The following is a 126,551-nucleotide window of genomic DNA, read 5'->3' as shown; positions in this document are numbered from 1 at the left end:
TGCTCTCCGTACCAACCAAGAATCTAGTGAGGTGGCAACAGAAATTACCCCCCAAAGACAAACAGCGAAAGGTGGTTGACAGGAAAAAGAAAAACACTGGGTTAGGACACATGGGATGCCTAGATCCTCCCCTGCAAGGCAGCAGGATCAAAGAAAGCCGAGACATTGCCTCAGGCGTGCCACCCCACAGGAAGGTGAAGACATGATGCTTAATAGCTCGTGCAGTGCATTCATCCAGAGGAAGACGAGCCCCAAGGTACTAAACCAAGGGGAGTATCCTCCTCTTAACCACCTCTGCCCTGCTAAACATATTAGAAGGGCAGAAACGGTAATCATGCACTGCCGAACTGACACGCTGAGCCACCTCTCCCCAGGCAATCTCGAAGCCTGCAAGAAAGCGAACCCAAAAGCAAGTGACCAGGGAAAAGGTACAATCCAGTCCAAACAGCGAGTCAGCAGACAAGGCCCATTTGCCCAACCATTGAGCCCAAGACTTGGCATAATTGAACTGGGCAGCACTGGTTTGAGAGTAACTGTAGACAATGGCCAGTGCCAAACCTAAGGATGTTTAGTTCTCAAGGAACAGGTTCACATCATCTGCATGAGAAATATACTTGACACTCAGACCCCCTGGCAACTGGAAGCCATGTACCGAAACCGAATGATACAGATAAGAGAGCAGGCACTTCATCACCAATGCATAAAGCAAAGGAGATAATGAACAACCATGACGAACTCCTTGCAAGATGGAAAAGGAAGACATCAGATATCTGTTAATTAAGAGCCTGCTCGCAGCAGTCACGTACAAGGCTTGCACGTATTGGACAAAAACAGGAGGAAGGCCACACCTCCCCAGAATGAACCACAAAAATTTTTGGTGAACTCAATCAAAAGCTTTGCTTTATTCAAGGGACACAAAGATCACAGGGATATCCGTGTCTGTGATATAATGAAACAGGTCCCTGAGAAGCACCAGATGTTGTTGGATATTTCTGCCCCACACACTGCACATTTGAGTGCAATGAACCAAGGAAGGCGTAACTGCACCCAAACTGGCACACAGGATTTTTGAAATAATCTTTGCATCCACATTCAAGAGAGATAAGGGATGCCATGAGGAAAGATCTTCAGATTGGCTGGGATCCTTACAGATATGAGTAATGAGCCCATCCAGCATTCCCAGTGGCATAGACCCCCTAGCCAGACAGCTTTTAAAAAGTCTAACAAAGAAGGATCTGACAACATGCCACTCGTGGTGATAGAATTCCACTGGCAGTCCATCCAACCCAGAACACTTACCAAGTGGCATGGACTGAATGGCTGACCAACATTCACCCATGTTGATGGATTTCACCAGCTGGTTGTGAAAAAAAGGGTCGAGGGAGGGCAAAAACTGAGTAATGTTGCTCCACATCCTTTTGTCCAAGGTTGAAGCTTAATATAAATGGCGATAAAAGCCGAGGTACACGTCTAGAATGTCAGATGTTGACTGACAATTTTCCAACAACAGAATGAACATGTGTCAGATCTTGGCTATATCCCGTGCCTTGCACAGTGGAACTCTAGTAACACTTCTGGGATTGAGAGATTCTATCAGACTAGAGATGCCTGCCACATGGAATAGTTTGGAATACTCCAAATCTATTTCCCTTGAAAGGTTCTCAATGTCCAAGAGGACCCAGTGATTCATTGGCCTGCTACAAAGCAAGGCAGCTAAAATTTCCTGCTTCTCTTGCAAGGCCAGGCAGCGAGCTTGCGAATGCCGCATGTCTGCCTGTCTCAACAATGAGGCACAGGCTTCCTTGAAACCCACCCACCATGATCATCAACAGACTTCACAGAACAAAGCCCCTGGACCAAGACACTCAATTCGTCTCTAAACTCATTCTTGGCAAGAAGGGAGATGTTGAATCTTCACACACCAGGGCCCTGTAAAACGGAGACAAAGTCCTGGAATGTGTCGATAATTGCCTGATGGTCGGACACGTGAAACGAAACATCCACAACCCTGTGAACTGAAACCCTGCTAAGGCTCTGCCTAAGGTCAGGTGTTACATAGAACCTGTTCAGGCAACAAGAAACGCCCTCATTGGTTCAAGTGGCCACAAAAGAAGATCCATGCAGTGCATGCTAGACATCGAAAAATTCAGTATCCGAATGCACCGCGCACAGAGATCACGTAAATTGATCACCAAAAAGATGATTGCCTCCAATTTTGTCGAGTTGAGGATCCAGTATGCAGTTGAAGTTGCCACCGAGGATGATATTGGCCTGTGTTATCAAGAATCTGTCCAGGCAAGAGAAGAAGAAATCCACTTCCCCTGACCAAACAGGTGCATAGACATTAGCAAGCTGAACCTTACGACCACCCCGATAACATCAACGCATACAACCCGCCCCTCAGCATCACTTTATGAGGCGAGAATGGTGACATTAAAATGCGGGTGAAAAAGGATCCTCACACAACGTACACGCGTCCTGCCAAACAACCAGAGAGCATAAACAGGAAAGCTGGAAGAAAACAAAAAGTGGTCCCTCCAGGAGGCAAAATGAGTCTCCTGCAAGAAGGTGGCATCAACTGCAAAGTGGTTGAAGAGGGAAAATGCACAGAATTGCTTTGCAATGATACACATCCCCTGGAGGTTAAGTATGATGCAGAAGAAACCCATTCATCAATCTGGAGGGGGGAATCAGTGCTGCTGCTGCTTTATCTGAATGAACTAGGGAAAGGAGATGGGTGGCCTCACCCCCCTCTACGCAGCTGAGTGTGCCAGAATCCGACAACCACTACTGCCCAATAGATATACCCAGACCAAAGTCTGGGAAATCCACGGGGCTGCAGGGCTCCTGCTCCCTTTCAGTGTCCTCTTCAAGCCCTGAAAGACTCAGAAGACTGGGGAAGTGGACGAGATAGTCAAGCGAGATAGGTGATGGTAGCTCGTCCATCTTCAGGGATAGGGTCAACAACGTTGGTGGGGAACGGGTCAAATTATCCACAACACCCGTGGCTTGGGTAGGGCCCCTCAGAGCCCCGAACCTCATCCCCACCAGCCTGGGAAGCCTGGACCCCATCAGAGGCACCATCTCCCACAGTCAGCCTATCCTGAACAGAGGGTGCCTGATGCTCCTCAGAGGATCCCATCCCAACACTTACTTGGGTGGCATGAATGTGGGCGCGAATGCAGCCCTCAACCTCCACACTGACAGACAAGGAGGCCTGAACTTCCAAAGAAACAGGTACAACCCCAGGTCAACTGGGCTTGCCAGAACCCCCTCAGTGGTCCCAATTGCATCTGGTCCAGAAGGATGGGCCTGAGTCTCCTCAGAGGCCCTGCCCACCTGAATGGCTCCCAGAGTGTTCCCCGCCTTCACAGGAGCCAAAGCCTCCCCAACAAGGACTAGAGAGGCCTAGCCCTCACAGGGGATCGAGACCCTCCCTCCCGAATCACGGAAGCTGCAGGGGTACGCCCCTCCTAAGATGCCCCATCCCCGGCAGCTGTCAAAGTTGGGGCGAGACGGTGGAAGCCCTCATCCCTTCCCCCACTCTTAGTGCGCGACTGCCTCGCAGCCGCCGCAGCATAGGATGCCACACGCCTTGGGCAATGCGAGGACGTGTGACCACCATCACATACATTACACTTAACAACACAGTCACTGTCTGTATGTCCATATACCAGCAAAGCCACATTGCGCTACCTGCTGAGCCCATCAGGGGAAATCGAACCAGTGATTTTAGCATTGTAAATCCGCAGACTTACCACTGTACTAGCGGGGGACTAAAGATAAAAGTGACAAAGTATTGGAACTTAGTAGGCGTAACATTCGTGATAAATATGAATTTAGATTGCAGATTTGATTTTATTATTATTATTTTTTGCATACCTCCTAATTTTTTTCTTACTTGCTTCAAACCAGATGTTGAAAATCGCACTTGAGATAGATTGGCAAGTTACCAGATAAATGTACAACTAACACCGCTACAACCTTTTCGTAATAAACTTTACACGTTAACGGTACAAAAAACATAGAGTTCTGTCAGTATGTTTCAGAAGAAGTTCTAATGAGAATAATTAGGAGGTTTCAGACAGACGCGCCAATTGGCTGCTTTAGGGAGAGAGAGTAGAGACGATGACGTCATAGTGCTATGTGTCTGACACGATGACGGCATAGTTCTATGAAATGTCAGTAGAGAGTGCTATTTTCCTAGTGTTGTAGTTCCACGAAGTGGAACCAGAGGATACGATGTCATGAGAGGTGGAAACTGTAATGACAACTTTGTAATGCCACTACTTGTTTTACTTATAGAGATGAGTTTTATTCATTCAGTCATTTAATTGAAGATTTAAATATTCCCAATTATTATTACACTGGACCCTTGAAGTTATACAAAATAAATATAATATATTTCAAATGAGGATTCTTCTTGAAGACAGTAAAGACAAGGGATATTCTTCCTCTGAAGAAAATTATTTTATTCAAATGATTGAAATTTAAAAGTCTTTTTCAGGACCAATACATCCTAAGAAAGAGAAAGCTATGATTCTACAAATCACCTTTGCTGATGAAAAAGTTTCTCACTTCTAATATTTACGATAAACATCAACATTAATCTATTGTCTGATAGTTTAAGCTTTATATATATTCCTTAGTGAGATCAACTTTGTTAATGTATATAAAATTTCATGTATGTCTAGATAAATATAAAACATCCTTTTCTAGCTCGAAATTTTATTAATAAATCTTTCACTATGTTTGTTAAGTGTATGATTTTACTTACATATATTAATCATAACATAGTAGGCTATGATGAAACATGAGTTATATATAAGAAATATAAGTGGAGACTCGTGTTAGTTGCTCAAACATTCTTGTTAGAAAATGTTGTTCATGTGGTGTACTTTATCATGAAATACTAATGTAGGTATATACATCAGTATTTTATAAACTAAGATGTTTTTTTGTAAAAAGTAAATTAGCGTAGTTGAAGTTTTGTCAATAAGCGTTTCATGTATGTGGAACATAAGTCTGATATTTTACTTACGTATACTAAAGATAGTATATTTGGCTGTGAAAAAGTGAGTTTTATATGAGAAAATATCATAATATTGACTTACAACTGACAATTTGTATAATTTTAAGTAAAAATATAATTCACGTTATTGTAGTAGTTTCAAAGTCTATGCAAGGAAGTGATTATTTTCAAACAGTCAACAAAGTAGGTTTTTGAACCTATTAACTGAAATCTTACATTTTATCTTGCATTAAATTACTAATTTCTTTATTTATGTAGTGATATGTCTTTATTATGATGTATGAAAATGTCTCGTGATAAATTGTCCCCCACTGATACAGCGGTAAGTCTATGGATTTACAGTGCTAAAATCAGGGGGTTCGATTCCCTTCGGTGGACTCAGCAGATAGCCTGATGTGGCTTTGCTATAAAAAACACACACACTCGTGATAAATTCAGTTTGGTTTCGTATGTTGTTACATAAAAGAAAAAAAATGTTCTAAATGAAATAATAATATGGACATAATGTACAAAGCTTGCATGAAAGCTAAACCTGGATTTACAAGACGTTTATAGTATATTAGTGTATATTGAAGTTTTGTTAATAAATATTTCAGTATGCTTGTTAAGTCTTGAATTTTAATTAGTTTTGTGAACAAAAGTTTCAATACGTGTGACAACATTCTTATCTAGAGTTTAGGATTTTACTTACATATACTATGATAACCTATCTTTTTGGAGGCTTCTATTAGATGATTAAACACATTTGTTAGAAACGTGAATAATCAGTTCATGGAGTCTAACTGAATAAAAAGTATACAAGAAATGTATGCTAATTAAATATTACATATTGATCATGCCCCATCAAATACTGAGAAACAGAATAACGTGAATACACATTTAGTGTTTTGTAAAGTGAAATAACCAGGATAATATGTTTACTCACTTTTAAATTTAGTAATATACAAAAGCTGACCATTACTAATTAAGTTAAAGTAAGGTGAATAGTAAATTTATAACCTATTTTTTGAATTTATGTAGAAAAACGTATGATTATGTCGAGTTTGGTCAATTTATTTTAACATTGAGTATAATGTAAATACATATATATGTATGATATTTATATCTTACTAATGAGTGTATAGTAATAATTGTGACTTGTGACATATATAATCTAGTCATCACCACCCACCGCCAACTCTTGGGCTGTCTTTTACCAAAAAATAATGGGAATGACCGTAATATTAGAACGCCCCCACGGCTGAAATGGCGAGCATATTTGGTATGATGGGATTAGAACCCGCGACTCTCCAGTTACGAGTCGAGTGCCTTAGTCACCTGGTCAAATCGATAGTGATGATGGCCGCTAAGTATAGTATTATTAAATCTTATCTAAACAGGAAACAAATGTAAAACAAGCCCTTCGTTTGCGCGTCTTTTCATTATAAGACACTAAACCTGTCAATGGATGGCACACCCAGTATCTTGGCATCCAGTAATATCGCAAAAACGACAAAAGAAGCCACATTATTTGCGTTACAAAATATCCAAGTCATAACATTTTCATTTCTGATTCAAGCAATATTTTCTAGCATTTCTTAATTTCAAATTAAATATGAATTATGTTTTACTTGTTTTATATTTTCTGTTATTTCTTCATGTTTAAGAAAATGTTCACTATAATTTGTTCATAAAGTAATGAACAAATGATTATAATCTATTCTAATGCTATAAAAACTGTTTTTTTTTCTCTAGTTACACTTTTATATTAATACTTATTGAACGTCTATATATTTTCTGATATTATAAATAATAATATAGCAACCATGTATCAAAATTTATAGCAATGTAATAGTAAACCTTATCAAAATTCTAAGCTATGTAGCATCATAGCATGTCACAATTTACAGGCCAGGTGATTAAGGCACTCGACTCATAATCTGAGGGTCGCGGGTTCGAATCCCGCTCACGTCAAACATGCTTGCCCTTTTAGCCGTGGGGGCGTTATAGCATGAGGGTCAATCCCACTATTCGCTGATAAAAGAGTTGGCGGTGGGTGGTGATGGTGATAGGGACGGCAGATAGCCCTCATGCAGCTTTTCCCGAAATTCAAAACCAAACAAACAGAATTAATAACTACGTAACAAAGTACTACGCAAAAACTATACATTTTATCATGCCAAAATGTATCGCTATGTAACAATTCATTGTTTCAAAACTCAGTTACATAACAATAATCTATGCCAAAACATTAAACTGGATAATAATGTACGCCAGAATTCGCGGCTATGTAACAGTTTATTGTTTCAAACTCAAATATATATAACAGTATATTAAGTTACAATACGCAACTACGTAATGCTTCGCTGTTTCAGAACTCAGAGCTGACTTCGTTTCAGCAAAATGTTTTAACAGCAGCCAAATGCGTTCTTTCCATCATATACAGAGGTTACAGTTTTTTAAATGGTTTTCAACTTTCACACTGTAAGAATTGTTCAAGCGTATACAACGAAACAATATATCGTGCATTATTTCCCGGAACGGTCAGAACTTCGCCATTTATAAGAGAACTAAAATGCTTGAAACCACGTCAGCAAAGAATAAAAATCTCGTTGTGATATCACTTTTAGTTATTCATTTAAGTTCCTCTTACATATATATCCATGGTAAAAATTTGTGTATTTTATATTTGTTGCAAAACACAAAGCTATACAATAAATTATATGTACTGCACCCACCCACCAGGTATATATGACCCCGAATTTTGGCGTTGTAAAGTTTAGCCAACAGAGGATGTATTAAAATTTGCATTGTTTCGTATTCACTATTTACAAAATACACTCATATCCAAATTTTGTAACAATCAAGAAGGTTATTAACTAGCTACATGATTAACTGATGAAATTAAACAATGGGTGAGATAGCATGAACAAAAGAAAAATTCTGTTGTATTCTATAACTATAACTATAAAATTCTATTGCATTCCATAACTTTATGTTTGATAGGATCGCAACTAAATGGATGGTTTTATCCACCTCGTTATTCATTTAAAACTAGAACATTTTGTTCGAGAAGTAAAATTTCCGTAAAAAATAGTATTAATTATATTAAGTTCCCAAATTGAGCTTAAGAAAATTTATTTTTATTTAAAAGTGTTCTGCGATTTCATCCAACTTTCACGCGACAGTTTTCACCTTGTTCGGGGAATTTAAGCTTATAGCTACTGAAACTGACAACAATATATTTATTAACCAAGAACGTTATTAAGGCAACTGTTTATTCAAACTATATTTGACCGACATTTCCTGCTCTTTCACATATGAATGCCTTAAAAACTTTAGTTAAATATCTTCAACAACGTTCCGCAAAATATTTGCTCTGAATAAAAAAAAACAAAAAAAATAACAACTACAAAAAACACAATAATCTGACCTCGGCCACACCCTGCAGCTTATGCTAACTCTGATGACATTGTAAGTAAATTACACAGTTTAGAAAGCGGTATTTGGAAATCAGTATAGTTACTCTACAGCATTAAAACAAAACACCATAGTTGAACAGTTTAAGGTCAAATACAGCAGGCTTTTTTTTTAATTTAAAAAACAAACAAACAAAACTGTGTTACAGAACGATTGTCACTACAATATAAAAGCCAGTAGGAACTTTGTTTGTTACACTCTCGCATATTCACCAACAATAAACTTTCATCAAGCTAACAACAATGAAATCTCTGGTAAGTCTCCAAACATATATTACAATTTGCTAGTTAGAATATTTAATGGAATAGACTAATCTATTATTTCTCAACAACTATTGAAATTAATCTCTTATGAATAGCCTTGAATATGCACTATAACATTTTTTGCTTCATTTAAAAGTAGACAGTTTCATAGCCACTTATTTTTTAGTAGAAAATTTATCATCAATCATTTTTTAAAGAAGTTAATAGAAAGTAGTTTTTCTGAAAGTATATTTGAAGTTAGTATTAGCAAATGTTTATATTTTGGGTAGTGTAATTATTCAACACATATTTGTAAACATTTGGTTTTATATATAAAACACATATTATATTATCACCTTGATTGTTATCAGAAACGTATGGAAATAAAATATGAAATTTAATATAATGCAGTTATGTACAGGTGTATATGTTTAATGTTTCTCTTTCAGGTTGCTATAGCTTTATTTGCCCTTGCGGCTACTGTCATGGCTGGTTATTTTGTTGGCCAGGCAGCTCACGGTTACTAGGGGGTTATGGCTTTTATGGTTACCCTGTTGGTCGTCATTTTAACTATAGAAGCAGACTTCACCACGGTTATGGACGTGGACCTGGCTATGGCGGTTATGGTCTTGGACTAGGATATGGTGGTTATGGACTTGGATTAGGCTACAGTGGTTACGGTTATGAACTCGGACTAGGCTATGGTGGTTACGGTCTTGGACTCGACTATGCTGGCTATGGCAAAGCTTTATTCCATTAAATCATGAGAGGGTACAGAGAGCTTTCTCTTGCATGTGTTCATTCGAAGTATACGCTCAATGAATTAAACTAATATGAATGCTTATGTATGTCATGTGTACAGTTGATACAATGTTACATTAACTGTATCACATATTCTATTAATTGAATTAAAAATAGTCTCCTTATTTTCTCCTTTAAATAAAATTTTTATAAGCATTACATTTAAACTTTATATGATTTATTTAGTTTCACATTTTCAAATATATATAATTTTTTTTCAACATTTCTTTTGTACTAATACATTTTTGTGTATGTCTACTTACAGAAAATCAGAAGCGAGTAACTAAGTCTGAATAATGGGACATGACGAGACTTGAAAACTTGTGCGTGTACAAAAACTTTGTAAATTGATATGTAGAAATGAAGTGATGTATACTGGACGGAGATATATTGAAAATAAAATCAAACTTTGCATTTGATATACTCCACGTTTGTTTATTATTTTCACACTTTATCAATCATAACCTTTTAAAACTTGTTAACTCAAATCGGTTTAACAGTGTTTCACCGATATAACGAATCAAATACGATTCCATACAAGTCTGAAACGTAAAATTTGCTTTAGATATTCGCGCAAACTACCCAAGGATCTCTGATCTAGTTATCTAACTTTCACTTGATAAACTAGGGGAAAATTCAACCATAGCTAATCCTTGATATACTCTAATCGAATAGTGGGATTTGACCATTACTCTTAGATAATTGTAATGCACTCAAATTCCGAGAGAAAATGAAACTAAATAATTATGAATATAAGAAACAGTCTTAGAAAACCAAATTGTAAAACAAAAAATGAGTAAGCATTTTGTGAAAAAATAGATTTGATAATTTTAATAAATTACCAAATTTTTCCATTTTAAGTCAAATCAGAATTGTGATTGTGAAATATGGATCTGGTACAGAAAGATACCACTTATTTCTTTATTTCTGCAGTACTCTAATTTATTCTGAAATTATTCTTTGTTCTGAATGTGTCCACATAACAAGTAGTAAAAAAAAAAAAACACACATTAAGTTGATCTTACTTCACGTTACCTGTTTTCGTGTCATTTACAAAGTTGGTAATTCCCGTTATCGCCCGTTTACAAAGTTGATTACTGACCTTATTTCAGAAAGTCATTTGTAGTATCCTTCAGTGGTTGTACAGACAATATCTTGAAGTTGCAGCCCCCCTTACGTCAAATGAGAATGACCAGTCATGTGGTACAGAATGTTGCACTGGGTAAATGTGATATTCATTCTAAGCTATAAACCTTGCATTTAGTTAGTCTTGACCTGAGTTTTATTGAGATTTCAAGAACAGAATCTTCTGTCTAGTGTAAGCACATACTGTGTTTATATTTTTAGATTAATAAAATTTGTTTTAGTTGTGTTGTATACATTGTATTCAATCTGTTCATTTTTAAATTTAAACTCAGGCAGTAAAAGTGTAACATTGTTTAATAATTCCATATCTTGATGAAATTTTTTTTTCTTTAATGGACGTACCCAGTTTGGTTTGTTTTGAATTTCGCACAAAGTTAATCGAGAGCTATCTGCGCTAGCCGTCCCTAATTTAGCACTGTAAGACTAGAGGGAAGGTAGCTAGTCATCACCGCCAACTCTTGGGCTACTCTTTCACTACTGAAAAGTGGGATTGACCGCATATGATGACGCCCCATGGCTGAAAGGACGAGCATGTTTGGTGTGATGGGGATTCGAACCCGTGTCTTAACCACCTGGTCATGCCGGGTCAGGGCGTATCCAGTACAGCTCTAAATTAATTTACTTCATCTGGATATATCACATATTTGAAATAATTTCACACACTTGAAATAATTGTAAAACGTATTACTATCCAAATATTAGAAGGTTTGCTAACTGTTCAATGTAATAAACAGGTTAATTCAAGAAAACAATAGTTAACAATATATGTTGTTCAGATTAATAGATTAAATGATGATTGAAATATTTACCCTAATTGTGATATGTTGTGACAGAAATAAAAGTATGAAAAGTACACTTACTAGTTGAACTAAATTCGCACCACAGTAGTTGTTTTCGAGCATTTTTCTTATTATAAATAGTGCCTTGACCAATGATAATTCTGTCCTATCCCAGCCGGCCTAGAGAGCCACGGCATTACACATAAAGCGTCATTGGTACTGGATATAACAGATATAATATCAGTGACATATCATTATACACTATTGTTTCTTTCAATCACAATTTCTTATTATTTGTTTATAAAGAGTAATTTTGTGGATTCCTCACACTGACAGCCTTTCTGGATTCTGTGGTCGAGGTTTTTTTTTTAGACTACTGGAAAACATTTTAAAGTCAAGGTTTTGAGAACTTTTCTTACTGTTCACTAGACCATAAGAAAACAACAACACTTTCGCAATGGAAAGCATAATGTTGTTAGTTTCAAACTTCTTGAACAGTGTCGTCCATAGAAACTTCTTAAAACAACTAAGTGATAATACTACGTATATAGCTATGATGACAATCTTTTACCATTTATTAATGTTTATTTTTAATAAAAAACGTCATTTTTTATGGAGTGGGTGTATTGAATTATCGGCTCCAGCAGGCAGTATCTCTAAGGACATAAAAAGCTAAAATCCAGGGCTCGATTCCCCATGGTGGACATAGCAGATAGCCAAATGTAGTTTTGCTTTAAAACAAAAAAAAAAAATACAAAGACTTATCGAATATTTTAAAATACTGTTTGTATAGTTCTGTTATTAAAATAATATTCAGAGTCAAGTTGTTATTGAAGTTTTATATAGCAGAATATCTTAACAGCTGAAACGCTGAAATTCAGGGTTGGTGAAAAACACAATAGTTTTTTATTAAAGAAATATTGTTTAAATTTTGTGCAGAGTAATATAGCAATGAAAACTACAGGCAAGGCAGCTAGGCAACATCTCACTTTTACCAATAAAAAGTAGGAAATACCATAGCATTATAATGCCTACATGATTGAAAAGGCGAATATGGTTGGTAACAGGAATTCGAACCTGCAACACACCTATTACGATTTGAGAGTCCTAACCATCATGCAATAATAGGACTAAAGTGTCTTTAGATATTGGAAAAAAAAGATTCCACTTTGTTTTCAACAAAAATGTGCGAGAATGATCATTTTAAATATTTTGAGATTTATGTCTCAAAATCACGTTTGAAATTACAAAAAATCACACTTTTTTATAAATTCTAATTAAATTGTTAATATATCTACATTTGCTCAGGCAGGTTTGTATTAATTTTGTAGTTTATTTTGAGTCAAATGTCTTTTTTTTACCTAAAGTACGTTTATAACCTTCAGGATACCGTGTGTTCAATAAGTTATACTGTGATTTGTTTTATCGTAGCGATGTATACTGTCGTAGTAAGCTTTGTTTAATATTTTAATTAATGTGGACGTTTTGTTGGAAGCTTTCGTATGATGTAATGATCATGTGTGACACGAATAAATTTTCACAGTATTTTGATTTAATGTGACGTCCCGAAGTTTCTAAGGACTTGTGGTAAAAATTATGGTTATAGACAAGCTTGATTCCTAGAATTCTAGCTATAATTTTACATATATGGCAAAGTACAAAAATCAAAGCAAACGAAAGATATGTTAATAGATAACTTCCATTATGCTCATAAGGAAAAACATTCACTTACACATTATTTAAAAGTATGCTCTAGAGCTGAGTCATTTTTTCACTTCATGTTAAAAAGAGAATAATGTTTGTATAATTCTAACAACTTGCGGTGACACATGCCTTATTATAGCTTTTCCGGAGTACAAGTTAAAAAATACATATAATAATAACTGTTTGTATTCATTGTTTTTTCTAGGACTGTCTACCGCTGGGATAGCGGTACGTCTATGGATTTACAACGCTAAAATCATGGGGTTCGATTCCCCTCCGTGGATAAACAGATAGCCGGAGGTGGCTTTACGATAAAACCCCACACACATCTTTCTCTTCGGTGGGCTCAGCAGATAGCCCGATGTGGCTTTGCTATAAGAAAACACACCCACACACCTAGGAGTTTGGTGTGTCAGTGCCATCTGTACGTAAAGAATGCTAGCGTGCTTTCCGATGTTTATTCCTAAATGTAACTGAATTAAAAATAAATTTCAATACATGGAAGGGAAAACTCTGACATTTTGTAACTTCCACAAGCCGTAATAACAGTTCAGTGATTGTTATTTCTATTTAAAATTTATACGAAACGATAATGGGTTAATATTATAACATACAACTTTAAAATAGATAAACAATTGAAAACATTTTAAATAAATAAGGCCAATATATGACCACTAAAATGTTTCAACGTTGCAACGTCATCTTCAGGAGTAAGTTGCAAAGCATAATCGTGTCTTATTTATTATTATTTTTATTGAATTAACTAGAGAAAAGGAAAAGGAAAGTTTAATAAATTAAAGGTAACCAAATGTTAGTCCTTATCAACAAATAATAATAAAGACATCATATTTGTTAAAGTTTAGCATATACACTGCTGGCCAAAATTTTAAGGCCAATGAACATAAAGAAAAAATATACATTTTGCGTTGCTAGACTCAACCACTTATTTGAGTAAAGCTTCGAAAGATGACAATAAGAAAAGAGAAAATAAAAAAAACAAACTTTTTAGCATTTAATAGGGAAAATAAGAACACCATGAAATTAACCTAAATACTAGCTGGTCAAAAGTTTAAGACCATACCAAAAAGAAGCTCCAAACAGAAATGCCCAACAAGAGGTCTCAGTAGTGAGTTGCACAGCCGTCATTGCGAATAACTTCAAACATTGGCTTTGGCATGGTCGATATAAGTGTTTGCAGAAGACTGGCTAGAATATTATTCCAAGTGGTGAAGATGGCTTCACGAAGATCATGCACTGTTTGGAACTGACGTCTATTTCTATAGACTTCCCCTACCATCCACCCCTAGACATTTTCAATGGGGTTCAGTTCGGGCGAACACGTTGGATTGTCCAAAAGAATCATGTTATTTGCCATGAAAAAGTCCTTTGTAATGCGGGCATTGTGGATTGCAGCGTTGTCCTGCTGAAAGATCCAGTAATTTCCACACAAGCGAGGGCCTTCAGTCAATAAGAATGCTCTCTTCAACATGCCAATGTAGCGAGCTGCTGTTTGAGGCCCCTGTATAACCTGAAGCTCCATTGTTCCAATGGAAGGAGAAAGCACCCCAGATCATGATGGAACCTCCTCCACTGTGTCGTGTAGAAAATGTCTCCGGTGGGATATCCTTATCGTGCCAGTAAAGTTGGAAGCCATCTTGACTATCCAGGTTAAATGTTTTCTCATCAGAGAACAAAACCTTCCACTTTTCTACGTCCCATATTTGGTGCTTCTCAACAAAGCTTAATTGAGCTGTTTCGTGGTGTGGCCTTTGAAGACGTTTACGGTTTTAAAAGCCTTTCTCTCGTAGATTTCGTCTTATTGTTCTTGAGTTGCATTCTGCGTCCGTAAGGGCCTTAATCTAGTTCGATGATCGGCTGGTTTCTTGCCGAACAACCCATCAAATCCTCCTGCTCAACGCCGGCAAAATTTTCTTGGGCCGACCACTTGAAATTCTCGTTCCGTATCTCTCAGGGTCTTTTAAGAAATTTGCAACAGCAGTTTTACTATGCCCAATCTCACCAGCAATGGCACGTCAAGAAAGACCTTGCTTTTGAAGCTCGATAATTCTGCTACGTTCAAACGTTTTAGCCTTTGCCATGTTTTTACCCAATGTAACACAGGTGATGTTGACAACGCTAATGCTTGAACACAAATGACTAAATTTCGTTATGTGTTTACCGATTAACGCTTCGTTTCAGTATGATCTTAAACTTTTGACCAGCTAGTATTTAGGCTAATTTCATAGTTTTACATTTTCCCTATTAAATGCTAAAAAAGTTTTTTATTTTTATTTTCCCTTTTCTTATTTTCATCTTTCGAAGCTCTACTCAAATAAGTGGTTGAGTCTAACAACGCAAAATGCATATTTTTTCTTTATTCTCATTGGCCTTAAGATTTTGGCCAGCAATGTATTTACAACACAAACTCAACACATCACGAAACTGACTAACCCAATTTCTAAATAATTTTTTGATTAACTAATTCATTGTCTAACCGGTTGACTCACTCACAAACAAATTCACTCTGGTGTTTTTATATATCGTTTTTATCAGGGGAATAGCCAGAGAGATAAAATGTGGGTCATCGTTAATATTTAGTTGTTTTTTTTATTAAATTAAGCACAAAGCTTTCTCTTCCATCCAACACGGGTATCGAAATACGACTTCTAGCGTTGTAAGTCTGAAAACGTGCCATTATGCCATTAGGGAGATGTATTTAGATTCAAATACGTTTGCAAAAACTGTATTAAGGGTGAAGAAATTAGTTAAGTGTACAGTAGGATTGTGATTTTGTTTATATATGACTTGTCTACCTTTTTTGTTTTGTTTTTAATTAAGCTCACAATATTAGTACTTTATATATTTATTTAACACTTGACTTTTGGCTAGTTTGTTTGATTTAGTTTTACTTTAAAAAAATAATAAGTAATTTAATGACATCTATGGGTTGTTGAATTAATTATTTCACTTTGACGTTCACTTTGTAATAGTAAATAGCACATCATTGTAGGCCCGGCATAGCCGAGCGTGTTAAGGCGTGCGACTTATAATCTGAGGGTCGTGGGTTCGCATCCCCGTCGCGCCAAACATGCTCGCCCTTTATCTGTGGGGGCGTTACAAAGTGACAGTCAAAAAGAGTAGCCTCAGAGTTGGCAGTGATAACTAGCTGCCTTCTCTCTAGTCTTAGGGACGGCTAGTACAGAGTATAGCCCTCAAATAGCTTTGTGTGAAAAACAAACAAACAAACAAGCACATTGTAGAATATAAACATTTGTAAGAACTTTAAATGACAAAAGTGAATTACTTACACACAAATATTGCTTTACTTAATTTTGAGTACATGGTTCTTATATCACAAATTTCTATTAAAAAACAAAATCTCTACAAGATGAACTCTGAATATGTAATTCAACATCAGCATCGCAACAGTATAATGTGTGATTCAATTTTAAGTCATCGAGCATCCTACACACAATTACAGAGCCATCATCCACAGTTCTAGTTAACAAACTTAATGCAGAATCAGTTTACGTATGTATTATAGGTAATAACACTCACCTCGTCTGGAATGTATTAAAAGTTTAATGTGTAATTAAATTTTAAGTTATCACAAACGCAATTACAGAGACGCCAGCCACAATTATAGTTAACGAGACTTGTGTCAAATTATTAATATATTGCAGACGAATCGAGCGTTATTGTCTATTATGCTTATATTAAAGCAATACAAAATTCGTCTGGGTTTTCCTCTCTACGGGTCACAAGAACCTTGATATAAAGAGCTATCTGTCATAGTTGCTCTATATCCAGTGTATATACCGCTTTCAGCTATTCAGAGCGTCTCAAAGTCGAACAGCCAAAACCAAGATTTCTTATTTTCTTTATCGTCGTCTTTCTTCAACAGGCTAAGCGCCTACCTGGCTCTAGCAGAAGCTATAATTTTATCATTATTTGGTTGATCTTTGACTACCTATTTTGTTATTCTATGGAAAATTTATAAAGCTTTAGAATAAATAAAACAAAAAAAAGTATAAGAAAAACTTATCGCTCAATAAAAAAAGCTATACAGGACTAGCTATAGACCTTGAAAAAAGAAACTAAATGAGCTCGGAATGGAAGTGGACATATCACTTGATCAGGCTAATAACCATATAGCAGACTAGCCGTATCGACTTTATATGGAGAATAAAATCCCTCAATCATTGGCTTCCTTACTGGCAATACAAATAGAACCAGAATTTTCAATTGCAAAATGTTACTTTATAATAATAATAATAACAGTCATAAAAGTCGTATTCTAAAGTTAACTCAAGGGAAGGTATAATAATGAAAACTGAGATTCTATTTGATAATAATGCATGGATTTTATTACCCATGTAAAATTTAGACTGATTACTCTGTTCTGTTATTATAAGCCGAATCAGGTGATATGTACATTTCCATCCCTTTCTTATTTGGTTTATTTTTGAAGTTTGTTTATCAACCCTGCATAACTTTTTTTATTTAAAGATATTTTTTCCCAGATTTTCCTTAAAAAAATTCTCTATTAAGCTTATATTCATACGAAAAAAATATAAATAGATACGAACTTGCTCTATTTCTTCGCCTTATCCTTGGTTTATATACCATAATGTTATTTCTATGCCATATTTCTTATCTGCTTTCCCCGTGGTATATGTTGGCCATAATAAAATCAATAGATGATGTAAAGGTTGTCCAAATTAATATTATTTTAGGATACATCATCCGTTGAAAATGCACGGTGAGAATGGTCATTAATGGTCATTAGATAATTAAATATTGTTGGAAGTAATACTAGGAATTAATCGAACTTCAAAAGATAATATAGCCACAGTTCTTTCTGTCTTTTTGTGTGAAAAGTATTTTGCATTTCTCATCTTCAGCTGGTGTTATCAAAGCTAGAAACTAGCCAGTTGAAATAGTATGACCCCGACACGGATTGGGTTTTAAATATGTATTGAGTAAAGTATTTTGAGGTTTTGAACTCATGTTTGAGTCTTTCTTTTACTGTACGTATTTGATTTGTTTCCAGTTATCAAGTCTTTCGAATTTCCAGTATTACAGATTTCGTATTTACTTATTGGAATCCAGTTTTACCTAATGACGCTAAAGATACGTGGGACTTTACAAATAGAACCAGAATTCTATAACCAGAATGTTCAAATGTACGCGTGAAAAGCTAATTAACTAAAATTTTAGTACATCATAGTTAGCAGTAAAAGTGCTAATTTGACGTTCATGATACTTGAGTAATTATTTACTAAAATCTAATTGCACGAGAGTATAACATGTAAGTAAAACGAAATTATTGTTTGGAAAATATATATGTTATTGCGTATTTTATTAAAATATCACGTATATATTTACAGAATGTATGTATAAACCCAGTAGGTTATACATATATATTAAAAAAGAAAAAAAAAAATCGTTTATCCTTATCCACGAATCCTGATCGGAAATAATGTTTTTAACAACCGGTTTGTCTTGCATACCCAAATAACATGTAACTTATTCTACAAAACAGAAAACGTGCTGCTTAGAATGAGAGATTATTATCTAGTTCAATACATAACTTAGATATGAATTTCGAGGCGTACCATATTCACTAAAACTATGGGAGAGGGTGAGGATATATCTGACTCTTAAATGCACAAACATGGCTTTTTTTTTCGCCTTGACCGATTAGTAGAATTATAATAGCGTAAGTTTGGACCCAAAGTGTGACCTTCGTACCATTAGTAGGTCTAGGCATAGTAAATCATGGTAAAAGAAAAAAAGTTGACCTATATAGTACCACCACGAGAAAGGACGTTATAAAACAATTATCCATTTTTTCTATGTGTGCGTGAGTATGTGCTCTATGTTTTTGTTGTTTTTTTTTGCATTGCTGCAAATGCTATATAAAGGCAAAGAGACGAATTGTTAGTTACTTTTCTTACCTGTTCAACTGAGACAATTATTCTCGTCTGAAACAAACATGAAAACTGTGGTAAGTTTATCTGTCAGTGATTATTTATATTAAAAAACAACAAAACATATAGGTATGGATTCTTTTTAGTCATTAGTGCAGACATAATTATTGTATTGTTTTAACTTCAATTATCTAAGTTTTTGTATGATAAATGTTAACGACATTGTAAAACTTGCATTACAGCAGTGTTAACGTACATATTTTACTCCCATTGGTATTTAAGTAAAACACAAACCACCACAAAACACTATATTACCTTTGACAGCACTTCACTTTCAGTAAGTTACTTGCCGGAATTGATATTTTTTGTGATGTGTAGTTCCGTGTATTCGATACTATTTCAAATTTAATATAATCATAAGAACGAATAAGTGAAAGTAAATACTATGTATTATATAACAGATTATTCAGTTCCGATGAGACCTTTTCTTAATATCTTTTGGGTTCTGTTGTTCATTCCCACGTGCTTAACACGTTGAAATTCGAATCACATAGTCTAAGAATTAAAATTAAAACTTCACTTACTAATAACTTTCTCAATGAAAGTAACATACCAAACACTATATTCATTATGTTTATAAACATCTATAAATAGTGTAAACTTACTGTCCAATAATGTTTTACGCATTTTGATAACGAGAATAGTTCGCAACATAATTGACTGGATGTTGAATATTTTTTCTAGGATGAAACTGTCATTTATCGTGGTCTGTTGTTTGAGTTGTGACGTTATAAAAAGTGTGAACATTATTTGGCAAAATTCACGATGTAAAAAAATTATTTTCTGGCGTAAAAAGAAAACATGGTTTTTGAAATAACGGAAATAAAAAGTTTGTGCAATATATGTCACATTTTGCACAAATTCACGTTACTTGCTAACGATGTAGTTATTATGACAAATAAATTACAAATATATATTTATATAGAAGTTTCGTACTTTATCTCAGGTAGCTATCGTTTTCTTTGCTATTGTGGCTACTGCCATGGCTGGTTACTTAGCTGGTCCAGCAGTCTACGGAGGTTATGGATACTACGGCTATCCCGTTGGACGTCATTTCAACTATGGAAGTAGGATTAATCACGGTTACGGACATGGGCTTGGCTATGGCGGTTATGGACTTGGACTAGGCTATGGTGGTTATGGTTTTGGACTTGGCTATAGTGGCTATGGTTATGGACTTGGTTATGGCAAGGCTTTTCTTCATTAAATTATTTAAAGGTATATAAATGTTTTTTTTTAAACTGCAAGGAAAAACTCCCTTAATTTGAATGCCGAAAATATCATTACTTTGACGTAAAACTAACTAATTTATTAGATATTTGATTACATATTGCAAATTTCAAATGTAATTTTGTCATTCTCTGCCTACTAAGCATTTGCTGTTGTTTGTCACGAAAATTCAGACTTAAGTATTTTAAAGTAACTAATAATCAGTAACATTTATTACCTGTTATTCATATTACTTAAGTGACAATAACAATAATAAATGTCACTGATTATTAAAATAAAAATCATTATAACATATTTATATGAGAAGAAGTGTGAGGTAAAGTGATGCATGTGGGTGTTTTACAATTGTCTGACTCTAGTATAAACTTAAGCATTATAATATATAACAGTCTTCGAATGTTGTACTTGAAAAGGATTATTACAAGTGACGAAACGTCATTTATTATTATTTTCTAACATATAGATACACATACATAATCAAGGAGAGGTGACTGATGCTTTCTCCAACGACTTCAACCACGACCGAAGTCTCAAACATTACGTGAAAAAGCCTTACATATCTATGAATCCAATAAAGTTATTCAATCTCAACTTGCTCGTATTTGCCTTTTCCTTATAAATTCTTCTCAGTACACAAATTGATATTTAAATATTTTACTTAAAAGATCTTTAAGTCATAAAATTGGTCTAAAAGGAGAAAACAAGTTACTCACTGTAACAGTTCAAAAATTACACCTAACAACTACCACTGGGACGCAACACTTTTATAATATTATATAATTATTTTGAATAACATGGTAAACTATAAATAAAGGAAACAAGTAGAAGGACGAGCTATCTATAGAAATCAGTTATCAACTACTTAAAATTAATTTTCGTTTTCTAACACTTACATGTATTTATGTTTCTTTCTGTGCACACACACCAAACGATAAATGGCTAGTAAAAATAAACAGTTGAACTGTATTCAGTAAAAATAACATGCATATAAGGAAAACGCATTTGATGTATTATGCATGAAATATAAATATATAATTGTATGGATTATTTTGAAATAGATAGATTACACTTACCATAGGTGTAAGAAACAAATCCACAGTGGGGCTTCAAGGTTTATTTGACCGAAGGAATGTGTACACTCATTACAACACTTGCTCAAGAGCCCTGGAAGCTCTTGGGTTCTGAATTAATTTTTTTTTGCATTATTTGGCTTTTCCTTGAAATAATTCTACTAATTTTATATATTTTTATTAGTTTTGATTGAAAATTAGGGGCACATCCTCTGATTCCTACGCCAGTGCTTCCAGTTTTATCCAACATGACTCATCCTTTCAGAATAATAAGCTGTGACCAAATAGGATTAGTATGAACTTCGCGCAAAGTTTCACGAGAGCTATTTGCGCTAGCCGTCCCTAATTTAACAGTGTAAGACGAGAGGGAAGGCAGATAGCCATCACCACCTACCGCCAACTCTTTGACTACTATTTTACCAACGAATAGTGGGATTGGCCATGAATAATAACGCCCCCATGGCTGGAAGGGTAAATATTTTTGGTGGGACGAGAATTCGAACTCGCGGCCCTCGAATTACGAGTCCATCGCCTTGCTTGGCCATGTCGGGCCTTAACAGTATGTTAAAAACTGAGTTTTCTAAAAAAAAAGTAAAACATGAGACTTCAAGAACATAACAAATTACATGGCCAAAAGTATGTGGACACCCCTTCTAATTAGAGGGTTCGGCTATTTCAGCCACACCCATTGCTAAACAGGTGCATAAACTCAAGCACACAGCCATGCAATCTCCATAGACACACTCTGGCAGTAGAATGGGTCGTACTGAAGAGCTCAGTGACTTTCAATGTGGCACTGTTATAGGATGCCACCTTTCCAACAAGTCACTTCGTCAAATTTCTGCCCTGCTAGAGCTGCCTCGGTGAACTATAAGTGCTGTTATTGCGAAGTAGAAACGTTTAGAAGCAACAACAGTTCAGTCACGAAGCGATAAGCTACACAAGCTCACGGAACGGGACTGCCGAGTGGTGAAACGCGTAAAAATCGTCTGTCCACAGTTGCAACATTCATTACCGAGTTCCAAAACACATCTGGAAGTAACGTCAGCACAAGAACTGTTCGTCGGGAGCTTCAAGAAATGGGTTTCCATGGACGAGCAGCCTCACCCAAGCGTAAGATCACCATGAACAATGCCAAGTGTCTGCTGGAGTGGCGTAAAGCACACCGCCATAGGACTCTGGAGCAGTGGAAACGCATTCTCTGGAGTGATGAATCACGCTTCACACTCTGGCAGTCTGACGGATGAATTGGGGTTTGGCGGATGCCAGGAGAACGCTACCTGCCTGAATACATAGTGCCAACTGTAAAGTTTTATGGAGGAGGAAATGGTCTGGGGATGTTTTCCTTGGTTTGGGCTAGGGTATTTAGTTTCAGTGAAGGGAAATCTTAATTCTACAGCATACAATGGCATTCTAGAGAATTGTGTGCTTGAAAATTTGTGGCAACATTTGGGGAAAGGCCCTTGTTTTGTTTAAGCATGACAATGCCTCGTGCACAAAGCGAGGTCCATAAAGACATGGTTTGTTGAGGTTAGTGTGGAATAACTTGACTGGCCTGCTCAAAGCCCTGACCTCAATCCCATCGAATACTTTTGGGATGAATTGAAACGCCGACTGTGAGCCAGGCCTTCTAGCCCGACCTCACTCATGCTCTTGTGGCTGAAAAGGAGCGAATCTCCGCAGCCATGTTCCAAAATCTAGTGAAAAGCCTTCCTAGAAGAGTGGAGGTTGTTATAGCAGCAGATGGGAAACCAACTCCATATTAATGCCAATGATTTTGGAATGAGATGTTTAAGAAGTACATATGGGTGTGATGGTCGGGTGTCCACATACTTCTGGCCATGTAGTTTATGTGAATATAAAATATATCTGAAGGTAGGATTTATACATATTCCTTCAAAAACAACAACTTGGGAAATAAAATCACAGCAACAGTTAACTAAACTTCAATTTGTTTATTTATAGCAAAGCCACATTGACCTGTCTCCTTGTGTACCGCGAGGAATTGAAAGCTGGATTTTAGTGTTAAAAGTTCGTTATCTGACTATTATCCAACCAGAACACCGGAAGCTCAGCAATAAAATGTGAATTGTAATATTATTGTGCTTTTCTATTTTTCTCTTTGTTTTGATTGCGTCTGAAACATTTTTCAGTTATATGATTATTCTATGAAATATCATGAACCACGATGGTAGGTCATAATAGATATCGACCGTTTATTAATATTATTACTTAATATTGTTCCTCCATTATAGAAAAATCATTGCTATTAGTATTAAAAGAACACCTGGGTAATACTGCTAAACTCATTGTCGCGCATTATGTATCGTAGTTTAAATTTATTTGACAACCTAGCAAATAACAGTTTGAAGTTTATATTGAGTCTCACAGTTTATTACATGCAAACGTGCAGGGGCGTAGATCCTGGGGATGATAGGGTATACACCCCCCCCTTCATTTTAGATGGGGGTATTGTGCATACAATCATCCCCTCCTACAGTTTGATCTGTTGAATTGTTTTATTGGATCACAGGCCTACACATTGTGTGTTTGCTCTTGTGATTCTCGTGTTCTTAACAATAGAATTACATAATTAGGCCTAGATGTAGGCTTTTTCATTAGCCGAAATGTACATCTTTAATGTAGGCGAGCTTCTAAGCTTTTCGATCTAAGCGATAGTTCATAAGTATCAGTCAGTAGGCCTAAGTATACATGCAAGGCTTGCAAGCACTATCACAGAAGATACCTACGTCTTGTACGTAGTGTAAGATTAAGTAAAATTTTCATCACAACAGATTGAACAGAGCATGAAATTCGAAAATATTACTCCAAAGCGTAAACTCCTGTGATCTAGATCTGGCAGGCCATTTGTAGCTAGTAGCTGCATCAATCTTATGTGTATATTGTGCGGTTTTCCTACGCCATTTGTTCCTATGCATGTCTAGCCAGTTTTATTGTTCAACGCCTCACCATCCTTAGTTGCTGAATCCGCTGACCATAGTGTACGTTTAGTGTTCTGTTAACGACAGGTTCGGGTCGCTCAGATCCAGACGCGCCCTACATTACCCCCTTCGCTCCCTTAAGTCTGAGCCTCGATTTTACAACAGGGCTCATTAGACTTGTGTTTGCGGCACTCATTAATCTATGAAATTTCAGATTATCACCGTCCTCTATTAAAGTGCTGATGCTTTATGGTAAAAGAACAATATATTCTCTTATCATAGATGGTAAAAATATTGTATTTTCTTGTATAATTAGAACACAAAAGGAGCGATTTCAGCGGCCTGAAGCCTCTACTTGAATTGTATTGCTGGTTTTGGTTTAGGTGTTTTTGTTTAATAGACGTGCTTACAGACATTATATCACAATGTGTTTGCCTTTTGATGAGCTTTAACAGGAATATAATATATTTGTGATTGTTTAAGTATTTTTCGAGAAACTTGCAATTACTTGTGTTGTTACTAGCATACATTATTGTTCCAGCGATGTCCAGGCGGTCAATCGGCTCGGTAGTTCAGTCCTACTTCCATTCTGTTCTATCTTTGTTCGTTGTACGTTAGAGTTTTTGAATAAATACTCTATTTTAGCCTGTTGAGTCATCTGTGAAACAATTTCTAATTATGACAAGCGTCTGAAACTTTCCCATATTAGACAGTTCTACAAGCCAGTTACTAGTGCTACAAGTGACAATGCAGATGCAGATAATCCAACAACCTCAAGCAAAGGAATAGAAACATGCCATGCAGAGGACATACCATGTTCATCAGAGGACGAGTCTTGAAATGCTTGTGAAACTATTGCACATCATGAACCACCAGATAGTTGTGAAACAAGTTTATGCAGTAATGAAAAATCCGACACTCCACAGACACAGTGTGGAAAACCATATCATCCAGACGCATAACTAATATCACGACAGAAAGTAAAATATCAAAATATCAGCTTCCAGGAAAAAGGTTTGATGAGTTCCCATGGCTGCACTTCGACAATCAGACTCAAAAAGCCATATGCTTTCATTGTGCCAAGGCGGAAAATATAGGCCTTTTTACAGAGAAATTGGAGAGACCAGTGGAGTATACCTTTATATCCACCGGTTTTTGCAACTGGAAAAAGGCAAAACAGAAATTCAACCAACACCAATCCTCCTCTCAGCACAGATTCGCTATACCTACAGAAGGTTCACTTGATGTAACTCCAGTGACTGTCCAGTTACATGATAGAAAAAAGAAGCAGCAGGAAGAATGCAAAAGAAGCCTAGCCAAAATATTCAGAAGTTTACGTTTCTTACTGCGTCAAGGTTCAGCATTACGTGGACATACTGATACGGAGGGGAACTTCCTGCAGTTAATAAAGCTCCTGGAAGAAGAAGATCCTGAGTTGACGGCCTACTTGTCAAATAAAACCACATTCACATCACCCTAGGCTCAGAATTAAATAATGAAGATGTTCAGCCATCAACTACTGAGAAACATAGCACATGAAATGCAGCCAAGTAATATCTTTGCATTAATTGTTCATGGCACTCAAGATGTTACAAGTGCCGAACAGGAATTAATATGTGTACGATACGTAGATGAGAACCTTGACGTCCATGAGACATTTCTTTGTTTGTAGTGTTTCCAATACAACTGGTGAAACAATATCCTCGACTGTACTTGATGTACTGTCTAGACTCAATTTACCACTGTCAGGATTAAGAGCACAAACTTATGATGGAGCCGCTAACATGAGTGGTGCGTACAGTGGATGCCAGGCAAAAATAAAAGAGAAGCAACCGTCAGCTTTGTTTTTTCACTGCAGAGCACACAAGGCTAATTTAATAATGCAACATGCAGTTGAAGCTTGTGAATGTGTTCGAGACTCTATCCAGTGGGTACATGAATGAACTTGGTCTCTTGCTTCACAGGTCAGGCAAATACAAGACAATCTTTAAAAATATTGTATCGTTAGACAGCCACAATGGTCAAGTTAAATACATCCTCCCATTGTATCCAACATGCTGGTTGTGCTGCTTATTTGCAATTACATGTGCTAATGTTGATTCTTTGTCTGAATTAGCAAATGAAAAATCAGATGTAGCAGTGAAAGCACGAGGTCTGCTGGACAGATTTGACAAAGGAAAGACAGTTTTAGGATTGTTGATTGCTGTGATTCTTCTGGGGGTCTAATTCTGATTCTAATGTTAATCATGCCAGATGCTGTCGCTGATTTTGCTTGGAATGCACGGTTGAGTTCCTCTAATGCAGCTAATGGCTCAGCACGCCATTCTGCAATAGCTAGAGATTACTACAGAAGCCAATATTTTGAATTTGTGGACACAATCATAGAACATCTGACCACTAGATTCAATGCAGACAACAATGACTTGAGGCAATATCTGGCACTTGATCACATCTGGCAAGATTGACAACTCGGTTATGAATTTCTATCCAGAAATCTCTGCACAACGGCTCGAGTTTCAGTTGCCCATGTTCAAAGGAACAACAAAAGCAGTATCTCTGACAGGTGCGAAGGATGCTTACTGTAAAATGCATGAAACAAGCCAGCAGATGTTTAGTAAAGTGTTTATTCTCATGAAAATTTTGCTTGTATGTCCAGTATCTAGCTGCGAATTTGAACGCAGCTTTTCTGCATTGAGACGGTTGAAAACGTGGTTGAGGTCAACTATGTCTCAGTGCCGCCTCAACCATATGGCAGTTTGTCACACTCGCAAAAATAAGGTCGACAAGATAAATATAGAAGAGCTTATGAAAGAATTCATAAACAGATCATCACAAAGGAGGTCTACGTTTGGGAACATGTAGACTAGAGGACTAAATGAATCTTACTTTAATGAAAAGTATGAATAATTATGTGCTACATTGTATTGATGTGTAATTGTTAAGAGTTCGCAAAGACATTTTAATTATTTTTATCAAACAACATGAACAGTTTTTCAGTAGATATAAACTTATCAAGGGTAATTACTAATTTTATTAATATTTGAAAACGTAATTCATGCAATGAAAGTTATTAGTAACCTTGTCAAGTATAATAGCCATTTTTTATACTGTGCAGGCCTGGCATGGCCAAGCGCGTAAGGCGTGCGACTCGTAATCCGAGGGTCGCGGGTTCGCGCCCGCGTCGCGACAAACATGCTCGCCCTACCAGCCGTGGGGGCGTTATAATGTGAAGGTCAATCCCACTATTCGTTGGTAAAATAGTATCCCAAGAGTTGGCGGTGGGTAATGATGACTAGCTGCCTTCTCTCTAGTCTTACACTGCTAAATTAGGGACGGCTAGCACAGATAGCCCTCGTGTAGCTTTGCGCAAAATTCAAAAAAACAAACACAGATATACTTGACGTGAAGAGGATACTAGCTAGTTCTATTCTTTACACGCGAGTTTTTCCCGTCGAAAATATCTAATGTCCTCGTAGAAATATTAACGCCCCGCAGTGGCACAGCTGTATATATGCGGACTTATGACGCTAGAAACCGAGTTTCGATAATCGTCGTGGGCTGAACACAGATAATCCATTGTGCAGCTTTGCGCTTAATTATATACAAACAAAAATAAACACTTATGTCCGAAGTTAATTCACTGCAGTTATCAACGTTCGTGGTCAAATATCTGTAGTTTTCCGATTAATAAGTGTTTGTCGCAATTATGGCTTCCGAGGCTCAGAATATACTGGCTGCAGTGACCCAATATATGTTTAAAGTTTCTCGGCGCTTCGAACGTTCGGTTGACAACAATATTTTCGGTATATAATTGATTCTTACTGTTGAGAATCTCCTACAAATAAAAAAAAAAACAGGTGGAACTTTCGCAATACACATTTAACAATATAAGTTATATATATTTAACTAAAACAGACATTAAAATACATAATAGTAAATCTCTTACACTATTGGTGAGTGTCGAATTATAGCTAATTCTATGTAGTTGCAAATTTTATAAATTCTGCAAATAGACTAACCATCCTTGAAGCTAACTATAAAGAGTGGCAAGAATCATGTGAGTAGAAGTTCGTGATTCTGGGCAAAAGTGAGGAAGATATTTTTAGCAATATATTTCCTTTAGAAAATATTTAGTTTCAGATAAAGTATGCAGCAGCAAAAGTCCACCAGAGTCTACAGTCGTTACAGTTGAGAGGATTGTAGAAGTGTCACGACTATCAGAAATGAGAGAAGTTTATTAATATAATCAAATTATAATTATTAATTAACACGATTTAGACCTTTAAGAGTATGCAGAATGTCAACGCAAGAGAAAATCTGGCCAGCTGCAGCAAAACAATTACAAATGAAAAATATAACAGCTATAACAATAATTAAAATGCATACCTGTATTCAGTTCTATTTGTCACGACACATGGTTTTATACTTGCTTTTAATATATATGTATACGTACAAATAGCTTGAAAAATTAATATGGCTCTCTGTATATACGGCTTTATAACTTAAAAAACAAACAAACAAACAAACAAACAACTATAAAGTCTGCACGAATACATATGGATATAATATGACTTATGATTGAGTGTAGAAAAAAATAAAAATTTAAAGGGATTTCATTCTGCTGACCAAACCTTTTTTTGTTATATATATTGAAAGCATAGCACCACAAACTTATAATTACATAAACTGAAATATTTATGATGTATAAAACATTGTTTTCTGTAGCATTTCTGGTGTGTTTCGAAATTGATACAAAACTACCTGAATTTTTCTTTATTAATATCACTTTAAATAGGAAGCAACAAAAATATACAATAATGTGATATCAAGCTAACATCATTTTATATTTATGTAAAAATAGCTCGTTTGGGTTGAGAAAATATTTTACAATGCATTTTTACATATATATTTTTCTCTATAAGTGGGTGTTCTCGACATCACTGATCATTTTATATGTTCATATGAATATTACATTTATATGAAACATGTTGAATGTTAGCTGGTTACTTTATTGTATAATAAGTCTTCTTGATTTATAAGATTTAAATTGGAAATTTGTGATTTTCAACAAATAGAAACTTGTTTTAAGGTGTTAATTCACTAGTTTATAATATATATATATATATACCACGTAAATTTGTATGTCTGTTTTAATTGTGTGTTTCACCCATACAGGTGTTGTCATTTTCCTGCCTATAGGAATGGCTATCAGTGTAAATACATTAACTTGATTTACTAGTTTGTTTCCTTTTATTTTTTGTAATTAAGTCTCAGAAGTAGCATATGGCAAAGTAGTAATTTGTTATGGAATGCACTTGTAAATTAAATATCGAAAATGATTTATAGTGAAAAACTGACTGGATATTTATAAACTTCATTACTCTAAAGTACCATCACTGTGAGGTGTAGTAATCACACATGCATAAAGTTCTAACATACAATATGCATAATTATACGTACACGAAAAGCTTACAGGGAATGAAACTTCGCTTACTGTGAGGCAGTTGAGTATCCAACTGGGTTTGATCCCTTGTACACATATATTATATATTCCAAATTACTTGGATTCAATAGTCACAATGAGTACAGAGCAGATAATCCATTACGTAGTCTTGCACTTAAACTGCAAAAATGTCTTATGTAGTTCTCATTCTGTTTGGTTAATAAAGTGATTCAATAATTTATGGGCATCCTATATTTTAGGAACTTAAGAGTAACTAGACAGTAAACTGTCCACAAAATACAGAAAATTTGATGTTAATTTCATGTATTACTTGTTTCTTTATGCTGTGCAAATACCAAAATTAAATGCCATAATAACTAATAAACAACATCACCTAAGTACACATGACATTTGTCAAACATGCCATATGTTATTTTTTCTTTTGGTTTAGAAAAGTGAACATTTCTAGTTTATCAGTATTTTTTATGATCAATGTGTAGTGTGAAAATAGCTAGGGTTGGATGGTTTTAACCCTATTCCTATAATAGATGTCAATTGTCATTCCCACTTAATATACCTGGATTTTGCCACAAGAGCTATGAATAGCTTTTGCTACATTACTTGATCCAGACTTGATCTAGATACTGAATGAAACAAAAACACTTCAAATTGGTAAACTTTGGGAAGTAATCTTTCTTTATGGTGTAACAAAATTTCAAACTCAACTGGCTGTAAGGAAGTGGGGGTGTAAACATATATAGCACATGACAGTGAAAAATATAAATGTACATGTTTGGCTGTTGTATGTATAACTGGTAACTTTGCTCATCATATATATATCTACACACGCACACACAAACAAAGAAAAAAAAGTCAATCATACCTATATGGTGAAAATAATAATCTTAAAAAATAGACCATGAGAATAATAAACTTCTAAAGATGGATCTGGCAACTGAAATTACAAAACATGTTATTTAAATCATACTGTACAGCTACATTAAAAACTTATATACACTTAAATTTTCCATTAGTGAACCATGTGACATAAATCCTTATTTTTAATGATTTATATTTCAATGTAATATTTAACTCTCCATATATATTTGTCATACGATATTAGTAGTCAGCCTATATTATCTCTAAATACTTTATCTAGTTCTTAAGGGATGTTGAAGAATGAAAAGAATAACAGCTTTTCAAACACACTATATTCACCACATTCACTGCTGATGGCATATTTCATTCAGCTCAAAGTTCTTCAGGCAGTTGGTATACAACAAACACTGTAATGGTTAGAACACTTTCATATATGTCATTTGTCACAACAATAAGTGATATGATGTGAATGCATAAAACATGATTATAATTAACAATAATTGTGATATTAGTATTAGGTCAATTATATTTTTGAACATTACATTCTCTATCAACTGTTGTAACAAATGACTTGTATATACTAACTGTGCAAAAGTGTTAGGATAAAGTCAAAAATTAGATTACAGGCTCCTATCTGAGAGCAGTGGGAGGTAAATCAGATGTGAAACATCAACATTTTATTAATCTTCATATTTAGTACTAAAGAAACTCAGTGGAAGTACTTGAGTTCAACAAATAGTGAATACTTTTGTCCCTCCCCTTGCTTTAATAACTGCAGACAGTCTTTCATGCATTGTTACAACATATTTAATCAAAGATTCAATTGGAATTTTACCCCAATGTCTCTTATTCACTTTCATAAAGTTTTTTGGAAGTAACTTTCTACTTGTCAAGGTTTTGATTTATCAAATCCCAAATCTGATAACTGGGTTGAGATTGAGGCTCTGTGGGGACCATTGCATCATTTGAATGACTCTAGCAGCTTCTTTCTGAACTAGGTAATTTTGGCACAGGTTGGATGAGTCTTTAGCACCATTATTTTCTTGGTACTAGAATCCTTTACCAATAACATGCAAACCACTGGGTATACCATGATGGATCAGTATCTGATGGTACTTGATATACATTATTCCATCTATCTTGCAAATTTATCATCTCATCCTTTTGTCCTAACACTTTTGCACAGTACTGTAAATAGTGTCCTAATCACTACTGTCTATGCTGTATAACAAGTAGCTTGAAGAGCTCTGTATTGAGTGAAATGCATCACCAGCAATGAATATTGCAAATGTTGTGTGGTTGAAATACTACTATTATTATATACTCTTCTGATTTTTGAAAATTTCTATGGGAGTAGATTAAGAATGTAGTGATAAAAAACATAATATGCCTAACATTAATGTTATATAAGTATATTTAATCATAATCATAATTCATTAGCTTGTGTTCACACCATATCAATACTGAAGTCAATATAACTCTACTGCACATGGACAAGTGCATCCTGCCTCAAAGGTAAATTTGTACAACTGAATTAAAATAATCTTTAGAAAATAAACTTGTAGTCATTCTTCCTCACATTAAAAAATCAAAAGTGAAATCTTTTCAATCAATATATTTTATTTATTTAATGTTATAAATAAAAAATAAACAAATTTTGATTTTGAGTTGATTTCCACACATTATTTTTTGTGAATTTAAACATTTTTTTATTATTATAATTTGTCATAGGAAGAAATCATGATATTTCTGAAATTATTGTGCTAGTTTGACCTTCTAATTTCAATACAAATATAGTTTTATTAGTGTTTTTCAATCTCATTTGTTATGGTATGATACAGATGCCTATATCTCAGACTGGAGAAGTCATAGGCTAGTGATCTATACACATAATAAATTATTTTTCTTTTTTCTTTTCAACTATATAAGCTAACATGGATTTTAAGTAGCAGCAACTCACTAAGAGATTGGAATAAAGTGATAAAATATAGTTTGGTGATTTTTTAAAGTTTGCTGTATAATTACAAAATTTCATCTGAATTATAATTATGCTATACAGTATAAAAAGAAATGACTTGAGATAGGCTTAATTAACTCATTTTGCATTAACCATATCAAGTTTCATTTTGCTGACAAGGCTAATGTGTAAGGCCTTACTGGCATACCAAACTCCCTGAGTGAACAAGGAAAATCATCAAAAATGAATAAAAAAAATAAATAAAAAAATCGAAAATTATAAATATATACACATACACTAAACAAATTCTTCTGATCCAAAATTTAAGAAAAATAAGAATCCAAAATAACAGCATTTTTTTTAATGTAATCTCTTCAATTTTTCAAAGTTGCAAATGCATGCAAATATCATGTATCAAAATAATAATTTGTAAAAACTAAATAAATCCATAAAAGTTCTAAGTTTCAAAGTGTTTCATTCTTTTGTTTCACAATGCAATAAAACAAACCATACAATATCCAGGAGCTACAAAAAGCACACAGCTGTTCCTAATTTTGATCTGACAGATTAGCAGAAGAGTATCTAGTCAACAGCATTACTGCAAACTTTTGGGTCTCTTTTTCTGATCAAATAGTGAGATTTGACATCATTCCTATAAAAGGCAGAATGTAGTTTTGTGGTGACATGTCACAAACATTTAATCTACTGATTCACAGTTCAGCAAAGTTAACCACTCAGCCCCTTAGTAGGATGTTTTTTTGACTTGAACAACGTTAAGTATGTACACTGTGAACGAGTATGTAAAGTATATGATTTATACATACCAAACAGATGTAAGATAAATAATTACATTAATAACTATTTATTCACTTCATTAGCAATATATATAAACCAAGAATTTAGTCATTATCAAGATCATGCTATTAGACAAAGGGAGAAAAAGCAATATTCATCTGAAAGAACACTATATATTTTTGTTAAATTATACAGATCTTAAATTTCCAGACATACTAGGAAAGGAGACTTTGGTAAGAAAAAACTAAGTACATACTAATGAAGTAGCTAAATAAATGATTTACCATGTTGTGGGTGTGGAGATTGAAAAAGGCATTTGATCTGTTCATTTGCTAACTGAATGTAAACTGTAAATGACAAAGAAATACATTATCCATTATCACTGTTAGATGAGATATGCAGTGTTGGAATGGTTACTTCTGATATTTAACTCTATTTTAAGATGGAGAGTCTTCCCTGTGACATTTGAGAACATGATCAGAAGTAGTAGGGGGAAGAGATGCTTGCTCTTGTTCTCTGTTTGATCCAGAGTTTTCATCTTTTTTATGTCTATACAACAAAAAAAAACACTTTTTTAAGCAAGCTTTTTTGTTACACTAGCCATTAATTTCCAATGCATTTGACACAAATTTTCATGTAAATATAAAAAGGCTTGAATAATACAGAACAGTTTTATATTTCTAATATAAGTTATGCCCATAGTTAGTTAAAATTAGTTCCTTCACTTTGTATTATTTCAACACAAAGTTGAAAACTTACAGGTAATTTTGACAACCAAAATAAAACCATTTTCTTTCTAATGGTTAAAAATGCTACCTAAATAAAATAACAATTTTAAATGGTTTTAAATAATGCAGGGAAATACAAAGTTAGTGATAATATGACTATAATAAAATTACAATACTTTGTTACAAAAACTAGGTCAAAATAGTGATAAATCATTTTACTTATTGTTCCAATTCTGGCAATATTTTACCAATTTTTTGAATTATTAATTACATGGTTATTTTATAAACATACTGTTATTATGTACAGATGCTTAAAATAGAACTAGACACATCTAATAAACATGAGTTGGGTGAGGTTTGGCCATTACAATAAATATAGTTAAAATTCAGATACCAAAGTATCTGATTCACAACAACAATTATTAATGAAACAGCTGAGGTAAAAAATATTTTAATGATTAAGTTTTTAAGCTTTCAATGAACACTGGTTACAATAAACAAACTGTTCAATACAGATTGGTGGTTCTTAATGGCTAAGTTGTGAAGACAACAATAATTACATGGCATACATGGTTTGTCAAGATATTGTGCAAACTGTCTGGTTACCAAGAGGGCTACATACTTCCAAATATGAACATAAATTATAAAAAGTATTTAATACTTGCAACAAAATTTATTCAGTTTCCAACACTTGAACAGCTTTGACAGTCTATTTCCACAATACTGATTTTTTTTGGAAATGCATTCACATTTGATTTGTTGATGTAGCATCATTCTTAAATGTCCATGTGCATTTATTTAATCCATGTTTTACAAAACTTTGTTTTATTGCATTAAAAATGACACTATTAGAAGATATTATTTACAACTTGAGATAAACTTTCTACAGAGAATATAGTTTCTGGAAAATATATTACTTTTACATATGAATGTGCAGTTTTGAAAAAAACAAACAAAAAATTTCATTGTAACATTAAAAAAAAAGCTTACTTTTATTGCACTTTCAAATTACTTATTTTTCTTTGCCTTAATTCTTTTGAAACTTTTCAATAATATTTTTATTCCATACAACTCACTTTTATTTTTGTTTAAATTCATAAACAATTCCAGTTTCACTGTGTTTACAATCACTGGCATACAATAAAAATAACTTTTCCAACTCTATCAGAATTACAGGCAAGCTGAAATTGTTTAAATGTTGATTAGAATGTTTCTTTTATAACTGTAGAAGTTTTAAAGCTGTTTTAAATTGATTTTTACATATCCTTGTAGAGACTTTTTTTTTTCCAATTAAAGCAACTGCTTAAGTTATTAAGACCTTATGTAAACATGGCTTAGCAAACAGCAGCCTCAACAGTGAAAAATCCTGTAAAAGGCAAGTGCAAGATTATCAAACAATGCTTTACCTCATCTTCTACGAAGAAAGACACTTGTTTGCCATTCTTACTGCAGCATCATAACTCAAATGAAGTGTTAAATGATAACACAAGATGTTCAATAAGTTTAAAAAAAATTAGACCTGTCACTATGATGGAAGTTGTCCATAAACATCTTTTATTCTAGTGTCATATTACCAAATGAAGCTACTCACCTTGTTCCAACTTCTTAGAGTCTCCACCAAGATGGTATTTATATTGGCTTATACAGTTGAAGAGCTTTCATTACATATTTAGTTCACAATACTATATCTTTTTAAACCTGATTTTTTTTAATTGAATAAATTTAAACTTGCAAGTATTTTTAAATGTTTGGAAGAATGAATACAAGCTTAATTTTTATAAGTTTGTTTAATTCAAGGGTGCCATGTTTAACCTTGGGCACACCTGGATACTGTAGATGAATTGAGTAGGTATATTGCCTAATTGTCCTATAAATAATATTGAATATTTCTTGAAATCAAGAAGAAAATGGATAAAGCAACTCTCAGCATTCCCAGTGAATACAACAATGTGATATTTAAATTTCTGACCACTGTTGTGTAAATAAGATATCCTAACATGAACATTTCCATTACTCTAATGTTAGATATTAAAGTAGCTATAGAGGAAATTTTCAAGAGAATAAAGTTAACAATTTTTAAGTTATCACATTGATTTGTAGAAAATATTATACTCTGAAAGTTAAAAAAAATTGTGAATTTGAAAACTCATTCACTTAATATACAGAAAAACATGATTTTAATTTAAAACAGTGATACTGATTAAATAAAATATTTTCTTTGGAATAGCAAACACTTATGCAGTGACTCAGTACTATATTTTCAATAAACAAATAAGATGCAATTAATTTAATATGTCTGCATATTTATTACATTCTGTCTTCATGTTGAATTCAACATTAAAAAAACAGATAAAAGGTATTTAAAGTGATGAGAACTGTTCAGTCATTCCATGTCAGTTTCATGGAATCTAGTTTTACAAGGAATTACAGCATAGCTACCTTTTGTTTATCACAAGCCAAATAAAGATTTCTTGGCAAAAACGTGTACAACTTCTTTAATATTTATATCTGGGAGAGCTCTTTTAACTACCAATTTCTCTTAATATGTTGAAGTATATGGTTCCAGTATGCCCTGGTCACTAAATGAAGAATTATTACTATTAACTCCCAATATGAATAACTGACTTCCTGGTGGTACAATGACCATCGTCCATGTTTTCTTTGAATGTTCAACCTCTGGTGTAGTAACTGCTATGTGGTATACAGGGATTTCCTAGTCACAGAATACAAAGTTATCTAAGCCTGACCTGACATCCATGTCTCCACATAAGGTCAGTTCCTTCCCAAAATGTACTTTTACTTGATGTAAATGTTATGAGGCCCACAGAATCTTACAAAGGAAAGGTAGTTTCAAACTTCCCTTTTGCAGGAACTATATGTCCACCTGCTGTTCACATCAATCACACTTCTTTATCTCTTTCATTAACAAATCATGATGAACAACTATGAACTCATGTAAATTAGCATGTGAACTTGTGGATGATTTTCCTCAAATAAAATATTTTTAATTTGTGGTAGGCGGAGTATTTTCAACTGAATTTTGTCTCACAAATTCAACTAATTCCTGATGTCTAGCTAGCCCTTTATTGTTTCTTCAATATTTAGGTGGGTTCAAAGACTCATCCCTGGAGTACTGTTTCCTTGGTTCCTTAACATCTATCTGTTAATCCTTCACAGTTTTGGCTGTAATGACCATGTTTCCCATATCTATAATAAATTCTACTTTCTGTTATACCTAAGTTTTTGTCTGAAGTTTCTGGCAATATGTTATTTCAAGTTACCCTTGAAACACTTCATACTTCGTTTATTTCTACTATTCTAAATACCTAGTTGTCTAACTAATCCCTTTTACTTAACTTGATGATCATATATCTTCAGGGTAGTATACAGCTGTTTGTCTACAACCTCAGTAGATTCTAGTTTCACCAATTACAGAACTCAATTTAAGGATGCATAACTACTTTGCTTTCATCTGATGCCGATATCTTTATCTCTTATGTTAGGTGTCTATATGAATGGCCATGTGTCAATGAATCCATCATTTCATGAGGAGCATTTGGATAAACTTATTCAGTGATGCTCTAAACCTGTCTGCTTGTTGCCTGTTGTGTCTCTTAACTGCAAGATTAATTAATGTTGTTAAAGCTAGTCCCTTTTATATGAGCAGCAAGATAGATGGCTTGCTGTTCATTATTCCATCCATTCATTCTGAAAATTATTTCAAGCACATCTTAACATGACTCCCATGTTACCTTCCTTTCATAATCCATTGACTTCTTTGTGCTGAAATGGCCATCTAAACACTGTATCTGGATTCTGTAATGTGATGACTGAAGCATTATAGGCTGAAAGTCCTGTGCCAATGCAGAGAAGAATGCAACTGGTTTACTTTATGTATTTTATAATTCCTTTTCTAGATGTTTTGTCACCAATGTTCTTTTCTGCTTCACTTTTGAATTTGTTAATTATGTCCTAACAATCTCGCTGTAGTTCTTCAAATTTGTCTGTCACCCATACTTCTTCAATCTCATTGTTATAATCTCCCTGTACATTATTGATAGTTTCATTGTTTTTTCTTCAATTATATTTATTTTTGCTTTTAGTTATTCCTTAAACAATATATTTGTTTATTTTAATTTCTCTCTGAGGTTCCTGTTTCTTACCTTCTGGCTGTCATGTTTCTTTGAGTCTTCTTTAAATTTTCTTTTTGGTCTTTTATTTTTCTTTAACTTCCTTGTTAGTTCTCTTTTGAATTTTTTTTAAACTTCTTTCTGGTTTTGTCTTAAAACTGATATTATCACAAGTAATGCTTCACTCATACTCTCTGACCTTGTGGCTGCTATATTCAACAACTGAAGTTTAGTCGAAGTTTAATTTTTTTCTAAAAAAGTAACTCCACCTTTGATGCATTGTTCTTTTTTTAGTGGGTTCATTTAAGTTACATGATGTAAATAATTCAGTATCCAGCCCATGAAATGATCACAACTTATTTTATTTCCTCTTAACAATTCTACAAGCTGTCACAAATTTTTATAAATGACATTCAAATCTCTCTAACAATATTAGGGTTAATGAGAAATTAACTTACTTGTACAAAGTATCTAAATCAGTTTGACAGCAAACACACACTTCAATTATTTGTCTTTCAGTAACTCTTAAATAACACTATCTTCTTGACTATTTTTCAACTTAATCGTATGTTGGAGTATACACCATATAATACCACTCAACAGCTTGGAAAACAAGGCTCCCAAGCCCTTTCAGTTGTTGGTTTTTCAATAAAAAACTATCCTTTTTTTTGCAATTAGAAGGGAATCACACAAAGTAGCACATACACTTTGTGCATCATTTGATAGCTTGAAAAGCAAATAATGCAACTTATTTTCAGTTCCTGATCATGCAGATGAGCAACTGTCCTAACTGTAAATAATCAGTAGCTGTAAGCTGATATCTAGTACATTTATCATGAAATTCTGCTCATAGCTCAGAAAGTAAGAATTGCACTACTCATTTAATGACTGATCACACACAATAAGTAATCCATACATTTTGTTGAACTTTTCAATTTATATAGCTTGGAATGCAAGGAATGCTACTTCCTTTCAATCATTGGCTGATAGAACAAACAATTATCTTAGTTTTAATCTGTAGATTCCTACTGTCTCACCTGCTAGGAAAAGAGACTTAATTGGCAAAGGTTGCCCATCAATGACATTTATAATTCCTTTCAGCAGACTGTCTGTGGTCTGGTCCAAAGCTTGGACTGAGATGCTTGGGATAGCAATGACTGGAAGTCTTGTGAAGACCTCCCCAAGTTGCCTCACACTCAAAAGGTGCTAACTCATACTGACAACCCTCAGTTAACCTTGCTTCCCCAAAATCTCTCTCTCAGTTGTGGCAAGCACTTTTAAGTCTAGAAGAAATCATTTTTCCAGTAAAAGCATTCCACTAAACCTTTTTTCAACCCAAAAGATCAAGTAAAGGCTATTATCAACATTAACAAAAACTCTGCAATATATCCAGTGGTCATAGAACTAAATCCTCTCCTTCCTATCAACTTATGGTGTTCTTGGGTAAACCAATTTCCATACAAGTATAATATAGGCCTGTATAACAATCAGCAGGGTTGAACTGGAAATTTAATCTGAAAATTCAATTGAGTTTTAAGTTACATTAGACATAAACAACCTGGATGTGTCTGATGGACAGTAAAAACTTTACATAAAATAACAATAAAACAGCATACACACCACCTTAGATGAGTAGAAGATCATCAGCTTTTGTCCATTAAAATGAATCTCTGCTATGTCAGTCATAATGGAAACTAAGCAGAACTGAGAAAAATTAAAATTTCAGTTTTTGGAAGAAAGATCATATTCTTTCCTTGTGAAGGCATCATCTCATGACTGCTCTTCTCTCACCATTTTTGCCAGCATTAACATACAGACACCATCCATTTAGACAGCAAAGAATGTTACACTTACAGATCCCTTAAACTCAGATATGTGACGTTACTGCAATATACCCTTGGGCAGAATAGATAATGTTTGCACTAGAGAACAAAGAAACAAGGGAACTAGAACAAGGCAAATTAAGTGGTTTCTTGGACATATTTATACCAAGAATGCATAGAAATTAACTAAATAATTTTTTTTAAAAACTTCTTATATTACTACAAGCAGTTAGAAAACATTACACACCAAGGAATTACAGTGAAAACACTTCTACATCTCCTGCTAACTTTTGAAGTAGTTTGAGAATTAATTAACCAAAAACAAATATCAGTCTTTCAAGTCCTGTTTGAGGTTTTGAAAACTAATGTTTTCAGGTTCTGCTCTTCATTACTCAAGGTCAAGAAATAACTAAGTGATGATATTTACAAGTTATATCAAAACAAAGAATTATAAACATTGAACTCGTTTATATTTGTTTAAAACTGAGTAATAAACAAAAGTATTAAATGGTGCCAAGCATTAATGAATAAAAATTAGCTCCCAAGTTGATATTTTCTCTTGAGTTTTACAGAGTGTCACTTTCTATCCTAGTTACTTATCTTGATTACAAGTATCAAAATAAAAATAAGTTAATGCACACACTTCTCAGGTCTGATACAATGAACACAAAAGCCTGTGAAATTACTTTTTAGTTTCTCTGTAATTTTGATTCTTTTTATATTTCTTGCTTTCTTCTCGAAGTGGAGGGGACTGGGTTCCACTTCTACTGCGACGTGTGCCAGAAGATATCAATGGACGAGGCTTATAAAGATCAGAGGAATCATAGCGCTTGGTAGAATGAGATGAGTCTTGCCTAAGATATCAATAAAAGCTTATTATTTTTCAATAATAAGCATCCTACACAAAGAATTATACAAATCATTTATTTATATACAATTTAAGAACTTCAAATAAAATAACCTTTGATTGAATGACATTAAGACTTGTATTATAAGTTAGTATGAAGGAGGTAGTGACCTATACATGTCAATGGCTATAGCTGTTATTTGTCACAACTTTAAATATCATAAAACAAATCCAACTGCAAAATCATCTGAATTCAGTGAAAGTGTAAAATGTCAATATTAAAATTTTCATTTCAGTGCTTCTTTACACTAAAAGAAGAAAGAAAAAACACTTAACACCTTAAAAATAAAATTTAAAAAACAAAGTTATTTTACAAGTTTAGTCAGTGTCTTGGATGTCTCAGGAGAGCCATGTATCTAAGTTCAAGGTCAACTTTGAGAGTGTTTTAAATGAGTATCTACTTTACAACCATATGGTTCTTTGCATCACACTTAGTGGTGCTACTGAAATAACAAGGTTAACTTAAAGACAAGTATGTATTCTTCCCGATTTAAAGTGACACGATAGTGGGCTATTTGCACAACATATTATGCTAATGACACATCCATAGATGAGGAATACTGTCCTCTTGAGAAAAATGACTCCCTGTGTTCCAAATTAGAAATATTGCTCAAAAATACCCTTACACTTTATACATTTATTGTGAAGTTCGCAGTTTGAAGATATTAGGAATGAAAAATTCTGCCAGTTTTTATTGTCACTTTTGGCTTAGGTTTCGCATCATTAGATGACAACACAATCTCCACAGCTATGACCTTGAGAACGTCACATAATATTTTCCCTTTCTTTCTGCTAGACAAAATAAAAGAAATGCTGAAACAGATACATTCATTATACAAATACAACTGACACTGATATAGCAAGTTTATTCAGTACTGCCTATGTTTGAAATGGTACATACAAATAAATTTTTTTATAATTGTTTGTTTGCTTGCTTTTGCATTTTGCACAAAGCTACACAAGGGCTATCTGCACTAGCCATCTTTAATTTAGCAGTGTAAGACTGGAGCTAATCATCACCACCCACTGCCAACTCTTGGGCTACTCTTTTACCAATGAATAGTAGGATTGACCATCACAATCTAATGCTGAAAGAACGAGCATGTTTGGTGTGATGGATTTAAACCATGATCCTCAAATTGTGAGTCAAGCACCTTAACCACTTGGCCATGCCAGACGAAGTATGTGTTTGCAGTTTAGGTTTACAAAATATAGTCTTCCTGTGACATTTGCCTTTGTTATTATTAAATGATTAGAAAACATGATCAAAACTCAATTAATATTTTCTGATCAAGAAGAAAAAAAAGCATTAAACATATGAAAGAGATGAAGTTATAATCAAATTACATATACATGTAGATACCTCGCATTATACGTATGTCTAATAAAAGTGGCTTCTGTTTAGACATTTTGTCCAGTAAATGTTTCTTATGACAATCACCTTGAACAATGTTTATGCTACAAAACTATGGATAAGCCTTCCTTTATGATAACACATTTTCAAGCATCATTACATTCCATATCCACCCCATCACACATGGCTACCTTCACCTTAAATTATCAGAATGGCTTCCCTATACATGACTTAAATTTATAACATCAAACAACATATATTTCTAACCAATTAATATATTCTAATTGTTTGAAAATTCATTCCTGTCTAATGATAATTTTAGAGAGAGTAATCATGTAAACAATAAAAATTTAATTGACATGTTAATGTAACAAACAGAACATGTGCTACTTTATTAAGTTACAACTTCAGAAAAATACAAACAATTCTGATCTGTGAAGAAGTGTGAAGGGTAAATTTTATTACTTGTTGCAAGACAAAAACCTAACCTATTGTGTTATAACTGTAAACATAGACTGATGAAGCATGCCATCAAAATTATCACACAAAGCTTCCTGCTAGTGTATTTAAAGCATATTATTGAATGTAAAACATTAAATTCCATTATGCTTTCCAACAGCAGAGGTGTTTTCCAGTTATCTGCCTTAACATATCATCAATATGAAACAGGTAACAAAATACTTTGGGATGGAATTTTTCTTCCACACCAATCCAAAACTTGAAAAAGAAAGAGACTATTTAAAAACTGCAGAAATCAAAGCAAATAATCTCTCACTAAACTGTGATAATGGTCCAAGCAACTTCAGCTGTATTCACCATTCATACACTTGACCAGACCTGATCCATACCTATATCCTGTCACCTATTGACACCATTTCTGCCACATTTAATTCCTACTATCTTTGTAATAATACATTATACACATTAGACTGCTTAGAAGTGATCATACCTGAAGAACACAAACCAATGTTCTGTCGAAAGTGTAGTATGTTCCATCGTCAATAAAAATTTGCTTACCTATTATTATATTAGCATGATGTACTTATTCAAATAACTTACTAAATGATTATAAAATCAGTTTATCTTTCCAATAAAGGAAGAATAAACTAATTATAAATGAATGAACAAAATGTTTCATTAGCATGCTGCCTATAAAATTACTAATAACTATTGTCTAGGATAATTAAAATTACTCAGATACATAAGAGGGTTTTAAAATAAAAACTACACAAGCAGCAATTTCAGTTGTCATGACAAAGACCTACTTAACCTGAAATACTTAACCTTAGAATTACAAGTTGAAATTATATGGACCTTTTTGGGGTTTTAGTTATTTTTATAAATTACATATGTGCTAAAGTGCTTGTGCATCCATTGATTTATTGGTTACAGGGTATCTCATCACATAAATTCAAACATAAATATCATTAATACTACACATACAGATTGGTCACCATGTAAATGTCATGACCTCTTTTGAGTTATATTCAAAATTAAACTTTATTATCAACATATGTCAATAGACTTAGCATCAAAATAATTGTTTACAATTAAAATTTTATATTATTAAAGTTTTAATTTTTTGAACATAGAAGGAAATATTTTAAAAATTCTCAACCTTCCCTCTCTTGCATCATGTAACAGAGTTTCCTCCTTTAGATTTTATAACTTCGACAATACAGCCTCTATAATGCCTAACTAATTAGAATTTAATAACTACTCATATTGACAGGGAAGAATATTTTCAAAAGTATTTCAAGCAAATTAAGCACTTACACTTCCTTATCTGATGACCAAGTTTATAAGCAACAGGAAGGGTGTACTGTGATGTTTAGAAACCTTAAGCTTGCTTATTTGTTTCTATTTGTCAAAGATTGTAGTTTGTAAGCAAAGCTCTTCATGTATGATGAGTAGAGTTTTGCTATTTTTAGTTTTGATAAAAAAAACGATAAATTACAGTAGTTGTTGTACATTTTATTTTAGTGCCCGATGTATATTTTGTGTTCTAAAATTTATATTTGAAAGCTACATGAATTATTTTTTGGACAACCAAGAGTGAGGAAAAATCAGATTACCAAAGCATAGCATCTAAATACAAATGGCCTCATATGCTAATTTTTTAAAAATGTTTATTTATTTACTTTTATAAATTTTTTACAACATAAATAAGTCAGATATAAAAAGTGGAAATTTTTTAGGCTAGTTAAGAAAATTTATATAAAATGTAGTTTGATGAAGATAGAAAAGCTCTTTTGGTTGGACTGTGACTATAACTTGATTTCTTGTTTACCCAAAGCCGTACCAGAACATCCCTCTGTAACTTACTGTATTTCACAGACAGAAAGGGTTCAAGGTACAGTAATAAAACTATTAAATTAAAAAAAGCAGATGTGAAAAGTTTAGGATGTTCTGGATGTTATGCAAATGAAATGTGAAAAATGTAAGATGAAAAAAGTATTTTTATCCTTAGCATGAAAATCATCTTTTACTTAGACTGAAACAATAAAGGCTTCACAAATTTACACAGAAATCTTTAGTAAAAATATTTTTAAAACTTGTGATGTTTTGTAGATGAACAAATCTGTAAAATTACTAAAAGCTTACCAAATTTTGTGAAGATACACTTGGTACATTTGAAGTTATGGGTTGTATACTTTCATAACTACATAGCAATTATCAAGCTGATCAAATTGGCCAAGGCTGTATATGCATGGGGTTAATATTGCAATTAATTACACTAAACACTGCTGGAATTCCAAATTATGTATTTTAGATAGAAAATGACTGCTTATCCAAATTTTGTTTTTACTAGGTCTTTATAGCGAGTGTTGCAACAATGAATAGTATACAAAACAAGTTGGCAATTTGAGGGTTAAAGAAAACAATATATTTACAAAGTTATAATGTTTTTTAATTTATCTATACTTTAAGCAGTAAATTACAAGACAAATTGAATTCAAGTTGCTGTTTCTCCTTATAAACACATTAACTCTTTTCAATAAATTTAAATAATGAAAATGAATTAATATTCAAATTTTTATTTACTATGATACTAAAAACTGGAGTAATTTTGCCTACATATTTCTTACAACTCAAACTGAAATTTTTATGAGCATTTTTAATACTACTGATAAATTTTTTTCTAAGAGCATTATATAATTTTATGAGATCTGAAACTAAGAAGATTGTTTAACTTGGAACATCTGTAAGGAATGAAGACTTTTCAATGAAGTCTAACTTTGCAATATGTAGTTAGTAGTTGAAGCAGAAAGCTGCAAGTGGGTTGTCTGTAATTGTGCCTCCATGAAGAACCCTGAATCTTAATGTTGTAAAACCATAAACTTACCACTAACCCACTTGGGGACTGTTAATATTATATGAATTCATTTCCAAGAGACAACATGGGTTCATCATTCCATTTTCTGCCTCCACATCACTACAAACCAATCAAAATTTCCAAAATACTTATCCAACTTCCTCTGAAATGTTTTTACAAATAAATTTTTACTGGAATTATTATGTAATCCATATATATATATACTGTTATAATAAAAGCTTGTTTCTTCTGGCTGATTGGTTAACCATCACAACTATTCAGGAATAAGTTCAATGATAGAAATATGTACAGTTGTTTGTACAATGTCCTAAAATGCTGCACACCTTTGATATACATAAATAAAGTAGTACCACTCACTGAATAAATGAACATTCCCTAGTAGTGAATGTTCAAAGTAACCATCGTGACATAATCTTAAACCTGTATACTTTTTAAAACTTTTGCCACTGTAGCAAGCTGGGTGAAAATTTTTTGAGCAACTAGTGAGAACATCAATGGTGAATCTTTCCCAACAACTTAACATTCTTTCTTGCACAAAGTAACAAAAACTGAACACAAAGAGGCCAAACAGTACTTTACAGACTGAACTGATGACTACTGTAAGATATTACAATAAATCTCTATTTTCTCAGTTGAGAAAGCAAGAAAAATTAAACCTTAAATGTTCCACAGAAAATAAGTGACATGTACATTTTTAAAATGAGTATATTACTGTTGAAATGTTTCTACACCTGAACTTTATCAATCTAAATGGTATTAGAAATTTCAAAGATAACTGTTAAATTTAAAAATTTTTAAACCTTTATCTCACTGGTTTTCAGAGGTATCTGATTTATTAAAATAAAATTTATTAGCTTAAGATTTTCAAAATTTTGTAAATCTGCAAAATAATATTATGACAATGTAAGAGAAATAATTCAGTCAAATTAAATTAAATCAAGCTAAAGATATAGGTGATGAAGAACCTGATGATGGGATCTCAGAATATTGTACATTCAATAAACCAATGTTTGAAAATTACCTTTCAGATTTTTGGTAGATTTTGAAACAATATTACAAAGGATTTTTCTGGTTAGAATTAGGGGATTCTAACACAAATAAGTAAGTGGAATAGTTTTAATTTTTTTAAAACCTCCTTTTATCTAATTTTTCACCATATTGATCTAATACAATTCAACTTCAAATTGATAAAACGTTTTCACATTCTTTCTTTGCTTAGCTTTTACCTTTTAGTGTTAATATAAATTCCCATTATAATAAATTCAAAGATATATTTAACTGTATCTTAAAGTTATGGAAACCAGTGTTAGGTCAAACAGACACAAAACATAAGACACTAAATAATCAAAAATAATGTTTGAACAAGGTAAAGTACCATAAAAAGTTATCATAAAAAAATTCAGTACAAATAACTATACTGCAAGAACCAAATCTTATAAATGAAGTAATGCTATTCTGAATAAAGTGAATTATATCAAAAAGTATGTATAGTGTTGCGTGACTCAACTAAAGTTGTTAGATTTAGTCAAGATCCTACAAAGGACAAACAAAATTACATATTAGGATGGTTCTTATTTGCAGGTAAAAATTTAATCAAAAATTCTAAAGCTCTCATCCCCTAATTTTGTTTTAGTGGTGTAAGTCCACGGACATATGTGCCACTGGGGGGCACATATTTATAGGCTGCTGAATGAGGTTGAAGTTCTAGATCGCAATGTGATACAAAATATATATGTTCTGAATCATAAATTATTTACTTAATGCAATTATTTTAATGCATATATAATTGTATACGATCTTCAGACAATTTCGATGTGGTTAGTCACTTCTGCATTGTTACTGTTCCCTTTTTGCTATTAGGAAAGTATATTCTTTAATCTTGCACAACTTGAAGAAGGAATTGTTTGTTCCTTTTGTTATGATGGTATTATACTTCTCAATAAGGCTACATTCTCTTCAGCATTGTTAGTTACCACATTCAGGTGTTGAACCGTCAGTAGTACCTCCATACTGTCAAAAACCAGAAATCCAGATGGAATTATGACATACCTTAATAAGTTTGTTGTGTTCTTTGTGATACAGTCTTGCACTGTGACTTCTTAATATTCAGTTGAATGCACTATGGAGGTTTAGACATGCCTTCCTTCTCATTTAATGCCTTCACTGTTGCTATTTTGACTCTGTGGATACAGTTGAATTAAATGTTAAATATGTATTTCTTATAGATATTCACCTCCTCTTACACAAAGCTATCTCAGTCTTGTTATACCCTCTGCTATTCCTACTCAATCATCATTTTGTAAAATTGGCAGGCTCTGGCTATGGGAAAAAAAGGTATGAAGTGTGTGAAAGGAGGTAAATACCTAACAGAAATACACCTTCAGTAAAAGAAAAAGTTTAACTTTCAATACTGTCTTACCTCTTCACACACAAAGCTAGAATCCCATACTGCAGAGGTGGAGGGACCAGTTTTGGCACACAGAATAGAAACCAAGTAGAAAGAAACCACCCGGAATGAATATGGGTGTGCTCTAAGAGGATAATGAAGCACACTTGTGGGGTACCACACAACTTCTGGAAGAGATATGCTCATTACCCTTGACAGGAGACAGAACACGGGAAATGAAAGCGTTTCAGGGAATATGAAGTTGGGAATGTGAATCTCAAAAGGAAGGAACCAGACAAAAAAGCCAATCAGGATCAGAATGGGAGTACAGATGGAAAATGGGTGTGAAAGCCAAATCTAATCAGTTGATAAACCCAACCAGTAAGCATGAGAGAGAACAAGTTGTAGAATTAATCTTCTTAAACTTAAGCAAATATTGTGGGAACTTAAGATTTTTACAAGGAACAGAAATAGCATGAGAAGTAGTGAATCATGCCCTAAGAGAGATTTAAACAAAGATGCAGATGTCACAGAGTTCTCTTACTTTGTGGCTGTCCCATAACCATCCAAATCTTGAAGACATATAATGCTTTAGCCATCCATCATGCATGATGCATTGCTTCAGGACTATAAATCACACACTATGAGGAAGGGTGTTACAAAGAAAGGTTGAACTAGTTCAAGAAGCTCTAACTCGGCTGATGTGAAGTTGTCTTGTAGCAAACTCAATAATACATGTCTTTATTTTCTCTGTGGCTTTTGTTACTTCATCATGGTGAGCTACAATTCTGTAACTGGACTGGTCCATGTATTCCCAACACTACTGGAATTGATTGAAAATTGTTATATCTAAATCAGATAAAAGCTTTAAAAACACATACCACAACAAGTTCTAAGATTCTCGTTTAATCTTTGTTTTGACAATGCACGAGTACCATTTGTACATGATAAAATCAAACTATTTTGAGCAACAACAAAATGTTATTCAGTAGGGATACAATCTGGTGAGAATAACTTATTTATATATGGAACAACATTAGTGGGTGAGTGTTGTGAAGCAAAATTTCAAAAATAAGAACCATCCTACTGCATGTATGTATTAGAAATTGAAAACTTTGTTTTAGAATTTTATAGTAAAACATTTATTGTGCTAGTTTTGGTATTGATTCTTTATACAGTAACATTTGTTTGGAAGGAACAATTTTGAAAACAAATATTTTTGTTGGAAGAACACTGAAGTACTTACTTGAAACAATTTATGTGAATTACCTACTACTTTATAATATACTTGTCATAGCATTTTAAACATTCTATGAACAGATATGAACTTGTATTATGTACATTATTTACTTTATGCATATGAATTTCTTCAGTCTTCTTGACTTACCCTTTCCTCACATTTATGTATTTGAAAAGGAAGCTTATCCACTCTAGTGTATTTTGAATTTCACTGTATGTATAATGCCTATTCTGCAGGTATATGTAGGTGTGTTACACACACACACACACACATTTAAAGATGAAAACAAGTATCATGCTGCAAACCTAATAGTGTTGAACTTTTTCAAATGTTATTCACAAGATGGACATGTCATTAATATTACAATGAATAAATAAGCTTACTTTGCCTTATCATATTTAGTTTGCTCTGGAGAAGTATGATCAGCATTTTCACTTGAGCGTTGACCTCGGCTTGTAAATTTGCTTTGCTGTTCCTGCTCATTGAAAGAGACACTTGCTGTCAGTCCAACAGTTTCTTCCTGTTGACATCTCTCCTCATTCTTATCTCTTACAAATTTAGTTTTTTTACTTAAAACACTAAAATGTTTTTCTTCTACATGTGAAAACTTCTGATGAGATGTTTGTGTGAACTTATCAAAATCTCTTTCTCTGATAGTTTTGAAGTTTTCAGATGTTCCAAACAATAAACTGTCATTTGATTTCTCTTGAGTTTTCTCCAATTCTGTGCCTAGGAAGCTTGGATCTCCTTCAGAACTTTTATATCTTTTACTTTTTATTTTACTTTCATAAGATTCTTCAGTTTTAAATTTGTGCTCTAGGTTCTGACAGTGATCACTTCCAACTGATGATTTACAACCTGGTGTAAGTATTGATGAAAACTCATTAGATGCATATTTCAGATTGACTTTTCTTTCTCTGCGTAGTTCCATTTTGGAGTCATCATGTGTATCAGGTGATTGATCTCCTCCAGCTGGAAATTTTAATGACTCTGTAAACAAAAAATACCACACAGTCATGTAGTATTTACACTTTGCTTACAGAATACTAGTTTGCAACAAAGATAAAAAAAAAATTTAAAATAAGGTTCTGGCACAAACTTGTACCACCTTTAAAGATAAGGATTTATAGTAGAGATTTAGTTGAATAACTAAGTAAGTATACACTATTCACAAAAAAACCTTGATACATGAATTAAATGTAGATTTCCCAATACAAGCTGTGCCTCATTTAAATCACATGAAATGTTATCATAGAGTTGATTTATTTGTAATCTGTAACTTGCTTCTGACTCACAAAGCCACCAACAAATCAGTTTAAGGTGCACTAAATATCTGAGTAATAATACTTTATATTAGGCTTTAGAAAATACATTAATTACAATTTAATAGAATGGTAATATGTTAAAATTTCTATTGAAGTTTTTAATAACTAAAAGACAGGATATTTAAGCTTTTCTATGGAGGCAAACATTTTCTTATGCATATAAAGTGATAAAAACTTGTATATTACAAACCCGACTAACTTTTCTTTGAATACATACAGATTTATCAGTCACATTGAGGATTAAGAAGCTTGTCATTCAAGGGGTGACAAATAGACAAATCTTTAGTAAAATACTTTATAAAAATATTTGAATTTCTGTGTACAACAAATTTGCAGCATTTAATAAACATTTGAAAAATTTCTATGCATGTATGGTACAGCATGTATAGCATCACAGAAACATGCTTGATTCATTGGACTGCCACAGCTCTTAAAGTGTTAATGTAACGTTGACTTTGTACTGCTAATAGTGCTAAGCTAGAAATAAGAAGAGGTAAGAGTTCATCATAAAATCAGTATTACATCTCATACACTGAAAGACATGTCTGACCTTGACAATCATCTTATGGATGTACCTATTTTCCAGAAATTATTAAATAATATGGCCAGAGTTGAAAATTGTTGAAACAAAATTAGAATTAATATTCTTCATAAAAGTGTTAAAATTTCATATGCATCTGTTCTCTCTACACCTGACAAATGCTCATTGATTGCAATAAGGTTAAAATGGTATTTTCATTTTTGATGTCATCACACAAATCAAGCTCTTGACTATTCTGACAATCCTAGAATCGTAATCAACTTCAAAGAATGTCTGGACAACCAGCTTTAAATAGAGAAGGAGATTTATCTTTATTCCCATCTGCTCTAGCTAAAACCAAAATAATAAGAACCTGACAATGACCAAAGAAGGCCGAAACGTTGTTCGCTCTTCTATGTAAAATATTTTCTCAACCCAAACGAGCCGGTTTTGCATATATAAATCACATTTGTATGAGCAACGACCATCAGAAGTGTAATATCAATGTGACTTATGTTACAACTACCATCAATTCCACTAGATGATCAATGGTTCTCAAATGTTTGAGGCTGACATGTTCCTTTTCAAATCTAGTTGTTCCCAATGGAAATTAAGGAAACCAACCAATCCTCTAATCTGTACACACACCCAATTTTACTGACAGAAATAAAAATCAATTTGAAAAAGATTAAATGAAAAGCACCTGGTAAAGATGGCATTGAGGACATAGTTTCAAAAAAACCTCTCAAACACAAATTCAAGTCTCCTAATTACAATCTTTTGCTCTTATCAGCATATTACCTTTGAACATGGAAATCAGTTGTCAAAGTAATAACCATAGCAACTACAGACCAAGTGGTCAACTTAACACTTTAGGTACACTAATGGAAAAAGTAATAATTAATATATGACTGGAAATGAATAAAATTCCAAGCAACAACCAAAATGCAGGCCAGAGAAACAGGCAAACTATAGATAACCTAGTTTGGCTCAGCTAGTCACTGTATTGAGGCTTTAATCTTAAATCATCACTGCTAACTTTCTGAATGTGAAAAAGCAATCAAGTGCAAATGGCATAATGGTTTTAGGTTTAAAACACACATCAATGGAATACTGATCCAGCTTATTCACTGGATATCCAGTTCCATCACAAACCATAAGGCTAAAATTAAAATCCAAGAATCAGTTTTAACCCTTTTGCTTTAACAGCTGAAGTACCACAAGGATTGGTACTTAGCCCTGTGCTCTACAATATTTTTGTTAATAACATACCCCTGCTGCAAACCACACCTTAACATTCAAATATGTTGATGACATAGCTACATGGAGCACTTCAAGCAATCAAAATGCCATTATTTCTAGAGTCCAGACAACACTCAACACTGTATCCCAGTAGCACAACAAATAGCATGTTGCCATAAACCTCACTAAGACCCAAGTGATCACATTTCATAAAGAGTTAACAAATTCAGGAAAAATTCAATAACCTCAAATTAAAGATAAATAATACAAACATCAAATTTATGAACATTAAATTTCTAGGCTTAACCTTTATGCCAAATTTATCCCAGTAGAAACACTTTAATAATAATATAATCAGCAAAACCAGTACAAGAATAAACTTCCTAAAGTACAGAAAGACATCTCCAGTAAAAGAGACAGTATCGTTATGATTGCCCTTTATTCTAGAATTTCATGTGTCATTTTTTTCGCTACTGAATAATATTGTTGTTTGCCAAATATTTTTTCTCATCCTCTAATTTAAGGTAAAGAAAGAAACAAAAAACCTTGCTACAACTGTACTAAACAAATATTACTAAATTTCCAGTTATTGCTATCTAGTATTTTAAGTGAACTTCAGAACATCATAACTGTTCTGATATCTAACAGTAATATATAAAGTGTACAAACAATAAACAAAAAGAGCTAAAGATTACACCAATGTTTATTTAGCTATAATAACAATTACAAGCTTATTAAGTTCTTTTGAAACTAAGATCAGATGTATTATTGTGTCATTTACCAATGAAGTACCAAATGGTATGCAGTGCATTTAATTACCAAGTTAGGGAATCTAATATTTTGTACAGTTCTCTGGGCTCACTAAAAACTGTCTAGATCCTTAAACTCTTAGACTGCTGGTTTAGTTTGTTGGTTGATTTAGTGTTTTATGGCACAAAGCAGCTAGGCTATCTGCACCAAACATCTGGTAAAAAGTTAAAATTAAAGTAAATTTAGAAACATTCATAAAAGGAAATTAAGGTAAAACAAAACAAAGTTTAAAAACTATAAATAGCATAAAACCAATGTTTACATCTAGTCTACAACGTTAAGAGAAAAACTACAATGATACAAGTTGTTAAGGATTTGCTGTAACATAATTGTAAATATCACCACTTGTCAGGAAAACCAACAGGCAAGTACAAAAACCGTCAGTCACCAGAAGTTGGCCCCCCAAGTCCTGGCTCCGAGCCATTTGACATAATGGCTATTAAAAAAAATAAATAAATAAAAGTTTCAAAAGGTGTGTAGCAAATTTTAATAACTTGCCAGGATGACTAATGGGTAGTTCAAACAGCAGCATTAGTCAACTGAAGTTGGCCTTTCCAGCCCTAGTTTTGAATTATTTAATGTCATGACCATTTTCTAATTTCAAATTGAACTTGATGGACTGTGATTCTTAAAAGGGAACCGCATTAAAAAAGGTCTAATGTACAAATTAAAAAAACTTAAATGGCATTAAAAAGATTAATGACCTTTAAAAAACTACAAACATTACCAAGGTGGACAGTGTCACCATCACCAATAACACTGTCTAACATTATGGACAAATCTTGAGGCAGAACATGTTTAAAATGGTGCCGTCATTGAGAGTTGATAGCAGAATCAAGTTCTGCAAGAGCAATGAAAGAGGGCCAGTTTGTATGATCTAGCTTTCACCAGGGAATGCAGATGGGTGGCATCATTCATGGCCAGTCTTTCTCAAAATTATTGGAAAATGATCACTGCCTCGTGGATTATTGTCAACCCTCCATAAAAAATGGGAGAATAATGAAGGGGAGGAAATTGAGAGATCAATAGCAGTAAAAGACTGACTAGATGCATGAAAACAAGTAGAAGAACTTGTATTGCAAAGAGAAAGGTTGTAATCAGAGAGTTTACACTTTACAGAGTAACCCCTTCTGTCAATATTAGCACTTCCCCAGAGAGGATGATGTCCATTAAACTTCCTCAGGATTAAAAAGGGAGACAGCAACTGTTCAATCATATGTCTCTCCAGGCAACAGGTAGAGAGAACAAACAGTGATGGTATGACCAAAGGAAACATGGATGGCTATGGACTCCAAGGGTGTGTTGAGTGGCAAAGACAGGATGGACACATGCTGATCAACGAAGAGTGCCACCCCTCAATGCACTCGTCCATCATACAGCCTGCCATTTCTGTACAAAGAAAACTGCTGAAAGGTGACTGTATTGACAGGTTTCAGAAATGTTTCCTGCAAGAAAAGACATACAGGATAGTAGGAAGCAATCAGTGTTTTGATGTCAACCAGATTAGAACATAAACCTCGACAGTTTCATTGTATCAAGGTGGCCATTTTTACTGGCGAATTGGGTGGAGAACCCTTCTGTTTATGCCCATGTCTTTTTTCCTTACTGTCCTAATTCCAGGGAGGTCTACTGACCTCCATGGATCCTGCCTTGGGTCGATTGGGCAGATCTTTGCCGTTGGAAAAAGATTCCAGTGACTGAGGATGTGAACAAATGATTGTTTTGCATCTTGAGAAGAGAGAAGAAGGAAATGCTTGTAAAGGACAGAGATGGGTGTTGAAGTTCATTCATCAACATTTTTAACCATGGAGGTCAAAAGACTTATTTGTTTTGAGAATGATTCCTTTAGAGACACAGAGAGATCTATCTGCACTCCCACTGTAGTTGTGGAACGATGTACAGCAGCATACATCTAAGATGAAGCGGTGGACAGCAACTTTCGAGTCTCAGTATAAGTGATGTTATAATTTTCAAATGCTGCACCTCTTTTTCTTCCAACCATTTAGGGCAGAATGAAAGTAGGATGGGTAAGAGCCATTGCAATTGATTCAGTGAGGGTCTGTTTCACACTCATAGGCATTGTGGTCCTTGCCACCACAACAAGCACACATTAGGGAACCATGACATGACGTCTCTGAATGATCGAACCTCTGACACTGGAAATATCGGAGAGGGTTTGGAATGTATGGCCATACCCTGCAATTAAGATAACCTGCCTTGATGGTAGCAGATGGACATGTGATGTAAATGTCAGAATGAGGATACTGGTTGGCAAAAGTCCATCTTCGAGAATTGAGATGTGCCTCACTGCAGAAACTCGAGTGGAGAAACCAGCGAGATTCTCCGACTCAGGGATGGTCTTCAAATCCCTGTCAACAATAACTCTTCCCAATGATTTCAAACTAGCATGAAGTGTAACCTCATTAGGTATATCCCCAATTGCCTTTGAATGCAAGAGGAATTCACTGTGTTGCGATGTGAATGTTTCCACCAATATGTCTCCAGATCAAAGTTTCTTTACTGACTTTGGAGAGCCAGCAAGTCCCTCCTGTCCCTTCTGAATAAAAAAGGGGGGCATTTGCCCTAAAGGTTTGTCTGAAAGAGAATGTAGGATAAGAAAACAAGATACAACAGGTGGTACAGATGTTAAAGATTGCTGCTCGGAAACTTCAAGAAGTTGTCGTTTACCTACAGACTGTTGGTTCACTATTTTATTTAAGTTCTTATTTGGAGAATCCACAATAAAAAAAGGGAAATTTTGGTGCCCATTGACCCAACACACCATGGAGCCCTAAAAGGGGACACACTACAATATCAAACCAGGACAGTGCAGCAATACCCAAACACCAGCATCAGATACAATGTCCACAACACCTGTTGAAAACATCCAACACTGGTACTTGGTTGATCCTAGCCCAAGTGGACCAGCCAATTGACTATTAGGGAGCCACCCCAAGGCCACCCTTTTACAGGAATTCAATGCCAAAGTGGTGTGTTAGGGTTGGACTCCTCAACCATCAGGATCCTTTCCTTCCCTTCATGCACTGCAAACATGTGGGTGGACGTTTAGATCCCAGAGGAGGTAAACTGAAAGAACAGAACCTTCCCTTGGAGGTACTCTCACCACATACAGAAATCCATGCCAAGGACACTGTTGGTTTAACTGGCAATCACACAACAAATCTTAACTTCAACTCTCGCAGTTAGGTTCAACAGTTTTTAAGAAAAAGCAGGAAGCAAGATAATGCTCTAACATTATGTGAGCAAAATGAGTGAGTGTAACTTCTATTATGCCCAAATGACACAACTGAAAAACTCTTAAATTCCCTTGTCTGGCTTAGTAATGAGTTGAAATTTAGGGTAACACTTACAGAGAAAATATAAAATTCTAAATCTGTCAAAAAACAGTATTTGAATTATGAGTCAATATCACACTTACTGCACTGGGATTATGCACAATTTTTAAAAATTACGTTTTCTTATGATGCCATATTACATCACAAAGGCATAAAAGACACTTTAGTTTTGAAGTAATACCGTGGTACCATATTTTAACGTAAAGGCAGAAATACACAAGTTTCTTTTAATACAAAAAGGAAATCACAGTATTTTCTTTGAGAAAATAACTTTATAGTTAAAAATGGCAAATTTGACCATGTAGTTAAAAATACATCTAGATAAGTAAGGAGTTTTATCTGTGATAACACAGACTAAGTTTACAAAAACACATTCTTGGTTACAAGCCAAAATAAAAACTGTTACATGAAACCCAAAAAGAATCACAAAAGATTAAGTGATACTTTACTGTAATATACAACAAAGCCTTATTATTTCTTTAATTAATCAAGAATTTAAAGTATTATGCAGAAGATATATTGATTAATACTTGTATCATGAAAAATCTGTATCCTACTATACATTTCAATGTTATGATACACTTCTACACTTACAAATTCAGAGCTGTATAAAACAAGTTCCTTGTCTAGTTTTCAATTTATTTTTTAGTTTTAGTGACCAAGTTGATGTAAACTAAAAGAAAATCTGTCGTCTACATCTGTAGTACTTACTGCAAAAGATCGAGAAATTCTGATAAAAAGAGTTTGCACACTAGATCACGGATAAAAAGTGCAAAAACAAAACCAAAATTCAAGTGCTTTTGTACAGTTTTTTGAATATTGTTTTGTTACTGAATGTGCTAAAAAGTCACATCATGTATGGTATGTGTTTACAACATGCAAAATCTTCATTAAAGTCACAGATGTATTAATTTTATACAATAAAACCTCTAAATACTGTAAAGGCAATGAATACTGGCAGAGCTACCTTATTTTAGGAGCATACTCTGCCTATAAATTGATTTTGGTTTATTTATATAGAAATAACAAAAAATACAGATGGTCATCGAGTCTGAGTAGATATATCTATGATTTAATACATAGAAGAGACAGTTCAGGCTTATTCTGACTTGTGGCAAGGAGAATCAGTAACCATAAGTGATGAAAAAGTCTCAGCAGAAAACAGAATACATCCATTTGTCATGTAGAGCAATAATTCTTAGATAATGGCAAGAAGAAACTGCAAAATTCATCCATTAAAACTTGTTCAAGTAATAGAAAGATAAACAGTAATTGAAGAATAAGAAATGATTAGGAATGATTAAAACAGTGATGGAAGTCAGTACTGAGAATTTCTTTTTGACATGACCTGCTACTGGGTTCTAGTCATTCTAAAATCAGAATTCCTAAATAGTAAATAAACAAAATTAACAGACAACTTCAAGATTTATTAGTTATAATGATTGGTAACCTAACCTAGTAGCTTATATTTGTAGTTTCTGTTCACCTTTGAAACTTGGCACTTGCTGTTCTATACAATTTCTGTTGACCAAGACTGGGAACTCCAGATGTTGTTGGAGCTGACATTTTAAATAAGTATTAGAGAAATGCAATAAAAGGGTCTATCTACAACCACATCATAGAAGTAGAAAATTTTATGCTATGAAAATATATGCAAGCCTCTTTTTATATTTTCAGTAGGTCAATAGGTAGTGGAACTAAAGACTGTAAAAGTTGTTTATGCTACTATTTTTAAAGGGGGTGATGAGATGTTGTGGAAATTATGGGTCAGATAGTACCTACTACTTTAATGAGAAAAGTTCAAGTACTTGATAAGAGAAGTTTTACAATGTCATATAGTTAATGAAATATAATATTATAAAAGTAAGCCAACACAGATTCATGAAAAGGAAATCTTGTCTTATTAATCTGATATCACTTTTCAAAGATATTACTTTGTATGTGGATTAAGGAAAGTGTGTGCACCTGGTGTACTAAGATTTTTGAAACAGGTTTTGATAAGATGCTTTAGAAAAACCAGTTAATTGGACTGAAAGGTGTTGGATGAAAGGAAGCAAAAGATTATTAAAGTAATCAAGTCAACTGGAGTCCTGGTACTGGTGTAGTGCCTCAGTTTGTTATTTTCTTAGTGCAAAGCTACATGATGGGCTGTTTGCATTTTATCTACTATGGGAAATTAACCATAGATTTTAGCTTTAAAAGTTTGTAAGCTTACCACTGACCCATCTGGGACCATTGTTTGTGCCTTTTTTTTTTAAATCAACCTTATGAACCTAAGTTGGTAAATGTGAGCATATCACGACCTTCTTACAAACACACATTCAAAAGCTAATTAAATAGCTTTATTATCAATATATGTAAATAAACTTGGTGACAAAATGTAGTTTATAAATTATATTTGAAGTTTTAATTTCAAAACAAATTATTTAAATAAATTCACAGTCTTTACTTCTCTGTATCATAACACATTTATGATCTGAATTTTATTGCTACACTTATTCAATACTAAGTTTGAAATAAACCATGCACTAAAAGAAAGTTCTAAGCCATAATTTCTAACCTCCAAACTTCTTGCTTTATGAAGATATAAACAAAACCACAAACTATACACCTTTTCTCACATACTATCTTTCAAAATATGTCTATAGTTCTCAATTACATTTTATACTGGAATATTTATAACTAACAAAAATAAAAGGTTCTTCTTCACTGAATTATTCTACTGAGAGGTTTTGAAACACTTAGCCTAGTTTCTTTGTTTGCCCTTGCAGAGTGTGGGTCAATGAGATGATGAAATTTGTTAATGAATTTAGAGATTACTTGAAAAAACAACTTAAATTATAGTAGTTTTAGGACATTTTATTTTTTGCATGTGATAATATTTTACCTTATAAATTGCATATTTGAAATAAAACATTATATGGTATGGCACTTTTGTTGCAAAACAGTAGGTACATTTTTATTGATCTTCTGATGGTATGAAAAGATAAGAGTCTATTTTAGTTGGTATTGAATGTCACACAAAGCTTCACAATGGCTAATTTAGTAATGTAAGATTAGAGGAAAGGCAGCTAGTCATCACTACCCACCATCAGCTCTTATGCCACTCTTTTTGTAAAGAATAGTAGGACTGACCATCACATTATGATGCCCCATAGCTGAGAGAGTGAACATATTTGGTATAATGGGGATTCAAATCAGCAACCCTGAGATTGCAAGATTTTGTGCCCTAATCATCTGGCTGTGCCAAGCCTAATAAGAGCCTAGAAGCAAGTTTGAAATTTCATATTCTATATCTATACTCTTTACTACTGTTAGAAAAATAACTAGTATTTGAAAATTAGAACTTTGTATTAGGATAGATAAGAAATGCTAAATGAAAAATAAAAATAGGTTCTTGGGATATTTGACATCCTACATTAAAGGAACTACACAGACACAACTTTTGGCAGTAAGAGGACTTGATTATGAAGAAAGCATTGAATTTATTTTTTTATGTTTGCAATCAAACATAAATGAAATGTAAAAATTAGAAGCTTCTCTTAGATTAGGTAATTCAACAGTTCATGAATTCAATAATGCAAGCATGCTCAAGCTCCATGCTCGCATAAGTAACTTAATTATTTAATTACTTTAGCTCCAGGAGAAACAGCTATGAGTTCTCACTGTAATTAATTGTTCTGAAGCACAGTACTGGGTCCAATACACAGCAATAAAACCATATAATAAGCCCATTCTATGATTTTCCTGAGATAACTTAGTCACTCTCCCTCTATGTTTGGAAAATTATTTACCTGAATTAATTCAAGCAAACCATTTCTTACTGTATTTGTAATTGGTTGCTCTAAGTTATTCACACCTTATCATGTATTACAATCAGTATTTGCTAGATGGCATTAGAAATGTTGTTTGTACTGATCTTCATCAGATTTATTCTGAATTATGTATCACAAACACAGAAAAAACAACATTCCTTTACTGTAGTTTCATTGAAATATATATATATATTGGGTATGTTTTGTGCAGAATAGTGGGATTGACTGTAACATTATAATGCAGCCTGCATGTTTGATTCGGCAGAAAGCATTGAAGCATTTTCTCATACAGTTAAGAATTTTTGTTACACTAAGACACAAGTATAGGCTAACAAACAGTGAAATGAAAAAAAATCTGACTTCTTTTAAGCTAATTTCAAAAAAAGAAAGATGTGAAAAAGTTAGAAGCTAAGGGTATTAGGATAAATAATGTATAAATGACTGCAGTCATTACAGAAAAAAACAGTAATACTCATTTTACTTAATATTTTTAAGTGTAGCATATAGCTGATTTCACTACAGTTGGTGTTATGGTAGAAAAAAATAAGAGAAAAAATCAATTGTAGCACAAAACCTTGCTATTTATTCAGAAGGTCCTAGGTTATTTAAAGGAAATATAAAATTTATAAGATAAAGTACTTTTTATGCTTAACATGAAAACAACCTTGCATAGAAACTAGAATTCAAGTTAGACTGACTTAGAAAATTAAGAGAAAATCTTTAGTAAAACAATTGGTATTGTGCACATAACATAATTGTAACATTTACCAAAAGCTTATAAATTCCATTAAGATATATATAGTAAATTTATAACTATAGTGAACAATAATTCTCCAGTACAGGTTTAGTCCAATGCACCACTCCATAACACGTTGGATTAATGATATTTAACAAGTGCATAATTAGTAACTTTAGATGATGACATCAAACTCTTAGTTATTTCTAGCTGCACCAGAGATGATAAAATGTTACAGAAATACTTGAATCAACTTGTAAATTAGACAAATATTTGCCCAATTAGAATAAAGGCAAAGTAACGTATAAGGTTATGATAACTTGAACCACATGCTTAATAGAGCTAGATGGAAGTATATTCAAAAGCATAACTGAAGAAAAGTACATAGCCACAGTAGTGGGTAAGTCACTCAAGTTATTGAAGCAATGCTCTAATATTAGTAATAAAGCAAACAAAATTTCATGGTTTACTCATGGACCTATTGACAAATAAAAAAGGTAATCATCTTTCTTTTTAAATCACTAGTTATATCTTTGTATATGGTGTACACGTTTAGCCATCTAAGAAAATGTCATCACTTATCTGTATGAAACAGTACATGAAATTTGTAAGAAATAACTTACATTAAAAACTGTTTGTAAACCTCTTATAAAATACTTATATTTAAAGAAGAAAAACTCCCTATTGGAGTTTATGAATTTAATTGAATAATTTCACTTTTTCTTCTAAATTTGTATATGAAATGCCTAAAAAAAACTGATTCTTTTTGTGGTTATTACCTTGATGAAATGGTTGAATTTCATTTGGGTCCATCCTCATTTCTGCACTAGATTTCTTCAGAAATGCCTGCAAGACATGAATTTCCAAAATATTATTGTCAATTCTATCTCTGAGATGAAAATATAATGTGCCATTCTCATTAATCCTATCCATACAGTAAGCAAAGTGTGCATGCAAGTCTTTTTGGTTTTTGCAGTTACATTTAAAATTTAGTTAAACAACTTTATTTGTAGTTTATGCAAGTAAACCTGGCATTAAAACATTTGTAATCCAAATGTAAATATTAAATATGTTTTAATTCCTTAATATCAAAGGGAGATATTTAAAAGAATTCTCAATCTTCACTTTTTGGAGTCATGTAATGCATCTCTGCATGCAAGTTTTGTTTTTTATTTTAATTTCTTTTTCCCTTACTTGAGTTTTGGAGTTTCCACCAATTAGATATGTCAACTACTGGATAATAGCAAGTCATAATTTAAATTAAAAGCCTCTTCAATGCTTATTTTGAGTTTTCAATAAGTTTGTTATACTTATTACAGAAGCTCCTTCCAATGCCCATATAATTTTATTTTTTTCTTACTTCATGCAATTATAACATTTTAACTTTATATTCTCAAATGTGACAAATTGCCATTTTATCTTGGCTGATGATAATCTAAGTAGATATTTGAAATGTTACATGGTCATATTTACATATACATGAATATATTTTTGAGTAATGAACATTTAACAAGTTACTCTTTTTCTGGGCATATCAAAAGCTTGTTACACTATTTCACAGGCACATTTATCCAAAATCTTCAAATAATTGTAAACTGTTTTAAGTTGTTTTAAACCATATATATATATATATATTAGTGAAAATAATTACATTTTAATGAAGTTAAATAACTGAAATCATAAGGAAGGACTGTGTTAAAACATCAAATCCAAATCTCTGACTAATTATATAATTTGTTATTTTAACTCAAAAACAAGCCAAAACAAAAATAAATTAAACAAAAAAATGCTGCATCAACTGCTGGTATAGTTCATTTGCTGTCAATTAGTGCCTTTCTACAATACTGGGGGCTGGAATGCTAATATCAAGTTTTTATTTTACTTATCCTCAAATGGTAGTACCTCATTTCTTTATTTTTATTTTAACTCTTCACTTGGCAAAGCAGTCACCTTCCCACAATTGTCTGCAGACATTGATGGGTAATATAGATGTTGGACGTTGTGGACTTGAGCACCCACATCTTGCTTTTCTAATTTATATTTCAATTTCTATATCTGTTGCTATTCATTATTTCTTATGTGAGACTGGCAAATGAAGGTTAAGGCTGACAGACAGTGTATCCTCACTGCAATATGGGTCCTATTTCCACAGTACCCTCCAAAACCTAGGATACATTTTATAATCCCACATTGTAGCTTATACTCTATGATCCCTTCTTTAAAAATATGGAGTGTATTATATTTCATCTCAATGTTTTTTGGTTTATGCCTTGAAAATTTTATGGTTTTATATGTATATAAGAAATAAGTAGTTACAATAAATAACATAAATGATGAAATGAGCTTAACTACTGGAATATCCTTAAGATGATTTTTTGGTTCTTTTTTGTTCTATTACATTTAAATGGTTTCTGTGAAATTAAATCAAATGAAGAAATACACATTCTGCACTCAGTATTAACCAGTAATGGAAAGTCTGCTAATGAGGTCATAAAAGAAAGAAATAAAAATTTAAGATGTATAAGGATTTGATTTAATAATAATTCATTACATTTATATGTATAGAAAACAGAATATATGAGATTTTTTTTATAAGAGGATCAACTCAAATATTTAAATAATTTATAAGAACTGTATCTGCAAATATTTATTTATTAAGAATAATAAAAATGCTTATTCAAATTTTATATAACCAGAAAATATTGAATACAGGTTACATTGAAAAGAATAAATTAATAGAAAACATTAAAGATATTAGCAATAAGGTTTTTACTATTTAAAACATTATCTGATAATGAAATAAAAAATATTTATTATGCTTGATTGGTTGGTTTTATAGCACAAAGCAAGTAGGCCATCTGTGCTAAATATCCAGTAACAGGTTAAAATTAAAGTAAATTTATTAAAATTTATAAAAGGAAATTAAGGTAAAACAAAACAAAGTTTAAATTTTCAATTAAACACATAAATAACATTAAATCCAATATTTACGTCTAGTCTACAGCAGTAAGAGAAAAACTACAGTAATACAAGTTGTAAAGGACCTTCTGTTGTACAACTGTAATTATCATAACTTGCCAGGATGACTAATGGGTAGGTTAAAAAAACAGCATTAGTCACCTTTCCAGTCCTGGTTTTGAGTTATTTGATGTCATGGCCATTTTCAGAAAGTAAAGCAATACAAGTTTTAAAAAGACTTGCAGTAAATTTTAATTATTATAACTTGCCAGGATAACTAACGTGTAGTTCAAACAGCAGTGTTAGTCACCTGAAGTTGGCCTTTCCAGTCCTGGTTGAGTTATTTGATGTTACAGCCATTTTATAATTTCAAATTGAACTAGATGTACTTTGACTCTTAAAAAAGAGTCCACATTAAAAAAGGTCTAATGTATAAATTAAAAAAACTCAAATAGCATTAAAAAGATTAATGGCCTATAAAAAAACATTTCTAAGGTGGACAGTATCACTATCATCAATAACACTGTCTAACGTAATGGACAAACCTTGGGACAGAACATGTTGAAAATGGTGCCATCATTGAGACTCGTAATGACGGCAAGAAAGTAAAATGTGGCATATTGTGACCACACAGTACTACACAGACTACACAATGGTACATCAAGTTCCAGATGAAAGAAAATGATGGTTTAGAAAAACTGTGACCAATGCGTAGTCTAGTTAGAACTTCCTCTTTCCGATCCTTACGGAAGCAAGATGGCCAAAGTCCAATATAGGGTTTAATTTGGAAAAGCTCATTGTCGCTTTGCTCACTCCAAGTCGACTGCCAGCTGGCACAGAGCTGAACCTTGAATACAGGACCATAGTCCATGTATGAAACAGGCACAGTGGTGATAGTGCCAGAGCAGGTAGATTTAGCTGTGGTGTCGATGACCTTCTTCCCGCAAATACCAACGTGGCCCAGTATCCAGAAAAACTGGATAGAAGTAGATGTTAAAGAGAAATGGGCCAGTCTGTTTTGAATTTCGGCAAGAACAGGGTGTAAACTAATGTGAAGCAATTCCAGGGCTAGTAGAGAAATAAGTGAGTCAGTACAAATAGTGCAGTTTGAGTACTGCTTAGCTTCTATGTGGTCCAGGGCAAGAGAAATGGTGTATAGTTCAGCAGTGAACACAGAAGTTACAGACAGGATTCTGCACGCAACTACCAAACCACAACAAACCATGGCAGAGCCCACACAGTCACATGATTTTGAACAATCTGTATAAACATGAATGGAAGGATGGTTTGAAAGATGTTCAGCAAATAACAGACAGTATTTTCAACAGGGAGTGTCTGCTTTTCACAGATGATTTAAAGACAGATCACATTTGGGGACATGGTGGGATGGGCTGGCCAATGGATACAGCAATGACATTCAAGGACAAACTCAATTCATCCAACTGTGCCTGTATACGAAGTTCAAAAGGAGCAATAGCAGATTATCTGTTCTGAAAAAGCATGGTCTACCAAGGAAAGAAAACACAACCCCAGGTGGAATGCATTGGTAAAGAACGAAGTTTTGAAGCATACAGTAAAGACGGTTGCAAACGGCAGAGGAGGTTCATGAGACTCTGTGTATAAGTTCTGAACTAGGGAAGTGGAGAAAGCCCCGGTGCAGAGCCAAAGTCCTTGATGATGAATGGGGCCCAGCATCTTCAAGGCCTAGGCCATGGCAGAGCCATAGACCAGTGATCCATAATCTAGTTTTGGATTGAAAAAGAGCACAATATATCTTTAATATAGAACATCGATCCACTCTCCAAGTGGTGGAAGAGAGGACATGGAGGAGGTTCAGTGCTCTTGTACATTTTACCCATAGCTGCTTGATGTGTGGTATACAGGTCAGGAACCACAGGTAGCACAACTTCACTGATATGAAGTTCAGGATAAGGGTGAATATCCAGTTGGCAGCAAAAGTGCATGCAAATGGTTTTAGAGAGAGAGAAGATAAAACCGTTTGCTGTGGTCCACTCCAGTAAATGATTGAGGGGCAGTCTGTAGCTGCCACTCAATATACCTCATGTTTGACGACTGACATGAGATGTGAAAGTTATCCACATAGAGCCCGTTTGCAACAGTACGAGAAAGTTGTTCAGTGATGGCATTAATCTTTATACTGAAAAGGGCGACACTCAAAACACAGCCCTGAGGTATTCCAAGTTCCTGTAGGAAAGAACGGAAAAGTGTCAAACCTACGTGAACTTGGAATTGCCTGTCATTAAAAAAATTTAATAAAAATGGGCAGATGGCCATATAACCCATATAAGTGGAGGTCTTGCAAAATGCCATACCTCCATGTTGTATCACAAGCCTTCTCAATGTCAAAGAATATTGATATAAGATGTTATGTTTGAGAAAGGTTTCTCTGACTGACGTTTCAAGTCAAATCAGGTGGTCCATGGTGGAGCTCTCTCATCGGAACCAACACTGGGTGGGCGAGAGGAAATTGTTTGATTCAAGGAACCAAACAAGATGAGCATAATCCAACCTCTCTAAGGTCTTACAGAGAGAGCTTGTTAAAGCAACTGGATGGTAATTTGAAGGAATCTTGGGATCCTTCCCAGGCTTAGAGAAAGGTAGGACAATAGCCTGGTGCAAGGCATCAGGAAAAACATTCTCCTGTCAGATCCAGTAAAAAAAGAATAGCAAAAAAATCAGGAGATAGATGGTGCAGCATTTTTTAGTGTACATCAGGTCTCACCGATGAAGGGCCAGTTTGATTTCCACCAGTGTAAAGTGATGATTATAGCCACAGAGAAAATCAGTTTGAAAGGAAAGAGGTGACTGCTCTGCCCGAGTTTTGATGGCTGATAAAGTAGATGATAAAGTAGAAGTGTTAGATACCTGGCTGATGCTTTCACCTAGAGTATCTGCGATGCTCCGGGTATCAGCTATTTCCTGGGCATCGGAAAGTGAGATTGAGAGGGGGACAGTATTATATTGCCCACTGACTTTTTGAATCTTGCCCCAAATGACTTTGGAACTTGTGGCAGAAGATATGCTGGTAGTGAACTTAATCCAAGGTTCCTTCTGGCTTTGATGTCTCACCTATTGAGCATGTGCACATGCCTACTGGAAAGCAATGCGGTGTGAATGTGTGGTATACCTACAAAAAGTATCCCACACTCATTTTTGTGCCTTCTGTGTCATGTGACAGGCAGGATCCCAAGGACAAGGATACTATGGAAAATGTATCGAGGTTTTAGGGATACACTTTAGCAAGAGCAGTGAAAGAGGGCCAGTTTGCTTGATCCAGCTTCTACCTGGGCATGTGGGTTGGGTGGCATTGGCCATGGCCAGTCTTTCTCAAAATTATAGGAAAATTATCACTGCCTTTTGGGTTATTGTCAACCCTTCATGAAAAGTGGGAGAATAATGAAGGGGAACAAACTGAGAGATTGATAGCAGTAAAGGACTAACTAAATGCATGAAAATAAGTGTAAGAACCAGTACTGAAAAGAGAAAGATTGTGATCAGAGAGTACAAGCTCTACAGAGCAGCCCCTCCTATCAATATTAGCACTTCCCCAGAGGGGATGATGTCCATTAGAGTGCCCCAAGATTAAAAAGGGAGACAGCAACTGTTCAATGAGAGGATCAAGGTCTGATTGATCATATGTCTCTCCAGGTGATAGGTAGAGAGAACAAACATTGATGGTATGACCAAAGGAAACATGGATGGCAACAGCCTCCAAAGGTGTGTTGAATGGCAAAGACAGGGTGGGTACATGCTGATCAGCCAACAGTGCCACCCCTTCATGCACTCATCCATCACACAGCCTGCCATTTTTGTACAAAGAAAACTGCCAAAAGATGACTGTATTGGCAGGTTTCAGAAATGTTTCCTGTAAGGAAAGACATACAGGATGGTAGGAAGCAATAATTGCTTTGATGTCATCCAGATTAAAATGTAAACCTCAACAGTTTCATTGTATCAAGGTTGCCATTTTTATTTATGTGTAGGCAAATTGGGTGGAGAACCCTTCTGTTTAAGAATGTCTTTTTTTGAGGGAGGTCTCTCAACCTGGGTTGATTGGGCAGGTCTTTGTTGTTGGAAGAGGATTCCAGCAACTGAAGCTGTGAACAAATGATCATTTTGCATATTGGGGTGGGAGAAGAAGATGTACCCGAGGAAATGCCCATACCCGGAACCATAGGAAGTGGATTTTAGGATTTGCTGGAATGTATGTTAGGGACAGAGATGGGTGTTGAAGTTGATTCAACTTTTTAAATCATGGAGGTCCAAAGACTTTTCATTTGGTTTGAGGACAATTCTTTTGGAGGCACAGAGAGATCAGTCTTGCACTACCACTAGAGTAGTGGAATGAAGTGCAGCAGCATACATCCAAGATGAGGTGGTGGACAGTAACTTTCGAGCCTCAGGATAAGTAATGTTTTGATTCATCTTTAAATGCTGCACCACTTTTTCTTCCAACCATTTAGGGTAAGAACAAAAGTAGGATGTGTGAGAGCCATTGCAATTAATGCAATAAGGGTACATTTCATACTTATTGACATTGTGGTCCTTGCTATCGCAACAAGCACATGTCAAGGAACTATGACACAATGTCTTTGAGTGACTGAACTGCTGACACTGAAAACATCTCAGAGGGTTTGGAATGTATGACCATATCTTGCAATTGTGATAACCTGCCTTGATGGTAGCAGGTGGATGAGATGATGTAAAAGTCAGAATGAGGACATTGGTCAGCATCATAATTCCATCTTTGCAAATGGAGAACACCACACTGCAAAAACTCCTTGGGTGGAGGAACCAGTGAAAATATCGGACTCAGGGATGTTCTTCAAATTCCCTGAACAATAACTCCTTGTGACGTATTCAATGTAGCGTTAAGTGTAACCTCAATAGGTATATCCCCAATCACCTTTGAATGCAAGAGGAATTCACTGTGTTGAGATGTGGATGTTTTTACCAATATGTCACCACAGCAAAGTTTTCTGACTGACTTTGGAGAGCCAGGAAGTCCCTCTAGTCCCTTCTGAATGAAAAAAGGGGACATCTGCTCTAAAGGTTTGTCTGAAAGAGAATGTAGTATAAGAAAATGAGGTACAAGTGATGATTGCTGCTCAAAATCTCCAAGGCATGGTCGTTTACCTATGAACTGTTTTTTCACTATTTTATTTATGTTTTTATTTGGAGGGTCCATTACAAAAAAAGAATATTTCAGTGCCCACTGACACCGTTCACCATGGAGCCCAACAAGGGGCCGCTATGGTTTCATGAACACTATACCCAAACACTAGCATCAGATACAACGTCCACAACACCTGTTGAGAGCATCCAACACTGGTACTTGGTTGACCCTAGCCCAAGTGGACCAGCCAATTGACCCCAGAAGAGTCAACCCAAGTGGTGTGTTAGGGTTGGACCCCTCAACCACCAGGATACTCTCCTCCCCTTCATGGGCCACCATGCATAGCAAACACATGGGTGGATGTTGACATCCCAGAGGAGTTAAATTGGAAGAAAAGAACCTTCCCTGGGAGATCCCCTCACCACATACAGGAATACAAACTGAAGGATTATTTTGCTTGATTTGATTGAATTTTACAATATGGAGTCATGCACTGGAAAGATACCTATCTAACAAATTTAAGGAGTTTTAACACAGTTACAAAAACTATCATCAGATATATTTCACCATTATCACAGTATGATGGTACTAAATTTCATTTACAAAACTTAAATATAATACTTTTGCAAGGCTGTATATTTACAAAACAATGTTAACAGATTCAGTAAAGATATTAAATAATGTCAAAAAATAAAGTTCATATTTTAATTTACAGCTGAAGAAAAAAGGAATTTGAAACTTCCTAAAGTTAAAATGAAAATCTTTAGAAAAAAATTACTTATATTGAGAACTAAAACTGTGTACTAATATTCCAAATAAAATAAAATGAATTCTTAGTATTAAAAAATGTGAATATTAAGCTGATGTAAGAGAAGTGAGCAACCAAAAATTATTTTTAAGACTCTATACATAAAAAATATAGGACACGAGTTGAAAAATATGTATTAAAATAGGTTTACCTGCATTAAACATAATGAAGGAAATAGTAATCATTTATAATCCACACTCAGGTAATCTTGTGGATCTTTTTTCTTTTATAACAGATTGTATACTTTTTGTACTTTTATTCTCCAATTTTATATTAAGTGGATTGTACTTATTTCTTGAATACATTGAATTGGAACTGGAACACAAATTCAGAATAACAGTTATCATTGCTAAGTACATATTAACAGAAATGTTGGTGAGTGAAATCCATTTATATAGGCTTAGTATCAAGTCTGAAAAAAAATGGCAAGATTAGTGGCACTCCAGTTAAAGGTTACCACCAATGCTGGGATTAGAAAACAGTACTATAATCGAGTGCATGACCCACTCTTCAAATATCATATGTCCATCCCATGAAAAGGTACCTGGTATTACAACATGGCATCATATGTGAATTTTATTTGCCAACAAATTCACATATTTTTTCACAAATCTCCTCATTCAACTGAACCCTCATTTGTGGTATATTAAAGCAATGAAATTGAAATGGCTGTCAAACCTTAACATTTACCTTACCTAAAAAAAGTGTTTCATATAAATAATTATCTTTCTGAACAATAAGAACTATTATACTATGTGCAACTGCTGTGGAGTTTCCTGTATATACTACAAGCCTTGACCAAACTCCCACCCCTACACATATCTACATGTATTAGTGAGCTTGGGATGTGATCATCATGATGCTGTAATTCTCCATGATCAGGATGCTGACACAACCTTTATGCACAGTAATCCCAGTTTATCATAAACTTATTCTTGATGAAGCAAACAAAAATGCACCAAAAATGGGGAAAAAGGATGGTGTAGAGAAGTATGCATTTATCTGAAATACATTATCAAGCATGGAAAAATTTAACTTAATAAATATTACTTTTCTGCAACCACTAAGAGCTAGAATCCTACAAGAGGATCATTGCAGGGACAATGAAGACTAATTAGAAAGATGATATCTTTCTGAAACAGTAAGTGAAGGGAAAAGCTCCTTGGGTGTGACTTCCATGAGACTGGGAATTCCCTAGTGCAGGAGAACCCAGTAGGACACAACATTCTTATTACATTTTTCCACTGTATAAAAGTTAACATTTTCCAACAATGAAAATATACTTTTGATAGACACTCCTCTTCTTTCACATTTAACTTCCTTATTTAGTGCTGCCCTCCATATGCAAACTTCTTTTCTCACCACAAGCCTTGAAGCTCCCATGTAAGCTTATGCATTTCTAAATGATATTGGTGTGTTATTGTATGCAAATAAGAATGCAACAACCCTAAAACCCTTCACCAATAAGTCTTAGTAAAGCTGACTTCCTCTATATCAATTGTTCAATCTTCACTATAAACTTTGGCAAGAAAGTGAGATGCCCACAAATGTGTGTGTGTGTGGAGGGGGGGGGGGGGAGTGGAAGCATGATCAGAAGTACCTATCAGAAATCCATTTTCAGTTTTGAAAATATTAACTTTCAATACAATATGTAACTTCCACTCACATCTAGGTAAAATTCCACTCTGAAACACTAGAGGGACCTGTACCTAGATAAGCCCTCTCTGGGGAATATTGGAAGGAAACACATAGAATGTAACCTCCTAAACCCTGGAACAGTATAGGAGCACACACCCATTGGATATTGCACCTTATTTGTACTAGGGCACATTCTTTGTCTTGAAAGGAAGAGTCACAAAGACAGGCAAAAGCTAAAAGCACAAATAATGACAGTCTCTGTTGAGAATTTTTCATCACTTACAGCAATGCACAGTGGAAAAAAACTGTGTGTGTGGACAGTATAAAGAGATAAGAACTAAGGGAATGAAAGACAGAAAATTTCGAAAGACAGGGAAAAATGTTGCCATGTGGCCTCAACCCATGCCCCCAGACTGTTACTGTTTCTAACAACTTTCTAATACATCTCTTGGCTTTCTCACATTTTCTTTAAAAAATATTCTCACGAAGGAAATTGTAAGTTACAAGTTAGATTGTTTGAAGAAGCAGAATAATTATTTCTACAATAATATTTTGGGATTTTAATAAAAGTTGAAAGATAAGGAAACAAATATTTGGACAATTCATTTGAAAAATAACTTTGGAAATGTCTATGTCAGAACAATTATATCATTAATATAAATGTAATTTGTGCAACCCATTGGATATTACTAAAAGCATTAATAAAAGACTTTTTTTAATTAAAAACAACTTTGTTACTGTGTTTACAACTGCAACATATTTGATACACGTCAATTTTGTTTTCCATAACATATACAAAAAACTATAAATATTTATATCCCAAAAACTTTTAATGTATTTACTCTTTGATAATTAAATTCAGAAGGCATTAAGGATTACAAAAATGAGCTTTTTAGACTTCATAACATCTTGTGCAATATTGTGTGAAATTTAAATTAAGCTACATCTTTGAATATAGATTTGGATATCAGCAGCACATCTCAAATAGGCAATAACCTTAATGCTAAGTTTAATACAACTCATCTGAGAGTTGAGCTAGTAAAAAATAAATACAAAAAAATACTGAACACTGAAATCCTCAATATTAGTTGTATTCAGAACCTCTTACCTGAAAATGTTGGTCATAAAGCTAAATATTACTAATCTGAAGTACAATGAGTGAACCCATAACGACATTTCTTTTACTTACTCTTTGATCATTCAGTTAACATAAAGCAGATAAGAACACAGTTTCAAACTTCCTTCAAGCATTACTTTCATATTGTTTTAACACATTAATCAAAATTAATAAAATGCTATACAAAAAGTTTTCTTTCAACACCAATACATCATAAGTCGTTCACAATACATTGATAACACAGCTGAAGTTATTGGGCTAATGTTGCTCCTTATCACATCACATGGATAAAGTAATCTTTTACATAAATAACAGCATAAAAATACATTCTAACAAACAAATAAAAAAACTGTCAAGAAAGGTTTTCACGGTTAATGTTGCAGAAGAAAAACTAAATTTTTAAATAAGTTTCTGAATACGATATATATTCATTGTTCAATTTATGATACCTGTTGCTAGTAGCCAAGTTAACATAAACACTCAAAAAGTGTCAAGTTTATGTTAATACTGGTTACAGTACTGATATAAAAGATGCACAAATGATGGGGGGAAAAAAACAGATATTACAAAAGAATTATGTGTTACTACAGCACTTTTGAAAAGCAGCCCTCTCTTATTCAGGTGTAAATGAACAAAGAAAACACAATTTTAGAAAATGATAAAAAATAATAATATATTTTTTATTAGTTAATTTTCACAATATGATGCATAATCAGTCAAAACCCATATGCAATAATGAAAGTTTTGTTTTGAATTTTATGCAAAGCCACTCTAGGGCTATCTGCGCTAGTCGTCCATCACATTGTAACACCCCCACAGTTGGAAGGGCAAGCATGTTTGGTGTGTTGGGGATTCAAACTCATAACTCTCGAATTACGAGTCAAGTGCCTTAACCACCTGACCATGTCAGGCCATTAATGAAAGGAAACAATGTACAAGGTTTTAACATTTAAGCATCATATTTTGAGATTATACAAAAATATTATGTTCATTTAAACACATTAATTAAAATAGTACGTGGAAATGTTTTTACAGTACTAACCTCAGCTAAAAAATTTACATGCAGTGAACATACTTTACTGATTAGAAGGTTTACTGCCTATTAATCATGTATAAGCAATGAATACTGGAACAAACGAACTCAAACTACATTTATGTTCTCTTTTACTCAGAACGAAGGCTGACAAAGCAATCTACAGGCTTATTTTGCACACCTACCATAATTTTACAAATGTACAAATAACTAAGCATGCATATTTGATACTAATACATTTTCCAGAAGAGCTCTTGAACAACACACATCACAATAGCAGACTTAATGCTTTTGTTTTCTTTGTTTCTTACAAATTGAATTCTTATTCAGGTTTTTAATGAATAATAATTGCTACTAATGGTTTAATTTGGCTAGCAAATTTTCTGCATGAGTTTGAGCACAAAAAATTATGCACTTGGCCAAATTTTATATTTGTTGTATAATCTTATTAAATAGTTAAGATATCATATGTTTTGAAAAGATGGTTTTAGTTAAATTTGATCTGTGCTCAAGATGATTGAATGTCAATAAAAATGACTAGTAATGAACCAACCCCATTTAGCTTTTGACTAATGATTACGTAGGCCTGCAAATTTAAACTTCACAAAAATTGTTTTGGCTTTAATATTGGATTATCCATAATTTAGCTATGTAGATTTCAAAAATACAAAAATAATATTCAATTTTTACTGTCACATAAGAAATTTTTACAAATTTGAAAGAAAAAAGAAACTCTTACTGAGATCAAATTATTATTTAATTTACCACAATGAACATTTCTTATTATTATGTTTGTTTACAAAAAAATACAAACAAACTGAAGAAAAGGGAAGAGCACTGATGTCAACCAACTATGCTTCCTCATCATCTTGACTGTTTTTGTGAAATCTATGTATTGCAATCTTTCTTTTATGTGTTGCATCTGGAGCATTTTGCTTCAATGATCAGCAGTAATCAGTCATAATACTGATGTTACATCTTCTCTGATATCTCCTCTCGATTTTCCTGATGGCACTGAGATTTTCAGGGCAATAGTCAATATGTGAGCATAAGAAATGAACGTTCAAAGCTCATATCACATCTCATCTCTTTGGATCTACTGAGCATGTTATTGACAATATTTTTGTGATTTGGGTGCTTGTTGTCTCTTACATTTGTTAATAACATCTTTAAAGGCAATCCATGCTTTGTTTTCAATTTTCCTGGTTGTCCTTTTGAACTTTTCATCCAGAGTCAATTTCCTAATCTGAGGCCCAACAAAAAAATTTCCTTCTTATTAAGTTTTGCTTTTGAAAGAGCTGGAAATTGTTCACACAGATAGTTAAAACAGTTCCTATCTTTGTCTAAGGCCTTTACAATCTGCTTAATTAAGCCCAGTTTTTCATTAAGTGGAGGTAATAGGACTTTCTTTGTATCAACCAAATTTTCACATTCAATGTTGTTTGTTTTTTTATTCTGATATCAGGCTGACTCTCTGTGGCCATTGCTTCATTTTTATCCAGTGCTGATTTTGTGCTCTGCTATCTCATTCACACATTAAACATGGAAACTATGTATCACTGGAATGTCAAACCAACAATAATACAAAGGACTTTTAAGTCTCCACAAAACAGCCAATTATGTTTTTCTGTATTTGACTTAATTATTAAGTTCAAGATTTTCATATCTTTTCTTCAAGGGAACTGAATGAGCAATAGGAACAGATGCATATGTGTTATCATTGTGAAGAACCACTTCTGGACTACTTTTGGAGGAGTCAATGAACATTAACATTTTCCTAAATTGAAAATGTATTTCCAATAATACTTACCTCTGCTGACACTACAGCTATTTCTTATTATACAAGGTTTCTATGCCTTTGTCCATTTAAGCACTGATCCCTTGGAAAAATCTAATTTGCAAAATTCTCCACCAACTTCAATACATCCTCTATTTAGGTACTGTATATAAGCACACTAATCAGATAATGTCGTCACTTTTTCAAGACTTAAACTGACTCTTAGTGGGAGGACAAAGTGTGGGAATGTCAACAGAGGTAAGTATTATTGGAAATACATTTTCAGTTTAAGAAAATAACACCTTCCAAAATATACTTATCATCTGCTACAATATAGTTAGAAGTGGACAAACCTTCCCCTTAACCAAAGGAAACAGAACTCATCCTGTCTAGAACTATAAACACTCATCCTCACTTCCCAGCAGATTCATCCCACTTGCCCCTGGAATTATGGGGAGGAAGGGGAACAAGTGTGCTCAACCAGAGACCCTGGATTAAATCACCCAGTGTTTAGAATTATGAGAAAACAGTGGACCCTCTCCATGAACAATATACTGAGCCAATATTGATAAAAAATGAAAGCCCATGTACACTTCATCAGATATGAGCTGGTATAACAAGTAAATTGGTGCCACTCCTACTGAAATTTAGAAAAAAAACATCCAGAGAGTAGGGGTGTTCTCAACTTCACCCTGTTCTCCGAGAGTGGAGAACCACATACACTCTGGAGAAAAGTCTCTGTCAACCATCCTAGTGACTGGAAACTAGATGCTGTAAAAACTCCCTAGCTCCATTAGTATAATCTGGGAAAGTAATTTGCACCGGGTAGCCCTGAAGAGAAGTGCAATAGGTGAACTGAGATCCCTAGATTTTAAAAGCAAACCAGTCCTGATTTATTCAATTCAATAATCAGCAGGAATGTGCAGGATTCCCCTTTGGCCTTATTAATGATAGCCCATGAGTGGCAGTTCATGAAAATACCATCTGGTAGGTACTTAAATGATCTGATGGAACATCCCATTTCCAAGAGCCTGTTAGAACCTTAATAATTACAATGAAAGTGTAGATATGAAATGATGAACAATGCTTGCCAATTCAACACTCATCTCACAGGGGAATCCTGTGAAAAGTAAAGGGACCCTTGAAATAAAAGAGAAAAGATGGAGAAAGTTATTCACTCCTGGTTAAACTTGAGCAGATGTGGTCAAAATAACTACATGGGGTAACTGAAAACCATCACAAAAGAAAAGTATTTGAAGAAGTCCACATACTAGCTTGCACAATGTCTTGCAGAAGAGTAAGAGACTATTACACCATTGATTTCTAAATATAGAAGCTGTTGCTACAAATAAACATATAAATAGAATACAACTACTTCATCAGTGTAAACTGTCAGCACTCTAGATAATGACTATATTTCAGAGCTTACAGTTCCAGACAAACCTAAGATGTAAAGTTAGTAGCAACAGATATGTGATAGGTAGTCATGTTTAGGAACTTAAATATTTATTGGACATACATAGGTTCAAAACTTACTTAAATTTAGTTTTCACTATTTCTAAAGTTTGGCAACATGACACAGGAAATACCTATCTTGAAAACATTGCTTACATGTTTGTGAATACAACTTTCTTCATCAGTTTTGTGTTTACTTCTACTTATATGTTCACTATCACAGCTATCATCATCACTCCTGAGTCTGCTTCTGCCCAACTGTTCATGGCTAGAGCTATCTTCATCACTTTTATATCTACTTCTTTTTATTTGGTCATAACTACAGCTTTCATCATCAGTTCTGTGTCTGTCTCTGCTGCTATCACTGAATTCTTTTAAATATGCAAATTCTTTGACTGAAAAAAAAAATTCTACAGTTAGACATTTGTGCAAATTAATGTTTGATTTATAACTTCTCAGTAGTGTTCTACTTGATATGAATATACAGTTCCTTACTTGGAATATACTTCAACTGTTAAAAAGTATGTGAACCTTAACTTTGATGTTTTTACAAGTTAGTCCAGGATTTAGTTGTACTTTCTGAATGTTTGAAAGAGGGAAATATACCAAAACTAAAGTGTTTTAAATAATAAAACGAGTGATAGACAAACGGAATCTTTAAGGTATAAAATTCTGCATTGTCTGTTTAGCCAATGAACTGTTCAAAATAATTTTTTTTTTAATTCACACAAGACAAAAATTAGTGAAATAGTAATTAAAATGTTAACTAAAATAAAAAACACATAATATAAGAACTGTAACTTTTATTTTTCTATTGGCACACAAAACTGAAGCAACTTATGTCAAGAGCAAATGACAATCTGAAATGTAAAAATACATCATAATATACCTAAATTACCAACTTAGGATGAAAATATACAAAAACTTGTGAAAGGTCTGATAATTTTGGTATTAAGTTTAAATTAGTAGTAACACTGAACATGCAAAAAAAAAAACAATTAGTCTACAAATGCACCTCATGTCCTTGTAGTCTGAAAGAAAGGATATTACATAGTGCATGAAACATGCCTAAAAACAATAAGTGTTGTTAAATTCTGAAATAAGATAAAACAAATATATCATCACCTACACTTATAAATTCAATGAAATGTCTGTTGTAGTAATCAAAAATTTTTTTGATCTTCAAATATCTTAGGGTAAGTACTTTATGAGGCAAATGATGGTAAAATAAAGATCTTCCCAATGGTCTTGTTGCACATAAATGTATGAATGTTAAATGAAAAAGGGTAAGATACACTTTAGAAGATAAATTTAGGAATTAGGAGAGCAAAATGTGGGATGTTGTGGGCTTTTATTCTTATGCGAGACTAACAAACAGGAGGTTAAGACACAGATGGTGTATCTATACAATGTGGGTTCTACTTCTTAGTCACCTCCAAAACCTTGGATACATTTTATAATCCAATGTTGTAACTTTTACACTAAGATCTTTTAAAAATATGCAGCATATTTTGTTGAATTTTAATATTTTGTTTATGGCCTAAAAATTTATGGTTATAATAATAATTAATCAGATGTTGGGATTTGCTATTTTAACACAGTCCGTCCTCATGATTTTGTTTACTTATTTGGCTTCATTTTGATGAAATTATCTAATTTCACTAATACATATACATCCACAATATATATGTAAAAATGGCTGGTATGGGTTGAGAAAATTTTTTTTTTATGTAGAGGAACGAACAACGTTTCGACCTTCTTTGGTCATCATCAGGTTTACAAAGAAAGAAAGAGACAACTGATTGACAGCTGACCACATGTTTGAAGGGAGTTGAGTAATTGTGTAATTATATTTCCAAAAACAACTAAAAACATCATCTTACACAATTTTCTCAAAGAAGTTTCTCACAAAACCATCAACATAATTCCACAAAACAAAAAACTAAAAGAACAATTTTACAAAAGGAAAAATTAATTCCATTAAAAACCTAAAACAAGACAAAACAAAAATTCTTGTAGCAGATAAATGGAATTGCTAGTCATAATGAACAAGAATGAATACATCCAAAAAATGAAGAACATCCTATCAGACAAAAACAAATTTAAACCAATACACACAAATCCAACAAAGAAACATGAAATGCAACTGAACAAAATACTACTAAAAATTAAAAAAGCCAACACAATTTCAAAAACACTTTATTCCAACCCATGCAAAATTGACTCATGCACACTACAAATAAATAGCATCCTCAAACCTCATAAACCAGATTGTCCATTATGACCAATAATGCCCACATATGAATCATTTAGTTACAATCTTGGTAAATACATAGCATGGGCATTCTCCAAATATGTAACATCAGTCAGCTCATTCATCAAAGACTCTTTTAATTTTAAGTCTAACCTTAATCAACTTAATCATAAATCCATGATGGCCAGTTTCGATGTTATATCCCTCTATGCAAAAGTCCCAACCGCTAAAGCCTGCAAGATAGCCTTAGAACTCTATATCTGAAACCCTAACCCATCTATATACATTCCCAGCAACCAATTAGCAACCCTCATAGAATTCACCACAATGAAGACAAACTTCATGTTCAGCAACCACAACCATATACAAACAAATGGCCTAAGCATGGGCAACCCAGTATCACCAGTTCTAGCCAATATTTTTATGACACAAGTTGAAACACAAGCAATTAACACAGCATTACATCCACCACTATACTGGTACGGATATGTGGATGACACGATTGTGGGATTCACATCTGCAGAACACACTTTTAATTTTTTCAATCACATTAACTCCATACATCCCAACATTAACTTAACATGTGAAGAGGAAGAAAGCAATGAAATATCATTTCTTAACCTCAAAAATATAAGAACAGATACACAATTTAAAACAGAAATCCACCAAAAAATCACCCATAATGGACTATACATTCCTTGGGACTCAGCACATGAAACAAAACAAAAACTCAATATACTAAAAAACCAAATAAACACAGCCATAAAGCTATGCTCACCAGATAAAATTAACAATGAATTAGACAAAATAAAACAATATTTCATCAACATCAATAAGTTTCCTACAGAAACCATGGAAAACATTATACGCACACACCTAGACACAACGCACACAAGTAACAACAGTAAATATACCCCACGATTTAAAAAATCATGAAACCATTAACTGCTGCATACCATATATTCACAACATCAGCAGGAAAATAACCAACATTTGGCAAAAACTAGTAACAAAATATGACATTCAAAAACTAGGCACAAAACTAAGGTCTATACTGTGTAAAAGCTACAATGACAAACACCACATCAACCTTATTTATAAAATACAATGTGATAACTGCCATGATTTCTATATTGGAGAAACAAGCAGAAAAATGTAAACCAGATTCAAAGAATATAAAAGTCACTTTCGCATGTTTTCGAACACTGCAAATCAAATAAAACCAAAATTACCATAAAAAACACCCAAATACTAAATAAAGAAATAAACATAAAAAATTTAAAATTAAAGAAGCCTTACTTATACAACAGCTCAAGCCCAACATATATCAATACAGAAGAACACTTTTATACCTATATTAATAAATATAATCAAACATCTAAGCATGCCCTCTACATTCCTACACTCAATTACACAACCCCCTTCAAACATGTGGTCAGCTATCAGTCAGTTACTTCTTTCTTTCTTTTTGAACCTGACGATGACCAAAGAAGGTCAAAATGTTGTTCGCTCCTCTACATAAAAAAATTTTCTCAACCCATACCAGCTGTTTTTACATATATAAGACACTTATGTTGTGCAGGTAAAGACTAACAAATGCAAGTTATCTCCTCCAAAAGATGGAGGTTGTGAGCAGCAAAAGACACATGACAAATTTGGTGTGAAGAAACAAAAAGCAGATGGGGACTGTCCACAAATACATTAAAATACACCAATAATATCAGGTGAAAAGATTGCAGAAAATAGAGGAATTCCATGGAACAAAGAGACATAAACAACATAAATGAAAGGAGGAACAAAGAGCCATATAACATAGCAGGAAGTGAAGTGGACAAAGAAGGTGATCCAGATTAAAACAGGAGAACAGATGGAAAAAGGATCTCAAGGAAATAGGATAAAACACTTAACTATCTTCCTGCACAGCTGATATCCTGGAAAGGAAGGTCTGATTCAGATAGAAGACAACTTATGAGGAATAATAAAGGATGCAGAAAACATTTAGTGTCATAAATATTAGACTGATGTTGACTGTATGACAGAAGGGAAAGGAAAGAGATCATGAGAGGAAAATTATATAAGAAACACAGGGAAACCCACACAGGGCATAAAAGATAATACTGAGATTCCAAACCAACAGAATAAAGGAATGTGGAGGATGGACCAGACAAAAGGAACTGAATAGAACTGGAATAACTAGAAAAGAGAAAGCATTTCTGAAATGGGAGAAAGGAAGGTGTTTGACAGGGTGGCCCTATAAAGAGTAACTGTTTATACAGATAAATCATGAACAAACAACCAGATGAAGAACTGGGACAGGTGATCAAAAGCCAAAGCAAATAGACCAAAGTCTCTTATATACAGACAAGGAGGAAGGGGGAATGATATGAACAAGGAAAAACACTACACATGCAGGACAAGCCCACACATAAGGTTAAACAAAAGATAGATGTGAAACTGGAGTGTGGTGATGTTGGGATGAAAAATGCCAAATTCCTGTTGTTAGACAAGTGATCAGGATGTAGATAACGGAAAGGTCTGTAGCTCGGTAATAGTAGAGCAGAAGGAACCACACTTGAGCCAGCCAATACAGAGCAACCAGGTGTTTTAGGAACAGAATCCAAGAGAGAAATCTGCTTGGAATGTAAGCACATGGGTAAAGACCCCTTCAATCTGGACTGAAAATATTCACCCTAAGAGCTGATGGTTGAGAAATTGGAAACCAAAACAGAAGGAAATTTGGCATTCCAGTGAGTGGAAAATGCATATATAAGCAGAGTTCCCAGTTGATAACACACCCATGAAAAAACCTGAGGATGAAAGGGCCACAACAGCTGTAACTTTGGACAAGTGACATGCCAGAACAATTATGTTGTGGTTGTTGCTCTAGTACAGGAGCCTGAAAACACAAAGATCTAGACTTTGTTGCCCTTTGTTTGATAATGTAACTGATGAGTGGAATTGTCAAATGAACCACAACCACCAACCCCCCCACAGGAATGAGAAGAAGTGATACAGAGCCTGAAGAACAGTAAACAGTTCCAGGATGTGGAAATGGAGAGTAGCCTCCTGGACTGACTACTGACCCAAAACCTCTGGGAAATCAAGGAAATCCCTCTAGCCCACCAAGGAAGCATTTGCAAACAGTTGAGACTTGGTACAAGTTGGAGGAATGAAAACCTCTACTATGGCCAAGTACCTGTCAAACCACCAAGCAATGTTAACTCTGATCGCATGTGGGAGATGGGATGGTCCAAAGAATCTTGGAAGAAGTTCTACTGGGTGATAAACATTCAATGAAAGACCTAAGGAAATAAGAACTTCCCTAGAAGCCCACAACCCCAAAAGTGAGAGAAGAGGAGAACGTAATGCCTTCTTGACTGTCCATTCCATACCCTGGAGCCTAAGCGAAGAAGGCTGGGCATGAACAAAATGGGAAATGTGGAGAATCCCCAGTTGAATAAGATCCTGTGAGAGGGTAGTAAAGGACATCTCCAACTGGATGAAAATCCCCAACCAAGAGAGCTGAAGAAAAACCAAATGGCAGAACCCAGAACCTGAAAACAGAATTACAGCAGACAAACTGTAGAAAAATGGTGTGACACTGTGGCAAAATCCCACTGAAAGATTCAAAATGAAGCAAGGTGTCTTTAAATAAGAATACAGCCAGAAAAAAGGTATGATGGGATTCCAATTTCCTATGTTTCTGGAGAAAAACAGATGGGAGTAAAACCCTGGTTGAGTGGGCACCACCCACTTGACAGCTCCTTTGGGTAATGGGTCTTAAACAGGCTTGAGGAGATATGATCCTGATGAGGAAGAAAAAATGAAAACCTGGAAAGCAGATAGAGGGGGATCTGTTATGATGTGTAGCCAAAAAATAATGCATAAACTAAATATACTGAGATTGTTCATTAGTAATAAACAAACAAAACAAAAACATTGAAAGTCTATAAAGTACATAAAAAAACAAACTTGCAAAACAATAAGTAACACCTGGATTACAAAACCATTAAATGAACTTAGAAGATAAATGACACTTGAATATCAATCATACAAGTCCACCCAATTTTATTAGACAAATGACAAAAATAAAACTGACACTAGAGAATGAGAATAAAAAAGTAATCAATTAATTGTAACACTAAGAAAGTTTAAGTTGCATCTAATTCCATATTAAATGCAAATAACAGTAAAGAAAAGGAACTTACAAAAAAAAAATATTAACAATGAAAAGAAGTAAAAATCTAAATAAAAAAGGAGTAATCTAACTTCAAAAGCAAGTTCAAATAAAATTAACATAAAAGTATAAAAATACAATCAACTTACCCAACACTGAACAGAGAAGACATGAATGCTTAAATTATCAAGTGCAGTAAATAGATCTATATACGTAAAAATGGCTCGTTTGGGTTGAGAAAATTTTTTACATAGAGAAGTGAACAATGTTTCGACCTTCTTCGGTCATCGTCAGGTTCACAAAGAAAGAGGTAACTGACCGGAAGCTGACCACATGTTTGAAAGGGGTTGTGTAATGAGTGTTGAAATGTAGAGGGCAGGCTTAGATGGTTGAATATACAATTTTATATTATTTTTTTTTATTATTATTATTTATTGTATTACATTTTAATATAGATATAGAGGTGTTCTTTTGTAATGGTTTATTTTGGGCTTAAGTTGTTGTATAAGTAAGACTTCTTTAATTTTGCATTTGTTTATGTTTGTTTCTTTATTTAGTATTTGAGTGTTTTCTATGGTTATGTTGTGTTTATTTGACTTGCAGTGTTTGAAAATGTGTGAAGGTGACCTTTTATGTTCTTTAAATCTGGTTTCCATTTTTCTACTTGTTTTTCCAATATAGAAGTCATGGGAGTTATCACATTGTATTTTATAAATAATGTTGGTGTGATGTTTGTCAGTGTAGTTTTTGCATAGTATAGACCTCAGTTTTGTGCCTGGTTTTTGAATAAATTTGGTATTAACTGGAATGTCATATTTTGTTACAAGTTTTTGCCAAATGTTGGTTATTTTTCTGCTAATGTCGGGAATATATGGCATGCAGCAGTATATGGTGTCGTGATTTTTTGATTCGTGAGATATATTTACTTTTGTTGATTGATTTTGCTTTATGTCTGTGTGTGTGTATAATATTTTCTACGGTTTGTGGAGGAAACTTATTGACGTTGATGAAATATTGTTTTATTTTGTCTAATTCATTGTTAATTTTATCTGGTGAGCATAGTTTTATGGCTGTGTTTATTTGGTTTCTTAGTATGTTGAGTTTTTGTTTTGTTTCATGTGCTGAGTTCCAAGGAATGTTTCGTCCAGTATGGGTGATTTTTCAGTGGCTTTCTGTTTTAAATTGTGTATAGGTTCTTGTAATTTTGAGGTTATGAAATGATATTTGATTGCTTCCTTCTTGTTCAAATGTGAAGTTGATGTTGGGATTTATAGCATTAATGTGATTGAAAAAATTAAGTGTGTGTTCTGTAGATGTGAATCACACAATCGTGTCATCTACATATCTGTACCAGTATAGTGGTGGATGTAATGCTGTGTTAATTGCTTGTGTTTCAACTTGTGTCATAAAAATATTGGCTAGAACTGGTGATACTGGGTTGCTCATGCTTAGGCCATTTGTTTGTATATAGTTGTGGTTGTTGAACACGAAGTTTGTCTTCATCGTGGTGAATTCTATGAGGGTTGCTAATTGGTTGCTGGGAATGTCTATAGATGGGTTAGGGTCTCAGATATAGAGTTCTAAGGCTATCTTGCAGGCTTTAGCGGTTGGGACTTTTGCATAGAGGGATATAACATCGAAACTGGCCATCATGGATTTATGATTAAGTTGATTAAGGTTAGACTTAAAATTAAAAGAGTCTTTGATGAATGAGCTGACTGATGTTACATATTTGGAGAATGCCCATGCTATGTATTTACCAAGATTGTAATTAAACAATTTATATGTGGACATATTGGTCATAATGGACATCTGGTTTATGAGGTTTGGGGATGCCGTATATTTGTAGTGTGCATGAGTCGGTTTTGTGTAGGTAGGAATAAAGTGTTTGTGAAATTGTGTTGGCTTTTTTAATTTTTAGTAGTATTTTGTATAGTTGCATTTTGTGTGTCTTTGTTAGATTTGTATTTGTTTAAGTTTGTTAGTGTCTGATAGGATATTCTTCATTTTTTGGATGAATTCATTCGTATTCACTATGACTATAGCGTTTCCTTTATCTGCTTTTAGAATTATAATGTTTTTGTCTTGTTTTAGGTTTTCAATGGAATTAATGTCTCTTTTTGTAAGATTTTTGTCTCTTTTGTAAGAAGGAAGCAATCAAATATCATTTCTTAACCTCAAAATTACAAGAACCGATACACAATTTAAAAGAGAAATCCATCGAAAAATCACCCATACTGGACTACACATTCCTAGGCAATCAGCACATGAAACAAAACAAAAACTCAACATACTAAAAAACCAAATAAACAAAGACATACAACTAAGCTCACCAGATAAAATTAACGATGAATTAGACAAAATAAAACAATATTTCATCAACATCAATTAGTTTCTTCCACAAACCATATAAAATATTATACACACACACACACACAGACATAAAGCAAAATCAACCAACAAAAGTAAATATATCTCATGAATCAAAAAATCATGAAACCATATATTGTTGCATACCATATATTTCTGACATCAGCAGAAAAATAACCAACATTTGGCAAAAACTTGTAACAAAATATGACATTTCAGTTAATACCAAATTTATTCAAAAACCAGGCACAAAATTGGGGTCTATACTATGCAAAAACTACAATGACAAACACCACACCAACATTATTTATAAAATACGTGATAACTGCCACGACTTCTATATTGAAGAAACAAGTAGAAAAATGGAAACCAGATTTAAAGAACATAAAAGTCACCTTCACACATTTTCAAACACTGCAATTCAAATAAACACAACATAACCATAGAAAACACTCAAATACTAAATAAAGAAACAAACAAAGGCAAAATTAAAATAGCCTTACCTATACAACAACTTAAGCCCAAAATAAACCAATACAAAGGAACACTTTTATATCTATATTAAAATATGATATAAATAATAATAAAAAAAAATAATACAAAATTGTATATTCAAACCTGCCCTCTACATTCTGACACTCATTACACAACCCCTTTCAAACATGTGGTCAGCTTCCGGTCAGTTACCTCTCTCTTTCTTTGTGAACCTGACAATGACCGAAGAAGGTCGAAACGTTGTTCACTTTTCTGTCACTTTTCTAGGTAAAAAAATTTTCTCAACCCAAACGAGCCGTCTTTACGTATATATTTCTGTACAAGTGGGTTTTCTTGACATCACTGATTAATAAATAGATCTACCCACACAAGCTGATATAAAGTCACTATGCATAAGTATTCTGATGGGAAGTGAAAAACTTTTTACATATCTCCTGGGAAAACCACAATAACCCAGCAGCAAATACTGTGTAAACACAGTAATAGGTGGAAAGTGCTATGGTTGTTGTTGTTGTTTTGAATTAAGCACAAAGCTACACAATGGGCTATCTGTGCTCTGCCCACCACGGGTATCAAAACCTGCTCTTTAGCATTGTAAGTCCACATACATACTGCTGAGCCACTGGGGAGCAAAAGTGCTATGAAAAGACAATTTCCACATAGTAGTTATGTTCCTCTTTACAAAAACTGTAATGTGGAGAAAAAAAAAATCAGTGGTCAAACTTTAGACATGAACTCCTGCAAACAAAAGATTGTGTTTCTCCAGGAGACATCCTTGACCCTGAGACCTGAGGACTAGTATTCTAATTATAGCAGGAATTTCATTATCTGCCATATTTAATCTCAAATTCATATGAATCAAGTAGAATGTGGAATAAAAACATTTGTAAAACAAATGAGAAGAAACAATGCAAATCAAACAGAAGTAGTTGAAACTGGTATAAATTTGTGATCAATAACAATCAAAATCTTGTAGCCAAATGAAGAATGATTTTTAAACATTTCAAAACACAAGTTTTGACTATATACACTAGTATAGGTGGTGCAGTATGATTGATGGTGGGTAATCACATGTTGCTACAATGACACAAAAAATAAAGGAGTATATGAAACTGGTGCACTATTGAAAATTTTAGTAATGTTTAAAAAAACAAATTAAGGTTGAGATAGTTTTATGTGAGAGAAGGTAGTACCATTTTGGAAACACTGCTAGGTGCTTAAAATAATTGGGGCTTGGGCTTCTAGGTGCAGGCATTTCAGTATGATATCAATCATGGTCTTTGTTCCTATTTTTCAAGACATGAACTGGGAATATTGGGCAAGCTCAAAGAAAATCAGGGGAAAAGGCCCTATGTGCAAATGTTCTTGCAGAATCCTGTATTTTAATTTCTTTAAAAATATCCACTACAACTGGTACCAATAACTTTATACAAATGTAGAGAACAAAAAAAATTATAATTTGATTGTCAGGTTTAAAAACAAAGTAACTAGAAATTTATGATTTTATTCCATTAAATGAATTTTCACAACATTTGTTCCAAAAATGTTTAAGGTCTGTTCTGCTATAAACTACAGTATAAAAATATAATGCTTAAAATAAAAATTATAATGATATTTCTTTTATATAAAGTATAATAATGTTACTTTTAATAAAAGTGTCTAACACATTGCATTTGCCAACCTTCATTCAAAAGGAGAATTTATCATCATTACACAATGAAGCAAACACACTACACTAAAACAAGTTGTAGTTTCAAAATCAACATCTACATTGCATGTGGAGCAATATATGTCAGTACATATAAGAATAACTTTGAAAATATGATTCATTTTCATTGCAGTATGATCCTACCTGGTGTCTGAGCTTATAGATAATGCTATAATACAATATTTTACATAATATGAATGTTGACACATTGGAATATGCAACCTTCTTGTCCAGTACATCTATACCCATTATTAGGCTATGTTACAAAAAGATTAAAGAATCAAGGAGGCACATTCTATCTTCCCAAACAGTGTTTAAAATCTTTGGAACAAAAAATTAACAATACTGCTTTAACCCTTTCCTAACAGGCTTGGTATCATATACAAGAGTTCATATATACATCTGTACAAGTATTTACACCATAACTTTTGATACAGTATTTATAACTTCACAAAATGTGGCAGACTTTTAGTAGAGATTATAACTTTTTGTACTCAAACAATTAGATTTTTTAATGAAATGTTTTTACTGAAGATTTGTTTGTGACACTATTGAGTCTGTTTGGTTATTAGTGAAGTAATTTCATGTTATGATTAAAAAACTGTTCTTCATAACAAAACTCTCAAATATTATTTGTGTAATCTCTAAAACCTCCTAAATACATTTCAAACATTTGTTTTCAGTAAGATTTTATTTATATTTTATGTTATTTTCTATATGCTCTTGGGGTCCACAATTGACTGAACCTGAAACCATGATGAAAAAAATTAGGATTATAAATAATGTCTCCTTTCGTGCTAGATTGACTACCTATTATAATACAAAAATACAAATGTTTAGTCTAAGTAGCTTAAGTCTCATAATATTATATATTTGTGTTTATTTTTCACTATACTGACCTTATAGTCATGCTCGGGTAACATTACATAATTTGCACTGATGTGGTGCACATGCACTCATATCCAATAATATAAAAGTGACCTGATCTTTGCTGTGTTTTGGTGGACTAGTATTTTTTATTATACAGTAACATTTAAATTATTATATATTATATACATATGTAAATTATTATTATTTAGAAATAAGTTATGAAACTTATTTTTCTGAAAATAAAGAACAATAAATGAAGAAGCAAACTATCTCTTCCTGCTATGGCTTTTGAACTTAGTTGTTGCTGAATATAAGTTGCCAAGCCTTCTAAAATTTCACATGTAAAAGACAACAAACAAATATTTTTAGTTTGTATAAATACAGTTGAATAACAAAAACACAACTAAATTGATACTGCTGAATTCCATTACTATTTATTAAGCTCAGTAAATAAGCTGTATTTAAGTGTAAAAAAAGTAATAAACTTCAAGCAGACTAAAAACATAACCTACCTTCTTTAAATCTTGGTTTGAAAGAACATGGTAGTCTTTTCACAGGTTAAGAAAAACCACTAGGGGGTCATTCTGAGCTGTAGATTGGTTATTTGCATGTCATATATAGTAGTAAGTATATACAAGGGGCTGTTTCTAAAAATGTAAAAAGGTGAACAGGGCCACTGTATTTGCTACAGTACATAAGCCATATTTCAGCAAAATAAAAAGATACAAGGGTCTTATTTTACATTCTAGCTGGTCAATATTGTTAATTTGAGTTTGCATTTTGTATGAAACTATAGACTTAGTATTTTGGTATCACAAACATCTAATTTTAACCAGTGCTGCATTCAACATATCACTGTGACTCACAGAAATCAATATTTAGGTGTGTTCTTTTAATATTTACTTTTAAAATTTAGAAAATAACTCATATCTAACATTAAAGTTTAAATTATGATCTACAATTTCATTCTAAATGTATTTAATATAAATTCATAAAATAGTAGTTCGATACAATTTTGAATCCAAGTAAACATACATGGTGACATTATTTTTGATCAGTGACATGTCATGAAGGGTTAACTGACTTTCTGGATGTACCTTAACATAATAATGAGTCTCAATAAAATAAACTACTTATTCAAGTGAAACACAATTTCACTAACTGATGACTAAAAATTGTGATGCCTAAAACCTTATGATGATAAAAACAAAGTCAAATAATTCATGCATGTGTTTTTATGATGCTTCAGCTGAAAGGGGAAGAAAATTATATTTTCTCACCTTCAATAGATCAATTTGTAGCCAGAAAGTTTATATTTTATGGAGATAAAAGCAATAAAATAAATGCTACATGTCACACCTATCACAGAAAATCTTGCTTTTGAAAATTATCACAAATTCTCCCTGATTTTTGCTTTGTATATTATGTAACTAACTGAAAGTGAGAATTTCACTTAACTGACAGTCACAGTCTACATGTCTAGGGCCTTATTGTGCACACATTTGAAAATGTTGGTGCCAATTTCTTTACATGCTCATGCTGAAGTTCTGCTCGACCAAGTAAGATAATTATTATTAAAGTCATTTTGATCTTTAGTTCAAAAGCCAGAAAAACAAGTTTCAGAACATTCTATTTTATATGTGTGGAAATATTTCATATCTAACTCGGATAACCATATTAAAATAAAAACTTCTGAGAACACATTATCATGACACTGAATCAGGATGAAATTATGATGTTGAGTTGGATTGTACAAGTGCAAAATTTCAAAGACAAGATTTTATAAATAAGAACTAAATTCCCTAATTTTTAATCTATATTTCTTATTTATTGTTATTATATTAACAAAAATGTAAAGATTAGAAACATATTCCAAGTAATTTAAAATGATATACTGGTAATCAGTGACAATATGCACCAAATTTCAGCACTAATAATTCAACATGAACATGCAAGTAACTGAATAAGTAGTTCACAGAGAGTTGTCTGGCATGATAACTATCTATCATGTCAGACTGAGAGGGAAAAGTTCAAATGTAAATTACAAACAACACAAAATATCCATTAGCTTAGACTGTAAAATTAAATATTGCATAACTATCTGTTACAAAATTCAAATATTTTAAAATTAAGAACAAAAACATAATCTAGATATATAGCATTTGGGTAGAAAAAATAACACAAAATATATATTTACTTAAAAATCATTTGATACTCATTTAGAAAGTTTTAGTGGTGAAGCTGATGAAGTCCAAAAACTGTAAGGTGAAAGAAATATTTTCAAGTTTAACATGAAAATCACCTTGTATTTGGCCTAATTAACAGTTTGATTCCATACATCCACAGACAAATTTTCAGTAAAAATAGTTCATTGAAAATCCAATTTCTGTGTACAAAATACTTGTAATCTTTACTAAAAGCTTTCCACAAGGTTATGTTCTTCCTTAAAAAAATGAAATTACCTTCTTTCAAAGAAATTCTTCGTTTTCCTCTTGGCTTGACTGGTTCTACTTCTTCCATGGATGATAAGCTGATATGGTCATCAAATGATGACAAATCACTTGTGTGAACAGAACTTACAGTGCAGGAAACTTCAGATACATCTTCTGTAGACTTCTTATCATCATCGTCACACAGGTCACTGCTATCTTCATCAACTCCCTTGTTTTTTGTTCTTTTCAGATCTTCTCTCAAACTTATGTCTGAATCAGTGTTTTCTAACAACATTCTATTTGAAATATCAAATAAATTTTTACCACTTTTTTTCTCAGCATCACATTTTAAAATTATACTGGAACCTTCTCTTGCTGTTTCTTTTCTCTTTGGTGAATTACAGCCAGTATTTGAATCACATTTAAGCTTCCTCTCTAAATCAGTATTTGTATCCATGTCATAACTATCATCTCCAAAATAACATAGTTCACTTGAATGTTCTTCAATAGCAATCTTCTTCTCAGTTGAATGTGAATTTTCACTGTCACTATCACTTTGTCTCTTTACTTTACAAGGTTTAGGTCTTAGATCCAATTTTTTGTTTTCAATTTTACCGTCTTTTTTGCTTTTTTCTATATTTTCACTTATTTCAGATTGAGGTTTGTTGCTACTTCTATACTTTTCTGTAATGCATTCTTTTTTCTTTTTTCCTGTAGAATTTCTACTCTTTTCTTTTTCAAACTTGATAGAGTCTGTTCTTTTTTTATAAGTTAATTTATCCTTACTGAATATTCTAGAAGATTTTTCATAAGAGGGTGATGACAAAGATAATTTTTCTTTATTTGAAGATTTAAGTTTATCAGACGCATGGTCTGTTTTGTTAATAAATGATTCTTCTTCTTTCTTTAAAAGTTTGCTGCTTTGTGGTTTTAGTTGTTTCTTCTCTGCCAGTTTTGATTTCTCATTTGACATTTTAGATGTATCATCATTCATCACAGGTTTCAATCTGTTTTTGCCAGAACTTTCTGAAGATGACGATCTTGTTGTGCTTCCTTTAGAAGTAATCCTGTTAAAAGTTAAAGATTTTGTGGATTTTTTTGCAGATCTTGCACCGTCTTTGCATTTATTCCTAGATAATGTCAATAACTTTTGCTTGCCTGAATCTGGCGTCTTTTGTGATTTACTATGAGAATTATTAATTTTAGCCTCAGTAGAGTCTTGTTTCTTTTTATTTTGGTCAAAGATTTTTTTATGATTCACACACTTTGAATTTTCTGATTCAGGTTTATTTTTTCTAGTTTTCTCAATGGTAGTACTATTAACTGAACTAAATTTCTGTTTACTTAATCTAGCCGTCATGGACAAAGTGTTTTTTTCTGCCATCTTGGATTTTTTTTTCAATTCTGTAGACTTTGAATTTCTTTTATCATTTCCTGATTTATTAGCTTCTACCCACTTTTTTGACAATGACTTGTTTTTAACTGAGCCTTTTAACCTTTCAGTATTGGATGCGGACATATTTTTATTTTCATCTGATACTTGAGATTTCCCTGAAAGCTTTGATTTGAAATTCTCTTTTTTTTGTTTAATGGCTAATTCATCTTTCTGAGGTATTTCTTTCTGTGATGACTTACTAACAGTTTTGTCATCTTTTTCACATTTTGTCTCAACATCTGATTCTTTCCCTAGTTCTTTCTGGCTTTGAGCATCTGACTTTGATGACAAAGTTTCTTTCTCATTCAAGCTGTCTTCATTACTCTGAATCTCCTCTGGAAAATAAATTTGTTTAGAGAGCAGATTTTCACTTGTGTCAGAAGAATAACTTGGAAAATATATGTCTTTCTCTCCATATTCTTTTTCTCTAGTACTTTCTTGACTGGAATCCTCTGTTTCACTTAATTTTTTACTTGACAAGTCACTTTCTGGAGGTTTGACATTCGGTTTAGTGTAAAATTCAGCAGTTACAGAGAGAGTTGCTGGTTCTTGAGCTTTGAATGACTCAGTGTCATCTTGATAACAATATGATACATCCATAGGTTTTTCTGTATCTTTTAAGTACTTATCACTTGCTGGCAGTTCAGATTCTTCTTTAACATGTTTGAACTCTGAAAAGTTAAAACATATTGTTTAATTTTTAAAAGAAACACCTATAAAATTACAACAAGTTTTTACATCACAAATTGTTCAAGAGTATGAATAATTACAAGGAAAAAATAAATGTTTCCAAATTACAGCAACTTAATCATCTATCAATAGTTATTTATGGTCTGTAGAAATGAAAATTTTAACTTATCAAATAGAATTTTTCCATTACACAAAATTCCCAAGGGTATAAATGTGAAAGCTTAAGTTAATTTTAAAATATTACTGCATTTTTAAAACAAAAGTATCTTGTAAAAACATGTTAAAGCAGCAGAAAATAAGAAATGAAAAACACTACAAATAACAAAGCAACAGTTGCAGAATCCCAGCTGAGAAGTTTTGGAAACTAAAGAAATCTGAAGTACAAAATCTAAATATTTAAAAAGTGTATGTGCCATTGAAAAAAACACTAAAACATTCACAGATTTGGTAGGTTGGTTGGTTGGCAATTATAGGCACAACTTCCACCTTCATGAGGACACCCAAATAGCAAGAGAACATTTAGTCTGGAAAAGCTTGTTATCATATTGCTCACTCCAAGCCAACTGCCAATTGGCATGGAGCTGAACTGTGAATAAAAGGCCGTAGTCCACATATGGTGCAGGCACAGAAGTGATAGCAACAGAGCAGACAAACTAAGACACAGTATCAGCGAGCTTGTTCCCATGAATACCGAGATGGGCTGGTATCCAGAAGAACTGGATAGAAACAAAAGATAAACAGGCCAGTTAGTTTTGAATATCGGCAAAAATAGGGCAAGAATGAATGTGAAGCAACTTCAGGGCCAGAAGAGTTAATAAAGTCGATATAAACAGTACAAATGGAGTCCTGCATAGGTTCTCCATGATCTAGGGCAAGATAAATGGCACACAAGTCAACAGTGAATAAAGAAACTGTAGAGGGGATCCTGTGTGTAACTACCAAACCACAACAAACCATGGCAGGGCCCTTAGGGTCACCTGATATCAAAGCATCCTGATGAATAGGAATGGAAAGATGGTTACAAAGATGTTCTGCAAATAGATGACAGTACTTCCAATCAGGAGAATTCTGCTCCTTCAAATGGCTCAAAGAAAGGTCACAGGTTGGGATGATAATAAGCGATGGTGGGATGGGCTGATCAGTGGAGACAGCAATGCCATCCAAGAACAAGAACCAATTTGGCCAGCTGTAATTAGACACAAATACCAAAAGGAAGAATGGTTGATCATGTATTTTAAAATAGTACAACCCATTTCAGAAAGGGGACACAACCCCAAGTGGGATGCTGAAGTAAGGAACAAAGTTTTGAATAATACAGTAAAGGAAGTTGCAATAACCAGAGGTTCAGGAGATTCAGTGTACAAGCTCTAGACAGGAAAAGTGCAGAAAACTGTTATGCCAAGCCTAAGATCCAGATGGTGAACAGGGTCTAAAATCTTCAAGGCCAAGGTCTTAGCAGAACCATAGATAGACCAGAGACCAATATTCCAGTTTGGATCCTATTAGGGCACAATAACTGTTATAGAACAGAACATCGAACAACTCTCCAAGAGATGGAAGAAAGGATTCAGAGGATGTTCAGTGCCCTTGTACAATTGCATGCAGCTGATTAATGTGTGGATTAAAGGTCAACTTGCAGTCAAAGATAAGCCCCAAGAACTTTACCTCAAAGACAACAGGAAAAAACAACATCACTAAGATGGAGCTTGGGATCGGGGTGAATACAAATAGAATAAAACACGGAATAATTTTAACAGTCAGGGCCCCAATACCTCAAAAACCTTACAGAGGATCTAACAACCATAAGGAAGAAGTTATAGAGAACAGTAGTAGTTCTTATGCACTTCTGGTAGCTTTGTTTCATATAAATAATGGTAACTTAAGGTTTTGTGTTGGTTTACAAGATTAAACATAGCCATAGTCAAAAAACCTTACTCATTACCAAATATGCATGCAACCTTAGATACTTGTATAGGGGAGCACATTATGCTAGAAGATACACACACACACACACACACACGTATATGACACAGGGATGTGTAAATATAACGAACTTAATATATACTACAAAAATATCTCTAGGAAATATGGGTAACAAATACTGTGATAAGAAATGTATTGGACAATCTGCCTTATCTCCTGAAGTTAGACTGAAAGAACACCAAAGCCATGTGCATAGAGAGGCCCAATCAAGGATAGAGTTAGAAGACAGATATAGTAGGAAGAGAACAAAAAAATAATGGGAAATAAAAGACAAAGAAGAAGCCAACTAAATGAGCACAAATCCAACGGGTAAGGGTCACAGGGGAAAGGTTGTGGTCAGAGAAGGATTCCAACTGAAAATGAAGCAGGAACCAGACTCAGGGAGGGAAGATGTGTAAAAGTAATAGAGAGCACAAAACATGCAGAGGAGATGATCTGCACTGGAATGGGAAAAAAAAAAATGAAAAATGGCTGGACAGTACATTAGCTAGAAAGTGACAAGCAGCCAAGATCATGTGACAGAAAATACAATGGTAACAGATATGTGACATGTTGAGAGAACACACATGACAACCAATGACAGAAAATCAGCAAAGTGGGATAAAAAAAAAGTAGACATTAGATCGAAAGCATGTTGGTAAAGACACAGAGAATAACACTGAAATAAAATGGCTATGACATTATAGGACTAAACAAATAATAAAAAAAACACAAAGATAGAGGATAAGGTCACTCCATAGTCTGCAATGGTCAATAAAACAAATTATTGTCAAACAGCCCAGAAAGAATACAGAATGGTAAGGAAAGCAAGAACTTGAAGGTAAATAAACATGGTGCAGAAATCATTTGCAGAAGCCACTACATGCTTTTACAGACCACTAAGGGAGGGCAAACTAAACACAAGCTAAAGAGATACCACTTATGCAAAAAGTCTGGATTGCCTTACAAAAAAAAACCAACCATGGTGCCAAAATGCAGATAAAGCAAGAAAAGACACCAACAATCAACACTGACAAAGGAGGGGCTGGGCAAATGAAGAATCAATGGTGGGGATGGCTGAACCAGTAGAAGAACAAGGAACAAGAATAACAACAGGCATGCAGACTTATAACAGAGCAATGGTAATGACTTAACATGTATGCTATGAAGAAACCGTTAAATGTGAAAGTAAAAGATGGGCAAAGGCCTTGACAATCTGACAGAAACATATATATTCACAGCCAGAACCAACTGTAAGGTTCTGGATGAAAATACCTGTCCCTCATTAAGGCAAGAATGGATGCAATGCTGGGATGCTGAGGAAAAAGGAATATAAAGGGAAGCATCTGAAACTTCCATCTGAGTCATTTAAACACCCACAGCAAAAACTCACCAAATGTTCAGGAGAAACTCCAAAATGGACCAAGGAAGTTTGATGAAACATGAAAGGCTGGAGAATAATTACAAATCAACTAATACAATGGAAGAATGAATTATAAGCAACTGGGAATAAAACCCCACACAAGAGTAAGTGACAATATGGTAGCATTGTAAAAAAGAACTTGAACTCTTTTTGACAAATGCAAGTAAGAAAACATGTTCTCAAGAAGATAAGAAAAAAAGTCTATGAGGAGTGGAGACTGTTGAAGAGACAGTCCTATCCATACATTCAGTACTTGCGTATCTCCAGTAAATATGTGCTGCAGATGAGCTTGCCTCTGAAAACTACAATGCAGGTTGCAAAAAGTTGCATGTAAATACTATGAGAAGAATTCCAGTGGTCTCCCAGAACACTCCATCTTACAGTGGGTACTGACTGGGACACAGCAGATGATCTGATAAATTTCTGTTAATCTGGCCCAATGTGGAGTTGTCGGTAAATAAACATTGTGAGGCAGCACTAGTTACTTAATGCAATCCAAAAGTCCCTATACTACTGCAGACATAACAGCAAAATGGTGTAGATAGTTTAGTGTGAAACAAATGATTACAGGGTAGTCCATATCTCAGCCATAAGAATAAAGGGAAAAAGTTGTAGAGAGGAGACTCAAGATGGCACACTTCTGTTATCAGAAGGCAGAAGGGCATATACAAGATGTATAAGCTAACAGGTCCAGTCCATAATGGGGTAAGGAGGGAATCCACATGTGAAGAAAATGTGTCTCACTTAGGAAATGACAGTAACAGAAACCACAAAGTGGAAGGATGCAATAAATCACCAAATGGCCCATACAGAACAAGAGTATCTGTCCAGAACAGAAATAATATTGAAAAGAGAAATTGAAGGAGGAGATACTAGAAAAATGGTGTGACAGCATTCCCTTGCCATGAAATATGAAGAAAGAAAAGACTGGCCTAGGTAAAAAAAAAAAGTGATGAGAAAGTGGGAGGAAACAAGGACTTAGGTGTGCTTACAATGACAAACAGGAATAGGATTCACGTCTGGAGAAATCAAAAATATCTAACTGAGGTTCTATGGGACCCAGATAACAGAGGACAGTGACAATAACAATCCTATTCCACAGTAAGTAGTAATGGGAGAAGTGGAGAAGAAAGAAATAAAATGGGTAGAAAAAGAAGCGGAAAAGACAGGAAACTGTGACATTGAGAAAGTCAGAAGTTGAAAAAAAATGCCATCCTAAAACACAAGGTAGAGTAGACACATCATAGAAGAACCATCCTGTTTCACAGGAGGAATGTTTTACGTTATAATAAAATCAAAGAAAAATGGTGAAAAGGAAACCAAGGTGATAAGTGTGTCACATACATTGGTACATTGAAGTAGAAGACTAACAGCAGTGGGACAGCTGAATGATCATGGAGGTAAACTTGACAATCTCTTGTGCAATGATAAATGAATATCATATCGCAGGGAAAGAATAACACGCAAGGGTGGATCAGATGTGATAGAAAGTTGGAAAGTAGGAGATAGGACTGAAATAACAGAAACAAGGTTCAGAGAAACTGTGAGAGGACAGTAAAGGGGCCTCATAAGAGGTGTCTCCAAAATGAGCAGGGATCTGAAGGAGAAAATGAAGAGGGATACAAATATAAAAGAATGGACAGCCTAACAAGACAGGACTGAAGAATCAGGCACAGGAGACCAGAATATTGGATGTCAGCAAAGAGGGGTGTGACCAGGTAACAACAGGAGCATGAACAATGGAAGACCAGTGAGTTAAAAAAACAATCAGTGGGTATGACATGTCATATTAAGAAGACACCCTGAAATAATTTTTAATGTTCCCCAGAACATACTAAGTTATGAATACATTCAAGTGGCACAGACTCAGAACCAAATCTGAAGACTATTGTCTATCCATAGACAAAGAGTACAAAAAAGGGGATTAAACTTTATCTACTCTGAGTAGATGTTACAGAGCAAGTAGCCACATCTATACATTAACAATGGGTGACACTGTATGGAGCAAACAATTATGTGTAAAAAAACTAAGTTCTATTGGTACACAAAGTGGTAATTAACTAGATTCAATAATTACTGTACATATATAATGTGAAGAAGTAATGAAACAGGACAAAATGTTACCTACAATGGGTACACTGGAAGTTGTACAAAACAATAACAAAATACTATTGTCAAGGTGTGATATAATTGGTAAACAATTTATTCAAATCTATCTTCCGTTGGTAAGTAAAGAAGTAAATAACCACGCTTGATCTTTATAGTCTATGGGGACGTATTAAGGTGCCATTAATGATGACAAAACATTACCCACTACACACAAATGCTAACAAAACAGTATTGTCTATGTGTGACTTATCAAGGAGTAATTGGCAGGAACTAAACAGTACCATCCATGGGTACATATTTAGCAGTAAATAATCTATGATACAACATTAACCCTCTCTACCCAGGTATTTTTTATCACATATGACACAAGGTTTTAGTATCTTTCATTCAAAAGTTTATTAAACTACTTTTTGTTCATGTTATACCAATTTGAAAAGTATAAACTATTAGTTTATTTTAAAATATACCATATTTTAATAGTATACAAGTTTAAAGTTTTAATTCCATAAGGCAATATTTGAAAAAACCCTGAATTTCTCCTAGTGTGACATGTGACATTTTCTCTTAGCATGTCATCATCCATATTTTGTCCACCACCCCTTGAGAAAGCACAAAATTAAGCATGAATTACTCTCTATAAAATCATTATTGCTCAGATAAACCACAATTACTATAGTTTTCAACTTTGTTTGGTTGCAGAGTTATCAAGCAGAAAATCAGCCTCTTCCTACTACACCCACCTGTCACATCTACCCTTTCATAATTTGTCAATAGTTTACTCTTACATTCAATTATATATCTGTCACCAATAGAAACTTAAGGTTTTCATCTATCATATGACATTTTGTATAATGTTACATTTTGAACTATTAAATGCCACGTTCACTCTTGGTACAAACAGTGCTCCAATGAGAAAGTTAATGGCTAGAGTAGATGAATTTGTAACAACTACTGTCAAAGAGTTAGGAAGCCAGAAAATTTTTAAGAGTTAAAGGAATTTGTATATTTTTTGCATGTTATTAGTTTATATTGTTTGGAGCATTATTTAATTACATAAAAATTATTAAGTGCAATACTATGAGTAGTATTAAAAAATTAGAGTTAGCTCTCTTCAACAACTAAAAGCAAGGAAAAAGATTTCATAAGTATTTCATTTCTTGTTTTTCATGTTTATTCTTTACGTATAATCATAAAAAAAACTAAAATGTAAATTATAAGGATACTTTTACATTAGATTAGATTAAGTAACATAAATGAATAACAATAAAATAAAAATGTTTGAAGAGGCATGCACGTGAGCTGCTTGTACTAGTTATATTAGCTCGTGAGTAATATAATTCAACATTGTAATGTGAGCTGCACATTCCCCAAGTGATTTACAATTTATAAGTGCTTGGACAATAGTTGTTCATGGTTCAAAGTGCAATAAAAAGGGCAATAATACTATAAAATTTAATTATAAATAGATGTATACTGTCATGAAGTAAGAGCCAATTAGGATAAGTGAGCGCAGTTTAATATTACAATATTAAGTCATTACACAAAGAAAAAAAAATGTAATTTCGATTTTTTTTTTTTAGTTGTTATGAGGTTGGTCAGATTTACCAATATCATCCTGAGTTAGGTCAGAGAAAATAACATATAAACTGTTAAGTTTTACTTGAAAAAAAATGTTTGAAGTGTATTTAGGTCTTAGAAATTGCACAAAGGAAGTTTGAGATTTTTGAGATAAGAAAAAGTATTTTTAATTTTAACATGAAAATTTCTTTACATATAGACTATTCAACTAATACAATTAAGCCAAGTACTCACATGTGGGTACTTTTTCTAGAATATATAGCAGAAATACTCAATATAATAATGTACAAATCTTTATTTTATTAGAAATACTTCACTAAAAAATGATTTGTTGCATGTTAAAGACTTATAAAATTAACTGAAATACTGCCAAATTGCTGGTATGGGTAGAGAAAGCACTATGTAGAGGAGCAACAATGTTTCGACCTTCTTCAGTCACTGTCAGGATCACAAAGAAAGAAAGAGGTAACTGACCGATAGTTGACCACATGTTTGAAGGCTGTTGTGTAATTGAGTGTAGGAATGTAGAGGGCATGCTTAGATGTTGGATTATATTTATTAATATCGGTTTAATATTTATTAAATTTTGGGCTTGAGTTGTTGTACATAAAATTTTCTCTATAAGTGCGTTTTCTCGTCATCACAGATCATGGTGGGATGAGTTGACTGATAGAGACAGCAGTGTCATCCATGAGCAGACCTAATTCAGCCAGATGCACCTGCACAAGAAGGACAAAAGAAAGAATGCCAGACCATCTATTCTGACAAAGCATAGCCCACTGTAGTAGGAAGACAACTTCAGGTGAGATGCTGTGGTAAGGATTGAAGTTTTGAAGCATACACTAAATAAAGTTGCAAGCAGCAGAGATGAAGAAATTTGTGAGACTGAAGAAGTGCAGAAAGACCCTGTGCAGAGCTGAAGCCCCAGATGGTGAATGGGGTCCAACAACTTCAAGTCCAAGGTCCTGGCAGAACCAGAGACCAGTTCGGACCGAACAAAGGCATAATACATCTTTAGTACTGAACATCAATCTGCTCTCCAAGAGGTAAGAGAGAGGACATAGAGGATGTTCAGTGTTCCTGTACACTTGACACTTATCTGATTACTTGGTGAAATGTCAGAATAAATAAAATTTTGTCAACAATACTAGTTACAAAAGTTCATTATGAATTCCAAGAACCCATGAGTGAAAACAAAGAGAACACATAATATTTTAACCATACTATAACTGCCACATCAAGTTCTGGCAACACCTTTCTCCTAGTATTGAAATTGTTATTGTGATCAGCATCTCATGTTGCCTGGCCATGACAAATATTCACACACACACACACACACACACATTTGATTACATCCTTGTTTGCTTTCACAGCCAATGTAATATCGGAAACTTAAAATACAAGTAAGAAAATTGACTGAATATTTTGCAAAGAATTAACTTTAATATCTACAGTTATTCAAGCTTCAAAATCATCTAAGGGTATATACTAAATACACAGCAACAGTCTCAACACAAGCCTATGGAGGTTTTCACATATTTTTAGTACAAAGTTGGTAAAACATTTGTTTAAATAAATGCATGTGACACACGTAAATTATTATAAAAGTGAAACACAACAGAAGAAAGTTTTTCAATTAAATTCATGTAGTTCAGAAAGATTACCTTTTGAGCAGTAAAACATATAATTACATATGTACCTTTTGAAGACTGACTGCAGCTTCCTTCCTTTTCTTCTTTTTTTATAATTCCCAGTTGTGATGCAACTGGTTGAGGTGGAGCTGACCATGAAAGACTTGTACCCATTTTTCCTTTATACAGAGTTTGTGGGTCAGGTTTTTTCTCCTTTACATGATACTCCTGTGGAGGTTTTTCTAGACCAAGGTATCTTCTCACAGCAGTGTTGATTTGAGGTAGAAAAACATGATTAATCTTTGGGTTAACCACTTGTTCCACAACTCTTGCTACTCCCAAAGCCAGCATTCCTGATCTATATAGTATTACATGCAAAAACCACAAATGAACTTGAACACAAATCCAGTTGAACATTAAATATTACACACATATGCCACATAACAGAATTCTACAAAACATAACACTTATTAATCCAATCAAGAGCTGATTAAGTATAGGCAGTGTAAAAGATAAAGACAAAAATAAAATAATTCTTCAAATGTTAACATCAGCAACACTTCATCCCATTCACAAATTCAAATGAAATAGGTTTAAAACATATTCTCAAACCACTTATAACAGGTACTGATCATCAAAAAATCACATCCAATGAAACACAAAATATCCATCTGCATGATACTGCAGTTACACATCTGATTGCAAGTATATGCATACAAGTTAACAAATAGCTTTCAGTGTATTTACTCTTTATGAAGTTGCTTGTTAATTTTAGGTTTCTAGTGTCAAAATATGAAACATGATGCATTACTCATATCAATTCTCTAAATAATTTGGATCTTACAATTGTGTAGGTCAATTCTGACCCTTTACATTTTACAAAAACTACCAAAAAGATCAATCTATCTTCACATGACAACCACTCATCACTAAAATCATAGTAGCAGACTTCTTTTCAACACTCTTCACACAACCTAACATCTTTCATATGATAAAAGGATCAAAACTTCACACAACAATCCAAATGTGATCTGACTAGTGACTTTACAATACAGCCATTATGTATTTAGGTTTGTATTAATATTCATCTGTAACAAATATAATATATTAAATAAATATAAAGAAATAAAAATTAGAGACATTTAACTAAACATTTCTATTAACTATTTTTAGCTATGAATAATGTCATTTATACAACTTGGCAATGTTTTATGCAGATGTACACATCACTGCATATAAAGGCTTGTTTAGAACATGATAGAGACAGTAGACTTAATGGGTGGTGGTTGGAAGTTATACTAATTAATTAGGATAAGTGGATGGGACCCTTCATACTAGTATAATTCATTTACTGGGCTATCGATTAGTGTCTTTCTACCTTAATGGGGGCTGGAATGTTAACTTCAAGAGGTAAGTTTATTTAACTTATTTACCCTCAAATGGTAGTACCTTATTTTTCTTATTATTTTTCAATTAATTTTTAATTTGGAGAGCAGTCACCTCTGCATAACTGTCTGAAGGAATTAAAGGTAATATAGATGTGGGATGTTGAGGGCTTGAACACCCGCATCTCGCTCTCTTAACTTCTATTTCTATATCTATTATTTTAATTTCTATTGCTACTTCTTTATTTTTCTTCATATGAGACTGATGAATGAAGGTTAAGGTTGATAGAAAGTGTATCCCCACTACAATGTGGGTCCCACTTGCAGTTATCTCCAAAACCTAGGGTATATTTTATATCCCACATTATAGCTTGTACCCTGGGATCCTTCGAATTAGTGCAGCATTTCTTATTTTTGTTTTAGCTTGTTTTTGGTTATAATAAACTAATATAAATAGTCAGAAGTTTGGATTTACTGTTTTTAATGCAGTCCTTCCTTTTGATTTTGTTTACTTTATCACTATTAATTTTATCTAAAAGTATACATCACACTATTTCAAAAGCTTCAACACAGTATCAACCAATACTCCAAGATTCTTTTCTCCATCCATATAATTAAGAAAATTTCATTTTAAATTAGATAAGTAACTCATATTATTACACAAAAGCATATTCCTTCAGTTACTACTGTTAAATAGTTATCTGCCATGCGTTTTTTTTTTCCAACTAATTAACCAAAGTCTTTCTGTAAAATCATATCATGACAGTCAGATTTTAAATGTTTTGTCAATAGCAAACTTAATTTCTGAACTTCCTACTCATCAGTGTCATTAATGCAAATTATAAACAGTAACATTCCCAGCACACATCCAAGAAACACACTACTTATGACATTACTCCAGTTAGGGCATATGTTATAACATGTCAGTTACTTTTTTAAATTTATTTAAATAACTTTATCATCAATATATGTCACAAAGAAGTAGACTAGAATTAATGCTAAATAGGTTTTAATTTCTTAATTTGAAATAAAATAAAGAAAAAAAGCTAAATATCCTATTTTTGTGTGGCACATACTACATCCTCTTGTCTTATTACTCAATTTATATTTTAATATACCTGTTATATAATGTCTATTGTGGTTAATTCAAAACTTGACTGAAGTTATTTAGAAGCTGGAACATAAAATAAAAACCTTTCACATTTTTGGATTTGTTGAGATGTAAATATATTTTGCAAACCCACTGAAGTAAAACCTACCACAACTCCATTATTTTCAATCCTTTTGTCTACTCACATTTACTTCTCTTAAGTACATGCTTATAATTAATAGAAAGAGCATCTTTCAAACCACATAAATCCAAAAGTCTTTTGTAATTGGTTTGAAGAAGAAAGCCATATTTGTACTGGTAATTTGAAGTCAGTTGGCTAAATTGTTGTCCTGAAAAGAAATATTTTCTTTAACCCACACAATAGTTAGAAAGCCACATAAATAATAGTTTTTACCTGTACCAATATAAGAACTTGATAACATTTTGGTCTTATACAATGCATCTTTGAAATTATAAAAATTAATTTGTCTTTTCCTTCCACTTGAGAGAATAAACATGGCTTACAGAGAAGCTCAGCAAGTATGAAACCCAAGTACAAAACAATTTTGTAACTTAATAAGTACTAGAAGTTAACATTTTCCTAAACTGAAAACATATTTCCAATAATATTTACTTCTGCTGACAATATAACAATTCTTTGACATCAGCTTTGCCTACTTAAGTATTAGTCTCACATGATCCAAACTTTATCTCTACTTGAAGAAGTTCAAAAGGCAAATCCCCAGGTCTAGAGTGATGCGATCATGTACTTGACCAAAAGAACAGAATTCAGCTGGTCTTGAATTATGAATGTTTATCCTCACTCTCCAACCAACAGGCAAGGAGTATTCCACTTGCTCCTGCAATTATAGAACCTGTGCTCAACAAAAGACCTAGGATGAATGGGACCACTTTGCATTTGGAATTATGAAAAAATAGTGAGCCTCCTTCCATAAACAATATACAAAACAAACATTGACCACAGAGAAGAGTAACAGACACCACAATTGGATAGCATAAGAGTCAAATCTGAAATGAATATATGAGCAAGCTCTTGCAGAGGTTGGTGTCATGCCTACTAACATCTTGGAAAAACATCCAAGAATCTGAGTAGAAGGACCTCCAACATCATCCTTTTCTCCAAGGGTTGAAGAACACACTCTAATACTCTGGATGAAAAGCCCTGTCCACCACCCCAGTGACTGGAAACTGGGTGTGGTAAGGACTCCCTAGTTTCATCAGTAGAATCTATGAGTATATGCATGTTGGGGAGCCCAGTGGAACAGTGTTCTGAAAATAGTGCAATAGGTGAACCAAGATCCTTAAATTTGTAAAAGCAAACTGACAGAGATGTATTCAATCCAACAAACAACAGAGATAAGCAGAATCTCTTTTAGCTTTTCTCATGATAGTCCATGAGTGGTGGTTCATAATAATATGGGAATACCATCTAGTAAGTTCCTACCTAGATGGTCTTATGAAATATCTCATTTCTACAGAGCCTGTTGCAACCAGTAAAAAGAATAATCAAATTGGTTACTTGTGTGGAATTGATCTGAGAGAAGCATGTGCGTCTTGGAAAGACTCACCTTAAAGTAGAATCCAGTGGAAGCAAGATGTAAGGGACCCTGGAAGATAATGAGAGAAGACTATAACCCTCCTCATAATCCTGCAGATATTGTTAAAAACAGCCATGGGATAGGAGTAAACTCCCAGAAAAAAGCTGTCCATAAAAAAAAGTCCCCCTAATGGATAAATGAAATAGCCATCAGAGACAAATGTGCTAAATCTGATGAGACATAACTCTGAAGATACCTCCTTTATATGGACCAAAAATATGCAAAATGGATATTTGAGAATCCACCTCTAACAAAATGAGAAAAAAATCAAGGAAAACTGAATGATCCCATTGAATACATAGTCAAGATGATAACTAAAAAATGAGGTAAAATGGGTCACATAACACTTCCATGACTGACATGCCAAAACAAATGATCAGATTACAATTGATTGCAGATGTGAAAAACAAATTGCAAAAGAATTGAAAAGATGGATGTAACTCTTTTTCCCAGTTGGTAGAGATTTGGAAAGAAAGGACCTATCAGGATATAGATGGATCTCAGGGGAGTGAAAGTCTTACAATATTGCCAACAAATCCAACTTGTCATTCCAATATACTGGCAGCCAGAAAAAAAAAAAAACTTCCATCAGGAGACATAAAACCAAGGCAAGCAAATAGACAAAGGAGGGTACCATGTTTATCTGTACCATCATGTAATAAAACAGTTAATCTTCAAACCTGAAACAGAAAAGTCAAAAAGGAGGAGAAACTAAATATTCCCCCACCTCCACCAAGGGAGGAATAGACTTAAAGTGAAAAAAGAGACCCCAAAATCCAAATGATTCATTGAAGAGATGTAGCAGGTGGTGGGTCCAAACTGGACTCATAAGAAGACTACTTAATAAGTGTAAGAAAACAAAATCCAAATTCTTCCAAGGATCAATGAAAAAGGCAACTTCAGAAGCTCGAGGAGAAAACACCACAGGTCAAATGAAATTCTTCATCTTTCAGTGTAACAAACATGGATAGCACCAACTAAAAGAGGCACTAGATAACACAGGAGTAGGAGAGTTCAGCTTAGCCACCTTGTTAACAACAATATTACAGGAGTTTATACCCATAAATATCATGTCTTTTTTTTTTTTTTTTTTAGATTTTATAATTATATTGAAATACACAAGGTGTCATGAAAATCTCAGTCCTTTACAGGACAATGTGTAACACTCATAGAAAATTATGACCAATGCTTTGTTGAGAAAATTGATTACATTATCTAAGCAATGTGCTTATTTACAGCACCAGAATAGAGGGTGCAATGACTAAAGTGGAAAAATTTGCAAATTAGATACTGCCAAGTGCATTTAGGTGGGGTATAAAAGACAGGAGAATGCAAGACCAACACTTAGACAAACAAAGCCAATGTAAAAAAAACCAAAACAAACAAACAAAATGCTATATTGTCAGTGTATAGTAAGTATGTTTTGGAAGTCATTGTTTTTTGATATTTATTTATTGTTATATGTTTTAAGAAAAATAAATAATAATAATGCATTTATAAGCAAATGGTAATAACATATATACATGCTCATAAGCACTTACTTTGTGTACCTATACTGCTAAATTCTGATCATACCAGGAGGATAACTAAATTACAAATGCCAATGAAGTTTACTGAATTGGCATAAACTTTGTACAGAGTAATATCATAAGCATTTTCTTGGTTTTTTATTCCTTTCAACAATTCTAGTTGTGTATTGTAAACAAGTTAATAAATCCTCTCTCACTATGTCCTTTGAAGATGAAATTACAGTAAACTCTATAAAAAATAGATTTGATAATTGTGCCGAATGAGTTTGTTTGCTACCCATGATGTTACATAAACAGTCTAACAGAAGTTGTGGTTCATTACTTTATGTTTAGCAGGTTTCTATTTTAGCTATTAGTAGCAAAATAAAAATAGGAAATGGATGCAAAAAGATTAGAAGCAGACACTCTTTGGAGAAATACTTTGGAACATATGGTTAATACTAAAATGGATAGAACAGTAATACTCATTTCACTTCATATTTTTAACCTTTAAAGTCTTATGGCATTTAAGAGGTCAGTCAAATTGTCTAACTCTGCATAGCAGTGGTTATTAAACTCTTTTAGCCTGAAACTCCTTTGAGGCTTTTCCACCTGTTACTTTAGCATAGTGTTGGAAAACAGTGCCATAGTAAAAACAATATCTGCTTTCAACATACTGTGCTATTTAATTAATTCAACATAATTTATATAGGCTTATTGTTTATTTAGAATTAAAATTAATTCAACATTTTTGTTTTCAGCCCGTTTTTTGGTGGCCCAACAGAAAAAGCTTCATGGCTCTTAGAGAGACCACAGCTCCCACTCTATTAAACTGCTGTATTGAAAATATAAGATAAAGTGTAAAATTTTTATGAAAAGAAAAAAGCCCAGTAGGAATGTTGAGGATCTGGAATTACCAATGTAGAAAACTGGATCTATTCTTTTCCTATCTTGGTTTAAACATCATGTGGAAAAGACAAAACATTTTGCAGCTTGGCTGATTTATTGACATGAAATAGATGATAGTTTGATAGCAACATCCCTCTATGCATCAACATGGTATTTCAATTGAGTGACATTTTTCAACCATAACAAAAGTGACAGTTTTTAATTCTCTACATCTCCATCATAATTGTGATGGCTGTACACCAAGACATACTTCTGAACTGAACAATACTCACTATAACCACATAATCCAGCACCTCAGTCTTCAAATTCATCAAATGCTGTTTTCTGAGCTTTAACCTTTAAACTTACTTAAAATTACATTAGGTTACATTCACCAGTGATTTAGGTCTTATAATGGCCCCAACAATTGTTAAGACACAACTCAAAAGCAACAAAACCATAACATTTCATTATAAATAGATGCATACTGTTAAGACTTTAAAGTTAATGAAGATAAACAACTGTAGTTTCACATTATAATCTGAAGTCATACTAGAAAGAACAAAAAAGGGTAATTTATATTTATTTCAATTTGTATGGAGAATCAACTTGTAGAGAGAGAGAAAGAACAAAAATGAAATCTATGGAATCTCGAATGAGTGTTTTATTCTATAGATCCTGTAATAGTTACTGAAGGTTGTGCAAGTGAACATGATCCAAGGATTCAAATTCAATTTTTTTTTATTCCAAGTTCTAAACTAACATCCATATTACATTCCAAAACATTTCCTCCAAACAAATTATAAGGGTAAGGAATCTAACCAACACCCTCAGTGGCAAAAGAATAATTTAAAAAAAAATCATTTAAAAACTCAACACACTCAAACAAAACACTCTACTTTCTATTCTTCACAATTCATTTTCTTTTCTCATATTTTGCTTATTTTTAATAGCTCTAAAAGAAATCTTTACTGTTAAATAAAAACAGTGATTATTATTACTATTATTACATGTGAATTGTACTTCACAAGCCCTTTCTAGTATTCTAATTTTCATTTTAACAAATCATCCAGCTCTTCTGTAATTCATTAAATTTTCCATCCTGGCCATCAGTTTAAATTTCCTAAACCTATTATGTTTATCTGTTGGTCTATTATTCACAACAGTCCATTTCTTTTCCAGACAAAGTACATCTATTCTGAATCCAAATATGTCAAATCTCTTCAGCATTTCAACATATCTCAGCTAGAGCAAACTCTCACACTTCATGGCCTCAAAACTGATTTTTGGAAAACTTGGAGATAAAATTTTATTATTCATCATTTCAATGTGCAGCAAAACATCAAAATTAACTATGCTTTGATCCTTCACAGCCAATTAATAACACAAACCATTTTAAGAAAGCTCATATAATAAGGAATTTATAAAGGCTTATAATGGGGTGAATAATTTATGGACACCCTGTACACACAAACATATATTCCTTAACCACTTGGTGAAGAAAATGATTCTGAACTGTATCCAGAGACTTCTCATTGTTCTTGTTAAGATTCCAAATATTCTCAATCAATATAGATTAAATCCTTGTGAGAAACAATTATCTCTTTCCAAAATTTCTCATTCATTTTCTCTATCTGTTCTGATGGACTTTAGCAATTGCATTTATTATACCAGTTTTCTACTCTTGATTCCACTAAAAGACACTCATACAAGTTTAATTTCTCTACTTATCTACCAATTATTTCCTATTTCAATAAAAGGCAATTTTTTCTTAAATAAATAGGCCATTCCATGAAAATAGGGACATTGAAGACGATTTAAAAATTTTAACACAACCTCAAGTGCCATATATATTTCAAAAGCCAAAGTACTCTGAAATTGACAATTTATGAAGAGTAAAGATACAGGATCACAAAGAGTATCATCTAATGGGGTGGTGAATTTTTTTTTAAACTTGCACTCATTGTATAAAACTTTACATTTTTGTTTCAAATGTTTGGAAATCTAAAATTCATTAATTTCATGTTTCTCAGCCGTTAAGATGGGGTACTGTCATCATTAAATATATGACTTACCTTAGTAACAGCCATTTCTTTGAAAATGTGCAACTTTAATAACAAAATTCATTGTAAAGTTCTATGCCTTTATTAGAAATTCATTCTTATTTCTTAAAAGGAATTAGTAACAAAAGTAGATTTAACATACTCGCCAATAATATTCTTTTGATGTTAATTTATTTGTTATGAATGCTACAAAGAACCAGAAGCCAAAAACATTGGGTTAACATCTGTGATATCCTATTTTATTTGTAATTTGCTGATCTACAGCCACAGCATGTATTCTTATTGAATTAACCCTTTTGCAATGGGCTTGGTAGAATATACGCAAATTTATATACATATTCACACACATCAAGTATTTGTTTGTGTAAATATCCAATATGTTGGTTACGTATCTGAATGTGATTTCATGTTATAAGTAATAACTATTTTGCATCCCCAAAACTCAAACATTATTTATGCAATCTCTAAAATCTCCTAAATACATTTGGAACATTTGTTTTCAGTAAGACTTTATACTTTATATACCTGAACTATATAGGGCCTGTCAACTCACTGACCTCATAACCATCTCAAAAAAAAAAGGAAAAAAATTTAAATTTTATATATATGTGTGTGCTAAAATTACTACATATTATGACATAAAAATACAAATGTTTATTCTTAGTGGCTTAAGTCTTATAACATTATGTATTTATATATTTACTTATATAATTTTTTATGACACTGACCTTCTAGTCATTCCTAGCTAACATTACATAACTTGCATTGATGTGGTGTAAATGCACTTATGTTACCATATCCAATAATATAAAACTGACCTTTTAAGTCTTTACAAAGTTACCCTGTCCCTGTTGTGTTTCAGTGGACAAGTTTTGTGTAATATATATTGTAATATTTAAATTATTATACATTATATATGCATATAGATTATTATTATTTAGTAACAAGTTACAAAATTTATTTTTCTTAAAATATAGAACAATAAATGAAGCAAAGCAAACAAATGTCTCTTCTAGCTACAACCTTTAAACTAGGTTGCTAAGCCTTTTAAAATTTAAAATTTCACAGGTAGAGGATATCAAACAAAATTTGTTAAGTTTTATATATACAGTTGAATAACCAAAGAAAATCATAAATAACTGTACTGATACCACAGTTATAATTTATTATAATTATTATAATTTATTAAGCTCAATAACTAAGCTGCATTCAAGTGTAAAAAAAGTAAGAAACTTCAAGCAGACTAAAGACACAACTTACTTCCTTGAAATCTTGATTTGAAAGAACGTGGTAGCCTTTTCTCAGATCACAGTGGCTGAGAAAACCACAAAAGGGGCACTCTTAGCTTTTGAGTGGTTATTCACATATATTGGAGTAAGAGTATATAAGAGACTTATTCAAAAAATGGAAGAGTTGAGCAGGGCCACAGTGCTTCTTTCAGTACATAAGCAATATCTCAGCAAAATAAGGTACAAGATTCTTATCTTATATTCTAGCTTGTCAATATTGGTAATTTGAGTTTTTATTCTGTAAGAAACTATAGATTTAATATTTTGACATCATAAACGTCTAATTTTAACTGATGCTGCATTCAACATACCACGACTCTCTAAAATCCATATTTAATTGTATTTTAATATTTACTTTTAAATTAAAAAATTAACTCACATAAAATAATAAAGTTTGAATTATAACCTATAATTTTAATTCCAAACTTATTGATATAAATTCATTAAATAGTAGTTTAATAAAATTTTGAATGCAAGTCAACAAATTTGGTGTCCTGTCATGAAAGGGTTAAAGCCTATAGATGTTTGTTTATCACAGAATCTGTACTGTAAATAAGAAAATTAAATAACTATGTATGAATTCTGTATCAACAGTAAATTGTTCATGCAGATATTTCTTTTTAATGATGAGGTTTTTTTGCAAGTGGGACACTGCTGACAACAAAGTTGTGAAATTGGTTTTCACATGGTTGTAGTTTTAGATATTCAACCTATTTGTACAAGATTTTGACATATTCAGTAACCGAGTTATTAAACAGAACAAAGATCTTTCAACTGGAGAAAACAAAATGCATCTAGAGGGCAGAAGAGCTGTGATATGGATAAATTTTTCAGAAAATTACACTTTCCAATGAAAATATGAAATTTAAAGTGTCTGGCATCAGATGCATGTCAATATGTGTACTGTTTCTATATGGACCAAGGAAACGGTCACTTTCATCACATTCTGGTATGAGATAATTCATATCACAAAAAAAAAAGTTTCTGTACACATATTCCTGATTCTACAGTCTTATCTAAAGAATTTAAAATTACCACAACCTCACTATTTATGAAAGTCTTTCTCACTGCTACATCAGCCCTTTTGTCTCACTTTCTTGCTTCTATACTTGGCTGTTGCAATTCTGCATGCAACCACTCCACAAGCTTTAAACTTGCTTTTCCTCTTTTTGAATTCACCATTAATTTATTTTCTTAAAACCTTGAAATCATGCAACCTACCTGCCATATAAATCCTCCACTCACTTGCTCAGTACTTTTAACACCTTTACCTATAACCTATAGATGACTGCTCAAAGAAATGCCAGATAGCAGTATGCAACTTGGAGCATTGCATACACTGTCAAACAAGGAGACAGCTGACATGACCAAAATGCTTACAAATCCTTTAACATGTATAATAATACAAAAAGCTAGGAAATGCAATACATGTGTTGCATACATAGATGACATTCTACTGACTTGTTTGTTTGTTTGTTTTTGGAATTTCGCACAAAGCTACTCGAGGGCTATCTGTGCTAGCCGTCCCTAATTTTGCAGTGTAAGACTAGAGGGAAGGCAGCTAGTCATCACCACCCACCGCCAACTCTTGGGCTACTCTTTTACCAATGAATAGTGGGATTGACCGTTACATTATAACGCCCTCACGGCTGGGAGGGCGAGCATGTTTGGCGACTCGGGCGAGAACCCGCGACCCTCAGATTACGAAGTGCACGCCTTAACACGCTAAGCCATGCCGGGCCTCCCTCTACTGACTTAACACCTATTATTTCTATTCATAACTAATTAACCCATTAACAAAAACTAATTGTCTAATTTCCCAACTTTCATACTATCTGTAAAACATATTACAATTTGTCTTTCACCAATTTTCACCTCATCTTTTGAGACTTTACAGCTACAATGCAAACTTGAATTCTCAAGCTAAATCCACTCTAAATCTGTGTAACCCATACAAACAGTACACTGTTTAAGTTTTTCATGAGCCAATAAAAATTAGATAAATATCATAAAAAATTCAAAAAATATTTATTATAAGAATAAAAATAAAAGTTAAATTATTGACTAACGTGTTTTATGATATAGTGTTTGTTGATAGTTTAGACTCAAGTCTGTATTGTGTTGGATAATAAGAAGGCATACATTAGTTGGTGTTGGGTTTTGTTTCTAGAGTTTGAGGTGTCCTAAGTCAGTTAGTTTTTTTGTCACTTAAGCTATGTCTTAAAAAGCTATGTTCTTTTTGTACAATGTTTTTGAAACAGATACACATGTACTTACTCATTAATATGTCTTCTTAAGCTGTCTCGTAATTGATTCTTCTGTAAATCAGGTCGCCAAGTTTGGGTGGATAGAAACTTGGAAACATAGCCTTCAACTCTCTGACGTAAATTTTGATACGATGACTATTAATGATAATAGGAATGTTTGTTTTAGTACTGCAAAATATTCTATAACATTACAAAAATTAGTAGCTCTGCAGATACTGATTCAATAGCTTCAAAAAGTTAAATAATAATTAACTGCATATACATATGGGATCTATAAATCTAAGTAAAAAAAGACTAGCTAATGAAATTCCAAAATAAAGTGCACACTATAGTGGAATCTCACACAGTAGCAGTAAATTTAATTGAAACAGAAAACAATAATGACTGTACACTTGAGTTGAACTTCCCCTTTTAGAAACATGAGGTAATCAATAACATGCTAGCACTTTATGTAGGAATAGCACAAATGCACGTATTAAAGCAAAACAAAAGTCATCTGGATTTTCTCCTCTGCAGGTCCTCAGAAGCTAGATAAGAAGTGCTGCCTTGTACAGTCTATCTCTGGTATATACACTGCTTTTCAGCTATCTGGAGAGTCCCAAAGTAAAAACTGGTAAATTGCTAAAAACCAAGATTTCTAAAATTATACATGGACTTTTCATTATGTTAAAATGCTTTTATTTGGGAGCTTTTGGCCCTCTTACAAGAGCCTTCATTGAACAACAATGTACTAAGCAATAAACATTTATTAAAACTGGGGAACACTGCTTCAAAATAGGTATTTAGGTAAAAGAAAAGTCTGTGGATAATTCTAAAATATTAATTTACTTGCAAGACTTAACTAAATAAAAATCTAATCATGGGAAGAAAGTAAAAAAGTAAAATTATAGAGCCAGAAACTTCTCACTGTGTTCTGCCTGGTTCTATTGGCTAGTATGCTCTAAAAGCATAAGCTCTACTGAGCAACCTCTCCCATCAATATCAGCACCTCCCCAGAGAGATTAATGTCCATTAAAGTCTCCCAAGTTTAAAAAGAGAGATGGCAACTGTTCAATGAGAGCATCAAGGTCTGATTGATCTTAAGTCTTTCCAGGAGATCGGTAGAGAGAGCAAACAATGATGGTACCATCTAAGGAAACATGGATGGCAATGTCCTCCAAAGGTGTGTCGAATGACAAAGACAGGGTGGGCACACGCTAACTGACAAAAAGTATCACTTCTTCATGCACTCGTCCATCACACAACCTGCCATTTCTGTTCAAAGAAAGGTGACTGTATTTCCAGGTTCCAGAAATGGTCACTGTAAGGAAAGACAGAGGATGATAGGAATCAATCAGTGACTTGATATCATCTAAATTAGAATAGAAACCTTGGCAGTTCCACTGTATCAATGTGGCCATTTTTATTTATAAGGAAGAGAATTGGCTAGAGAGCACTTCTGTTTTTGACCACATCTCTTTATTTTCTTTACTGGAAAGAGGTCTCTAGACCTCCATGGATCCTGCCCTAGTTTGATTGGGCAAGTCTCTGTCATTAGTAGATTCCAGTAACTGATGATGTGAATGAATAATTGTTCTGCATCTTGTAGAAGAGGATGGATCTGAGAAAATGCCAAAACTCAGAACCAAAGGAAGTGGATCCAGGAAGCCACTAGAAGTGATCAGGATAGAGATGGGAGTAGACATTGATACGTCTACTAACTTAATTATGAAAGTAAAAGTCTCTTGAGGTGATTTGAAAATGACTCTGTTGGAGCCAGGAGGCATATGTCTGCATGCCCACTGTAGCAATGGAACAGAGCACAGCAGCATATGTCTAAGATGGAGTGGGGGACAATTTCCGAGCCTCTGGATAAGAGATATTAATTACAGTCTTCAAACATTGTACTTCTTTCTCTTCTACCCAATTAGGGTAAGAACAAAAATACAAGGAGTGTGAACTACTACAGTCAATACAGTTTGATTCAAATTTGCATCTGTAAGCATTGTGGTCTTTGCCACCACAACGAGCACATTTTAAAGATTCATGACAAGAGGTCTATGAATGTCTGAATCTCTGGCATTAAAAGCATCAGAGAGGGTTTGAAATATATGACCTGACCTTACAATTTAAGTGTTCTGCTTTGATAGTGGCAGGTAGATGTGGCGATATGAATGTCAAAATGATTACATTTGCAGATAGCATTATTCCATTTTTGTTAATGGAAATTTGACACCTCACAGAAATGCCTTGGTTGGAGAAACCAGTGAATATCTCTGACTCAGGAATTTTCTTTAAATCCCTCTCAACTATAACTCCTCTGGAAGAATTCAAAGTTGCATGGGGAGTAACCTCAATGGGTATATCCTGATGCTCTTTGAATTCGGAAGGAGTTTAATGTGTTGCAGTGAAGATGTTTCCACCAAAATGTCTCAAAATTGTAATTTCTTTTCAGACCTGGGGTGCCTGCATGCCCCTCTAAACCCTCTTGAATAAAAAAGGAAAACATTTGTCCTGAGGATTTCTCAGATAAGGAATATATGTTTAGAAATTGAGGTACAGAATCTGTCTGTGATGGTGACTGTAGAACAGAATTGTCCTTGAGTGGCCATTTTCTGATAATATGTTTTTTTTATTTTATCTTTATTTTTTTTTTTACATGGATAGGGTATCCATATTAAAGGAAATACATTTCAGTGCCCATTAACCCAACCTACCATGGAGCACTAAGAGGGGATGCACTACAATGCCAAACAAAATTTTGTAGCAATGCCAAAGTTTCTTGAGCACTATACCCAAACACCAGAATCAGACATAACATCCACAACATCCGTTGAAAATGTCCAATAATGGCAGAGATGCTAACTATTTCAAATAATTGAGCATAATGATTGTAGACAGTCCTTTATCATTTGTGGCTACTAGGCCTGACCAATGTCTCTAAGCTGTTTATTATTATATTATTATTATTTATTACTGCTAAAGATTGCTCACTTATGACTGTTTTGTGTATTTAATAAATAAATTTTAAAAATTCTTTTGAAATTCTTTTTCATATTCTGAATTCTTACTCATAAATGTCGTTATTTGCATCATTTTTGTCTTCGCCTCAGCCTTTTGTTGGTAAGATGCCAATTTTGTATGTCTGAAACAATCGTTTGTCCAGCCATGTGCCACAGAAAAACTGATGTGACAAACTGTATAAAATGCATGACTGTCACTGACTTTTGATGCAATGACTGGATATTTTGCACTATACTCTTTCCTAAATTTTTGATTCACAGTTTTAATCCTTTTCGATTTGCCAGAAACAAGACAATCTGGTGAACGAGGCCTCTTTTTCTCCATCTTGTGAATGATCGCATTGGTGTTTCTATGCCGCTTAGAAAACGTGAAATACCAGTGAGCACTGATGAAATAACTATGGATTCTCCCACGTACCCAGTATGAAGAAGCACCGCACTCAAACTATTGGTAGACGTCGAAGATACAAATATTTTTTTATTATTTCAAGCACAAACATGATTATTGCAAGTAGCCATTTGGACTATGTCTTTTATTTATTATCAAAATTTATTTGTATCTCACTAGAAATTTTCTTTTCACCCCTTTCAAGCCCTGGGGGAACAATTTATCACTTTATTGTGTAGGTCTATATAATATACAATAATGTGGGAGTTGCAACAAGTTGTAATATTTGTCTGTATGAGCATATAGTCGTAATGTATACACCAAAATTGTAATGATTATGCTCAAATCCTAATGGTTAGCATCTCTGCAATGGTACTTGATGACCCTAGCCGAAGCACACCAGCTGATCGCACTGGATGGGCCATCCACAGGCTGCCCATCTGCAGGATATCTAGGCCGAAGTGGTGTGTTGGGGTTGGCCTAGAAGGTTCTGTACTTCCAGTTCACCTCCTCTGGGAGGTCCCCTCGCCACATACAGGATCCACATCGAGGGGCTAGGTGCATAGAAATAAGTATAAAAATCAGTATCAAAGAGTTTGTTTTGTTTTTTGGAATTTTGTGCATAGCTACATAAGGGCTATCTGCACTAGCCAACCCTAATTTAGCAGTGTAAGACTAGAGGGAAGGCAGCTAATCACCACCACCACCACCAACTCTTGGGCTACTCTTTTACCAATGAATAGTGGGATTGACCATGACATTATAATGCCACCACGGCTGAAAGGGCATGCATGTTTGGTGCAATGAGAATTTGAACCCTCGACCCTCAGATTAGGAGATTAATGCATTAACCTACCTGGCTATGCCGGGCACTTAACAAAGACAGAAGGGTTGTGATCCAAGAGCATATGGGACATTCCATGTCAAATCATCCAGGGGGCTGCAGGTGACCCCCACAGAATGCTTTAAAAAAATGCACATGTGCTCATATACCCATATAATGAAAAACTGCCAAAGATTAGATCAATATCTCTAATAGTTTCTGATTTATAGCCCTGTAAAATTTAGTTATTTTTTTATTTTTGGCAAATTCATTTTCAGGCAACTTTGGCTGCTTAAAGCTGCAAGGGTAATGGTGGTAAAATGCTGAAATTTGCTACACTGACTGAATTAATCTCACAGAATTCAAAAATGGTCTCAAACCAAGTTTACCTCTCTTAAGATTTGCATAGTGAGGCAGTAAAATCACCTGAACACCCAAAATGTAAAAAAAACATTGGTTTAAGCCATAGCTCTAATATGATACAAAGCTGAATTTTTTTTCTAATTTCCTATAACATATCAGTTGATAAATCAGCAATTGTTGTAATTAAAAGTCTGTTAAATCTCCTGTAAAAAACTATAGCTGCATGCAACTTTTTATGATTTATCTAAAAATAGCCCTACTTCAGGCCACAGTTTGACCATAACACCAGTTATTCAGCCTTTTCAGATTTTTACCATATATTCTTACATCTCTGAATATGATCTACAAAACAAAATCAGGATGGTGTTCAACCTGCTTTGAGTTATAATTTTTAAAACTTGTTTACTTGACAAAAAAAACTTCAATTCAGGTGTGTTACTGTGTGCAACTATATCCACACAATTTTGACAAATACCTGTCAGAATTTTATGAATCCCACTGAAATATTCTAACCAGCCTTTCACAATGTTAAATAATAAAGTTGTAAGAAGCAAGAAAGAATTAATTCATTTATGATCAAGTTTACTGGCATAACTAGTTAGGTCCCATAGCAATGCAAATATATTGTGTATGCATTATAGTTATGCTGATATGGCTGAGTTTAAGATTCATAATATAATAAATACAAAGATAAATCAGACACAAAAAGCACAGTGCTACAACAGGGGATAACTGAGAAAGATCATAGTCACACCAAATTGCAATAATCATGATAATGAAAATGTTTCAAAAACTGCTTTGGCAGCTTGAATAAATTTCTGAATTTTGAGTTTGATTATATTGAGATCACTTTGACTTAGAACATAGTGGCAAGCACTATTGCCTTGCACGGTAGGTGCACTTATCAGATAAAGAATATGTTGGAAAGGAATCCAACTTTCATATTTACGTGACCTTACAGGCCATTAGAACAGTTCGTTTCTTGATTTCTTCATAAATGACACCAACACATCGGAATGTTCATCTGATCTATCTTTTATGTTTCCCACATACCATTCATGATTGTATATGCATGCCACATATTTTGCTGACTGATAATTGTCATTGCTATCATTACACCCTATTTGAGCTGCTGCAGTATTACTTTCACTGCTACTACCAACAGTTACAACTGTGTACATATCATCATCTGATAGCCTTCTCATATACAATTTGTTGGTAGAGTGGGGAATAAAGCTATGATGTGACCTAATACCTGCCACAGTTTTGCATTTTTCATAGTGCTCAAGTAGATCAAACTTTACACAATTCTGCAAGACTGATTCCTGATTGACAAGAAAGAACTGAATATACTGAATGTAGTCCTTTGCCCAATGGTACATATCAGAAACACTTAAAATTTGATAATTTATTATTTTTCACAACCTTGATTTTTTTTAAAGATCATGTTCAGAGATGTAAAATATAAGGTAAAGGCTGATTAGAATATTTCAATGGGATTCATACATTACTTCAAAATTGTATGGATATATTTGCACACTGTAACACACCTGAATTGAAGTTTTTTTTTTGTCAAGTAAACAATATATGGTCAGAGGATACTTTAAAAAAGTATAACTCAAAAAGTAGGTTGAACACCATCCTGATTTTGTTTGTAGATCATATTCAGAGATGTAAAAATATGTGGTAAAAATCTGAAAAAGGCTGGATAACTGGTGACATGGTCAAACTGTGGCCTGAAGTCGGGCTATTTTTAGCTAAATCATAAAAAGTTGCATGCAACTACATTTTTTTTTTTTACAGGAGATCTAATAAACTTTAAATTACAGCAATTGTTGATTTATCAACAGATATGTTATAGGAAATTTGAAAACACAATTCAGCTTTGTATCATATTAAGTCTTAGAGCTATGGCTTATTAAATAAACCAATGTTTTTTACGATTTTGGGTTTTCAGGTGATTTTACAGCCTCACTATGCAAATCCTAAGAGGGATAAACTAAGTTTGAGACCATTTCTGAATTCTCTGAGATTAATTCAGTCAGTATAGCAAATTTCAGCATTCTACCACTATTACTCTTGCAGCTTTAAGCAGCCATAGTTGCCTGAAAATGAATTTGCTAAAAATAAAAAATATTAATTAAATTTTACAGGGCTGTAAATCAGAAACTATTAGAGATATTGATCTAATCGTTGGCAGTTTTTCATTATATGGGTAGATGAGCGCATGTGAAGTTTTTCAAAGCATTCCGAGGGGATCACCTGGAAAATTTTCCAAAATCTGGATGATTTGACATAGAATGACCCATACGCTCTATGAAACAACCCTTGCCATCAATATCAGCACCAATCTAGAAGGGATTATGTTTATCAAAGTCCACCAAGATTAGTAGAAAAGATTCTATTTAAAGGATCCAAATGCTCATGTATGACATATATTCAAATAGCAAGTCAAAATTTATTGGCCATGCTTTAAAATGTTGGAAACCAGAATCAAAACACCTACATAAGTTAGTAGAGTACATAAGTAATTTGAAGTAATGAATGTTTCAAGTCACCCTAGTCTGTATAGTTCATTGTGGCTACTCTATATTATAACTCAATACATGTACTAGAACTGCCACAACATGTAATAGCTAATGGTAATAATGTAATATGTTAAAAGAAAGAAAAATGTCTACATATTTAGTACATTATGAAAGTCATGAAGATTAACAATACTTCAATGCAATGTATTATAAGAACTACTATTATTACTAGTACTACAATATGCAATAACTAATTTTATATACAATATGCAAATCTTAATCTATATAAAAGCCACTAACATCACATTATGAGTCATAAAAGCTAAAATGCATTTGCCCAGATAGATTAGTTCAATTACTGTGTCCATTATTAGTTAAATGGGACTTTTAACACTCCTATGAAAAGTGGGGCCTAATAGGCTCCACAGCAACTTGAAATGTTATTTATATTAGGCTAATAATTTTGTATTTAAATGAAATTGCCATTTCATTTAATGAAATGAAATCAAATGATTTTCAAATGTTTGTTGATTTTGATTTAATGAAATGAAATCAAATGAAATGGAAATTTCATTTAAATACAAATTTATTAGCCTAATATTAATGACCTTTCCAGTTGCTCTGGGGCCTATTAGGCCCCACTTTTCGTAGGAGTGTTAAGTATAGTGAGTATAGATATAATAAACCTAAAATAAAGATCTAGCCTAGAACCAAGTGCACCAAATTTATCATCGAAGTAAAAATTCAGTTTTAAACTTAAATCATTTTTCAACTAAACTATTTACATGTACATCACAAATGTTTTTTTAAATAAATGAAACTTTTTAATCAATGGAGACTCAAACTGAAGAAATCAACAAACATTTTTTCTGTTGTGCTGTCTATACATTTCATTTTATACTTTTAGCACACAAACTAACAATAATATTACGTTATACTTTTGTTGCTAAACAACATGATATAAAATGCCGTTGTTGGAAAGCAGTGTTGCCAAAACACAGTGGCTTTTCCATATATTAAAAGTTCTTAATCTGATTTTTACCAATAATTATTTTATGAATACACCACGAATTCATTTCATGAATTATATTAATTTTGACTAGCTCACAAAGGAATTTATCAATGTTTGACAGCACTTTTCTGCCTCTTTGTTGGTAAAACATGATTTAAAAAAAATTAGTTTAGTTAGCCACAAAATGTGACATTAGGTTACGCTGTCATTTTCAACAGGCTATACGCCAATATGCAATATAAAATTTGTGAACAACCATGGCATGTTACTTGTTTAGCACCTCAATAAATATACAAATATTATGACCTAAATAACAGTGAAAAATCAGTCCTTGTCAAATAAACTTTACAGTTTATTTAAATTAAAAAACCCATGTCTGAAACCAAACGAGAATATGTAATATAATATGCCAACCAAAAAAGTGAAGTACAGTTTACCTTTGTATCAACATCAGCTAAACAATCCCGACGAAATTGATCAAACATCCCTTGAGATTTTAGGTGATTAACAATATCTGCTATAAGTTTCGGATCTCCTGGGCGCAAGTTTGTTGATTGCGTTTCCATACCTATATTCTGACTTTAGCGTACTTTTTTTAGAAAAAAAAACAAAAAATTGTATCATTGCTCCATATTTCACTAAAAATTGAAATTCGCTATTTTGAACATTTCTCTTCTTTAAACTAAACTCAAAGTTAACACTAATCATCGATACGTAACTTCATAAAAAATTTGGACCAGTGAGGGATAGTTCTGTCCACAAAATGGGACCGTTTGTAAAATTATTCATAAATATACAAAATTTATATTCGTTATCAAGGTTAAATATTATTATACTATTATATCTATGCTAAGATTGCTGTTGAGTTATTTGGAGAAACTGAAAAAAAAAACGGAAATTGTTTAAAGATCTTTTTTATATTTAAGGTAAACATATTCCTTATAGAAAAAAAAGGGTAGCTACAAATAAAAACCAGATTGGCTCACAAGAGAATAAGTTTGTTCGTTTCAAAATTTCGCGCAAAGCCACACGATGGCTATCTAACGCTAATCGTCCCTAATTTAGGAGTGTAAGAGTAGAAGAAAGACAGCTATCACCATCCACCACCAACTTTTTTACTAACGAATAGTGGGGTTGATTGTCGATTATAAAGCTCCCACAGTTAAAAGGGCAAGTATGTTTGGTTTGACAGGGATTCCAACCCGCGACCCTCAGATTAAGAGTCGATCACCCTGACCACCTGGCTATCCCGGGCACGCAAAAGTACAAGAGAGAAAATTAAAGAGAATCATAATAAATTTAAGACATTTAAATTGACTGATATAATAAGGGACTTAGAAGATAATGGAAGGTCAATGAACTTGATTAAACATTAAATTATGGCATAAAAATAGATGAACCTACGAGAAAATATTGGCTGAAAATGTAAAAATTAAAAGTTATAATTTCTTTAAATACATTAAGGGTAAACAAAATGTTAGGGTGGTGGCAGAATCCTTAAGAAATAATAAAGAAAGGCTGTTGTCTGATGATTATGAGATGACTGAGTTAGAAAATTGTACTTTTTATTCAGCTTTAACAACAAAGATTTAAGCAGTATTCCACATCTTGAACAGTTCATACATGCAAAGGAGATCAAACAAAATGGCTGCATTAATTCTGAGCTAGTTATGAAAATTTTGAAAGTCTAAAGAAGGATAATGCTCCTGGGATACAAAATATTTTCCAACTGGTTAGGATGTTAAAGATCCTATATTTGAACCCCTTGGTACAGTGAGCAAGTACCAGAGAACTGGAAGTAAGCTAATGCAACTCATTTTTTCAAGGGAGGTGATAAAACTGTCCCAGTTATAGACCCATTAATCTTACATAAGCTGTGGTAAAAGTTTCGAAAAGTCTGATAAAAAATGGTTTGCAATGTCATTTGACAAAACTTATAATTTTACTGGATAGTGAACATGGTTTCGTCGAGGGAAAATCTTGCCTTACAATTCTTTTGACATTATTTGAAAAGATTACAGCTTACGTAATTGAGGGTAAGAGTGTAAATTTGGTATATCAGGATTTTCAAAATACATTTGATAAGGTGCCCCATAAAAGGCAGGCTTTACAAAAAAAAAATATCTTTGTAAGTGTGGATATTAGTCATCTAATTGGATAGATGAGTGGTTGAATAAAAAAGTAGAGGGTTGTTATAAATGGAGTTCAGTCACACTGGATTAATGTCACAAGTGGGGAACTTCAAGACTCTATCTTAAGATCTTTGCTCTGTGATCTGTCCATCACGGGTATCAAAACTTAGTTTCTAGAGTTGTATGTCCGTAGATATATCGTTGTGCCACTTGGGAGGCTGATGGGTCAGTGCTAAGTTCAATTTATTGCGATGGACAGAGTGCAGAAATAACACTGTGCAACTTTGCCTTAAAGAGCAACTAGTTTTATAAGTTGAAATTCGTTTAATTTATATTAAAATATTAAAAAATATGTAGATCACACAATGTTTAAAAGCGTGAAAATAATGACTTTATTGTAGTATAATATTAGTTATGCCACCTAAACCAAACAACTGATGTCTAAGAATATTATGAAATTATAAGTTTAAGAGTCGCTGGTTTTAATCTACTACCCTCACAACAAGAGTTCTAATAAAGTAATTTATTACACTCAGATAAATGTAATAAAGTAACATGGATTTTTAACATTTTGCTTGTAATAGCGTTACCGTAACATATTTTATCGTTGGACATCTTTTAAATTATTTGGTAAAATAATGTCAACTCTAGTCCACATAACTATAATGGATGCTACAGTCATGTTCCCTTATAGAACTTATTTTATTACTAAACTTTTCAATCTAAACTTCAAAACTCATGTTATCACAACTGAGTAACTGAATAGCAGAGTAAACGCCATGATTCATCTCATTACTAACACTGAATAACTTGTTTGGAACTGAACTCAAATAACTAAATAAATACTGTTAGATTGTATTTAGTTGTACCATTATTTCTAAATACAGCATGAAGTTTCTCAATTTACAGTCTTTTGGTAAACATCTAAGTTTGAAACATCAAAAATATAGCATAAAACATTGCCTCTTTCTTGAGTTGTAAAGTCCTTCAACAATCCTAATAAATAAAGAAAGAAGTACACAAAACTATCCATTCACCAAGTCTCTTCAATAGTTTTCTTATCCTAGCATTACGGCAGGCAGATGAAACAACCCCTTTTCCTTATCATTGCATACTGCCCTGCTAGTGTGAGAGTTCATTGTAAGCAAGGATTGTACAGCCATACTGAGTAACCTTAGGTAAATTCAATTTTATGAGCATTAAAATCATGGCGATTGTTCTTTTGCTATTAGTGGAGTGAAGACTTTCTTGGATAGCGTAATGTATGTATGACAATAATGGTGTTCTTTTAGTCTTTCTGCATATTCTATGCAAGGTTGCTGAGAGACTATCCTTCAAGTTTCAGTACACTGGTATTTTAATTTCTCTCCTAAACATAAGTGATTATGATTAAGTTTTTTGTAGTTTCAGCTACCGCTGTTAGATAACTCATTAGCAGCAATGAATGGTTTTGTTCTTATGTTTTTAATGCTCATCTACATAAATGTCCCCCACTAATACAGCGGTAAGTCTACGAATTCACAACGCGAAAATCAAAAGTTGGATTATCCTCGGTGGACTCAGCAGATAATCCGAGGTGGCTTTGCTATAAGAAAACACACACATACACACTCTACATAAATAAATAATCGTTTTAAAAGTGAATTATTGTATATATTCATTAAGATGATGGATGAAGAACTATTTTCTTGGTCTTTTTAACTTGACAAAGATTTGACACATTTCTAGAAACAAGGCTGATTCAAAGGTCTATTCTCGATTTGAAGGAAATTTTATCACACAAAGCCTTGAAGCTAATTCATTGACAAGTCTTCTTGCTAAAATTTCTCCTTCATATTTAATCTATGAGTTTGTCATAATGAGCTTTTTCTGCTCTCCCCACTACAGGTATTGAAGCACGGATTTTAGCGTTGTAAGTCCGCAGAAATACCACCGTGTCACTGGAGGTGATGATTT

The 126,551-nt window shown here is 33.5% G+C and overlaps 2 protein-coding genes and 1 long non-coding RNA gene across 12 annotated transcripts; 2 read left to right on the top strand and 1 right to left on the bottom strand.

Annotated features, from left to right (window-relative positions):
• Positions 1-8,648: 8,648 nt before the first annotated feature.
• On the top strand, positions 8,649-9,953 carry LOC143237403 (uncharacterized). The gene is made up of 3 exons (XR_013020053.1): positions 8,649-8,745; positions 9,183-9,504; positions 9,800-9,953. It is a non-coding gene; the product is annotated as an uncharacterized LOC143237403 (long non-coding RNA).
• Positions 9,954-19,069: 9,116 nt separating this feature from the next.
• On the top strand, positions 19,070-20,977 carry LOC143240031 (uncharacterized). Its single transcript, XM_076481801.1, has 3 exons — positions 19,070-19,173; positions 20,103-20,374; positions 20,850-20,977. Exons 1-2 carry the CDS (start codon positions 19,162-19,164, stop codon positions 20,361-20,363), a joined length of 273 nt encoding a protein of 90 aa, XP_076337916.1. The 5' UTR covers positions 19,070-19,161; the 3' UTR covers positions 20,364-20,374; positions 20,850-20,977.
• Positions 20,978-32,620: 11,643 nt separating this feature from the next.
• LOC143240030 (uncharacterized) lies at positions 32,621-123,228 on the bottom strand. 10 transcript variants are annotated; one of them, XM_076481799.1, is made up of 11 exons: positions 122,901-123,042; positions 117,398-118,291; positions 114,358-114,482; positions 112,052-112,106; positions 102,307-102,596; positions 91,441-93,516; positions 77,261-77,499; positions 61,961-62,027; positions 49,761-50,367; positions 40,840-41,007; positions 32,621-34,021 (listed from the first exon to the last, which is right to left on the bottom strand). In XM_076481799.1, exons 5-11 carry the CDS (start codon positions 102,587-102,589, stop codon positions 33,910-33,912), a joined length of 3,552 nt encoding a protein of 1,183 aa, XP_076337914.1. In that variant the 5' UTR covers positions 102,590-102,596; positions 112,052-112,106; positions 114,358-114,482; positions 117,398-118,291; positions 122,901-123,042; the 3' UTR covers positions 32,621-33,909. The 10 variants fall into 10 exon arrangements, 9 of the variants coding, with proteins under 9 accessions (XP_076337914.1, XP_076337912.1, XP_076337913.1 ...); XR_013021526.1 differs by lacking the exons at positions 112,052-112,106; positions 117,398-118,291 and having other exon boundaries at positions 32,621-33,329; positions 33,757-34,021; positions 122,901-123,228; XM_076481797.1 differs by lacking the exon at positions 112,052-112,106 and having other exon boundaries at positions 122,901-123,212.
• Positions 123,229-126,551: the final 3,323 nt, after the last annotated feature.

This window comes from Tachypleus tridentatus, chromosome 13 (assembly GCF_004210375.1).
Source record: "Tachypleus tridentatus isolate NWPU-2018 chromosome 13, ASM421037v1, whole genome shotgun sequence".
Classification (NCBI taxonomy): domain Eukaryota; kingdom Metazoa; phylum Arthropoda; class Merostomata; order Xiphosura; family Limulidae; genus Tachypleus; species Tachypleus tridentatus.
This window is presented reverse-complemented; position numbering and strand designations above follow the sequence as displayed.

Excerpts from the sequence above, each read along its gene's own strand:
- LOC143240030 (XM_076481791.1), bottom strand. The coding sequence starts at position 123,029 with ATGGAAACGCAATCAACAAACTTGCGCCCAGGAGATCCGAAACTTATA. Across the intron at positions 77,500-91,440 it reads AAGAATTTCTTTGAAAGAAG|TCAAAGAATTTGCATATTTA; the intron begins GTAATTTCATTT and ends TTTTTTTTTCAG. Across the intron at positions 41,008-49,760 it reads ACTAAATATGATAAGGCAAA|GCAAGACTCATCTCATTCTA; the intron begins GTAAGCTTATTT and ends TTGATATCTTAG.